At 44.7% G+C, this 144,179-nt stretch overlaps 1 protein-coding gene across 1 annotated transcript; it reads right to left on the reverse strand.

The window, feature by feature from the left end:
• Positions 1–5,276: 5,276 nt before the first annotated feature.
• On the reverse strand, positions 5,277–109,814 carry PRSS53 (serine protease 53). The gene is made up of 11 exons (XM_030209969.1): positions 109,776–109,814; positions 102,318–102,344; positions 98,180–98,342; positions 97,136–97,419; positions 93,533–93,699; positions 61,718–61,961; positions 40,427–40,580; positions 34,180–34,433; positions 30,663–30,814; positions 13,306–13,529; positions 5,277–5,717 (listed from the first exon to the last, which is right to left on the reverse strand). Exons 2-10 carry the CDS (start codon positions 102,319–102,321, stop codon positions 13,311–13,313), a joined length of 1,641 nt encoding a protein of 546 aa, XP_030065829.1. The 5' UTR covers positions 102,322–102,344; positions 109,776–109,814; the 3' UTR covers positions 5,277–5,717; positions 13,306–13,310.
• Positions 109,815–144,179: the final 34,365 nt, after the last annotated feature.

Raw genomic sequence — 144,179 nt, forward strand, 5'->3', positions numbered from 1 at the left:
AGTGTTCGGTCTAAGGTCCGTGCAATCCTGCAGCGGTCAATTCTCGGCTGTTAGGAGACTCTCCATCCTTTTAAAAGATGCCGTTTACTGTGGGTAGCAGAGCAGTACATGCCAATAGAATGTCCACTTACAGTTCCGAGGATAGCTGCTAAGAGGCTCAGGAACACTGAGGCTCTATTGTAGATCTTTCATTGCAGGTTTCACCCTCCTGCCGTGGCCACCTGGGGCGGACTGCAACCACAGCCCCGCCCTTGGTACACCACTGGTAGGAGTATTTATCTTCAGAAACATTGTGAATAATGAAGTTGCTACTAGTTGCCTCTTGTATTTGATTCTGCCTTTGCCACATTATAATTATTTTGCCTAAAGAAACTTAACTCAAGTAAATAACTGGTTCATAACAACAACCTTGTAACTGCCTGACAAGAGAGCGGACATTGTGGAGAAAGAGTTAAGGTGCTTATAACCTCCCAGAGAATTCCTGTCCCAACCAAGAAACATTGATAGGAACCTGAATTTATGCACTTTCAGGATATACATTAGCCCCCCTAGCTTTATAACAGGGCCTTTAAATTTAAACAGCATTTGCATTTTTAAATTTATAGAATACTAGCACTTACACATGTGAATTTACATTTATGTGTGTAAGTGCTAGCAGCATACACAGCGCTATTCTATAATTTAAACACACAAAGCTCTTACCTCCAGATTCTATATATGGCGCCAAGCATTAGGCTCTACTTTTGCACCAAGTTCTTGGTGCGGAAAAGCATTCTCACAGATGCAAGGTGCCGAAACGGAGCAGAAACGGCAGATCCATGCGAAAACTCACTTATGCACCCATTTATAGAACAGCAACTGTTTTCACATGGATCTACAAAGGAGGGCGTAACAATGGGAGGGACATGGGTGCAGATTTGCTCCCAGCTTGCGTGTTGTGATTTACACCTGATTTCAGTTAGTGTAAATCCTTGCACCCAAAGTTGACCGTGGAGGGCGCCCATCACGGAGCACCCTTTAGAGCAGCGGTGTCCAACCTCGGCCCTCACCAGGTTGGGTTTTCAGGATTTCCCCAATGATTGTGGCCCTTGTGGACCAATGTTGGACAACCCTGTTTTATACAATACTAGTAAAAAAGGCCCGTTTCTGACACAAATGAAGCAGGCGCTAGCAAGGTTTTCCTCGGAGTGTGTATGTTTGAGAGAGAGAGAGAGAGTGTGTGTGAGAGATGGAGTGTGTGTGTCATAGAGAGAATGAGAGAGAGACAGAGACAGCGTGTGTGTGTTTGTGTGAGAGACAGTGTCTGTGTGTGTGACAGAGAGATAGAGTGTGATAGACAGGGAGTGTGTCAGAGAGAGTGTATGTGAGAGACAGTGAGTGAGTGTGAGCCCCCACCTCCCCTCACGCAGGACCCCCCTCCCCACCCCCACCTCTCTGGTTTCAGGACCCCCTCCCCACCTCCCTCTCCCCTGCCCCGCCTCCAGCCATCCATGTCCAGTGACCCTCCTCTCCCCCTGCCCCCACTGCAGCTACCCATGTCCAGCGACCCTCCCCTCCCCCCCAGCACATCAAACCCCCTTGCCACCCGCAGCTGCCAGTGGTAATGCTGTCTGGCCACTGCTGCTTCTCCTGTTGAGCAGCAGCGGCCGCTACAAAAAGAAAAGAAGCGATAAATGTTTTTAAACCCAGCCCAAATCATTCACAAATGCCCGAGTCTTACAACGCAGTCTCTGCAGCTGCTCCTCCTCTCGCCTGTCACATCACTGCGCTCCTCCGGGGTGTTACTCCAGGGGCAGTGACGTGGAGGCGAGAGGAGGAGCAGCTGCAGAGACTGCGTTGTAAGACTCGGGCATTTGCGAATGATTTGGGCTGGGTTTAAAAACATTTATCGCTTTTTTTCTTTTTGTAGCGGCCGCTGCTGCTCAACAGGAGAAGCAGCAGCGGCCGGACAGCATTAGTACTGGCATCTGCGGGTGGCGATGGGGTTTGATGCGCCGGGGGGGGGGGGGGGGGGGTGTGTTTGATGTGCTTGGGGGGAGGGGGGATTGGGTGATGCGCCGAGGGGGGGAGTTTCTGTGGTGCCGCGTTTGTAGTTTTTTGATGCGCCGCTCCCTGACACTTGCTCCAAAGTGGCAGGGTGCGGCACACTGACAGCTGATTCTCAGGCAGGGGGATGAGTAGGGAAACATGCTCTGCGTGTTTCCCTACGCCTCCCTGGGAATCAGCTGTTAGTGATGTCATCCTGGCTACAGAGCCTAGCTCAGCAACTCCAGGAGCCACGGACACAGGCAGTCCCACATTAGAACGTTGGTGGTGAGAATTATTATATAGGATGATTCAGCACCAATTTTTTCGGTGCCAAATTTTGAGTGTCATTTACTGAATCCAGCCCTTAGCATGTAAATACAAGGGAACATTTACAGGGGAGGGACATGGGCATGGCCTTGGCATGTCATATAGCATACTGCAAGTTACACACATAAATGCTACATTTAGGTCAGCCATATACCTGGCATAAAGGGTACACCTAAATGTAGGTGCGTTAAAGCCAACTTTTGCTAGTATTCTATAAGAACATGGGTACATAACTGTTCTTATCGAATAAGCTCACAGTCTGCATAAAGTGGGCAACTAAGGTTTGGTGCCCAATTATAGAATTGCCCCATAGGTGACTGCCTAGTGGGACTGAACCCCCACCCCCCCAGGATCTGAGCTGGGAGTCACAGAGCTATTGTATACAACAGTACTTTCAAGATGCTCCAAATGAACATAAGTGAAATGGATTTGCATAGAACTGAGGCAATATGCATGCAAAGCTACCCCATGAATATTTATTAGGGTGCCTAGTATGTGGCCCTGGAGGGCCAGAGTTGCCCTGTTCAGCTGCATCAGAGGTTGTTACTGAAATCATAAAGGGAAAGTACAAAAAGACATCAGATGAATGAGACAACCATGTTGTTATATATTTTTATTGACAAACTGTTTAGAATGCTAGTAATAATAATAACAACAAAAAGACAAATAATAAATAATTTATTGTATCCTAGAAAAGGGACATAAAGGATTAATTGCTTTACAGAAGGAAGACATTCCAAAGTAGAGGGATACACTTCACAGTAAAATTGTGTTCCTTCAGGCACTGATTCCCCCCCACTCTTTCAATTAAAAAAAGTCATAAAACATTCCTGGCTAATGTAAAGCAGGCCATGACAATGTTCTGTATATTAGCCTTATTCTCTTGGGATTATGATGTGGTCTCTACCCACTTATGACAGCCTAGCTCATTTGCAACATTAGTATATTCTTTCTATAGATTTGGATCAGCTTTGCTTTCAAGTATCACGGGCCTTCTTAAGTACCATGCCCTTATTCTGATGATACAGATCACCTATAGACTTGTATTAGTCTTTCTCTCTTGTGGCACTGAATAGACCTATATCAACCTTATTCTCTTATGATATAGTCCCAATAGTGCTCTATTGACATTCTGTCAGGACTCTAGTCTAATGCCAACCTTGTGGTGTAGTGTTGTGATAGGTTTTCTGGAAGCCTCTTACATTGTTATGACAGACATCATGAGATAAGCCTATAAAGAAGGTGCCAAGATTTAGGTGACAGAAATGCACGTAAATGACCAGAATACCATTATATATGTACATATGTCTGCATGTATATGTGGAAATGCCAACATTCTGGCCATGTGCTATTCTTTATAATTTCACCTAAATGTAACGGTGTTTAATTTAAGGGTGAGCATTCACATGGGTAACATCTGGGCAGAGCAGGGAGTTGAATGCTAAGATTATAGCGTACTATCATCTATATCAGGCTTGCCCAACCTACGACCCGTGGCCCAGAATCTGGCCAACCGAGTGCTTTTTTCTGGCTCTTGGAAGCTTGGCAATTCTTGTGATGCTTATAGCAGGATTCCTGCTTCCTGCTGCAACTCAGTTCTCTGTATGCTTGAGCTATATGGGACTGGAAGTTTGGGTTGGTCTAGCGGTTTCAAGTCTCATGAGACCAACCCGAACTTCCAGCACCAAATGGCCCAAGCTTGCAAGGAGCTGTGCCACAGTGGAGAAGCATGAATCCCATTGTTTTTTCTATGCTGAAGCCAGGTGAGGGTAAAGAGACTAGGGGAGGAAGGTACATGAGAGAGAGAGAGAGAGAGAGAAAGAAAGAGACTAGGGGGGAGAAATACATGAGTCAGAGAGACAGACTGGGTGAAGACTAGGGGGGTACCTGAGAAAGACAGACTGGGTGAAGGCTGGGAAGGGAGCAATGCACCATTGTATTTTGCCACTATTTGATGAGACATGCAGCAAAATACGATGGTGCGTGTTTTGGCCCTCCAAAGGTTACAACATATAAAATATGGCCCCTGATAGGAAAAGGTTGGACAAGCCTGATCTACGTGCATTTTTTTGTGATTTAAATGTGATCATTTATATCAGCTCTATGGCTAGTACGCCTTGTAGCGCTATAGAAATGCTAAATAGTAGTAGTAGTAGTAAATGATCACACCTTAATTCTAGATGCATGTTTCACATGGTACACTGGTAGTCTGTGAGGAGGTAATCCACCGAGGTGGATGAACACTCACTCCTACGGTAGCACAACAGATAAAAGATATAGACAAAGACGCTACAGCATCTGCAACACTTTACAAAGGTCTTTTTCAAGACCATTCGGCATCGAGACTGATTTCTAGTACCTGAGGCAGGCCTGTGGCCGTAACATGGTACTGTGTCGAGTCTGTGAATAAAGTGGTTCCATATACATCAGTTTCCTGTTTCTCTGGAGTCATTGGTCCACTTCCCACTTTCTTTTATCTGTTACACTGGTAGTCTGTACAGAAGAGTCACGTGTTCTTCATAGATTAGGCTACATTTAGGCACTTTATAGGCATCTAGATAAAAAAATTGCTCTCTAGCTCCCTAATTCTATAAAAAACACAAAAAATTGCACATGCAATTTAATTGAGTAACAAGCTAATTAGAACCAATACCTGGCATTTTAACAAGCAATTATTGGCACTAATTAGAGTTAATTGACAGGTATGTGCATACATTTTTGCTGTGATATGTTTAAAGGACCAACAAAACAGATGCTGGAGTACATGAACTTTCAAGACCACACATACCCCCCCCCCCCCCATTCTTACAAAGCCGCACCACAATGCCGACATAGCCCATTACCACACTGGCAGAGACTAGTGCGGCTCTGTAAAAGGGGGGGGGGGGGGTAGTGAGGGGTTCTTTTTTTTTTTTTTTGGGTTGCTTCATATTTTTCTCTTTTCGTGCACTAGCAATGTCTCTGGGAGCATCACAATATTCTTTCTTTCTAATTTGCATCAAATTGTTCCTGTTATCAAAATGTAGCATTGACTCTCTGATTGTATCATGCTGTTCTTGCATTATTTTGTACTGTTGTCACCATCTTCTCTTACCACTTTATAGTGTTGCTTCTCTTAATGTGATACTCTGTTCTATTGTATAACAGTTCTGAAGTCATACTCAGCACTCTCTCCTTGGTTAAATTTCATTGTTCCTTGACACAGTGCATCACTGTCCCCATAGCGAACTCACACAGTTTTTATTCTCATGTAGGAAGGTGCTTGATTTGCCTTGCTCTGATAATAGATCATTGCTGTAAAATTGTTGAAATTATCGTGTCTCCTCTTGACCACATCACTTGTTCTTCCACATTTTAAATTCCTGGAAAATAGAAAGTCAATTTCTACCGTGAATAATGCTTCTTTACCATTAAATTCAGCGAAACCTAGGTATAAATGACTCCTTTTAGCTGCTCCTCCTCAAGAAGAGCCTGAGATTCAGAGGATTTATGCTCCTTTGAGAGTTTTGCTGCTAAATTAGCCTCTTTGTAGATTTACTACGGCTGATTGCCTACATTTATGCTGTATATGAATATCAAATACAAAATGAAGAATATGATCACTGGAAAAAGTTTCCACTAAAAGTCTATAAATAGTGATCAATCCAAAAAAAAACGTATCTGTTCAGGGAATTTTTACCATACAAATCACTCTTAAATTTTTATGTCTGTTAACGGAAGGAAAAGAGCCTCAGTTATTGCTGAGACCTCATATACAGTGGGGGAAATAAGTATTTGATCCCTTGCTGATTTTGTAAGTTTGCCCACTGACAAAGACATGAGCAGCCCATAATTGAAGGGTAGGTTATTGGTAACAGTGAGAGATAGCACATCACAAATTAAATCCGGAAAATCACATTGTGGAAAGTATATGAATTTATTTGCATTCTGCAGAGGGAAATAAGTATTTGATCCCCCACCAACCAGTAAGAGATCTGGCCCCTACAGACCAGGTAGATGCTCCAAATCAACTCGTTACCTGCATGACAGACAGCTGTCGGCAATGGTCACCTGTATGAAAGACACCTGTCCACAGACTCAGTGAATCAGTCAGACTCTAACCTCTACAAAATGGCCAAGAGCAAGGAGCTGTCTAAGGATGTCAGGGACAAGATCATACACCTGCACAAGGCTGGAATGGGCTACAAAACCATCAGTAAGACGCTGGGCGAGAAGGAGACAACTGTTGGTGCCATAGTAAGAAAATGGAAGAAGTACAAAATGACTGTCAATCGACAAAGATCTGGGGCTCCACGCAAAATCTCACCTCGTGGGGTGTCCTTGATCATGAGGAAGGTTAGAAATCAGCCTACAACTACAAGGGGGAAACTTGTCAATGATCTCAAGGCAGCTGGGACCACTGTCACCACGAAAACCATTGGTAACACATTACGACATAACGGATTGCAATCCTGCAGTGCCCGCAAGGTCCCCCTGCTCCGGAAGGCACATGTGACGGCCCGTCTGAAGTTTGCCCGTGAACACCTGGATGATGCCGAGAGTGATTGGGAGAAGGTGCTGTGGTCAGATGAGACAAAAATTGAGCTCTTTGGCATGAACTCAACTCGCCGTGTTTGGAGGAAGAGAAATGCTGCCTATGACCCAAAGAACACCGTCCCCACTGTCAAGCATGGAGGTGGAAATGTTATGTTTTGGGGGTGTTTCTCTGCTAAGGGCACAGGACTACTTCACCGCATCAATGGGAGAATGGATGGGGCCATGTACCGTACAATTCTGAGTGACAACCTCCTTCCCTCCGCCAGGGCCTTAAAAATGGGTCGTGGCTGGGTCTTCCAGCACGACAATGACCCAAAACATACAGCCAAGGCAACAAAGGAGTGGCTCAGGAAGAAGCACATTAGGGTCATGGAGTGGCCTAGCCAGTCACCAGACCTTAATCCCATTGAAAACTTATGGAGGGAGCTGAAGCTGCGAGTTGCCAAGCGACAGCCCAGAACTCTTAATGATTTAGAGATGATCTGCAAAGAGGAGTGGACCAAAATTCCTCCTGACATGTGTGCAAACCTCATCATCAACTACAGAAGACGTCTGACCGCTGTGCTTGCCAACAAGGGTTTTGCCACCAAGTATTAGGTCTTGTTTGCCAGAGGGATTAAATACTTATTTCCCTCTGCAGAATGCAAATAAATTCATATACTTTCCACAATGTGATTTTCCGGATTTAATTTGTGATGTGCTATCTCTCACTGTTACCAATAACCTACCCTTCAATTATGGGCTGCTCATGTCTTTGTCAGTGGGCAAACTTACAAAATCAGCAAGGGATCAAATACTTATTTCCCCCACTGTAGCATTCATGGGAACTGCATATTGTAGCGTTCTCCGCTCAGCTACATTCAATCATCGGCTTGATATGGAGGTTTTTTTGAGCCGATGATTGAATGCAGCTGAGTACACACTGGCGCTAAAAAAAATAAATATTTTTTGTAGCGCCGGATATGATGGCGTGCTTGGGCTGGGAAATGGTACTTCCTTTTTAGCAGGCAGTAAGCCTGCATTGGGCTTACCCCCGCTTTGTAAAAGGGGATCTAAATGTTGCTGAATATTGGTGGCCTGTCAGCTCAGCATGGTTTAAGGGAGCAGGAGCCTCCACCCAATAACTCCTAAATTTAGGAGCATAAAAAGTGGGTGGAAACAGGTGCAGGTTTAGGGCAGGGAAAATGTTAGGGGCTCAGCATTGATTTGTGACCTGGATTGGCCACTGTTGGAAACAGGATGCTGGGCTTGATGGACCTTTGGTCTGTCCCAGTATGACAATACTTATGTACTTATGCACCCCCAGAGTTTATATATGGTGCCTAAAGTTGCTGATAATTAGCCACTAACAAACAATTATTGGCACTAATTAGAATTTAAATAATGGTGCTGAGGAACACTACCTTCAATATAAAATGGAGGAAAAAGACCTCAATTTCCCCGGGTGCTCGGGCAGACTATGCTGCTCCCATCTTCAAAGCACTCACCAGGTTCGTTGATCATCATCGTTCTAAAAAAACCTCCACAAATCTACTTTTTTAAACATTTTATTTCTGCAAAATTCTTGTTCACCAAAATCACCACCAACAGCGTGCAAAACAGATATTAAGCTACTTAGCTCATTCTTGATCAGACTTGCTGCATAGCTCCAATGGGGACCCGTTTTGCCACTTTTTCAAGGAAGAATCCAAAAGCTTTTTCACTTCTTCTTAAGCAGATGCTTAAGAAGAAGTGAAAAAGATTTTGGATTCTCCCTTGATGCTTAAGAAGAAGTGAAAAAGCTTTTGGATTCTTCCTTGAAAAAGCTGGAGGGCAAAACGGGTCCCCGTTGGGAGTTGGAGCTATGCAGCAAGTCTGATCAAGAATGAGCTAAGTAGCTTAATATATGTTTTGCACGCTGTTGGTGATTTTGGTGAACAAGAATTGTGCAGAAAGAAAATGTTTAAAAAAGTACACACTGTGAAGTATCCCACAATTTTGGATTGTATGCCGGATTCATTTTTAAGGCTTTACACCCAGTATGGTATATTTTTGAAATATTTTATCTTTTTCCTTCATTAGTTAGATGGCATCTATTTGCTGTTTTTTTAGTAGTGCTTTATATGTATTGCTTGTTAAGGCAAGTTTATCTTGTGTGCGCACATTTTTGAAGTATTCCGATATTTTGGTTTTTATTGCCAGACTTATTTCTATGAATTTTTGCATTTGGGATAATACACTTTATATCTCACTCACTTTTATTAGTTTTTTTATGATATTCTATAAAGTTCGTTTTTAAGTAAGGTTGACTATGCTTGCTGTTTTTTAAAAGCGTCTGGTATTTAACTCTGATGGCTTACACACAGGATGTAATAGACAGGTTCGTTCCTTTGTTTTCTTTTGTCTGGTACTTAGCAACTATAGTCCCATTATTAGCCAATCAATTATGTGTTTATTAGTTATATTTTATTTGAGAGATTCTATATTTTATTGTTTTATATTTTTACTACCCTCAATGTCAGTTAGCCGACATTCCGGTTTGTATTTTTCTTTGCTTTTTATTTGAATTTTAATAATATAAATTATATATATATAATCTCATATACACATATATTTTACAAATATCTATTTACATACTCCATCTCTATATATATAATTAATTTGCCCAAAAAATGTTTTGGTGATATATATATATATATATATATATATACACACACACATTTTGTTTATTCATATTTTAGGTTTCATGTGACTTATTAATTGATCAGTAAATGCTCCAATCGATATATTATAGAACATCTATTGATTGGTAGGTTTTCCTTTTTTTCCTTTGTTTATGTTTTGCTAATATTAAAAATCTTACAGAATTATAAAATTATTTAATATCATCTGATGCAATATATTTAATTAGTTTCTATTTGTATTAGATTTATTATGTATTTCCCTGTTTATTTATATTATTATGTTTTGTTAAGGTATTTATGTTCAATTACAATTTAAATGCCTGAATATAGTTTTTTAAAACTGTATCTGTGATGTCTTTAACAAACATTCTTTAGAATTATATAAATATACGGGTGTTTATGATTATGTAAATGATCTGTTTTTAAAATATTCTTTTATACATTTCTTTTATATATATGTTTTGATATGTTTTTATATGTTTACAATTTTGTAGACCCCTGAAGAAGGCTGATACAGCCGAAACACGGACCGTGTTGGGTCCTAATAAAGGTTTTTCTGGAGCATCTTACCCTTGAGTGTGGTGACTGATCTCTTGACATTGGGCCCTCTCCACCCCCTTTTTTCTGTTGTGACAGAGAGAATAAACCAGGGATAACAGGGTCAGGGCTGAAGCTTCAGACTCCAAACACAGACAGAGAGAAAATGGCTGAAGCTTCAGACTCCAAACACAGAGCAAGGCAATGGAAGGACTAGCAGTCCACAGGAACAATAGACAGAGGGGCAAAAGCCCACACAGAAGGACTAGCTGTCCGCAGGCACAAGTAACAGAAGAGCCAGAGCCCACACAGAAAGACAGGCTTTGTAGCAGCGCAACAGAACACTCACTAACCTGACGACCTTTTGGTATAACACAATGCAAAGGCCCTAAATGCAAGCAAAGCACTTCCTTATGAAGGCTCTCACTGATGAGGTCACAGACACAGGACTCTCACAGACAGTCACTGCTGGGCACTTCCCTGCTCGGCCACACTCAGGCAGAAAGCACACTGAAGCACTGGGAGGCTCCACACACACAGGTGCAGTATAGTGAAGCAATTAGAGTCATGCTGGAAGCAGCCAGCACACAGAGAGAGAGCTAACTCAGGCAACACACACAGGCAGTGGTGTGCTGGAGCAGGCTCTCACAGGCTCGCAAGAGCCGGTTGTTAAATTATTAAGAATTTTGGGAGCCGGTTGTTAAAGTAGGGCCCTCCATGGCTACTTTAACAACTGGCTCCCAAAATGTGGGCTTGGGCCCCCTGCTGAATTCTCTTTTACTTTGCTGGTGGGGATGCTGAGCCCTGCCAGCCAAGTAAATAGACTGCTGCTGCTCCCAGCTCCTTGTTTCCAGCTCTGAGCAGCAGGCTGGGACTTCTCCAGCATGTGTGAGAAGTTTCAGCATGCTGCTCAGAGCAAGACGTTGGGAGTGGTGGCAGTCCATTTATTGGCTGCCAGCAAAGGTATGCCTAGTGTGCCTGCATGAAGGGAGGGAGGAGAGAGAGGCAAGTGTTGCTCCCCCCCCCAGCCACCCTTGGCCCTTCCAACTGCAGAGATGGCTACGTCTGGAGAAAGAGCCTGTTGTTAAAAATTTACCAGCACACCCCTGACACAGGTGCAGTATAGTGAAGCAATCAGAGTCATGCTGGAAGCAGCCAGCACAGAGAGAGAGAGCTAACTCAGAAAGGACAGACAGAAGCCAGCTCAGAAGCTGACCCCCAGAAATAAGGTAAGTCTGAGAGGGGTCACGACCACAGACGTGACACTAAGTTAGGTGTAGGCGTTTACACCATCACACCTAAATTTTAGTCACAGGAATGGGTGCCATGCATATTCTATAAACCACATCTAACTTTAGGCAAGGTTTATAGAATAGCGCTAAGTGTGTTTTTTTCAGTGGGATATCTTTGGCCGGTTTCAAGATAACTAGCTAAGTCTTAGCAGGATATGTTGAAACCGGCTAAAAATAAACTGGATATTCAATGCTGGTCATTGGAAACAACACGGCATTGAATATCCAGCATCAGTGAGGACTGCAGGAGTTAGCCGGGCTGACTCCCATGCTCTGAATATCGACCTCCTTAAGTCTTGGGGCAGCATAGGCACCCATGCTATAGATTTATCTGGAATGTGCTCACAGTAAAAACATCCACATATTTTGCCCTAGCTATTTGTGTGGGCAGCTGATTGGAAATAAATGCTTTGTTTTCCTCTCTTTCAAAAACATCATTCCCTCCCCGTATCCCGCCCCCCGAGACACCTCTTGTAAACCTGGCTGACATGGTATGCAGTCTGGCCAGCCAATATTCAGAGCGATTTAAGTGAGCAAGAGAGACTCCAGCCCACTTAAATTGTTCTGAGCCACCCAACTGCTGATATTCAGCAGCATTAAACCAGGTAGTGCTGCTAAATATTGTCTGACAGCCTACAAAAAGTCCAATTCTGGTTTCATCTCAGTAACAGCAACATATCCCCTCTCCAGTAGCAGATTATTATGAATTAATGCACAACTCAACAAAAGTCACTCAGAACCTATAGATTTGTCTTATCATTCCGTAACAGCACTAACAAGGACATTCCTAGGAAAAGGCAGCACAGTAAATAATGTAATGAGCCCTAGGCCATCAGTACACCTATTCAGAAAATTGTACAAGGTGGATTACTACAGATAGAGCAACAGAATCCATGGCCTCGGTCACATATGTAGAACATAGATAGGCTCTCTCCAAATACAGGAGAAACAACCACAAAATAAAAGTAGAAATATGTAAACAAAAATTAACCTGAAACTCTTTGTAGGCAGCACAACACCAAAACAGCTTCCTCTTTATATTGCTTCTATAAACTTTCCATTTCCCTCCTACCTATGTTCAACATCTGTCCTCTCTCTTCCATTCTTCTCCATCCATGTCAGGCATTTCTCCTCCCCACCATGACCAAAAAATATTCTCTTTCGTCTCTTCCTGCCCCCTTCCCAGCATCTCCCCCAAACTTACCTCCCACCTTCCCCATGTCCAGCATCTCCCCCAATCTTCCACCTCTCCATGTTTAGCATGTCCCCTGATCTACCCTGCAACTTCCCCTTCAACTTTCTCCATGTCCAGCATGTCCCCCAATCTCCCTTTCCAGCTACCCCATGTCCAGCATTGCCTCTCACACCCCTATCCATGCTGTAGCCCTCAGATCTGAAACAGAAACAGAAAACAGCAGTGATGAGGCCTCATAGCCTGAACACATGCTCTGTGTCTTTCGATCCTACCTCCTCTGATACCTAGTACATGCATGGACTTTGAGGCCCCACACTGCTATTTTATATGCCGCATGTTCAGCCTTTTTTTCTGTTTTTGCAAGGACATCCTTAGTCAGGTTCAGCCCTTGCATTCTGCATACCACCACTATCTCCTTTGCATATTTGAATATTTTCAGCCCCTGTATTCTGCTAGAGTCTCCCCCCGCCCAATGTTTTCAGCCCCTCACATTTTGTATTTTGTTAGATTCTCTTCTGTATTCTCAGTGTCTTACCTTCCATGCTTTTCCACTGCTGCTAACCAAACTAACGTATAGCATCCAACATAATCAGCAATGGACCCTCGGTAAAATTTGAGAATCAAAATTCCAAGAAGATTAGAATATGATAATTACTGGACTGGTTTGAGTTGACCCAGATAAAAGGAATGGGAGCAACCATGCAGACATAGTCAGAATGTGCCTTACCTGGATTACTGGTAGCACTGTTCATCATCCACACTGTCTGGTACAGCTATGGTCTGCTTAGCAAAGTAGGGCTCATACGAAATGTCAGAGATCCATTTCTCATGCTCGCTCACCAAGGTGTGAATGCCAGGACTGCCAGACTCACAGATATCACCAAAGCTGCTGATACCAGCTAAGAACCAGGCCCCATCTTCATTGCACACCAATGGATTACCAGGCATCATCTTTTCAAAGAAAATAAAAGTATAAGTTGTGGGCACTGGCATATATAACCATGCATTGAATGTTATTAAATATACATTAGCGCATTGGTTTTCAAACTTTTATTCTTGGAACCTGGTGCCCACTGATTAACACTTTCAAAGTCCCCTTTTCGCTAGCTCACAGTACTGCTAACTATCTTTTCATCTCAGATGTTCCTGCTGGCTTTGTGTGGATCTGAAGTCACTTTAAGCTATGTGAACCTGCTCCCATATTTCATGACAAGCACAGAAGTAGGTGTGAACTTCCCGACCACCACAAGGCAGGATTTCCACAATGATGCCTACGCTAAGATTCAGAAGGGGAAGGAGCCTTGATCCAGTCAGTGGTATACTGCAATCCACTGGCAAGTCGTGACCCCAAGATGGAAAACCATTGTATTATTATAGTGAGTGTGTATTAGCATAGAGTAGCATACATCAGGCATGTCTTATCACATATCACCATGTGCCAAGTGTGCATTAATTTAAAATAGTTCAAGTGGAGGCAGATTTTAGAAAGCACGTGTAGTGTGGATTCACATGTCCAGATCTGCACATGTAAATCTCTCCATGTGCTGCAGAAGCAGTGATTATGAAAAGCTGCACATGGGGAAAAAACCTTCCACCCCCCACCCCACCACCACCACTTTGATATGAGAATAACCATAGCCCCCATCAACAGTACCTGTTTCCCTGGAACACTTTCCCAACTTTGATCCTCTCTGATGCATCCACTCCCCCACCGGCACCCATGAAGCATCCAATCACCCTTCCTACATCATGAGCCTCTCCTGATTCCTCCTCATAATAGAACACTCCCTAGGCCACACTCCAGCCTTACTGGGGTCCCTGGTGTCTAGTAGGAGTAAGAGTGAAGCCCACTCACTCCTGCTCCCTCAACTGCAGGTCTCCAAAACAGCCGCTGTGACAACTAGCTGTAATCTTGCAATATTACTGCTAGGGGTCAGGCTGACAAATAAGGCCTATATGTTCTCATTTGGCAGCCTGACTCATAGTGGTAATACAGCAAGATTACTGTTAGGGGGTCACAGCAACCATTTTGAGTGCTGGAGCTGAAGTAGCAGGAGTGAGTAAGCACCGGGGACCCCCTTAATGCTGGAGATACAGTTCAACAGATGAGGATGGAGATCTCCCAGTGGAGGACCTTGTGGGATGGGGGGGTCTGATAGAATAGCTTTGGGGGTGTTTTTCTACCATGGGAGGAGTGGTCAGGGGATCTTCATGCCACGGTTGGATCATATGCTTCAAGAGTGTTTGGGGGCAGCAGATGCTTTGGAGGGATTTGTTCGCTTGATGGGGTTTAGGTGGGGCCATACCTGAGCCTTTACATCTGTTCTTTAAGCAGGAACCTAGGCATGCCTTGTAAGATGGGAAATCCGCGTTGGTGTGCTAGGCCCTATTTAACCAATTCCTCTCCCTGCTCCTACCATGCCTCCTGCCAAGGTAAACATGGTGAGCATCACCATGTGCAAATGGCCCACATTCTGAAATAGCATCTAGCTTAGTTTAGTTGACATTTAGTCCAATCTATACATGTTCATTTTACTTACTTCCTGGGATGTTGTAAAATAAGGGCTATAAGCACACATTATCATATACCTAACAAATTAGCATAGTTAAGAGTATGCACTATCATATATTTTCAGATATTTGTGTTCTTTATCATAGAATGGCCTGGAAATAAGAAAGAAGGGAAGAATGTGGGGAGAGGGGAGATCTCATAACACAACAGCAATAGTTCCCTGAACTCTTTCACTGTTCATGTGAGCATATTGTCCAGAACTTAAACATGCACAAATACAAAAGGGTGGTGGTTAATGGAATTCGCTTGGATGAGGGAAAGGTGAGTAGTGGAGTGCCTCAGGGATCGGTGCTGGGGCTGATTCTGTTCAATATATTTGTGCGTGACATTGCCGAAGGGTTAGAAAGTAAAGTTTGCCTTTTTGTGGACGATACTAAGATTTGTAACAGAGTGGACACCCGGAAGGGAGTGGAAAACATGAAAAAGGATCTGCAGAAGCTAGAAGAATGGTCTAAGGTTTGGCAATTAAAATTCAATGCGAAGAAATGCAAAGTGATGCACTTAGGGAGTAGAAATCCATGGGAGACGTATGTGTTAGTCGGTGAGAGTCTGATATGTACAGACGGGGAGAGGGATCTTGGGGTGATAGTATCTGAGGATCTGAAGGTGACGAAACAGTGTGACAAGGCGGTGGCCGTAGCTAGAAGGTTGCTAGGCTGTATAGAGAGAGGTGTGACCAGCAGAAGAAAGGAAGTGTTGATGCCCCTGTATAAGTCATTGGTGAGGTCCCACCTGGAGTATTGTGTTCAGTTTTGGAGGCCGTATCTTGCTAAGGATGTAAAAAGAATTGAAGCGGTGCAAAGAAAAGCTACGAGAATGGTATCAAATTTGCGTTACAAGACATATGAGGAGAGACTTGCTGACCTGAACATGTATACCCTGGAGGAAAGGAGAAATAGGGGTGATATGATACAGACGTTCAAATATTTGAAAGGTATTAATCCGCAAACTAACCTTTTCCAGAGATGGGAAGGCAGTAGAACTAGAGGACATGAAATGAGATTGAAGGGGGGTAGACTCAAAAAAAAATGTCAGGAAGTATTTTTTCACGGAGAGAGTGGTGGATGCTTAGAATGCCCTCCAGCGGGAAGTGGTGGAGATGAAAACGGTAACGGAATTCAAAAATGCTTGGGATAAACATAAAGGAATCCTGTTCAGAAGGAATGAATCCTCAGAAGCTTAGCGGAGATTGGGTGGCAGAGCCGGTGGTGGGGGGCAGGGCTGGTGGTTGGGAGGCGGGGCTAGTGCTGGGCAGACTTCTACGGTCTGTGCCGTGAAAATAGCAGATACTAATCAAGGTTAGGTGTACACAAAAAGTAGCACATGAGTTATCTTGTTGGGCAGACTGGATGGACTGTGCAGGTCTGTCTGTGCCGTCATCTACTATGTTACTATCCTGCTTATTTTCGAAAGTGAAAGGCGGCCATCTTCTGACACAAATCGGGAGATGGCCAGCCTTCTCCTAAGCCCAGCCAAATCGGTATAATCGAAAGCCGATTTTGGCCAGCATCAACTGCTTTCCGTCACAGGGCCGGCCAAAGTTCAAGGGGGCGTGTCAGCAGTGTACCGAAGGTGGGACGAGGGCGTCGTTAAGAGATGGCCGGCCTCGGCCGATAATGGAAAAAAGAAGGCCGGCTCTGATGCGCATTTGGCTGACTTTACTTGGTCCTTTTTTGTTCACGACCAAGCCTTGAAAAGGTGCCCGAACTGTCCAGATGACCACCAAAGGGAATCGGGGATCACCTCCCCTTACTCCCCCAGTGGTCACTAACCCCCTCCCACCCAAAAAAAAAAAATTTAAAAACATTTTTTGCCAGCCTCTATGCCAGCCTCAAATGTCATACCCAGCTCCATCACAGCACTATGCAGGTCCCTGGAACAGTTTTAGTGGGTACTGCAGTGCACGTCAGGCAGGCGGACCCAGGCCCATCCCCCCCTACCTGTTACACTTGTGGTGGTAAATGTGAGTCCTTCAAAACCCACCCAAAACGCACTGTACCCACATCTAGGTGCCCCCCTTCATCCCTAAGAGCTATGGTAGTGGTGTACACAGTTGTGGGGAGTGGGTGTTGGGGGGGTTTGGGGGGATCAGCACCCAAGGTAAGGGAGCTATGCACCTGGGATCAATTTGTGAAGTCCACTGCAGTGCCCTCTAGGGTGCCCGGTTGGTGTCCTGGCATGTGAGGGTGACCAATGCACTACGAATGCTGGCTCCTCCCATGACCAAAGAGCTTGAATTTGGCCGGGTTTGAGATAGCCACCATTAGTTTTCATCAGGGGTGTAGCTACGTGGGGTCACGGGGGCATGGACCCCCACAGATTACGTCATGGCCCCCTCTACATTTGACCCCCCCCCCCGCCCACCCCAGCCCCTCCGCCGCATCAGGCACCTTGTTTGCTGGCAGGGGTCCCCAATCCCCGCCAGCCGAAGAGTCTTCTTCAGCGCCGGTCGACTCCGGCACCTTTGTTGTGTGATCATCTGTTTCTGACACCTTACGTCCTGCACCGTGCATGTAGCCCCATGCAGGACGTAAGGCGTCAGAAACAGATGATCACACAATGAAGGCGCCGGAGTCGACTGGCGCTGAAGAAGACTCTTCGGCTGGCGGGGATTGGGGACCCCCCTGCCAGCAAACAAGGTACCTGAGGTGGCGGCGGGGCGGCGGCGGCAGGGGGGGGTTGCGGTTGCAGTGGCGGGGGGATCCAAAGTGGGGGTGGGGGTCAGCGGTTAAACAGTGCCCCCCCCACCTCGGGCTCTGGCCCCCCTCGCACCGAGGTCTGGCTACACCCCTGGTTTCCATTATCGGCGAAAACCAATGGCGGCAATCTCTAACGCCGGCGATCTCTAAGGGCGGCCCAAATGTTGAGATTTGGCCGGCCCTGACCGTATTATCGAAACGAAAGATGGCCGGCCATCCTGTTTCGATAATACGGTCGGGTACGCCGCTTTACGGGGCTGTAATTAGAGATGGCCGCCCTTATAGTTGGGCAGCTCCGTTCGATTATGCCCCTCCATGTTACAAATGGGGTTAGGGATGGGGTTGGGGGTATATGTGTAATTCTGAATATATTTCTACCATGGACACAGCAAAAAACTGATCCCAGCTCTGACAACAGTGATCAGACTGTTGCACCACGATAAAGAAAACAAAATGTAATCCCAGGCTACAGAATTAACAATGTGGGGGGGAAGCACTGTAATGCTTCTTATGTGGCCCATCTACTCTTCCCTAGACAGACCATAGTATCCCCACCTCACTGTACTCTCCCAACCAGATTCCTGCATTCCGCCCCTTCTCCAGTATTCTTCCCAGCCAGTCTCCAGCACCCCTTCTCTGATCCCAGTACTTTCCCAGCATCTACCCTCTATCTTCATCATTCCTCTGTAAACCCAATGCTTTCCCCAGTTGAATTCAGCAGCCCCCCCCCCCCCCTTTTACCTCTCAGGCTTCCTCCCTTCTCCAGCTCAGTGAGGTTTCAAAGACTTCTGCTATGTGGCTGGCTGGCTAGTATGCTCTTCTAAGGCCATGCATGGTGACTACAGCTGGCTAGCTCCCCTTTCCTCAGATGTGGCTGACTTCTCCTTTGGCCACATGAGATGGCTGTAGCTGGCTCCTCTTTTAGCCATGAAGGAAATAAAGATGCCATAGTTAATGGCTATCCCTATTGACATCATCAAAGGTGTGTAACATTGGGCCTTTGATAACATTGACTAAGACAGCTGTGTACCTAGGAGACAGTGGGTCAGTCACCTTATGTCCTCAAATATATTTGAAGGTCGAGTAGGCTGAGTAAAAGGGTCTTGTGGGCTGGTTTTGGCCCATGAGCTGTAGTTTGTCCAGGTTGTGTGTTTCAGCTTTTTAAATGTGGTATGTGAGTTTGGTTGACATTTATTTATTTTGGTTTAACTAGGGGGCCCTTTTACTAAGCTGCATCCAGTGGTAACTGCCAAATTAGTGCACGTTAATCTTGGCACTAAAAAATATTTCAATTTTTTTGGAAGGGGTGTGTCAGGGGGGGCAGAGCGTTGGTGTTACTGTGCTAAACAGTTAGTGCAGGATTACCGCCTACTACTGCCTACAAAATGGGTAGCAGTAAGTATTCATGAGGTAATTTTTTAAGTGCCCACGCGCTAATTAGCATATGATCATTGATACAAAAAAAAAAAAGAAAATTGGCCATTTTGCAGCTGTGGTAAAAATGACCTTAGCGTGCAGAAAATAAAAACGGCAAAATGGTGTGCTAAGGCCATTTTTTGCCACAGCTTAAAAGGACCCCTAGGTTAGTTAAACAGTGGAAGCATGTCCGGGCAGGTAGAACTGAATCTAGCTTCTTGAAGTCTTTCTTTTGGTAAGTATTGAAATTAAAGATTAGTGGAGCAGGTTCTTTGAATTTTTGTATTTCGTATTTTCGATGTTGTTTCTTTTTTTATTTTACTATAGGTAGACATATTTATTTTTTAGTACATTGAAACTTCCTTTTGCATCTATAACTTCAGTGTGAAATGCAGCCTGTGTCAGGTGGCTATAAAGACTTTTTTGTTGACTGTTCTTTGCTTCATATATTGAAAAATTGGGGTTTAGGAATGTATTGGTAACTTTTTTTCTTGGGGCCCTGTTTACTAAGCTGCACTAGAGGCACGCGAGCGTTTTTAGCATGTGCTAACCATGTAGATTCCCATAATATTCCTATGGGCATCTACACGGTTAATTTGCGCTAATTTTTAGCATGAGCTAAAAATGCTAGCACATCTTAGTAAACAGGACCCTTGGTTTGTTTTCTTTGCTTTTACATGTGTACATATATAAAGAAAATATATTTGGAGGTCACGTGATGCCTTGCTGAGAGAGCGGGTGTTAGTGAGAAGAGCTCCCGAAACTCGATCCTCAAAATTTGCCTCCAACTAGTTTTTTTTGCTAAAACCATTGAAAAATTGGAGGTGCTAAGGAGTTGTGGGTCACGAAATTGGACAAGGCTGATTTTTGTGCTCATTGATGGCTTCTAAAGCGCAACAGCGTGAGAAAGATAAACTATGGCACAGCGAATCAAAGATGACGACTGGGGGAGACACAGGATCTTCTTCCGTTAGCTCCGCATGGGTGGCAGAGATAGTCACAGAAGTGAAACGAGCTATTGAAATGTCGCTGGATAAGAACCTGCAAGCGGTTACGGACAAATTGGACATTGTCAACAGAAGGCTTGAGGCACTGCGAGGTGATTTCTCCACATAGTGCCAACGCATCTCAGACATAGAGGATCGGGTACAGCAGTTATCTGCAACAAATTCAAATCTACAGAATAAACTCAAGACATTGGAGGACAAGATCGATGACATTGAGAACCGCACCAGGAGAGGGAACTTACGACTAGTGGGCCTACCTGAGACCATCATCAAGTCAGAGTTGCGAAGGTTCTTGGTGTCTTGACTTGCAGCCGCAATTCGGAAGCCATCAACTGCGGATCCTCTGCGAGTTCAGCAATCCCACAGGTTAGGACCAAAGAGGGCGGAAGAGTCCAGACTACGTGTGGTTATCTTTAAACTTCTGAACTATGCCCACAAGGCAGAAATACTGAGGGCCATTAGAGCTAAAGGCCAGCTAAAATAAATTCGATTTTATGCTTCCAAGACTTTTCTGCCAGAGTATCAAATCTGAGGCGTGCATATGCTCATGTACACCATGTACAATTTGCTTTATTATACCCAGCAAGGCTCAAAGTCTTTACAGATGGTAAACCGCAACTTTTTGAGACACCAGAAGTTGCACAAAGTTTTATGAAGGGCATGAGCTGGGTTGATAAGGCATTGGAGGGAACAGCAGAGCCCAGGTCCTGAGAGAAAAGAATGAGTAACATGGCGGGAGACATACAGGTCATGTTCTATGGGCTATTTGCTTGGAGCGAATATGAATATAATGACTGATAAGTGACTCCTGATCCCTCATTATAAGAATCTGATAGTTAAATGTTGCTTATGGTGCTGCATATGTGGGTTTTTTGTGTGTGTGGGTGTGGATAGGTATGGCTGGTGTGAAAGAACGAATGGCGTATGTTGGGCCGGACAATTTTAGAGAGCAATGTATATTTAATTCTTTATCTTGTGTTTCTGGTATTCTCCCTGGTAGGTTGGGGTTTAGTGGGGATTGGGGTTTTTTGTTTGGGAGAGGGGGATTTTTTTGGAGTGATCTGGTTAATGGGGGTGTTGGGGTGGGGTTTTCGGTTGGAGGAGGTTTTCTTTTTTTGATGATGAGGAGTTGCATGCGGTGAGAGCCTCATTAAAGGTAGGTAATTGAGGGGCTGCTGGCTGGGACAGCCCTCTGATCGGAATATGCTATTATCTTGGTTTTTTAAATATTTTTTCTCATCCACTTAGTGATGGTGCTTAAATTGGTCTCTTGGAATGTAAATGGGGTGTCATCACCCATTAAGCAGCAAAGGATTCTACAGGCTTTGAATCGTCAAAGGGCGGCATTGTATTTTTACAAGAGACCCACTTATCCACGGTGGAACACATGAAGTTTCGAAGCTGGTGGGTGGGTCAAGTAATTGATTCTCTGGCAGATCACTGTAAGGCCGGTCTCCTGGTCCTTGTTTAGAGGGGGCTGGATGTGACGTTTCAACAATCTTGGAGGGATCCGAAGGGCAGATTTTTAATGATTAAGGTTTTGATTAACAAAAAACCTATACTACTTTGTAACATTTATGGCCCCGATGTATATGAACATAGGTGGGTACGAACTATCATTCAGAAAATGGCTGAATTGGCTGATATGCCTATTATTATGGGAGGAGATTTCAACATGGTTAATGACCCCGCATTGGATAAATCTAGAGGCACACTGCAAAATAGAGGAAATCCTTCTAAGGGTATAACGTTACTTTGCTCCAGCCTGGAGCTTTTGGATTAGAGAGCTGCATGGGAATGGGGTTCGCAGGAATCCCGCGGAACCTGTGGGATTCCCGCAGGGACGGAAGCAGTTCTGCGAGTTCCTGCAGGGTTCCTGCGGGGACGGAAGCAGGTCCTGCGGGGTTCCTGTGGGGACAGAAGCAGGTCCTGCGGGGTTCCCGTGGAAGTGTAAGCTGCACTGCATTAGCGTCTCATCTACTGAGTACCTTGAGTGCTGTCTCCTCCTCCTCCTCTTCCTCCTTGCTTTAACAGCACAAATGTGGAAAGTCTTCCGTTAAGGAGGTGGTAGAGACACAAATGATGATGGAATTCAAAAAGGCTTGGAATGAACACAGAGGATCTCTAATTAGAAAATGGAAGTTATAAAAATCCTAACCTTAAATGGCTGCATGTGTGTGGATGTGTCAAGTGACGCTTAGATGGCGACTCTGGCTGTGATTAACTAGGGCCGATAACGGGCAGACTTGTATGGTCTGTGTCTAATATATGGCAGTCTGGTTTAGGATAGGATAGAAAGGGCTTAGACAGCAACTTCAGTGGCTGGAACATAAGGACAGTGCTGGACAGATTTTTATGGTCTGTATCCCACAAATGAGAAGACAAATAGACTGGAGTGGACTTCAATGAGAACTCCAGCAGTTGGAACATAAGTATAGGGCCAGATAGACTTCTATGGTCTATGTTCCAGAAACACGAAAGAAAGTATATAATATCACACTCATTGATTTAATCATGAATTGATAATGAGTGTGACTATTGGGCAGACTGGATGGACCGTTCAGGTCTTTATTTGCTGTCACTTACTATGTTACAATTAATCCTCTTTGCTCCCGGGCTGATGCGCAGACCTCAGCTCTGACACAGGCAAGAGCATCGGATGTCACCTGACCTACTGGCGCGTGCATGTGGTGACCTCTCAGCACACAGTGCCAGAAATTAGAGACAAATCTTACATGTGCACACCAGAGTGAAGTTTCAGCTTCCATTCCCTCCTTGCCTACAGTGATGTGGCTCAAATCCAGAGAGAGACTGAGGGAGCTGACCAGAATTTTCTTTTATGTACCATTAAATTCTTGCGGGGAGGGTGGGGATGGGTAATATTCCAGTGGGGATGGGTAAGGATGGGTGAGATTCTAGCAGGGACGGGCGAGGAAGGGTAAGATTTCTATCCCCGTGCAACTCTCTATTTTGGATGTCTGGAGAACGCTATATCCCATGGATTGGGATTGTACGCATTTATCAAGAGCACATGGTTCTCAGTCAAGAATTGATTACTGGCTTCTCTTGAAGGAGCTTTTTTCTTCTGTGATAGATGCAGGCATAGGATCGTATAGCGTATTTGATCATGCTTCAGTATGGTGTTCCCTGGACTTTGGGGGATCAGGAAGTAAACAATATCAATGGCGATTTCCCCCACAGTTATACCGGGATTCGGCCTTTCGGGAGCATCTATTACACAAATGGGAGGAGTATCAAAAACATAATGAAGGTCATGTTCAGCAACCAATACTTTCCTGGGAAGCAGAAAAGGTTGTGCTTAGAGGGGAGATCATAGCTTATTCCTCCTTTAAAAAGAAGTCTAGAGATAGAGTAATTTTAAGGTTGGAGAAACAAGTGGTAAATGCTTGAAGACAATACGGGGCTAACCCAACCTCACAATTAAAAAATTCCCTCTTGACGCTTCAAACAACTCTTGCTGAGCTTCTTCACAATAGGGCAGTGAAATCTATAAAATATTATAAATATCAAATGTACTTACATGGGAATAAGTCAGGGAAATTATTATCTCATCTGATTAGGCAATCAGGGGGATCACCATATCTCACATAGATAGGGGGGATGGAGTTCAGGTAAGGAAAGATCAGGACACAGTAGAGGTTTTTCAGAAGTACTACCAAAAATTATATGCCAGGCCTCTGGGAGGGACTTTGGAGGGTAAAGTATATTTAGATAGTTTAGATTTGCCTTGCTTGGGGGAAGGAGATGTAAGTAAACTTAATGCTCACATAACAGAGGAGGAAGTAGCCTTGGTAGTACAGCAAAGTTCTTTTTTAAAAGCCCCAGGCCCAGACGGATTTTGAGCAGAATTCTACAAACTTTTATGCCCATCCATTATTCCTGTCTTGCGGTCTTTCTTTACTTAGATAACATCAACAGCAGACCTCCCTCAATCACTTCAGTTGGCCAATATGATAGTATTGCTGAAACCAGGGAGGATCCCGGAGAAACCGTCCTCTTATAGGCCTATATCACTGTTGAATGTAGAGACCAAATTGTTTGCAAAGATTTTGGCTAATCGTATGACCCAGATACTTCCTACGTTGATGGAGGAGCCCCAGGTAGGATTTGTTCGTGGCCGAACAATCTATATATATAAAACTCACCCTCAACGTTCTATTGGCTTCTGATGTCACTGAAGCCAAGGTTCGTATGTTCGAAGCTCTGAAGCCTCGAAAATCACAGTCTCTGGGCCCCGCCCTCGTGTCAAACGTTATGACGTTGAGGGCGGAGGCGGAGCAATTCACCGCCCTCGCGTCAAACGTTATGACGTTGAGGGCGGAGGCGGAGCAATTCACCAACATCGATGACGGGTGGGGGGGGGGCCACAGGAAAGCCTTGCTAGCGCCCGTTTCATTGGCTCCAGAAACGGGCCTTTTTTCACTAGTTACACATAATTTACGTAAGCTATTTATCTCCATGGAATACATTGAAAAAATAGCTAAACCTTCTCTGCTGGTAAGTTTCGATGCAGAGAAGGCAGTCGATCGTGTTTATTGGGGGTTCCTTTTTGCCACTCTGCGACACTATGGGTTTAGGGGCTTTTTCTTGGATGTAGTGGGTTCACTTCCCACTGCAGGCACAGGCAGCTCCTTGTGACTCTGGGCAAGTCACTTAATCCTCCATTGCCCCAGGTACAAATAAGTACCTGTATATAATATGTAAGCCGCATTGAGTCTGCTATGAGTGTGAAAGCACAGGGTATAAATGTAATAAAAAAATTAAAATGCTGTTAGCGCACTTTATTCAGCTCCAAAGGCGCAAATACAACGACATTTGAGATACACCAAGGCACCAGACAGGGCTGTCCGCATTCTCCACTGCTTTTTGTTTTGTTGTTAGACCCGTTGGTTCTGGAAATTATGAGTAATAGGGAGATCCAGGAGGTCCGAATAGGTACTCATGAGTTTAAACTTTCGGCATTCACGGATGATTTACTGGTGCATATCATTGAGCCCCAGGTATTTCTACCGGCACTGATGGAGAGCTTTGAGGAATATGGGGATTTCTCTGGGTTTAGGCTGAATCTAGAAAAATCGTTAGCACTGCCTACGATGAAGTCCGTTAGAGAGACCTGGAGTGGCCCTTTTCACCTGAAGTGGGAATCTAATTCCTTCTGGTACCTAGGGATTCAGTTACCCTTCAAAACATCTATGCTTTATAATGCGAACATACCATTATTATTAGAATATACTAGATCAAGTTTAACCAAATGGATGCATTTCCCGTTGTCGATTCATGGGAGAATCCATCTTTTCAATATGGTTTTATTCCCCAAATGGTTGTATACTCTCCAATTGTTACCTATTAGAGTGTTGAAACGGGACTTGAATGCATTGCGGAAGCTCTTATCTCGTTTTTGTTGGGCAGGGAGGAAGCCGAAGATGTCTTTTAAGCACTTAATTGGATCACTGAAGTATGGGGGACTGGGTCTTCCTGATCTTAACCTATATAATTATGCTTGTCTACTCCGTCATCCTGGGGACTGGGAACTTGGAGAGTGGCATTACACACCTAGGGAATATGAGTCGGCATATTTTTTATTTATTTTTTTTATTTATTGCATTTGTATCCCACATTTTCCCACCTATTTGCGGGTTCAGTGTGGCTTACAATACATTGTATTGATGGAAATACAATTTGTTACAACTCGATTATGGGTTACGTTGTGAGGAGTTAGGTTAGGACAAAGTCAACGTATCATTAAGGGAATAAACAGGAAAAGAACGGTGGAACAGTGGAAGAACAGTGGATGCTGATAAGGCAACAGAACAATAGCAAGAGAACATTCGGGTATAACATTTTATCTGTAAATTGAGGTTTAAATGTGATAAAATTACTGGGGATGAGAATAGGGAAGAGAGTGTATTAATGCATTGCTAACTGTGTGTGTGTAATTCATTTGTTTTGATCCTTTCAATAGATTTTTTCAAAGAGATGAGTCTTTAATAGTTTGCGGAAGTCGGTTAGTTTGTAGATCGTTTTCAGGTTGCGTGGTAGTTTATTCCAGAATTGCGTGCTAATGTAGGAAAAGGTTGATGCGTGCAGCACTTTGTATTTTATGCCTTTGCAGTTTGGGAAGTGGAGGTTGAGGAAGGTTCGGGATGATCTTTTGGCGTTTCTGGGTGGTAGGTCTATTAAGTCAGACATGTAGGCTGGGGCTTCACCATGGATGATTTTGTGGACTAGTGTGCATACTTTGAAGGTGATGCGTTCCTTGAGTGGGAGCCAGTGTAGCTTCTCTCGTAAGGGTTTCGCACTTTCGTATTTTGGTTTCCCGAAGATAAGTCTGGCTGCTGTGTTTTGGGCTGTTTGAAGTTTTCTCAGTATTATTCACCATGGTATGTTAATTCCCTTTTACATTGTGCAGCGGAGGAAGTGCCGCCCAGTTTACGCTGGAATGTGATCCTCTGCTCAATGAGACAGGTATGGCGTTATTTGGTACTGCTTTTGGATAGGTATCCAGGGGTCTCTGATCAACTCCCTATTAAGGGAAATTTATGTTTCTCTCCAGGCCAAGATGGGACTAGTTTTCAACGTTGGGCATTGAAAGGGATTATATTGATACAACATGTTATAGAAGACAAGGGGAGGATGCTTTCCTGGGGTATGCTAGAGAAAGGAGGAATTGTGGAGTCTAAACATTTTCTGGCATACTGCCAATTACAACATTATATTGCTTCTTTGCATAGAGCCACGTTAGCACCATCGTTGGGAAGTTTATTGGAGGATTTGTTTGATAAACTCAGAGATGGTGGATTGACTGTGTCTGCCCTCAATATGGCCCTGCAAAAGGTCATCCCGAAGAGGTCATTTGCGGATCTTACTCAAAGATGGAGCAGGGATTTGGGAATAATGACGGCCTCTCTTGATTTTCATAAATTGCTTAAAAATATTTCGATTAAAGATGAACTTGGTACTTGCGAACAGAATATCTCATCCAAACTCACACTACGCAAGGATAAATCTCTCACAAATAACACACTTACTGAGGGTAAGGCTTCAGATACTCGGCTCTGGCTTCTGTATTACCAGCTTAAACTGAGTCACTCAGCGTTCACTTGTAATGTCACTTGGGTACATGTCAACTTTTTTAAAATAGGTTCTGCCTATACCCCTATGTGCCTTCACATCCTAAGTTCTCTGTTATAATATTACCTTCTACATGGGAAATATAGCAAATAGAAACATACTATAGTATTGCAGTGATTAGATCAGCAACAGCATCTACTAAGAGTAGATGCAAAGCTGTTGGCGTACGGTCTGATGATAGTCTGCCTGCTGGTTGTGGTAGATAAGGCCTAATGCATACAGTAGATCCGGGGCTGCTGGTACATTTCCACTGCAATGGCAGGCAGTATCTTTTATATGGCTCCTCAGAAGCTTAGCCGAGATTGGGTGGCAGAGCCGCTGGTGGGAGGCGGGACTGGTGGGTGGGAGACGGGGATAGTGCTGGGCAGACTTATAGGGTCTGTGCCCTGAAGAGGACAGGTACAAATCAAAGTAGGGTATACATAAAAAGATATTATTCTTAAATATAAGTGAAAACAACTGGCGAGTATCCTCACCAGCCCAAAACCTCAGTCTGTGAAGCCTACACTTTATACTAGGCCAATCATCCCTTTCTATAGGGGAGTACTTAGCTGCTGCTTAGATTTTTTGGTTGAGGTGAAGGTAGACGGGTCCCTTTAAATGATCAAAGTAAGCGGATTGGTTATGCCATTGGGCGTCAGTTTGAAAAGGCAATCGCCATTTTGAGATTTATCAAACAGACTGCAAGTTGGAGGTTCCAGGTAGGCTGTTAGCCAGATATTGCGTACCCACGTATTTCTTAGATATTTACTCTCTTATTTGATAGTTACACTTACTGCTGTTTATTTATTTATTTATTTATCTGTTTTCAGTGATATGGGTTCTGCTCCTTAAGAAGCGTTCTAGCGAAACAGAGCTCACTGTTGGGCATACCCACTGAGAACTCACATCAAGCAGCAGCTAAGTACTCCCCTATAGAAAGGGATGATTGGCCTAGTATAAAGTGTAGGCTTCACAGACTGAGGTTTTGGGCTGGTGAGGATACTCGCCAGTTGTTTTCACTTATATTTAAGAATAATATCTTTTGAAGTGAACGCTGAGCGACTCTGTTTAAGCTGGTAATACAGAAGCCAGAGCCGAGTATCTGAAGCCTTACTCTCAGTAAGTGTGTTATTTGTGAGAGATTTATACTTGCGTAGTGTGAGTTTGGATTAAAAATATTATGGAAATTTCGGTGAATGTTGAGATTCGAGAGTGTCAATTTCGCACATTACATAGGGTTTATTTTACACAAGAGCAAAAGATCAAAGCAGGGGGCATAGATACACCTGTGTGTCAAAAATGCCGACAAGATAATAATTCATTTTTTCATGCCTTCTGGAGCTGCCCAAAAATAGCACAATTCTGGAGAGACATATCAAATTATTTGGGGAAGTTGTTGGATCGGCAGCTGCTGGTTGCTTGATAAGTATGAGTCTTTTCATATTTCCAACCAAACTCAGGTCTTATTAATTCGCAAGGCAGGAGCCATGGGAAAGCGGGTCATTTTGTGTGCCTGGTGGGAGAGGAGGCCCCCTGTTTTTGGGCTTGGCGGAACCACATGCACGCATTGATGCTTTTGAAAAGAAGACATGCTGACTGTTCCCCCAAGCGTAAGAAACTATTTTTGTCAGGGTGGGATTTTTGCATTCGGTCCCTTCCGCACAGGGCCAGAAGCATGATCTTGAACTCTGTTTGAGGGTTCATCCCCTATTTTTTTTTCTTTTGGTGACCTGCTGGACTGCCTCATTCTGGCCGCGTCTTGGTGAATGCAGGGTTGGTTTCCGGGCTCAAGCCGCATGTGTCAACTCTAGATTTATATTTGGTCCTCCATGTATGGGTGTTTTTTTTTGTTTTGTTTAACTTGGCGGGGGGGGGGGGGGGCAAGGGATCTGTTGTTAAATATGGAAAACTGGATGATGGATTTCCTTTCATACTGTTTTGAAGATATTATATGTACTGTGTTATATTGCTTAGTTCTATAATGACCATTGTGGTATTATGTAAATACATCATCAATAAAATTGTTGGTATATTACATATTGATTGGGTCTTCAGAGAAGGCCTGTTATTTTTTCTGATAAATTACCTTTAAGCAATTTTGAAAGTAGTTTCAGTAGTTAAAAAACATTTTACTCATGCTATATAATAATTGTCCTCCCTTAATGGGGTAAAAAGTGTGCATATACTTTTCAGTGCACTTAGAGGAGGCTTCCTAGGAGCATATTTAGGCAAGGGGAGGAAACAGTGCACAAAAATATTAAGCATTTGGCCTTTGAAAGTTTGTGCAAATACCGAGGGTAAAAAGCATGCATAAATGTTTCATCAATGCAGGCAGTCTGTAATAAATTCATAATAACAAAAAAGAACTAAGCAAATAAGAATTAATACTCTTTATTTCACAGCCAATATTGATATAGAAGTCTCTGCATGCAGAGTCAATTGATAAATGTTATTTCTTAGGTTTTATATTGTGTTATGGATTTATTACACACTGAGGAGTACCGTTGGCTCACCTTTTCTCTTACCTGCTTTAGATGAAAGTGGGGACAGCAACATAGGAAAGAAAGGCTTCTTGCTCTCTTTCATGGTTGTTCTAGCAGTAAAAACTGTCTTAGGGATATGGCGTTTGTTCTGTAGACCCTGCGTTATCTGGCCAGATCCAGAGAGTTTAGATTTTCAATATATGTGTTTCCTACTATTATATCACTTTATGTTTTGTGGTATCATTTTAATTATTTATATTTCTTGATTTTATATGTTTTTTATCATATATGTTTAAAAACCTGTTAAAAATGATTTTTGTTAAACCCTTAGGGCTCCATTTAGAAAGCAGCACTACCGATTAGCATGCACTGAATGTGAAGAAGCCCATGGGAATTGAATGGGCTTCTTCGCATTCAGCATGCCACTAAGCAGTAGTTCCACTTTGTAAAAGGATCCCTTCATGTCAATACGTTTTAAATATATTTTAAATATATTTTGTGATGTCTGTTTTTATGCACAATTGATTCCTGATGCAGGCAAGATGCCAAAACACAATTCATGTAAGGTCCTTTTTACTAAAGCTTAGCTCACACTAAATGCTACAAAGCATAAAATGGGCTTCTTAGCATTTAGAATGCGCTAATTCCGTTATTACATGCTAAGTAAAAGGGCACCTTAGGGATTTCAGTTTGGGCTGTAGACCCAACGCTTCCTGGTCAAATCAGGAGAATTTCCAAATATTCAAGGGACCTCACTATCAAAGTCGTCTCACCTGGCAGGTGCTCCATTCACTTTCAGAGGCAGCACAGACCATTTCAGGTGATATGGAAATGCTCTCATACCTAGAGCTGGTTTGGCTGTAGAGACAGTTGCATTTCTTGGGTCCAATGAGAACCCCCTCTACTTCTTGCAGCATCCCAGGCTCTGTGAACACAAGAGATAATATCTCACACTCTCAGATATATAAGCTGGCACTGGGGGCCGAGAAAGGAGAAATGAATCAAAAAGCAAAATATGTCTGAAAAAGCACAATAGATCAGTTTTTAAAAATAATAAATGTGGATTCATGAACAAGAATCCCTAACTTCATACCTTAAACTGTCCCTATTTGTCAGAAGAAGTCACTGATTTCTAGACTAAATATTCTATTTTAGTTTCTTCCAGTTTAAAACACATTTGGCCCAATATTTATATATATGGATGGCATTTGTTTTAAATGTTGTCCATAACTTAAATTATGCATACATTCAGTGCTGCTATCCAGGTAGCAGGTGATGTTGAATATATATGTAGAGTGGTCAGCGACAGAGTTATCTAGATAGTGGTGATATTCAGTCTGCTATCTGGATAAATTTAGGACAGCTTTCTGCAACTATCTGGATAACTTGCTCTACTCACACACTGCTCTGGCACTATTCATAGAGGGGTCCTTTTACCAAGCAGCAGGAAAAATGGCCCTGCGGTAGCAGTGGGGGCTGTTTTTCTCGCACGCCAGGGCCCTTTTTACCGCAGTGGACAAAAAGCCCTCAAAACAAAATGGCCATATGGTAACACTCCGGGGAGCCCTTATCACCACCCATTGAGGTGGCGGTAAGGGCTCCTGCGTTAACCCGTCAGTAACCGGGCAGCATGGGTATTTTCCCCTCAGAAATGGTGCACAATCTACCCAGAACTACCACCAGTGACCGCGTTGGGCCAGCGGTACTACTGTAATAGCGAGCAGTAAGCCTGCTTTGGGCTTACTGTGCTCTGTAAAAGGGCCCCACAGTGCTGAGGCGATTAATAAGAATTTTCAGTGGCACTGTCTAGATAATTATTACTGCAAATCCACAGACAAGGCCAACTAGGGGAATTATCTGGATAATTCCGTTTGAATATTGACTCAATTATAATTCATCTGGCCGTGCCTCAGTTCTAATCCTAAAACAATAATTTAAAAATATGGAACAAAAAATATATAGAGAGGGGCATTTTTGCTAACACGTCCACGTTAGAATTGGGACATTTTGCTCATTACATCCAAAAAAAGCCATTTTCAAATAGGTAAAACATCTGCGTTTCCCTTTTGAAAATTTCTCAAAGATGGTCTTTTTTGCACAGAAGACATCTATAAAGAAGAACCATTTTCCAAACTGATATGTCCAACTTATAAACACCAAAAAGGCAGGCACAAGAACATCTGTCTGGTATCATTTTGAGAGAAATAGCCACACAGATGTCTCAGCAGCTCCCAGGAGTAGCCTAGTGGTCAGTGCAGTGAACTTTAAACAATGGCACTCAGGCACAATGCCAATCAAAACTCCTTTTTGTATTATGAGCCCTCCAGGAACAAAATAAAACCTGCTGTACCTAAAAGTATCCCATTACATTCGTCTTCCACCCTGCAGGTATGTCCCATATTTAGGTACAGTAGATAATTTGGTGGTTTTGGAAGGTCACAATTTCCACCACAAATGTACCAGGTGGAGTGGGATTGGGACCTGGATCCCCTTGTTCACAGTCTACTGCACTGACCACTAGGCTACTCTTGGGAGCTGCTTGCTGTTCTGTTCAGTATGCCCATAATACTTGATGCTGAAATAGCGCCTAGCAGTGTTGCCAATTAACCAGTGTCAAAACCCGCCCAAAATTTCACACCCCGCCCTCACCGTCATCAACCCCGCCCCAGCCATCATCAGCTCCACCCCCGCCATCACCAGCCCCACCCCCGACATCACCAGCCCCGCCCCTGATGTCACTAAACACTCCCCAATGTCACTAACCACGCCCCCAATGTCACTAACCACGCCCTCAAATCGCAGTGCTGGCGGAGAAAAAAAAACGCCTGGGAAAAAAAAAAGCAGCCCAAAAAACTGCAACCCACAGCGGTCAGAAATTTCCCACAGCGGGTTGCGGAAAACCGCCCAATTAGGCGAGAAAACCGCCCATCTGGCAACCTTGGCACCTAGTATTCACTTTCAGTTTCATTTCTTAAGGGGGTGGGGGGGGAGACAGCATCAACTGGGGGTCAGCTGGTCAGTAAGAGCACCTTTTTGTTGTTTGGATATGATTGAAACAGGTCTGAATTCAAATGTCCTTTCTTTTTGACTTGGAGATATCTTCCTGTTCCATTGCCACTGAAAGATATCCAAATTTTTTGCCTGCCCTAGTCTCATTCAAAATATGCTTCCAATATGCCCCCTTACTATTTGGATGAACTGCAATGAAATACGTTCTATTTTTGCTTTTCAAAAATCAGCATTTAGACTTTTTTGTTTTTGCCATTTTAAGGCATCCATGTGCTTCAAAAATAAGCCTTTCTGTGGTTACAATCAAAGCAGTTTACATATTATATACAGGTACTTATTTTGGGGCAATGGAGGGTTAAGTGACTTGCCTAGAGTCACAAGAAGCTGCAGTGGGAATTGAACCCAGTTCCTCAGGGCCCTTCAAGGTAGGACCGGGGAGGGTGCAGTAGTGGGGTGGGGGTGGGGAAGGCCATGGCTGTGGCCGTGTGCAGATTGGGGGGGGGCCCAATGACCTTTACTGCCTGGGGGCCCACAGCACTGTCAGAAGTTGTTCAAACCAAAACAGAGGCACAGCCAGCATGGTGCGTTTATAGGCTGTAAGGGCATTCAGTAAATGGCACCACAAATTAGTGCCAGGGAAAAATTGGTGCGCAGTGCTATTCTTTAAAGGGTGCTCCGTAATAAGCACTCTTCATAGAATAGCACATAGTGCCAATTCTAACGACCAACTTTAAGCACGAGGGCTTACTTCAATTGAAACCTGGTGTAAATCCTTGTGCACAAGTTGAGTACACATCCCCCAAATCTTTCATCGCTGCGTGCAACTTTTCAGGATACCTCTGAGCCGCCATGCCCCTCCCATGGCCACGCCCCATTTGGTATGGGGATTTCAGCATGTAGTGTTATAGAATAGTGTGCACCAATCTTAACTGGTGCCAATTAACATTAATAATTGATTGTTAGCATCCAATTATTAACTGTTTGTGGCTCATTAACCTATTAAGTTGCATGCACATCTCAGGATCACGGTCAAATTTCAGCACTTGTATAGAAACCAGGGGTAAATGTCTGAGACTCCTTCTTCACTTTTAAATTACCTATACATTTTCACTCTGGCAGGAACATTGTGCTTGTAATATTGTCGGTTCTTATCCCAAATGTAAGAACACCAGAAGTAAAACATTGTTGGACAGCAAAGGAGCCCAAGAAATAAGATTAGCAAGGACTGAGAGGAGCAGAGGCAAGAAACAAGTGAATAGATAGATATAAGAGGTGCATTACGGCTTCCTCCAGTAGTCCGGCCAGTGGCCCAGCACGTGGTCCCATACTGGAAGCGATGATTCTGAAGTGGGAGACAGATAGGCTGCAGGTAGTCACTGAACACAACTGGCTGGGTCAGCTGCACCATGGCAATGTCATTTCCCACTGACACAGTGAAGTAAGCCCCATGGATGATTATATTCTGCACATTCCTCTCTTTACTGCCACTCCCATCTTCAATTTGCACTGTCCAGTCGTTTGGCGTTGCATACTCCCTGATAAGAAAACAAATAATTGGAGGAGAAGCTTAGTGGTTAGAGCATTGGGATGACAATCAGGGAGGCCCAGTTCAAATCCTGTTGCTACTACCTGTGATCTCCCCTCTCCCATTTGCTATTTTCTATATAAAAAGACTTCTTACATTTCTTAAGAGAAATCGGGGTCATGTTTACTAAAGTGTGCTAAGCAGTTAGTGTGGGATTTAGTGAATGCCAGCCTATGCTGACAGCTACTGCATACCATAAGCAATCACTCACTGAAAATCCTGCATAACTGCTTAAAGGGTGGAGGCTACGCATGGTATAGATAGAGATTGGATATGGATTAAACATTGAAGTTAGCGCATGGTAATTAAGGAGTGTATTCACTTGTGCAGTTAGCACAGATGCACTTAACACTTCTTTAAGAGCTGGCATTGACTCTCACTTAATTAACTTAATTTATTTTTATTAATTTATTTATTAATTTGGATTTTGCTCACACCTTTTTTTCAGTAGTAGCTCAAGCTGGGGTGGGGGCATAGGGAAGGGCAGGAGAGAGGTTGGGCTAAAGGGCGTGAGGGTGTAGGGAAAGGCAAGGTTGACACCAATCTATGGAGGTGGGGGGAGTGGAAACTGCAAGGGAGATGCCGAGCTATGGGATAATTTGTAATTTTTGGTCCTTTATTCTGTAATTGGTGGGGTTTGGTCTGTGCCCTGTGTGTGACTGAGGTGAGAGATTCTGCTGACATGTAGTTTATGTGGGAATGTATAAGAGTTTAGCTTTTCCAATAAGGAGCATATTAGTGTTCTATATATGCAGTGCTGCCTTTTTAAAGGTACAGTTATTGCTTGGTATTTGCAGACATGCCAAGTCACATGTATTTGGTGTGTGACACCCGCAATTCTGCCCCTTCTCACACTCACACGCACAAGTACCCTATTCACATGCATTCTGGCTCCCAGCTCGGGATCTGTCTCACCTTTTCTTCCCCACCTTCAAGGGCCTTCCCTGACCGCTCTCTCCCTCTTGGGTCCAGCCAGTATCTACCTATCTCCTCTCTATCCCTACATTCCGGACTCCAGTGTTTCTCTCTCATCTCTCCCCCCTGGTCCTTCAAACTTGTGCACATCATTGGCAGAATTATGGCACTCTGCCTCAGGCCCATTCCTCTATGATGTCCTGTCTCATAAGTACATAAGTAATGCCACACTGGGTAAAGACCAAGGGTCCATCGAGCCCAGCATCCTGTCCACGACAGCGGCCAATCCAGGCCAAGGGCACCTGGCAAGCTTCCCAAACGTACAAATATTCTATACATGTTATTCCTGGAATTGTGGATTTTTCCCAAGTCCATTTAGTAGCGGTTTATGGACTTGTTCTTTAGGAAACCGTCTAACCCCTTTTTAAACTCTGCTAAGCTAACCGCCTTCACCACGTTCTCCGGCAACGAATTCCAGAGTTTAATTACGCATTGGGTGAAGAAAAGTTTTCTCCAATTTGTTTTAAATCTACTACACTGTAGTTTCATCGCATGCCCCCTAGTCCTAGTATTTTTGGAAAGCGTGAACAGACGCTTCACATCCACCTGTTCCACTCCACTCATTATTTTATATACCTCTATCATGTCTCCCCTCAGCCGTCTCTTCTCCAAGCTGAAAAGCCCTAGCCACCTTAGTCTTTCTTCATAGGGAAGTCGTCCCATCCCCGCTATCATTTTAGTCGCCCTTCGCGGCACCTTTTCCAATTCTACTATATCTTTCTTGAGATGCGGCGACCAGAATTGGACACAATACTCAAGGTGTGGTCGCACCATGGAGCGATATAATGGCATTATAACATCCTCACACCTGTTTTCCATACCTTTCTTAATAATGCCCAACATTCTATTCGCTTTCCGAGCCGCAGCAGCACACTGAGCAGAAGGTTTCAGTGTATTATCGACGACGACACCCAGATCCCTTTCTTGGTCTGTAACTCCTAACGTGAAACCTTGCATGACGTAGCTATAATTTGGGTTCTTTTTTCCCACATGCATCACCTTACACTTGCTCACATTAAACGTCATCTGCCATTTAGCCGCCCAGTCTCCCAGTCTCGTAAGGTCCTTCTGTAATTTTTCACAATCCTGTCGCAAGTTAACGACTTTGAATAACTTTGTGTCATCAGCAAATTTAATTACCTCGCTAGTTACTCCCATCTCTAAATCATTTATAAATATATTAAAAAGCAGTGGTCCTAGCACAGACCCCTGAGGAACCCCACTAACTACCACTAACCCCACTACCTATGTCCTGTCTCCTCTGACAGAATTTCCTATTTCTGCGAGGGCAGGACATCATAGAGAGCAAATTTCTCTCATGACTGTTCATTATGTAAATGCTGAAAACCCAGATGGCTGGGGTGCCTCCAGGACCAGGACTGGGAACCACTGGATTAGACTATCCAGCTCACTTTCAAAAGTGATCGCCGGCCATTTCCCGACATAAATCGGGAGATGGCCAGCGATTTCTTAAAAGCGGCGAAATTGGTATAATCGAAAGTGGCATTTTTGACAGCATCACCGCTTTCCCGTCGCTTCACCGGCGAAAGTTCAAGGGGGCGTATCGGTAGATTAGCGAAGGCGGGACATGGGCGAGCATGGGCGTGGCTACCAGATGGCCAGCTTTCGCTGATAATGGAAAAAAAAAGCGGCGTTAAGCAGTACTTCGCCGGGTTTACTTGGTCCTTTTATTTTCACGACCAAGCCTCAAAAAGGTGGCCCAACTCACCAGATGACCACCGGAAGGAATCGGGAATGACCTCCCCATACTCCCTCAGTGGTCACCAACCCCCTCCCACACTAAAAAACAAAAAATAAAAAACTTTTTGCCAGCCTCAAATTCCGTACCCACCTCCATGACAGCAGAATGTGTTCTGTCCTCCGACAGCCTTTGCCTGCTTGTGATGTGGCTCTGGGGTGAGTGTGGCACCTTTTCTGTTATTTGCACTGCAGAGTCACATCAGCAATGCATTGTGATGGGTGTAGGTATTGGTAGTTGGTAGGTTCTACTCCCATGGTGCTTTTCCCCCTGCTTACTGGGTCAGAGTGTGCCCTGTTTTGTTTCCTGTTGTAGTCCATGCGGTTGTGGCCATTTTTGTAAGATAGTTTTAGATCCCTTTCCTGTGTTACCCACGTTAGAGAACGTAGTTCTTACCTTGAATGGTGCTGAAAGAGGGCATTGTACACCATTGTTCCAGCTCTGACCTACTGCTAATCTTAGTACTAGGGGACTCTTTGCCAGTGGGGCACAACCTCTGATCTGCAGTTAACTGTGAGTAAAGGTGGTTGTTATGCCAAGAAAGGACTTTTTCAGAGAGAGTAGTCTTCAGGTGTGAACTGGTGTACCAAGATTATACAGCAGCAATAAGTCCTAGATGCTGTATGCATGTCCCTGGAGAAGTTTTAGTGGGTGCAGTACATTTGTGGGTAGTGGGTTTTGGTGGGGGGTTGGGGGGCTCAGCCCCAAAGTAAGGGAGCTATGCACGTGGGAGGTTTTCTGAAGTCCACCGCAGTGACCCCTAGGGTGGCCGGTTGGTGTCCCAACATGTCAGTGCACTAAAATTGCTGGCTCCTCCCACAGCCAAATGCCTTGAATCTGGCCGGGTTTGAGATCTCAAACCCCGGCCAAATCCAATGCATTTGGCTGGCCGGAACCATATTATCGAAACAAAAGATGGCTGGCCATCTTTTTCGAATATACGGTTCTGGCCAGCTCTTTGTGGCACCGCCAAAATACATCGCCGGCCATGTATTTCACCGGCGCTGTTCGATTATTCCCCTCCACGTTAGTTTTTGTAAAGTACATATTCCTGAACTGGTGTTAGATCTACCTGGGGTCCACGAGATAAACCTCACTCATTGTCCTTCAATCTCCAGCGTACTGGTGATAAATCTTCAGCTTTGAGATGGCTCACCCTTGGAGTCTCTATGTTTGTGTCTCGAGAACTGGTGGTATCAAGGTTTGCTACATAGGCTCTGAGAAGCTTCTTTGTGGGATTTGGTGTTTATTGATCAGAATATGTCAGTTTTTGGCATGTATATCTGCTATAACTGGTTTTAGACATGGCTTGGACCCATGAGAAAAACCTCCAGCATTCTGCTGCATTGTGGAGATAAATCTCCGGCTTTGGAATGGGCCACCTATGGTGTCTCTACAATATATAGGTGATACTTGATGAAAGAAGAGGTAAAGCCCTAGAAAGTTAATCGCAAGAATATGCTAGGTCAGTGGTTCCCAAACCTGTCCTGGGGGAACCTCCAGCCAGTCAGATTTTCAGGATATCCATCTTGAGTAGAGAGGTGTGGTAGCCGTGTTAGTCCACTTTTAAAGGTAATCAACAGAAATAAAACAAAATAAAACATGGAAAAGAAAATAAGATGATACCTTTTTTATTGGACATAACTTAATACATTTCTTGATTAGCTTTCGAAGGTTGCCCTTCTTCGTCAGATCAGAAATAAGCAAATGTTGGTAGATGACAGTATATATAAGTGAAACATCAAAGCATTTCAGTGACAGTCTAACAGGATGGGGGTGGATAGGTGAGAGACCTGGAGATATGTATGGGAATATCAAAGCATGTCAGTGACAGTCTAACTCTGAATAGGGAGACACAGATCACTTTGTTTGTAATATTCCATATGCTGGACCTTTGTTTGTAGCATTCCATGTGCTGGACCTTTGTTCACCTATCCACCCCCATCCTGTTAGACTGTTACTGAAATGCTTTGATGTTTCACTTATATATACTGTCATCTACCAACATTTGCTTATTTCCGATCTGACGAAGAAGGGCAACCTTCGAAAGCTAATCAAGAAATGTATTAAGTTATGTCCAATAAAAAAGGTATCATCTTGTTTTCTTTTCCATGTTTTATTTTGTTTTATTTCTATTGATCAGGATATCCACAATGAATATTCATGAGAGAGATTTGCATGCACCTCCTCCACTGCATGGACATCTCTGTCATGAATATTCACTGTGGATATCCTGAAATCCTGACTGGCCGAGTGTTCCCCTAGGAAAGGTTTCAGAGCCGTTGAGCTAGGCCTAAAGCCTATTTCTTGAAATATTTTCTAAAATTAAAGATGTCCACAAGAGGTAAGTGTCTACCCATCAATACATCGCAAAATGTCATCTAAATTCTTGTGCTGGGAAACTCATAACATCTAATTCAGGGGTTCTCAACCCAGTCCTTGGGACACACCTAGCCAATATAGTTTTCAAGCTACCCACAATGAATATGCATTAGGTAATGTAACATGCACTACTTCCATCTTTATGCCAATCTATCTCATCCATGTTCCTGGAAACCCGACTAGCTGGATGTGGCTTAAGGACTAGGATGAGAATTGTTGTTTTTCTGCAGTCTGAGAACTGGCAGCTATCTGGTAGTAGAAATGTGCACAGCACAGGGCAAATATTTTCGGTCCGTTTTTGGTTCATGTGGGCTTACTTCCCCATTTTCAACTTTTTTTGGATCATTTCAATTTAGCATGTGTTAAAGCTTTTTAACATGCACTAATTGACTTAACGTGTTAATAGGTTAACATGTATTAGTTCAATTTAGCATGCACAACATTTTTTAAGGAGCCCTAACTTTCTGGCAGTTTCACTGAAAGTCTTTCAACATGCTGACAACTTGCTTTAATACCTTAGTTTTATTTTTAGAGGGTTTCACACATTCCATCACACCATCAGTCTCAAATTCTGCTCATCAAGGGTTGCAAACTAGTTGGGTTTCCAAGAAATCTCTAATGAATATGCATAAGGGTAATGGTAAATTCTCAGGGGTTGATACTCAGCCAGTAGTACTCAGTATTTTGCTGACTGCTGCCAGTGTTATGCCCGGAAATTCAATGCCAGACTAATTCTATTGCATGACAATCTGTAGGGAACTGTGATATCACAGACACTGTACTAGGACATTACTAGATGAAACTAGTGGCAAAATTCTGACACTTACCCAATGAAGCAGTTGGCAGCTGAGAGGATCCAGCTCTCTGAAACCAGAGACCCCCCACAGGTGTAGGTGCCTTGGAAAAGCAGGCTAACCTGCCAGGGCCACTTGCCTGACTGGAACCCAGGGCCTGTGTTTGTAATTTTTGGGATGCCACAACCTGAAAGGCAAAGAAGTAAGTGATATCTGTAGGCATGATTATTGCTATAATTCATTTGGTGAAAGAGGAAAATCCATAATCTAGAACAGAGGTGAGTAAATACATAAAAGCTGCAGCCTCCCTTCCATCCATGTAAATTTTTGGCCCTACCCCCTTCAAGTTGGGTTACATTTTATATAATTTAAATGAGAATCCACACACACCAATTGGATTATTATCAAAGATTTGTGATCAGACAGAATGAGCCAAAAAAAACAAACAAACAAAAGACAAAACAAAACAGGGATTAAAAGTTGCCCAGCCCCTAAATTTGAAATTATTTCCCATCTAAGTGAACTGCAAAACATCCTCTGTATATAATCTCAGCTCTCTGTTTTCAACTACACCTCAAGTTCTGCTTTTTTATGGGCTTTGTTTTCATCTTGCACCTTTTTTAGCCATTTGTGGACAGAAGCACAGGCTGTGAAAAAACACACCATTTCTGACCATTCTCCACTAAGATGAAGCCACAAGGGAAGCATAAGTGCAGCGGCGCAGCTTCCATTGCCACAATACTAGTGGTCCCTCCTTCACTGAACTGCACAGCTTTGCTCAGTGCTGATTGGCGGCTCATAGCAACTGGCAACCTCCCCCAAAGGACCATTTGTGCCCCTCCCCCAATCGCATATGCCCTCCTTATCCAGAGAACCGATGGGGAGATCTATATAACAGTTTAGGTAGACACATATAGATGGTGTAGAAAAACATATAGAAATTACACAAATTAGGAAAGCTGGCAAATTGGGCAACAATATAATAATGGGTGGTTCCAATTACCCCAGTATTGACTGGAAAAAGATTACATCAGAGAGTGCTAAGGAGGTAAAATTCCTAGATATAACAAATGACTGCTTCTTGGAGCAACTGGTTCAAGAACCGACAAGGGGTGGAGCTTTTTTTAGGTCTAGTCCTTAGTGGAATACAGGGTATAGTACGAGAGGTAATGGTGTTGGGCCCACTGGGAAACAGTGATCATAACATGCTCAAATTTGAGTTGATAGTGAAGTCACCAAGGAAATCAACTGTGGCAGCATTTAATTTAAAGGGTGAGTATGATAAAATGAGGAAAATAGTTAAGAAGAAGGTTAGGACTTTAAATCAAGCATGGACATTGTTTAAAAATACCACCTTGGAAGCCCAGACCGGGTGTATTTGACGTAGTAACAGAGGTGGAAAGAAGAGCAAACAACAGCCAGCATGGTTAAAAGGCGAAATGAAAGAGGCCATTAGAGCCAAAAGAACATCCATCAAAGAATAGAAAAAGGATCTGAATGAAGAAAATAAGACGCAACATAAACACTGGCAAGTTAGATGTAAAGCATCGATACAGAAGGCTAAAAGAGAATATGAAGAGAAACTTGCCACAGACACAAAAGCTCATAGTAACACCTTTCTCAGGTACATCTGATAGTCTGATATTGCCTCACATCTATGCACCCGATTATGGTATTATTCATTCCCCAAGGTAAAAAAGGCAGCAGACTTGCTCTTATATTTAAGAGTTTTTTCCATGTGTCTTTAGTTAGTTCTGAGGTTTTCCCTTAACTGGAATATATGTTGCAATGATTCAAAATAGACAAATCAAATCACTCTACTCCTCATTTTCCGTCCTCTGGGAGCTTGGTCCAAGGCAGAGCCTCAACATGTAGAGATTACTTTCTCTGCCATGTCCCAATTTTCTAGGATTATCTTCCTGGGAGACTTAAATCTACACTTGGAAAATTATGCAGACACCAATGTCCACAACTTCAAATCATTCCTGAAGGACTGCAAACTAATTACATTTTCCAAGGGTGCAACTCATAAAAAAGGCCATACATAAAGTGTTCATGACTTCCTATGCCAGTGATGGGCAACCTTTTGAGCTTGGTGTGTCAAAATTCGCCAAAAAACCGAGCATAACTCGGGTGGTGTGTCACTTCGAGAAAAAAAACCATAATTTTGCGATATTTATAGTTTAAATAACAAAAATGTATAATTGTAATATATAACTGTATTTAATAAACCAAAACCTAATTATTTAACTTACCTGCTTAGTGACTTCTTTGTTCATCTGTCAGTCGGTTTCTTTTGTTGGTCTTGATATTATTTAACTTGTGTGGGGTGCCGTGAACTAAGATAAGTGAGGGGGAGGGGGAATTCTTTAACTAATCTGCCTATTAGTGACTTTTTTGTTGCTGAATTTCATAGGCTAAATCTTCAATTGAAGGTTGGTATTTTGTACACTTCAAGCCCAAGCAAGCGCTACTAACTTCATCTTTCAATCTGTTTCTTTTGTTGGTTTTGATATTATTTAACGTTGAGAATAAGGTTTCACAAAAGTATGTAGAGGGAAAAATTGTGAGTAAAGCCATTGCTATATTTTTCAGGGTGCTAAAAGTGTCTGGTAATCGGATCCAGGCACTCCAAATTTCCTGGTAACTCAGATATTCTCTTAATAATTGCATCTTTATTCTGCATATCGTGAAATAGAACTGGTGCACATCTTAGGAGAGTTTCTTTAATAAATTCTCCCTCACTGAGTGCTTTTCCATGCTGAGCTATGGAGTGAGCAATGCTCAAACTTGCAGATGTTAAATTTGTAGAACCTTTTACAAATTTAAGGATGGACTTAGATTGGCTCTTATAAAAGTGTAGCTGCCTGGAAATGTATTCCTTCCTTTCATCCTCACTTTTTTTCAAGAGCTGGGAATGATTAGTTTCAAAATGTCTATTTATATTCCATGTTCTGCTTACTACCGTTTCAGTACATAGAACGCAAAATGATCTGCCATTTTTTTCTATAATGCCATACATCTCGGTCCATGTCTCTTGAAAGGGTCGGCTACTGCTACTACTGAAGGAGTGGAACGCCGGTACTACCTGAATACTACTGAGCAACAGGACAACCTCATGTTTTGTGCCTACTGATGGACTTTTACTTATGCACTCTACCTCTGCTTTTGGCTGTTTGGCCACACCTTATTACTGCACTGGACATTTGTGCCTTATCCAGTTTTACTGTTTACTAACAAGACAAGTTTGCTGTTTACTAATGTACAGACAGAATGCAGGGCTATTAGATATATAGCTTGTAACAGTAGTTTGCAAGGCCTATACAAGACCAGCTTGCACGTAGCAACGCCATCTGAATAGGCGACCTTGGAGGGTGCTGACACCCCCCTGCATTCCTGAGCCGCACCTTATCTCCTGTGCTAGAAAGGAGCATTGTGTGTGTACAGAATAAGCTGCTAAGTTTCGTTTTTCTTGCCAGTATCATTTCAGTGTTATGACGTGTGTACGTACTGGGACTACAACTTTGTACTGTAAGAACTACAAATGTTTACTGCGCATGACAGGTATGACGTGTAAGGGGCCAAATGCGCAGGCCCAGTAGGGAAGTATAAATGTAAGCGTCAGATGATTTATGACACACAGTGTCCCGAGGCTACTCGGTGCTGTTCACTTGCTAGCAATAAAGTTGCCTTGTTTGGAACCAAAATTTGCCTTTCGTCTCCTGATTTCCCACCTGTTTCATTGGCGACCCAGATGGGACAGAAGTAGAAAGGGGAATCGGATTATATTCTTCCCCTCCCCCACTGCAGTCGGATCGGGTCATCGATTCCCACCCGAGGAGGTGGTGAGTGGCCACCGCTGATTTCAGCGTCCATCTCCCGGAGGAGGGCCGATCCACTCCGCCTGACTGTAGAGGGGGCTGTGTGGTTCCGACAAGGCACCTTTTTCCATTTCAGGGAGAAGCGCACGACGGCGCGGCCTGCGACCCCGGCGGACAGGCGAGTATACTCTACGTAGTGACCGGCCCAGTAAGGACCGAAGAAGAGGCGTGATCACCCTCTTTTAGCCAGTGACTAATACGGACTATTGGTATCCGACTAGGTCCCGAAACTCACTAGGCTCCGGCGACGAAACCGAGCGGCGAACGAACGGGGGGGGTTTCTTGTGGCGTATGAAAGTGTGTGAGTGGGCTTGCAGTTCCAGGCCGGGCGACCGCGTCCTGGTCAGGCCGAGTGTTGACCCTTCTGTGTCTGGTGGAACGAGACCCCTTACTCCTCCACCTCCCTTTTCCCCCTTTTGTCCGTCACCTGTCCTTTGGCACTCAGGTTAGGATGGGCGGGGGTGGGTCTTCACCGTTAGATTTAATGACGGAACACTTTAGCGAAGTGTTCGACCTAGATAAATGTAGCAGGGCCGGGATGATACAGAGATGTCAATTTATGTGGCCAGGGCTAGGAATTGCTGGATGGCCCCCGGAAGGGTCATTCGAGTATGAAAAAGTGGCGGCGGTCATGAATATTGTTATAATTGAGGGAAACCCCGGCTGTCCCGAGGACATTCCATACATAGAAGCGTGGTTGGATGTAGTCCGGGATCCGCCGGCTTGGGCCCAACGGAAGGTAGAAAAGGCCGCCCTTATGTTGGTAAAGCAGAGAAAAGGCCGGAAAACCAAACTTAGAACCCTGCCGACCCATGCCTTCGCTCTCCAAAGCTCGGCAACCGCTGCCGTCCCGAAGGCCGCAGGGACCGCCCCCATACGGCCTACCGCCCCTAGCACTGAAGCCACTGAGACCACGCCCCCTGCTACCAGAGTCAAGGCAGGAACTACGCCCAGTACTACCAACACACTTTCTAGGAAAAAACCCCCGAAGAAAACCGCAGGGAAAGTTCAGGGTTCGGCCGAGAAGAAGCCTCCAAAAGCCCCGATACTTGCTACGGCGGAGGCATACGAAGACGACATTGCGCCGCCGCCCTATGCTCCTATGTACCCTGACCTTACGGGCCTAGCAGAAGGCCCCGCTGACGCCGAGACTTCCGGGTCAGAATCGGATGCCGGGGAGACGTCCCACCCAGCCTCACCTGAGTCACCTGGCCTCGCAACCACACGGAAGAGTACACGGGTTGTGAAGAACATTACTCGGTTCCCCCAATCGAGTCCGCAACAGGCCCTTCTGTCCAGCCGAAAAGGGGGAACCTCTCACTTATTCCCAGTCCGACAGTCCACCACCTATACCCCTAACCCGGCAGAGGGGGGGGGCCAGCCCATCGAATCAACAGTCTATAGTCACGTTCCCTTCTCAAGTGCCGATTTGTATAACTGGAAATTCCATGGGCCGTCCTACGACCAGAAACCCGAGCAGCTGATAGAGCTGGTGGAAGGCATTATATACAGCTACAATCCAACTTGGGCCGACCTTAGGCAGTTGAGCGCCCACATCCTGACCTCTGAAGAACGCCGCCTTTTACAACAAAATATGGAGCAGGCCATCCGGGATGCGAATCCGGCCCATGCCAATTTACAGAACCTACTAGAAACGGAGGCGCCCATCGCTGCCCCCACGTGGGATTACCGAACCGCCGAAGGCCAAACCTTTATCCGCCGATACCAACAGGCGTACCTGGCCGCCTTAAAGAAGGGGAAGCAGAAGGTTACTAACATGGGAAAAATCCACAGTGTAGTCCAACAAAAGGACGAGAGTCCAGGGGACTTCCTTGAACGACTTATGGAAGCATTCAGAAGGCACAGCCCGATAAATCCCGAAGACCCTAAGAACCTCCCAACCGTAGTTATGAGTTTTGTTAGCCAGTCAGCACCGGATATACGAAGAAAGCTACAGAGAACGGAGGGGTTCGAAGGGATGAGCCTAAGCCAACTGAAAGCTATAGCTGATCGCGTATTCGGATATCGCGACCAGGAGGAGAAGGTGGAGGCCCGGAAGGAATCGACCAGACGGATGCGGGAGAAGGCAGATGTGTTGGCCACGGTGCTGGAAGAACGAATGAGGTCTAGACCAAAGGGGAGGGGCAGGAGAACAAGAGGAACGCGGTCCCCCATAGGGCGTAACCAGTGTGCAAATTGCCGACAAGAAGGACACTGGTGGGCTGATTGTCCAGAGGAGATACGGGACAACCCGAGAGAAGAGGAATCATGGGACCGGCAGAGAGAGGAGGAGACCGGCGACCGCACGGGGGCCCCTAGGCGAGGCCGTGGAAGGGGCCGAAGAGAGAGAGGACGGGATGACCGGAGGGAATGGCAGATGGCTGTGGACGCTACCCGAGACGGCACAGCATGAAGAAACCGGGAGGGCAGAGTCCCCACTGACCCTCTGGTGGAAATTCGGGTGGGGACAGAATCTATGAAGGCCTTACTAGACACAGGGGCCCAGCGATCTGTTATCACCACAGCCATAGCCCCAGCCACGAAAGAAACTATACCAATTGTGGGAGCCTCCGGGAAATCCCTTGCGGCCCCCCTCCTCAAAGAGCGCCAAGTCCAGATCGGAGGGACGATGGTGTCCCATCAGTTCATACACATCCCTGGATGCCCGGTCCCCTTGATTGGTCGAGACCTACTCTGTAAGCTCCAGGCCACCTTGAAGTTCAAGACTACGGGTGAAGTGGAAGCTCGCTTTGAAGATCGGCCAGTGACACTTATCTGTCCAGTAAGAGAAGAATGGAGACTACACGTTCCCCCAACTGTAGGACCCGGCGACTGCCGTTACGACCAGAACACCCCTTTCGCCCAGCAGAGGCGAGCCATAATGGATGAAGTGCCTGATGTATGGGCAGAATTGAACCCCGGCGGACTGGCCGTTAACGCTATCCCCATCTGGATTGAGCTCAAACCAAATGCTCAAGTTGTCAACCAAGGACAATACCACATCCCCTATGCAGCCCGGCATAGTATGCATACACATCTACAGAAACTCCTTCAACAGGGAGTCCTTAAACCAATCAGATCCGCATGGAACACCCCATTGTTGCCCGTTAAGAAACCAGGAACATCCGAGTACAGACCCGTCCAGGACCTGAGGAAAGTCAACAACCAGGTAGCCGACATAGTTGCCCTCGTACCAAATCCATACTCCATCCTAGCCCAAGTGCCATCTCAGACCAAGTGGTACAGTGTCATTGATTTGAAGGACGCCTTCTTTTCCATCCCTCTTGCTGTCGACAGCCAAAAGTTGTTTGCCTTCACGTGGGAAGACTTGCAGACGGGAACCAAGCAGCAATATACATGGACCCGTCTTCCCCAGGGGTTCAAGAACTCGCCTACCCTCTTCGGCGACCAACTCGCCCAGGACCTGAAGACGTATCAGGACGAGTATGGGCCGGTCGTCCAATACGTGGATGACCTGTTGGTGGCCCGTGAAACGTACACCGAATGTGCTGAAGCTACACTCTACCTCTTGAAGACCCTGGAAGCCCAGGGGTACCGGGCCAGTCGCAAGAAGGCGCAGATATGCGAGATCGAAGTCGAGTATCTGGGGTTTCGCCTCCGAGAAGGAACCCGAAGGCTCGGTACCCCCCGAACCCAAGCCATCCGCAACCAACCCACTCCTGCAAATAAGAAGGACCTACGGGCACTCCTCGGAGCCGCTGGATATTGCCGCATTTGGATTATCAATTTTGCCATCCTGACCCACAGTTTGTACGCCAAACTGAAAGGACCTGAACTCGAGGGCCAAAATCTCCGGTGGGAGAAACACGAACTGAAAGCCCTTCAGGACCTCAAGGAGGCCCTTGTGGCCCCACCAGCGCTCGGACTGCCAGATGTGACTAAGCCGTTCTACTTGTTCATCGACGAAAAGAAGGGATTGGCACTTGGAGTCCTTACCCAACTGGTCGGTACCTGGCAACGCCCTGTAGCATACCTCTCCAAGAGCATGGACAACGTGGCACGAGGATGGCCGGGCTGCCTACGAAGCATTGCTGCTGCTTGTCTCCTGATACACGAGGCCAATAAACTCACATTCGGCCAAACACTTTTTGTGACCACACCCCACACCATCCGCGGCCTACTCGAGAGCCACGGACCCAGATGGATGACCAACTACCGATTGGTCAAATACCAAGCCCTCCTGTGCGAAAATCCGGAGGTGCGGATCCTGGACACGACCAACCTCAATCCTGCCACCCTCCTTCCGGCCCCTGAACCACCACTCCACGACTGTGAAGAGGTAATGGCCACTGTGCACTCGAGCAGACCTGACCTGAAGGATCAACCCTGGCAAGGGGGCATCACCCTTTTTACCGATGGAAGCAGCCAGGTGATAGAGGGAATTCGAAGAGCTGGCTATGCGGTGGTATCTGAGGACCATGTGATCGAGGCTATGGCTCTGACACCCGGAACATCAGCCCAGAAAGCGGAGCTAATCGCCCTCACCAGAGCCCTCCTGTGGGCTGAAGGGAAAGTTGTCAACATTTACACCGACTCCAAATACGCTTTCCTCACCCTCCAGGTGCACGGAGCCTTGTACAAGGAGAGGGGATTTCTGACAGCTGAAGGGAAAGGACTTGCAAATGCCGCTGAGATCTGCCAATTACTCGAGTCGGTATGGAAGCCGAAGAAGGTGGCTGTGATGCACTGCAGGGCCCACACTGGAAGAACGGACCCTATCGCCCGGGGAAATCAGCGGGCGGACGACGCTGCAAAAAGGGCAAGTCAGCTCCCCTACTCCTCTCACCCTCCTGACCCCGTGCTCGTCGTCCAGCTCCCTACGGAGACCCCTATTTACACCCCCCAAGAAACGGAATGGGCCCAACAAGAGGGTCTACAGTCACGCAATGGCTGGTGGATACTACAGGATGGGCGCATATGGATACCCGAAGCCTTGGCCTGGACGGTGGCCAAGGAGGCTCACGACCGCACCCACCTGGGAAGGGACGCCCTGGGGCGCTTACTTGAGAAGACCTACTACATCAACAAACTATCCCTGTGGACCAAAAACGCTTCCAGCCGATGCGCGACTTGTGCCCGGAACAACCCTCGAACGGGGCCCGGCCCTATGCCAGGACATGTTCTCCGAGGCACCAGCCCTTTCCACGTGTGCCAGATTGACTTCACACACATGCCCCCGGCGCGCGGCTACAAAGCTATCCTCGTCGCCGTGTGTACCTACACCGGATGGATTGAAGCCCAGCCTACTAGAACGGAAATGGCTAAAGAAGTTACCTCCCTACTGCTTCATCAAATCCTACCCAGATACGGCCTCCCCAAGCAAATAAACTCTGACAACGGTCCCGCCTTCGCTAGCGAAGTAACACAACAGCTCAGTACCAGACTGGGCCTCGATTGGAAGTTGCATTGTGCCTGGAGACCCCAAAGCAGTGGAGTAGTGGAGAGGGCTAACCGATCCCTGAAGAACCAGCTAGCCAAGCTATGCCAAGAAGCAAAAGCCAAATGGCCCGACCTGCTTCCACTGGCCTTGCTGCATCTTAGGTGTACCCCCAAGGCTACCGGCCTTACTCCCTACGAGATGATGTATGCTAGGCCACCACCACTACCCTCCTTTCCCGACTCCTTGCAGATACAGGGTGAGAGTTCCTTAGTGAAACAGATGAGAGCCTTACACCAGGTAGTGCAAGACATCCAGCAGTACACTGAAAGAGTAGCTCCCTTGGTCCTCACCAATCCTACGCACAGGTTCAGGGTGGGAGACGAGGTCTGGGTAAAAGAGTGGGATGAATCTGACTGCCTAAAGCCAAAATGGAAGGGGCCCTCCCTTGTTCTCCTAACGACCTCCACCGCTGTTAAAATTGCAGGAAGCCCAGTGTGGATACATTGGACCCGATTGAAGCCTGCTGCTCCCACTAGCAGCTCCCTGAAGCGTTGGACTGCGCACCAACATCCTGACGCTCCATTACGGCTGACTCTAAGAAAGACGTGAACCACCAGATTCATGCCTGCCCAGCAACAGGAACTCAGTTTCTGGACCCACTGCGTTTTTGGCTCTCTCTTTATCGCAGCCATCATCGTGGGCCTTATCATCTTCTTGCTGCAAAGGCTCGGATACCTTCCACCGCATATATGATGCTGAGCCTACTACTCCTCCTTTGCTCAGTCCCGAGCTATTACCCCTTGAGCCAGAACTGTACTGAATGTTTGCGCCTCGTGCGCCACTGTATAGAGGGAGGATATCACCTAGTCACTACCCTCATTCACCAGACGCAGCCCCCGGAAGGCGATTGCCAGTTTCTCCCGACTTGTGCCCTCATCACTCCGAATGGCCTCCAACAGTTCCACAGATGCCTCCAAGGAAATCTCACTATCTGCCACAGCCCTACCAAACCAAGATACTACAATGTCACCCTCAGCGTAGGACTCCCTGCGTATGTGGCCGGACCTCCGGGAGTCGAGGGAGATGGCATTCTGTATTATATTAATTCCACTCGTATCCTTGTCGGTGGCATCCAAACTGTAGCAACCCTCACCTTCGACGTCTGTGCCGCCATGGACAAGCACCCTTGGTCTCGCAAGTGTGGTAGCCAGAGTTGGCGAGAGGCATACGTTAAGGACCACAAGTATGTCTGCCCCTTCAGTCCAGACATGAGATGCTGCTCCCCGTGGGTGTGGCTCCCATGCGCCGGCGACACTCGAGCCTCGGGCTGGGACCGAGTATGTGCTTATACGGGAGGAGGATATGCCGGATGCGCCGGCCTGGGCGAATTTCGTCGAGGTTCTGGTAACTATGTGTCCCTAGACTGGCCCATCCGAGGACACGACATGCCCTGGAGAGGAACGTGGGGCCTCGGCATTGACGGCGGAGGAATGGATCCGTTGACATATATTACCATATATCAGAGTCTCGAAACGAAGCCTCCTACGCACTACCAGACTACTGTTGTCGGCTACCAAGACGTATTTGATGAAATTGCTCGTGCTGAGCAGACCGAGACTAAATTCCCCATTTCCCCAGAAGCCCGAAATATGTTCCTCAATTTGGCTGAAAACATCGCCCTCTCCCTCGGAATTGCAAACTGTTTCGTCTGCGGAGGCACCGACATGGGTGAACAATGGCCCTGGGAAGCGAGAGAGATCCGACAACACACATGGGATGCACTCAACACCACTAACATTACCTTTCCCCAACGGCCGAAGCCGTACGAATGGGCCCTGAGAACAAATATCATAGGTACCCTCTGCGCTAGTCGAGCGCCATCGAAGCGTTACTCTGTACCAGTGGGAGACTCTGCTTGTACGGGGGTTCTTCAGTATAATGGCAGCCGGACGACCTGGTGGCAAACGGACAACCTGCCCGCCCCGGAGCCTATCTGGACAGAACCCACCTTGAACACGACATGGACATACGGAGGGAACGCCTCCCTCAAGTGGGTAGCCCCGGCGGGCTACTACTATATCTGCGGACGCAGGGCCTATGAACAACTCCCGACCCGCTGGTACGGTACCTGCCTCTTGGGCACGGTCCGACCTAGTTTTTTCCTTCTGCCCATACAAGTCGGCGAAACTTTGGGAATCCCCCTATACGTGGAAAAGGGGCCTGATAACCCTACCCGACGAAAACGGTCTTTCCCAATCATCAAGCCCAAAGTCCAGATTGGAGACTGGAAGGACAACGAGTGGCCGCCTGAACGTATCATTCACTACTATGGACCGGCCACATGGGCTGAAGATGGTACATACGGGTACCGCACCCCTATCTACATGCTGAATCGCATTATTCGCCTACAGGCCGTACTCGAAATCCTTACTAACGATTCTGCCCTGGCCCTCAATATCCTAGCTCGACAGAACACTAAGCTCATTACCGCCGTCTACCAAAATCGCTTGGCTCTTGACTACCTCTTAGCCCAGGAGGGCGGGGTGTGTGGCAAGTTTAACCTCAGTAATTGCTGCTTACAGATTGATGACCAGAGCCATGTCATCAGGGAGATAACTGACCGGATGGTCAAACTAGCCCACGTCCCCGTCCAGACCTGGAACAGTGCGTGGGATTGGACTTCCTCCCTCACCAGCTGGCTCCCAACCTCCGGGAGCCTGCAAGGCCTCCTCGTCATGGGTGGCCTGTTCTTGCTGTCTTGCCTAATAATACCTTTGTCTCTCCCCTTAGTTTTCAGGTGTCTCCGCTCCACCATGGAAAGCATCGCTGACCGCCGTGCTGCTGCCCAACTTATGGCTCTCCAGATGTACTCCCCCATTCCCCAGTCTGATGAAGCTGACGATGAAGCACCTTGTGGCTGATGTGCACTTTGAACCCCCTGAGTCACTCAATGGGCCATCACCCTTGTGCCAGCAAAAGACCGGCTACAAAGGGGGGGGGGATTCCACTAGGGGCCCTCCGTCTCAACCCCGGCGAAGCAACCAACGGCTGCGCAAGGGCTTAGGGCTCGCTTGTTGCCTCCCTCGCTAACTATCCTTGTCCTTTCTTTCCTTTTCAGGATTCATGGAGGTGATACTCTCCACCAGAATGGATGTTCAAGTATCAAAAGGGGGGAATGAAGGAGTGGAACGCCGGTACTACCTGAATACTACTGAGCAACAGGACAACCTCATGTTTTGTGCCTACTGATGGACTTTTACTTATGCACTCTACCTCTGCTTTTGGCTGTTTGGCCACACCTTATTACTGCACTGGACATTTGTGCCTTATCCAGTTTTACTGTTTACTAACAAGACAAGTTTGCTGTTTACTAATGTACAGACAGAATGCAGGGCTATTAGATATATAGCTTGTAACAGTAGTTTGCAAGGCCTATACAAGACCAGCTTGCACGTAGCAACGCCATCTGAATAGGCGACCTTGGAGGGTGCTGACACCCCCCTGCATTCCTGAGCCGCACCTTATCTCCTGTGCTAGAAAGGAGCATTGTGTGTGTACAGAATAAGCTGCTAAGTTTCGTTTTTCTTGCCAGTATCATTTCAGTGTTATGACGTGTGTACGTACTGGGACTACAACTTTGTACTGTAAGAACTACAAATGTTTACTGCGCATGACAGGTATGACGTGTAAGGGGCCAAATGCGCAGGCCCAGTAGGGAAGTATAAATGTAAGCGTCAGATGATTTATGACACACAGTGTCCCGAGGCTACTCGGTGCTGTTCACTTGCTAGCAATAAAGTTGCCTTGTTTGGAACCAAAATTTGCCTTTCGTCTCCTGATTTCCCACCTGTTTCACTACCACTTCCTTTACTTAACCTTGGTTTTTTATTTTTTGGGTTCTCCATCAGGGGGGCAGAGACAGAAGATAGAATTATAGATAGCCTGTTAGCCCTGCAGGCAATTAGGGGTTAACTAGCCTAACTGACCACCTTATGTAAATTAAGATGGCTGCCGCTATTTCTAATGGCGGGAAACGGCACCCATAGCACATGCCCTCGCCTCTCCCAGCCTCCCCCTCACCTATCTCAGTAATGATGGTCAATTACAAATCCACGACACCCCAGAACAGTAGATTGGATGATGGTTGCTGGTAATGGTGATCACAGGGCCCTCAGAGATGCGTCCCCCACGGCATTCCGCTGCTCTCTGCTCCGCCGGCCGGAAGTGAGGTCAAAGATCCCCTAACGGCCATGCAGGAGCCGGGGCAGAGGGAGCAGCAGGGAGGGAGCCAATAGGAGCGCACACGGCACCCCCCCAGCGGGTAAACATGCACCGGGGGGGGGGGGGGGTGATTTCGCTGGGCGGGGGAGGTCGCGCTGCACCGGGGGGGGGGGGGGGGCGCATCGGCGATCCGCCCTGGGTGTCAGCAAGGAACTCCACTGCTTCTCTGTATGCGGCCACATGCGGCCGCGTGTCACCGAAAATGGCTACGCGTGTCAGTACTGACACGCGTGTCATAGGTTCGCCATCAGGGTCCTATGCTAATAGCTTGATCAGTTCATTCAAATGGAAGTCAGTACCATGGTCTGACCATTTCCAACTGGATTTCACCATTGATATCTGTATGTCAAGCTTTAATAGATACAAGTCCTCCAAACTCATCTCTACCAGAGGTAAAATCAACGAGGTCACTTTCTGGTCTGAGCTAACAGAGTCCCTCACTACCTCAACTGCACAAGTGGTTCAATCAAATCCCGCTGGGATACCAAGGTGAAAGCCATACTTGACAAAATTGCTCCATTTACCACTAAAAAGGTCAAGACGTCCAGAAATTCACCATGTTTTACGGAGAAATTATCTATCCTAAAAAGGGAATGTTGACACCTTGAAAAGCATTTGTACAAAGATACTACTGATAAATCCAATGCTTTTTTGTGCTGGTACGCAACGGTACGGCGTACCGGCACCTTTTTTTTTTGCCCCCCCCCCCCTTCCAGCGACCCCTCCCTCCTGGCGAGTCCTACAGTTCCTCTGTCCCGCATCCGCAATCTTTCTTGGACCCCACTGCCCCTCCCATCCTGTCTTATCCCATCTCCATGGCTCTCTGCCTGCCGCTACTGCTTCTTGTGCGAGGTTAACTTCCGGGTCGGCACAGGAAGCAGTAGCGGCAGGCAGAGAGCCACGGTCCCGCGCTTCTGCCATAGGTTATGTGTTCGCGTGCTGAGCTGCAAGTTTCTTTGCTGGAACTGGAAGAAGAATTGTGCTCCTCTCTCCCCGGACACGATGGATGTCACTATCTTGGAGCTCCTGCAGCTCTGGAAAGCCCCTTGGTGACTTGGGTGAGTCTTTGCGGGCAGGATGCTGCTTTTTTTTCCTTTCTTATTAATAGGAAGTTGCATTTACTCATTAGACATCGACGAGGAGCCTCACACGCTCCTCATCGACGTCGTCGTCTAATGAGTCCTGATCTAACTTCTTCTCTCCTGACCTTCCCTTTCACCTCCTGTCCTCTCCCTGCTGCCCACTCTTCCACTGATCTCCCCTCCTGACCAACTTCTGATCTCTCTCTCTCTCCCCTCACCTCCTGAATCCTCTGGCTCCAGGTGCTGGTCCACATCACCCAGGATGTGAGGGAGTGTTCAGACCCTCCTCTATGGAGCTTCTGCAGATGCTGCAATATTGGTCTACTTGATAGAGGCTGCAGGTCCTCTGCAGCTGCTGCCAGCACAGCACTCTATTCAGGCCTATGGGCACTGCCTTGGTGTGGGACACACTGGCTCTCACTCCTATGTGATCTAGATGAGACATTTTGGCATCTGGTGCCATTCTCACACCTGACATGTTTGCAGTCATGCCACCCTGGCTGATGCATGCTCTGTTGCCAGATGCTGCTGGTACTGAGGGTGGTGCGTTCTGGATTGTGCCATCCTTGGTGCTAGTTGGAGCTCAAAGGGGCCCATTGCATGGGCAGCATAGAGATCAGGGCGTCCATGGAGCCCTGCATTTCCCCCAACTTCTTCTCTTCTGATCTTCCACCTCATGACCTCTCCCTGCTGCAGTGCCCACTCTTCCTCTGATCTCACCTCCTGACCAACTTCTGATCTCTCTCTCTCCCCTCTCACCTCCTCATCTAACTTCTTCTCTGCTGACTTTCCCCTCTCACCTCTTTCGCTCTGTTCCCTTTCACCTCCTGATCTTTTCTCCTGACCTTCCCTCTCACCTCACAGAGACGTATTGGTTCCATAGGTTAGAGTACTAATTTGTTCTACACATTAAAGGGTAGACTTTTAAATGCCCAGCTGGATATATGTGGTGGTAATAATCTCATTTTTGCTAAATGTTTGACATATCCATGTACTTGCTCCCATGATATAACTGAATTCTATTATTCTGTCTTACTGTATTTTCAAATGTAACCAAGCCACATTGAACCTGAGTTTGCTTGAGATAATGTGTGACACAAAAATGTACAAAAAATAAATCCTTTATCCTCCACCACCTTTTAAGACACTGCCTATCCAGATGGCACAATAAAAGCAAGTTTGGTCCAGTGAAGACTAACTCAAAATAAGGCAGGGGAGAGAGCAGAATTGCTGGACGTGGATGGGAGGGGAGGGCAGGGGAGAGAGAAGAATCACTGGACATCATGGGAGGGGATGGCAGGGGAGAGAGGAGAATTGCTGGACTGGGAGGGGATGGCAGGGGAGAGGAGAATCGCTGGACATCATGGTAGGGGAGGGCAGGGGAGAGAGGAGAATCACTGTACTGGGAGGGGAGGGGAGGGCAGGGAAGAGAGGAGAAGTGCTGGACATGGATGGAGGGGTGGAAAGAAAAAAGATGCACATGGATGGAGATGAGGGAAAGGGAAGAGAGGAGAAAATAGGCAAAAGCTGAAGCCACGTTATATTCCTCCAGTCAATTCCATGGAGGAGGACACAGCTTTTACTTATGGATGTATGGCAAGAAATGAAGAAGAAAGGAGGAAAGTAAAGAAATACATGGAAAGGAAGCTCTGGAAACGGAGTTAAGTGAACAGATAGAGAGCAGCAGAATCAGAGACTGGGACCAATATGCATAGAAAAACAAAGTCACCAGACAACAAAGGTAAAAAAAAATAATTTAATTTTAGTGTTTGAAATATGTCCAATTTGAGAATTTACATCTGCTGTCTTATTTTTCACTGGGTATACTGGAGCTGTAACAGCTTACAGAAATTATTTCTAATGAAAGAAATCACGTTATTTTTATCTCCTATACTAGTATAATATTTTCAATGATGTCTGTTTATATGCGCCATAGCTGGTATAAGGGGTGTGGCTAATGTGGGTGTGGCTATCATAGGGGTGGAGCTATATGTGGTGACCCCGCCCATAATGAGTACCGGCACCTTTTTTTCTACAAAAAAAGCACTGGATAAATCCAAATGGAAGTCAGCCTTCCGACACTACAAAAAGAAGGTAGCTGATTCAAAACATCAGTACAATAGCAGCCTAATAGGTTAAGATGATCTTGGCAATAAAAAACTTTTCTCCTTAGTTAAAAACTATATTCCATCCCTATACTCTTTCCCCCCTAGTTTTAAAACTTGAACTTTGTACCACAGCATTAATAGATAGTCTCTAGTAGGCACTGCAGGACCTACTTTAGTCTTGGTGGGGTGGGGGGAAGCAACAGAAAAGCATGCATGATTAACTAGTTTCCATAGTGTACAACCCTTTCCCCATAGTTTTAAACTGAAATTTTCTATAGAAGTAGACACTTTCCCATAGTTTTAAACTGAAACTTTTTCTAGAGCTAGCAACGTAACAGTCAACTTTAAAAGGATAGTAGGAAGGCTCAAATCTTGTTCTAAAAGACAATTATTTTCTGTTCTTTGGTTGCTGGAGAGATAGCACTGCCACTGACCTGAATTAGTGTTAATTAAGGTGTGAGGAACTTGAATATTTACAGAGGTTACTATGGGCACTCTGATTACTGAGTTAGCTTGAAACAGTCTGTTTGAAGCAGTCCCCTTAGATTCAAAACTATAAAGAGGAAAGGTCCCACTTAACTTTATTTCTGAGAAGTTCTGAGAGAAAAGGACATTTCTCTGGTAAGTGAACATTATTTTGCCTTGTGCTTTAGGAAATTAAAGATTGGGTTTTAAAGGAGGAATTGAAGGTTAGTGATAGAATAAAAATATTAAAAAGCAAACATTATCAACTAATCTCCATACTCTTTTCTCCCTAGTTTTAAAACTTGAACTTCGTACCACAGCGTTAACAGATAGCCTCTAGCAGGCACTGCAAGACCTAGTTTAGATCTTGTCCTGCCCACCCTCCCCAACATCCTCCACCCCTGGCACAACTCTTCATTTATAGTCAGTTATTGTAATTAGTATAATAAGAAAGGAGTGTTCTTACAGAGTTTTAATTACATTTCATTAGTTCCTAAGAAGAAAACGCTAAATAAATCACACAATATACCACATAAACTAAAGACATTTTGTATTAGGCTAATATCCTTAATACATTTGCAAGTTTTAAATTATTAAAAAACTAAAAAATACTAAGAAGGAGTTAGCAGTCCAGCAGCAAGAGGGGTGCTATCCAGTCTTTTGCATTGAGGGTCACATGTATGATTATCTCCCAGTTGGTGAGAAGTTATATGTGTGTGCCTGATGCAAAGAGCTCCTAGCTTTCAGAGAACAAGTCCGTTCTCTTGAGGCTAGAGTAGCAGACTTGGTGGAGCTGAGGGAGATAGAGAGGTACATAGAGGATATCTACAGGGCTGGTGTAGAGATGTCCAGCCTCTAGTCTGGCAGCCCCTGTGCTGCCTTGGAGGAGGGAGGTCTTCTAGAAGGAGAGCATCACCCTGGTGAAGTAGGAAGTACTCCTGTAGCCAGGACCTGCCCACCAGGAGATGTACTATCCTCTCGCACCGAGGATATATCTCCAAGAACGTCTGCCCAGGAGGGAAGGGTTAGGACAGCTGTTGTAGTAGGTGATTTGATCATCAGGCATATAGATAGCTGGGTGGCTGGAGGACGTGAGAATCGCCTGGAGCGAAGGTGGCAGACTTCATGCGTCACATAGGCAGGATCTTAGATAGTGCTGGGAAGGAGCCAGCTGTCTTGGTACATGTGGGTGCCAATGACATAGGAAAATGTGGGAGGGAAGTTCTGGAAGCCAAATGTAGGTGGGAGGGAAGTTCTGGAAGCCAAATGTAGGCTCTTAGGTAGAAAGCTGAAGTCCAGATCCTCCAGGGTCACATTTTCAGAGATGCTTCCCAACGCACGGGACTCAATAGGCAGGCAGAGCGCCAAAGTCTCAATGCGTGGTTGAGACAATGGTCTAGGGATGAGGGATTTAGATTTGATAGGAACTAGAAGACATTATGGAAAAGAGGGAGACTGTTCCGAAAGGATGGGCTCCACCTTAACCGGGATGGAACCAGGCAGCTGGTGCTAACTTTTAAAAAGGAGATACAGCAGCTTTTAAACTAGAATGGGGGGGGGGGGGGGGGGGGGAATCCATCAGTCGCCCAGGAGCTCATGGTTCGGTGTGGAGTATCTTTGAAGGATACTATTGAACAGGACGTTTAGGGAATCTCAATAGAGAGGTTTCAACAATGCTGAAAGTAAGCCAAGTGTCCTTAATGAGAGAGCAGAATAAAGGATGCACGTTATCCCCTTCAACTTCTAAGCAGCTTGTAGATCAAAGGAAAAAACACAATTTGAAGTGCCTGTATACAAATGCTAGAAGCCTAAAAAATAAGATGGGAGAGTTAGAATATACAGCACTAAATGATGAGGTAGATATAATAGGCATCTCAGAGACTTGGTGGAAATAGGACAATCAATGGGACACTGTGTTAATAGGGTACAAATTGTATCACAATGATAGAGAGGATCAAATTGGATGGGGTTGTGCTATATATTAAAGAGGGAATTGAATGAAATAAAATAAACATTTCACATGACACAGATAGCAGCGTGGAATCACTATATATAGAAATTCAATGTGTGAAGGGATGCAGTATTCTTCTAGGGCTGTACTACCGTCAGCCAGGACAGAACGGACAGACAGATGAAGAAATGTTTACAGTGTTTAGGAAAGCTGGCAAATTGGGCAACGCTATAATAATGGGTGATTTCAATTACCCTTATATTGACTGGATAAATGTTACATCAGGAAGTGCCAGAGAGATAAAATTTCTAGATGTAATAAACGACAGCTTCTTCGAGCAGCTGGTCCAGGAACTGATAAGAGAGAGAGCCATTTTGAATCTGGGCCTTGGTAGCGTGCAGGGCATACTGCAACAGGTGGCAGTGTTGGGTCCACTGGAAAACAGTGATCATAACATGATCAAGTTTGAGCTACTATCTGGGATGAACCCACAAAGAAATCTACTATAGCTGCATTTAGTTAAGGGACAACTATAATAAAATGAGGAAAATGGTTAAAAAGAAACGAAAATGATTGGCTGCAAAGGTTAGGACACTAAATCAGGTGTGGACATTATTCAAAAAATACCATCATGGAAGCCCAGTCCAGATGCATTCCATGTATTTGCAAAGGTGGAAAGAAGAGAAAACGTCAGCCAGCATGGTTAAAAGGCCATTACAGCCAAAAGAATGTCATTCAAAAAATAGAAAAAGGACCCAAATGAAGAAAATAAGAAGCAACATGAGCACTGGCAAGTCAGATGCAATGCATTAATAAAGAAGGCTAAATTAGAATATTAAGAGAAACTTGCTGCAGAGGCTAAAACTCACAGTAACAACTTTTTCAGGTACATCAGAAGCAGAAAACCTGATGGAATCCGTGGGACAGTTAGATCACTAAGGATCAAAAGTGGCACTCAGGGAGGACAAGGCCATAGCAGAGAAACTGAATGAATTTTTTTGCTTCTGTCTTTACGGAAGAAGATGTAAAAGATCTGCCTGTACCGGAAATGATTTTCAAGGGCGATGATGCGGAGGAACTGAAAGAAATTTTGATGAACCTGGAAGATGAACTGAGCCAAATTGATAAATTAAAGAGTAGTAAATCACCTGGACCAGATAGCATACATCCAAGGGTACACAAAGAACTCAAGCATGAAATTGCTGATCTGCTGTTAGTAATATGTAACCTCTGGTTAAAATTGTCCATAGTGCCTGAAGATTGGAGGGTGGCCAATGTGACGCTGATTTTTAAAAAGGGTTCTGGGGTGATCCGGGAAATTATAGACTGGTAAGCCTGATGTCAGTGCCAAGCAAAATAGTGGAAAGATATAGAGAAATGAGAAAAGGTTCAAGGAAAAATGACCAATATGATAAAGGGGATGGAACGACTAAAGAGGCTAGGGCTCTTCAGCTTGGAAAAGAGACAGCTGAAGGGGGATATGATTGAGATATACAAAATTCTGAGTGGTATAGAACGGGTAAAAGTGAATTGATTTTTCACTCTGTCTAAAAGTACAAAGATTAAGGGACACTCAAGGAAGTTACATGGAAATACTTTTAAAACAAACAGGAGGAAATATTTTTTCACTCAAAGAATAGTTAAACTCTGGACCTCGTTGCCAGAGGATGTGGTAACAGCAATTAGCATATCTGACTTTAAAAAGTTTTGAACAAGTTCCTGGAGGAAGAGTCCATAGTCTGCTATTGAGATAGAGACGGGGGAAGCCACTGCTTGCCCTGTGATCGGTAGCATGGAATGCTGCCACTATTTGAGTTTCTGTCAGGTACTTGTGACCTGAATTGGCTACTGTTAAAAGCAGGATACTCAGCTAGATGGACCATGGTTATTCTTATGTTCTTAACATAAGTAGGCAGATATTTAGATTATGTTGCTAGAGGCAGGCAGACCAACATGTGTTAGTTTATTTAATTTATTGGTATTATAAAGAACTTTGAAATGTCAATTGTTTGAGTTGGAAGTCTGTGTGCCTCAGAAAACCATGGGGAAGTGACCAAATACACAATCCAAAATATTGTTCTACCCCTCCCTATCATCCCCTGTCTGCGACATTATTGCTATGAAGCCCCTCTTCCACTGCCTGTTGATAACACACCTGGGTTCTTGGTACTGATAAGGTCCTCACACTGTCCATCATCAACCATCTCAGGCACATCCACAGTCTGCTCAGCAAAGGAGACCTCTGTGTTCACCTGAGCCTGGATCCAGTCTGCATATTTTGTAACCTCACTCAGAAGAACTGGGCTATTGGGGAGATGGCAGCCAAGGGTAAAACTGATCACTCCGGCCAGAAACCAGGCTCCATTCTCATAGCAAACCATTGGACCACCAGAGTCCCCCTGAGGGTAAAAAACAGAAGAGAAAATAATAGATAAAGGGAATTTTCAAAGGTATTTAACTGGGTAACTAAATACCCAGCTAGACTGTCTTGGTTGAAAATTGTTACCTTCACAACAGCTAAAAATGTGAACAAGCTTTCATAATACTCATACCTTCAACCTCTTTCAAAAGGGGTACTTTTAGGTTAGGGAGAAAACAGCATGTGTACATTTGGGATTTTCAAATATGTGTATTGTGTTATGTTTCACCACCCACCAAAATATGAGGTGTAAAGTATTCATACACTACTGTGCTCATGTACCCAAAATGTCCCTCCTGTATCTAAATAACTCTCATGACCCTCAAACATTAGAGATAGGACGAGCCTTGTAAGGACTTTGCTGATCATTCTCAGCTACAGTTCTGCTCTACAGATGCTAGTGGCTTGGAGCAGACAATAAGATTCATGTTGACCCTCCAGATACTTGCAGCTCAATGCAACCATGAAGGCTGCATTGAGAGTTTTCAGATGTAGCTGTAACCTCCAAACACCATAGATTCCTCATCTATACTAAAGAGGGCAATTTCCAGTATGGAAGGGTAGTTTCCCTATGTGCCTTGCTTCCAGTATTAATGACTATGGGCAGGGTAATTGCAAGGACACCCAAGCCAAGCAACCATCTTGAGCACTAAACTTGGAAAGGGATGCAAAGAGAGAACAGCAGCACCTTTCTGTCATGGTGCTTTTCCTCTCCTTTTCCTCCCCTAATCACATATTTTACTCATCAACAATTTGGTCTTCATGAGGCTCCATAGATACCCAACATTGCAGAGCTCAAAAAGCTGATCAGAAGCTAAAATGCAGCTGCAAAAAACCAAGGGAGCAGTACAATATAGGGTTAAGTTCTGATGTGCGCTAAACAAGTCCAGGATCTGAAGTAATCATATTGGGTAAACTTAGGGTGGCCAAACAAGTTGATAAGGTAGTGGCAAGAGGAAAAGGGAAGTGATATTGCCATTATATAAACCATTGGTGAAACTTCTATTTTATTCGGCATGCTTGTATCCCACCAAATCTACTGTTCCCTCTAAGCTGAGCAGGAGTCCTCCACCTACAGTCCTGCAAATGGGTGGTGCTGTTTCAATATTATATGTTCAATATTAACATATAACAAATCTAATGACTAATTCATTTATCTAACAATATGTAATCTTGCATTCACTCACTAACTTCCACTGTTTAAAAAAAGAAGACAGTCATCTATAATACCTTGGTAATGAATATCCTTTAGAGAAGAAATGGAAAAAAAAACCCCATTGCAGTCAAAATTTGAGAACAATCTCTGGATTTGGAGAGAGATAATAATTGAATAAAATGGCCCGGGGCCAAACCATTTATTGACTTAAAGACCATACAAGCAACGTTTAATGTTATTCTTGTTTGAATCAGCAACTAATGCAATTTTATTATCAGAGAAGAAACCTGATTTTATCTCTGAAAATTAAAAATTAATTTAACAGTAGAATTCTGAAGCAGCTGAAGCTTTCAAAATGATTCACCTGAAAGCCCTGTATACTTGCAATAGTCTGAATGATGAATAATCAAAGCATGACACAAGATCCCACAATGGTCCTTGTGGAACAAAGACCTAATTAGATGTAATTTAAAAGGAAAAATTATGTTTTAACATTTTCTTTCCTTTAGCCCTAAGAGATCAGTCAGAACTTGTGTGTCATCTTCATCAATCAATGGATGGAGACAAAGATTAGTTTGTGATTCATCCCTTAAGGTTATGATACAACCCTGGAACCTTCAGTATTTCAAATGACAAAGCATTGGTGCTCATACATATTGATCCAAGCATGCACTATAATCATGCATTAGTCAAATTAAGAAGGTACTTTTGATATCATTGGCTCACAGACTTCCAATCAAAACAGAAACTGCTGAAGATGATTGACAGAGGGTCAACCAACTGAAGTAGAAACTATTGTATTACAATGATATAGCATTGTGTAAATGGAGCATGAGCCATTGAAGTCAAGTGGTATCCAATTCATTACCTAGGGCAGTGATGGGCAACCTTTTGAGCTTGGTGTGTCAAAATTCGCGAAAAAACCGAGCATAACTCGGGTGGTGTGTCACTTCGATAAAAATCTACTAGGACCGCCCCCGGGCCCCCCCTACCCGAGATCGCTGCCCACCCGAGGTCGCTGGGCCCCCCCTCCACCTGCTACCGGGCCCAGAACTAACCTTAAAGCCTCCTTTCACGTCACAGCAAGCAGCAGCAGGGCAGACCTCTCCTCCTTCCTTCTGTGCTCTGCCCTCGCGGACGTTACGTCAGGTGAGGGCGGGACACGGAAGGAAGGAGTGGCCTGCCCTGCTGCTGCTTGCTGCGACGTGAAAGGAGGCTTTAAGGTTAGTTTCCGGGAGCGAGGAGGGAGGGAGGACCACACTGCGGCGGCGCCGCGTGTCATCAAAATGGCTACGCGTGTCAGTGCTGACATGCTTGTCATAGGTTCGCCATCAGGGACCTAGGGCAACAGGTATTGAAATCCACTGATCAGAAGTTCCAGATAACGGTCTCTGAAAATGAGAAGCTGAAAGACCAACTCCATATCAAATCTAAAGGGTCAGCAAGCCTTTTCTTTTGTAGCAAAGAAGTCATAATGAAGCTGAGAAATCTTATTAAAAGCCTCCTGGGAATAGAGCATTTTTTTAATACATAGGCTTGGTGCAACAATAAAACAGGTATGGATAAGCAGAAAGGGTGGGCTTCTGGACTGATCTATTGGGACTAAAGGAAGAAAATTATCAGGTAAGACATAATTTTTCCTTGCTTAGCATATAATTTTTCCTTCTTTAGCACCCCACATATCAGTCCAGAACTTTGTGAGATGTAGCAAAGCAGTTCACAGAAAGGATGGAAAGTTATGCCTATAACTCAAGAAGCTCACCCTAAGTAAAGGGTATCCTAAGACATTATCAAAAGAGGCAATGTGTAAGAGAAATACTTTTGTCACCAAGAGGTTGCAGCACCAAAGATACTGGGAGGTGAAAGCATAGAATGAGAGACAAAAGTACCACATAGCCTCTGTGAGACTGAAGGACAATTGATAATGGGAGACTTCAATGTAGGTGATAATGTACAGGAGAAGCATGGGTAAGGCTGGCACACTGAAGGATAGCAGTTAGAGTAAGACTGAAAGGCCAAACCACAACAATCACAGTGAAGCTGAAATATAGCAGATACTGAGACATAGCTGATACTGCAAGGATGAAATATGACTGGGATTGTAAGACTGAAGCATAGCCAAGACTGCTATACAGAATCCCAACTATTATTTTGAGCAGATAACTTTAGTAGCAGCTAATACTGTGAAACCGAAGCAAAGGAGACCCAAGTAACTGAAACCGTGAAAATGAGACACCAAAACACAAGTAATACTATGACTCTGAGAGTGGCTGCTTATACCAAAAAGGTAAAAGCCCAGAAGACATAAAATAGTAAGACACTGGAACGCAGGTGATGCTGATAAGATGAAACTTAGCTGCCACTGAGAAACTGAAGTATATGTAGCATTGAGAAGATGAGGCACATACAAGACAGAGTAACTGAAGCAATACTATCACAGATCAGGTGAAGCATCGCTGGGCCTTTAAGGACAAGCACAGCTAAGGCTGTGAAACTAACCAATACCTTATTGAAGCAGCTAAAGTACAGCTGATATTTTGAGGTCAAAGCATAGCTAATGAAGAGAAAATAAGTAGAACTGATTCTGTGAGATTAAGCACTGCAGAATCTTTGAGGTTAAGCTCAGCCAGTTCCGCACGGCTAAAGATCTCTTCTGAATCAGTGAGGCAAAGTGTAGCTGATTTTGTGAAGTTAAGGTCAACTGATCTGATGAGTTGAAGCTCAAGAAATTCTAGAAGGCTAAACACAGGTGATTCTGCAAGGCTAAGCACAAGTAATTCTGTGAGGCTAAACGGGTGATTTTTTGAAGCTAAAAATAGGTATGTCTGGAAAGTTAAGCACAGATCATACTGTGAGGTTAAGCACAGGTGATTCTGTGAAGTGAAGCAGAGATGATTGTGTGAGGTTAATACAGTAAATCCATGAAGTGAAGAACAGGTGATTTGTGAAGACAAGCACCTGAAATTCTCCAAGGCTAAGTCTAGCTGAGTCCAAATGGATAAGACCAACTAATACTTGAGGTTAATCACGAATGATTCTGTGAAGTTATCCACAGTTTCTCCTCTGAGCTTGAACCTACACATATTGTTTGAGGAAAAGGCCAACCAATTCCTTGAGTATAAGGTCAACTGAGTCTGTGAGGCTAAGCTCAGATTCTGTAGATTCTAAGAGGATAAGGATAGCTTATCACAGGTGATCCTGTGAGGTAACTGATTCTGTGATGCAAAACAGCTGAATCTGCGAGGTGAAGTACACCTGAATCTGTGAAGTAAAGCACAGAAAGTATCTGTGCCTGAAGCACCACCAATACATGATAGTGAATCTCAGATGTAAGTTGAGAAATAAGCAGGGTATCAGCTGAGAATGAAGCAGTCTGTGCCTCAAAGTTGAAAATGCCTATAAAATCATAAGATAAAACCAACCTGAAGGGAAAAAATTTAATCTATCAGACAGGATCATAGCTGAAACTGAGAAGGTGTCAAAGCTTTCAATCTGAGGCAGACACCTGTACACTGAAAGAGAACTGAAAATTCAGGTTAGAATATAAGTGACAGGTATAGCATAAAATAATACAGCCAATAACCTAGAAAGTAAGATGCAAATGAGGTCTAAATATATACCAGCCAATAGGGTCCAGAAGCAACCCTGGCAACTAGTAGAAAAATCCAATAGACAATAGACCTGGAATGAAACATAGTCGATGCTGAAAGAAGAAATGTAGTTTTTACTGATAGAAAGAAATACAATCACTGTGAATAAACACACATTCCCTGCTGACCAAAGAAACAAGTTGATATAAGAAACTAAGTTTCTAATAATAACAAATCCTTATCATCCAACGCATCCCAAAAACTTCACTATTGATAATATAACCTACCCATTGGAGTCAAATATGAAAATCCTAAGAGAAACAATTGATCAAAAATTATCATTTAAGCCACAAGTAACTAAAGTAGTGTCCAGTGTCTTTAAATCACTGGAAATTAAAAAGATTAAGATCTTACTTTCCTAACTCAATCACTAGTATTATCTAAATTTGATTATTGCAATGCCATTTATGCAGGTCTAAAAAACCCATTAATCAGAAAACTTCAAACTACACAGAACACGGCAACTCACCTTGTACTCAGAGCTCCCTGTTACTCTAAAGCAACACCATTACTACTAAATTACTCTGGCTTTTGATAAATGCATGTATCACATTCAAATTATGCATATTCATTTATCAAATAATTTATGGTCTTTCTCCATCTTATATGCAGAATCTTATTGAGTTGCCAATGCACAACGTTAAGAATTCTTCTAGAGATTTCCTTGCTTTACACTTCTCACATTGCAATAAAATTAAATACAAAACAATTCACACTGCTGGATTCTCATACTAATGTACCAAGAGATGGAATTCCCTGCCTAAACAATTGCATCATACAACTGAATATCTCATATTTTGCAAACTGCTAAAAACATACTTGGTAAGATCCTTTATCAATGATAGAAGCAACCAATCTACTATGTAATCTATAGGTTGTAAAATTCATAATTACATCATATTCTTCTTGTTATTACAATGTTTTCAGTTACATTACCTGTATAATTGATACTATTGTGTTTCAATACTATATGTTCTATGTAATATGAAGTGGTTATCAAGTGTTTCTGTTCATTGTAAGCCACATAGAAACCAAACTTGTTTGGGATTATCTGGGATATAAATGTTGTAATAAATACTTAAATTAATAAATAAGAACTTCCTAAGCAGCCCTAAACATGCTTAGCTGGGGGAAAAGTACTGCAGCTAGGTGATCTTTGGTGACAAAGAAAAGAATCATAGTAATAAGACTCTGAAGACTTGTTCTTGATAGTATCTGACAGCCAGAGCTTTCAGCTTCATGCTCCTGCCATCTTTGGAGGCCCGTCCCAATATCTTGCTAAGATAACAACAGATAAGATAAGATATTGGATAACCATCAACCTCAAACATTATATGTTCCTCAGGCTTAAGTTCCAGGTTTCTGGACCTCCAGGTATCATCTAGTCAGGGAGAGCAGAAGGACACTATGCAACTCAGCAGTGAGGAAGAATAGACCAACGTAAAAAAAACATCATCTGTATATCAAATTAGAATATCAGTTGGAAGAATGCCTATCCTAAAATAATTGTTGTCCACCAAGGCAGCTTGTGGAAAAGAATAGCTCAACCAGGTCTCAAGCTCCATACAGAAAAATAGTTTATAGTTTATTAGGAACTTTCTATACCAGCTTTCCAAAATAGGTCAAAGCGGTGTACAGACTAAAAACAAACAGAAAGGAACACCATTTTTGACAGGCAGACATAAGAACTCAAAGACACCAGAAGGTGAATCGTGAGTGTAGCAAGAATTAGCAGAACAGACTGTAAACTATGCAGTGCTTTATTTTCCAGAGCTCCTAGAAGAGGGTCACCCAGTCTTGAATAAGAAGTTGGAAACAGAAGAAACAGCGCTTGCTAAAGTCTCCAATGATCTGTTCCTAGCCAGATCCAAAGGTCTCTATTCTATCCTCATCCTTCTCGATCTATCTGCTGCTTTTGACACTGTGGATCACAGCCTACTCCTTGATACGCTGTCCTCACTTGGATTTCAGGGCTCTGTTCTTTCCTGGTTTTCTTCTTATCTCTCCCAGCGTACCTTTAGTGTATACTCTAGTGGATCCTCTTCTACTTCTATCCCACTGTCAGTTGGTGCACCTCAGGGATCTGTCCTGGGACCTCTTCTCTTCTCCATCTATACTTCTTCCCTTGGTACTCTGATCTCATCCCATGGTTTTCAGTATCATCTTTACACTGATGACTCCCAGATCTACCTCTCCACACCAGAAATCTCAGCCGAAATCCAGGCCAAAGTATCAGCCTGCCTGTCTGACATTGCTGCCTGGATGTCTCAGCGCCATCTGAAACTAAACATGACCAAGGCTGAGCTTCTTATCTTTCCCCCTAAACCAACCTCTCCTCCTCCCCCATTCTCTATTTCTGTGGATAACACTCTCATCCTTCCTGTCTCATCAGCTCGTAACCTTGGGGTCATCTTCGACTCCTCCCTCTCCTTCTCGGCACATATTCAACAGACTGCTAAAACCTGTCGTTTCTTTCTCTATAATATCAGCAAAATTCACCCTTTCCTTTCTGAGCACACTACCAGAACCCTCATCCATGCTCTTATCACCTCTCACTTAGACTATTGCAACTTGCTTCTCACAGGTCTCCCACTTAGCCATCTCTCTCCTCTTCAATCTGTTCAAAATTCTGCTGCACGACTAATATTCCGCCAGTGTCGTTATGCTCATATTAGCCCTCTCCTCAAATCACTTCACTGGCTTCCTATCCGTTTCCGCATACAGTTCAAACTCCTCTTATTGACCTATAAGTGCATTCACTCTGCAGCTCCTCAGTACCTCTCCACTCTCATCTCTCCCTACATTTCTACCTGGGAACTCCCTTCACTGGGTAAATCTCTCTTATCTGCACCCTTCTTCTCCACTGCTTACTCCAAACTCTGTTCCTTTTATTTTGCTGCACCATATGCCTGGAATAGACTTCCTGAGCCGGTACATCAAGCTCCATCTCTGACCGTCTTCAAATCTAAGCTAAAAGCCCACCTTTTTGATGCTGCTTTTAACTTCTAACCCTTATTCACTTGTTCAGAACCCTTATTTTATCATCCTCACTTTAACATTCCCTTATCTCTTGTTTGTCCTGTTTATCTGTCCTAATTAGATTGTAAGCTCTGTCGAGCAGGGACTGTCTCTTCATATTCAAGTGTACAGCGCTGCGTACATCTAGTAGCGCTATAGAAATGATAAGTAGTAGTAGTAGTGCACAGTCAAAAGCGGACCGGCAGTAGTCAGAGCAGACTGTGAGAATGACCCCCTAGCATGAGCATCCAGCTTGAACACAGCAAGCAACCAGGCAAGTCTGCCTGAGACATTTTCTTTCTTTCTTTTTTTTAAACTTAACTGTTCTGAGTGGAGGTTCACTGTACCCCTCCAAAGTGAGAGTGCCCACAAAAGGAAAGACATTAGATGAAGTAGATTGGGACATCATATCCTATTGCGGATCTAAAAACACAACTGGAGAAAATGGCAACTCATCCCATGTGCAGGAAAGCCAGACACCAAATGGACACATCACCTCAGTGGGAAGGTACCCTAGAGGCTTCATGCTGCACTGAATAAAAAATGGAAAAAACCCATGAAAGACCCTTATTGTTACCTCAGCTACCGTGGATACCCGGGGCCTACAGAGCTCTCTCTCCTCCCTTGGTCTGGTCTGTTCACATTCAAGTGGCTCTCTGTGAAGCTACCAACACTACTATGCCATGGCTTCTTAGAAGACATTCAATCAGTATGGTGATCTTTGCAAGGCTAAATATAACCCTTCCCCCACAAGGCACAGTAGCAAAATACCTCAACTGTCCTGTTCAATTCAACTACTTGTCAGCAAGACTGTCATCACAAAAGGAGAGGAGGGGGAGGAAGCTCAGAGATATCCCAGCTCAATGGCAAATTATCTTCTGTAAAAGCTTTGCAGATTGGAGCCCAGACTGTCTAAGGTACCCCTAAGCTCAACTAAAGCTCAGAGTGAACTGGCTTAGGAGCAAAATCCATTAAACAGCTCAGGAACTCCATTGGAAACAGAAAAACACTGAATGTTCCAGGGCTAATGATACTGTTAAGGAGTGAATCATAAACAACTACATTCTTTCTCTGCCTCCATCCACTGGTTGACAGATATAACCCACAAGATCTGGACTGATCTGTGGGATGCTAAGGAAGCAACTTTTAAATAAACTGGCTACTTTGGAATCTATAAATAAGGTGGAGTCCTGAATCATACCAAATACCCTTGAGTTCTTTTCAATTGGAAGAATCTCATCTGAAAAGAATGTCACAGTTTTCAAAAGGTATCCTGTTAGGAAGCTTAACTATAAAATTCTAGTCTCCTACTTATTCAATTTTTTTAAAAATGCACCCCTGACCATTTTTCCACAAGCTCATTTTTTTTTATTAATGGCTAGAGAGAATTCTGGAGACTGAATCTTTGAAAGGATACAAAACAAATAGAGTCAGTCCAGAGGTCAACTATTAAAACAGTCAGCAGCTTTTATCATAAAGCTTATGGGGACAGTCTTAGAAGAAGACTCACACAAGACTCTGCTTCAGGAAGCAGGTGAGAGCCTGACTCTTTTTCAAAGCCTTTAATGGAACTTGGAAGAGGCAACTAACGAGCAAGTAACACACAAGGACTAACATCAGCTGCACATACTGCAGCAGGACTTGCTTACCACATGTACCCTATCTGAGATCAATTGCATGTACCTTTTCTGATTTCATATTCAGTTTTTCCTAAAGTTGACCACCCTTATCATCTATCTAAACTTTTGTTACTTTATTTTATATTTCTATATGGTCATCTTCCACTTGTCCCCTTTGCTGTCTGTAAAGATGTTTTAATGTTTTATGTTGACATTGTAAGTAGCAAACTATGCTGTAATGTGTACTGATATGTTATAGCTGTAATTTTTTATTGCCTATGTCCAAGTAATACTTGCTGTCCCTTGCAGGCTGTCCCAAGGATCTGTGTGATCTGTGAAGCCACACAGGGTGCAAGGGAAACAGCAGCTCAAAAATCATTCCCTCCAATAATACCCTGGACTTTTGTAAAAATTAATTTAAAAATATAAGCAAATCGATATTATAAGTGATTTAACCAGCCAGAAATGGCCCCAGGCCAGATAAATCACCTGTTCTGGGGTAACTGCTAATTTTCAGTGGAACTTAACTAATTAGTGCTGCTGCAAATAACTGGTTAGTGTTGAAGTCTAAGCCAGATATTTTAGGGGTGTTCTGGGGGCAGAGTCATCATTTGGCCGGTTAAGTACTGATATTCAGCATTTAACCAGCCAGGTTAACCGCATAAATAGGACCACATAAAAGTTAGGCCTATCTTTATAGCCAGTTAAATGCTGAATATCACACTTAGGCCCAGATGCATCAAACAAACGTAACAAAATCTAAATCGTTAAAGTCCTTAACGATTTTGAAAAACCGAAGCATGCACCAAAAAAACAGGTCAAACATGTTCGTTGCGGTATCCAGAAGTACAATGTATCACTGAATCTTAATCCCCGTCGTAATCGGCCCCTAAATCATGCGCAGAGCAGCCAAGCGTTATGCTGGCTGCTCTGCGCATGCCACAAACGTCCAAAAAAAACCACAACACAAACATGTGGCTCCCCACTTCCCCCTGCACTAACCAAAACATAAAAAAAATCCAAATAGATCGGGAGGGGGCAAAGGAGCTCGTCAGGAGCGTCCTGTATGGGCACCCTTGCCCCCCCCCCAAGATCGCCGCTGTTTCCCGCTTCAGCCGGTTTTAATAAAAACAAATCTCCAAATTTTCTCATCCCCGGTCCCCCTCCCTTCCTGTGTTTCCTGTCCCTTGCTCCAGGGCTCCACCTCCCGCCATCCTCCGCCTCCGCCCCCGTGCCCCGCCCCCTGGGATCGTCGCCGCCGCTCCCACCCTCCACCGGACCCCCCCTCCGCATTACAGTCCCGTGCAGTGCCTCTCACCTATATGCGAAGGTGCTGCATGGGATAGAACATCTGATCGCCAATTGCTTCTCCCTTCTCCTTGAGTCTGTTGTTCCTGGGCCCGCCCTCCATTGACGTAAGTTACCTACATTATCTACGTAGGTAACTTACGTCAATGGAGGGCGGGCCCAGGAACAACGTCGGAGAAGGGAGAAGCAATTGTCGATCAGATGTTTTATCCCGTGCAGCACCTTCGCATACAGGTGTTGTTTTGGTTAGTGCAGGGGGAAGTGGGGAACTACCGGTTTGCGTTTTTATATAACTTTTTTTTTTTTTACATGCCAGCTTGCATTTTTAAGGTGCAGGAGGGAGCGGGGAGATGACAGCTCAGGCCTGAACGACAGGTCTGAGAGCTCGCTAAATTTGTCACGTTAAATGATTCGTTAGATCGTCGGTATGGTTAGTGCATAGCGAATTGTCCACATTTCAATGGTAGTTTCTGGTTTGCATTCCGTTTTCGTTATCTGCTAGTGGCTTCAGAAAAAGGCCTATAATGCATGCAACGGCCGCAAATTTTGTCGTTAGAGGGTCATTAAAGGGTCGTTAGAGTTTTGTGCATCTAGGCCTTAACCAGCTATGTGTTAACAAGCTCAGCAAACCCAGAAATTCAATGCCGAAGCCTAGACATGGACCGCATTGAATTTCTGGGCATAATGCCAGCAGTCAACAGCAAAATACTGATTACCGCCAGCTGATATATGGAATGGCCTCTCTTGTTTTTTCTTGGCAGACTTTTCACCCTTTTGGATTAAATAAAGAAGCAGAATGGGCAGAAGTAATGTAATGCAATGTATATGTTAATAGATATTTGAATTTAAATTGTGGGTAACAGTTACATCATGCAATTTGAGGGTAGGTCTCTCTATTTAAGGACCACCTGAATGTGTATGTGTCAGTGTTTTTAGCAGTTGAACCCACATAGTTCCCATCCATGAGGACGTGCTGAAAAAGAGCTTGTGACGGTAAATGTAAGTCAATTTTAGTAAGTTAAATGATTGAGTGATTGAAGTTCAAAATCTGTGTCCCTGTATTGTTTTCATGATTATTAACAGAACAGCCACTATAATAAGGTGGCAGTTGAACGGCTCCTGAGGACACCTTTTGGCGAAACACAGTCTAGTGTAAACAAGAAAATTATCAAGTTGGATCTTCAGTTTGATGATGATGATGGGTTACATAGAGATCATGTGGACTGCAACTGCAAAGCATTAATTTATTTAAAGGGCCCTTTAAATATCCACGATTTTTCTCATGGTTGAACTCTGGATTTATACAATACAGGACATTGTGGACTCATTCTTCACTCTCCAGATGGTTACTTTCTTTAAAAGTGGTTTATAGTCTTCTGATTATCATCTACAGATGGACACTTTGTCGCGTCCTTCACCTGTGGCACGCGCCCCGTGGTCTGGCCGCTCTCCGTCTCCACCTGCCTAACGCTATGGCAGCGGTCGGGCGGCTGGGCTGGCACTCCGTGGCCGCTCCTCTCTCCGCTCGCCTTGCCGACGCTGGGGCCGGCGCCGGCATGGAGCTGCAGCCTCGTGGTTGCGGGGAAAGCCAGCCATGTTGGGGCTCGCCGGCGTTCTAGGGCGTCACCTTCTTCCAGGTGCGGAGCCCAGGAACCTTAGCCGTGCCCCCTGGTCCCTCCAGATTGGCCAGGCGCGGTTGGACTCTGCCTCCATCGGCCGGCTGCCCAATCCTGATGCTCTGCCTTGATGACGTGGGTCGCGGGGTCTCCCTCATTCCACCTCCTGCCAGCTGATGCTCTTTCCCTGGATTGGAGGGGCTACTTAAGGAGCTGGGAAACGCTACTACTTGCTTCAGCTTCTACTCACTGAGGACTCATGCTTCTGTGCATGGTACCTTGACTTCGCTCGTGCTTGACCTAACCTGACCTGACCTGACTTCTGCTGGTTCCTGACAACTTTCTGCTCGCTGCCTGCCCTGACTTCTGCTGGTTCCTGCCCTCTCGCTGCCTGTAGCCCAACCCAGCCTCCTGAACTTTCTCTCATTACAGCCAACCCCTGCGGTTCTGGAAGTCCTGTTGGCCACCTGCACCTGGGGGCTCAACCCCTGGGGAATGGCGGTCGCCGCAGGTGAGAGACTTGGGGTTATTCGGCTGTCCTTTGGAGGTCTGGTGTCTACCGTCACTGCATCCCTCCAGCTGGACCCAAGGGCTCACAAGATCTCCATACAAGACACACTTATATGAATGTTGTTAGCTAGTGAATATATAGGTAGGAAGACTGGTTCAATGGTATTGTGTGGTATGTACAGAGGGTAATGTATTAGGTGGTTTTAATCTAATTTGATTGAGTATTATAATATACTATTTTTGCAATAAAACATTTTTTTGGTAATAATCTATTCTTGTTAGTCAATATAAAGATTAGAATGGTGTCAGAAGAGATCCAAGATGGCCGCGGTATGATTGGCGTCAGCGGACGCGTTGCAATCCAGCTCTAGTGAACGCTGGAAAGAGAGCCTTACCTGCCGTTTTGCGATGGGTAAGAGACGGGGGAAGATCAGGGAGATTCCCTCTCTCCCTGGAAGTAGACCCCCACTCCAACAGCCGACGCTCGAGCGGTTTGGAATTGCCTCCGGTTCAGAAGTGACATCTACTCCTGCTGCTGGAGCCAGCGTATCAGAGCTGGCCGACAGTGTTAACGGGGCTTCTCTGAGCCCTGTTCTGTGTGCAGCGCCCCCTCAACCAGGAAGTGAGCGCTTCGTGATGAGTCCTACTGCTCAAACTCCGACGAGAGAAGAGAGCATTCAGGGAGGGAACCTACACGAAACCGGAACAAATGCTGCCAGCTTGACTATACCAGAGGATAGTTCTGCTCCTGTAGTTTCTACTACAATTGTGAGTATCCTGGAACAAACTGCTAGAGCACCACAACTGGTTTTTGAGGGAAAAGAAAAACCTGCTGTAGTGACGCTAGAGTCACTTTGGGAACTGAACTCTTCCACTCTCTCTGCCTTACAGACTCTGATAGCAAAGAATACTGAAAGTATCAAGGCTATAGCCGAAACTGCATTAAAACAACTACAAATTAATGATTACCAAGCCATGGAGGTTAAAACTCTATCTGAAAAATTTGCAAAAATGGAACTTGTGGAACAATCATTGATTAAGGACAGGTGTTTTGCTTCTAAGCGCTTGGAGTATTTGGAGAACCAATCAAAGAGACTTAACCTGCGTATTATAAACTTTCCAAAATCGCCACTCATTACCCCAATACAAATGGTTAAGAAATATTTAGTGGAGGTACTGGGAATGTCTGATAGTTCATTACCACCTATTACAAGAGCATATTATTTACAGAGTACTGGTAAAGTACTGGATAATTTAAATCCTTCAGGTGGAATGAATCTAACTGAGTTCCTAGAATCCTCTCTGGAGGTGGTCACGCAAAGGTTAACTTTGCTGGTGACATTTGCCCTTGAGATAGATAGAGATGCAGTGCTCAGGCTGTCCTTGAGACATCTTAATTCTTTATTTTTGGGCTCAAAAGTAAGGGTTTTCCCGGATCTCTCCAGGGAAACCCAGAAGAGAAGAAAGTTATTTTTACTATTGCGCTTAAGGGTAGTAGCAATTGGTGCAAATTTTCAATTAAAGTTTCCTTGTGTTTGTAGAATCTTATACCAAACAAAGCAATTTCAGTTTTTTGAGCCCAGTCAATTGGAGGATTTTTTGAAAAGCAAAGAGGGTGTGATTGTGAGAATTTAGAACCAAATGTAACACTGTATAGCAGCTTGGAATAGTTCATTCTGAATATGACGCAATCTGTTGATAATTATAAATTGATTGAGCTTTGTTACATTAGCTTATAATATATATTTTTTCCTTTTTGGATCAATTACATTTGTTTGTGGACGATAGTCATTATTTGCTTTTTTAGAAATTATGATTTTGTAATCAAAGATGGTATTATTGCATGTATCGTGTAATATTCAAGATTGTTTGAATATTGTAATGAAAAAAATTTGAAAAAAAAAAAAAAAAAAAAGAATGGTGTCAGAAGAAGGCATAACAGAGATTTTCTGAGGGAGTGGATAGCTCTTAATTCTACGAGGACAAGCAGGCTGCTTGTTCTCACTGATGGTTGACGTCCACGGCAGCCCCTCCAATTGGAACACTTTCTAGCAAAGTCCTTTGCTAGTCCTCGCGCGCCGATGCGCACAGCGCATTCGCGGCCGTCTTCCCGCCCGAACCGGCTCGTGCTGGCCAGTCTTCTTTTGTCCGCGCTCGGTACAGTCGTGTTTCGCCGTTTGCGCCCCAAAGTTGACCTCGCGCGTCGTTCATCGACTTCGTTCATAAAAAAAAAAAAAAAGGTGTCGGGAGGAGGCCTTTTGGTTTTCTCCCTTCCCGCACTTCGAGTTTTTTGCCCCGGTAAGTTTTCTTTCGTCGTCGGGGTAGGCCCTATTTAGGCCTCGGTCGAAGTTTTTCTTCCCCCTATTTTGTGGTGCCATTTTCGCCATTTCGAGTTTTGATCTCGCCGGCGCGATTTTTCCGCCCATGACATCGAAGTCTTCCAGCGGCTTCAAGAAGTGCACCCAGTGCGCCCGGGTAATCTCGCTCACTGACAGGCACGCGTCGTGTCTTCAGTGTCTGGGAGCTGGGCACCGCCCTCAGGCCTGTAGTCTGTGTTCCCTCTTACAAAAGCGGACTCAGGTAGCGAAGTTAGCCCAGTGGAACATTTTGTTCTCGGGCTCTTCGTCGGCATCGGCACCGGGAGTATCGACTGCCTCGATGTCGTCGGCGCCCGGACCTTCATCCTCGCCCCCGATTGCATCGAGTGCATCGAGGCATCAGCCCTCTGCATCGGGGCGACATCGGAGGGCTGCGTCGGTGTCGGTGGTATCGAGACCTCCTCGTCTGCTGATGTCGTCGGACGGTGGTGCTTCGTCTGGAGTGCAGGTGAGGGCTGTCCATTCCCCCGCTGGTGGCAGTGAGCCTTCGGGTGGGTCTCCCCCTACCCTGAGGGCTCCTGCGGTACAGCCCCCCCGAGACCGACCCTCTTCGGCCTTGGCCCCGAGGAAGAGACGGCTGGATTCTACGTCCTCCTCGTCGGTGCCGGGAAGCTCCGGTGACGTGCTTCGTTCCAAAAAATAGAAGAAGCATCGTCACCGGTCCCCTTCCCGTGTCGGCACCGAGAGCTCTGGGTCGCCGAGGGAGTTGGCACCCAGTAAGCATCGGCACCGAGAGGACTGCTCGCCCTCTGTTCAAGAGGTGTCGATGCGCTCCCCTTTGGACAGCCCGGAACAGCCTCCACGCCCGGAACAGGTTCTGACATCGACTCCTGCATCGGCTTCCATGTCTTTTTCCACAGCCGCTCTGCACGAGAGCCTCCGGGCCGTTCTCCCAGAGATCCTGGGAGAGCTGTTGCGCCCTTCCCCTCCGGTACCGGGGGTGCTTGCGCCACCGGTACCGTCAAGCGAGGCGCCGGCTGGCCCATTGTCCGGGGTGAGGTCTCCGACATCGGTGCCGCTTGCGGTACCGACTGCGGTAGCCTCCCAGGAAGGCTCCCCGACTACGTCGGCGGAGGGAGCTTCGCCGGTGCGGGCGAGGGAGTCTACCTCTCGACGCTCCCACCGTGGCCGTGGTTCCACGGAGTCGAGCCGGGCACGGTTGCAGACACAGGTCCGTGAACTTGTGTCTGACACCGATGGTGAGGCCTCGTGGGAAGAGGAAGAAGACATCAGATATTTCTCTGACGAGGAGTCTGAGGGTCTTCCTTCCGATCCCACTCCCTCTCCTGAAAGACAGCTTTCTCCTCCTGAGAGCCTGTCTTTCGCTTCCTTTGTCCGGGAGATGTCTACGGCCATCCCCTTCCCGGTGGTTGTGGAGGACGAGCCCAGGGCTGAAATGTTTGAGCTCCTGGACTATCCTTCTCCACCTAAGGAAGCGTCCACAGTACCCATGCATCATGTCCTCAAAAAGACATTGCTGGCGAACTGGACCAAACCTCTAAGTAATCCCCACATTCCCAAGAAGATCGAGTCCCAGTACCGGATCCATGGGGACCCAGAGCTGATGCGCACTCAGTTGCCTCATGACTCTGGAGTTGTGGATTTGGCCCTAAAGAAGGCCAAGAGTTCTAGAGAACATGCTTCGGCGCCCCCGGGCAAGGACTCTAAAACCTTGGACTCCTTTGGGAGGAAGGCCTACCATTCTTCTATGCTCGTGGCCAAGATTCAGTCCTACCAGCTCTACACGAGCATACACATGCGGAACAATGTGCGGCAGTTGGCGGGCTTGGTGGACACGCTCCCCCCTGAGCAAGCCAAGCCTTTTCAGGAGGTGCTCAGGCAGCTGAAGGCGTGCAGAAAATTCCTGGCCAGAGGGGTGTATGACACCTTTGATGTTGCGTCCAGGGCCGCTGCTCAAGGTGTGGTGATGCGCAGACTCTCATGGCTGCGTGCCTCCGACCTGGAGAATAGGATCCAGCAGCGGATTGCGGACTCGCCTTGCCGTGCGGATAATATTTTTGGAGAAAAAGTCGAGCAGGTGGTAGAGCAGCTCCACCAGCGGGACACCGCATTCGACAAGTTCTCCCGCCGGCAGCCTTCAGCCTCTACCTCTACAGGTAGAAGATTTTTCGGGGGAAGGAAGACTGTTCCCTACTCTTCTGGCAAGCGTAGGTACAATCCTCCTTCTCGACAGCCTGCGGCCCAGGCTAAGCCCCAGCGCGCTCGCTCTCATCAGCAGCGTGCGCCTCAGCAAGGCCCCTCGGCTCCCCAGCAAAAGCAAGGGACGAGCTTTTGACTGGCTCCAGCAGAGCATAGCCGCCATCCAAGTGTCAGTGCCGGGCGACCTGCCAGTCGGAGGGAGGTTGAAAGCTTTTCACCAAAGGTGGCCTCTCATAACCTCCGATCAGTGGGTTCTCCAAATAGTCCGGCAAGGATACACCCTCAATTTGGCCTCAAAACCTCCAAATTGTCCACCGGGAGCTCAGTCTTACAGCTTCCAGCACAAGCAGGTACTTGCAGAGGAACTCTCCGCCCTTCTCAGCGCCAATGCGGTCGAGCCCGTGCCATCCGGGCAAGAAGGGCTGGGATTCTATTCCAGGTACTTCCTTGTGGAAAAGAAAACAGGGGGGATGCGTCCCATCCTAGACCTAAGGGCCCTGAACAAATATCTGGTCAAAGAAAAGTTCAGGATGCTTTCCCTGGGCACCCTTCTCCCCATGATTCAGGAAAACGATTGGCTATGCTCTCTGGACTTGAAGGACGCCTACACGCACATCCCGATACTGCCAGCTCACAGACAGTATCTGCGATTTCAGCTGGGCACACGTCACTTCCAGTACTGTGTGCTACTCTTTGGGCTCGCCTCTGCGCCCAGAGTGTTCACCAAGTGCTTGGCTGTAGTAGCAGCGGCACTTCGCAGACTGGGGGTACACGTGTTCCCATATCTCGACGATTGGCTGGTGAAGAACACATCCGAGGCAGGAGCCCTGCAGTCCATGCAGATGACTATTCGCCTCCTGGAGCTACTGGGGTTTGTGATAAATTACCCAAAGTCCCATCTTCTCCCAGTGCAGAAACTCGAATTCATAGGAGCTCTGCTGGATTCTCGGACGGCTCGCGCCTATCTCCCAGAGACGAGAGCCAACAACTTGTTGTCCCTCGTCTCGCGGGTGCGAGCGTCCCAGCAGATCACAGCTCGGCAGATGTTGAGATTGCTGGGCCACATGGCCTCCACAGTTCATGTGACTCCCATGGCCCGCCTTCACATGAGATCTGCTCAATGGACCCTAGCTTCTCAGTGGTTTCAGGCTGCTGGGGATCTAGAAGACGTGATCCACCTGTCCACGAGTTTTCTCGAATCCCTGTATTGGTGGACAATTTGGTCCAATTTGACTCTGGGACGTCCTTTCCAAATTCCTCAGCCACAAAAAGTGCTGACCACGGATGCGTCTCTCCTGGGATGGGGAGCTCATGTCGATGGGCTTCACACCCAAGGAAGCTGGTCCCTCCAGGAACGCGATCTGCAGATCAATCTTCTGGAGTTACGAGCGATCTGGAACGCTTTGAAGGCTTTCAGAGATCGGCTGTCCCACCAAATTATCCAAATTCAGACAGACAACCAGGTTGCCATGTACTACGTCAACAAGCAGGGGGGCACCGGATCTCGCCCCCTGTGTCAGGAAGCCGTCAGCATGTGGCTCTGGGCTCGCCGTCATGGCATGGTGCTCCAAGCCACATATCTGGCAGGCGTAAACAACAGTCTGGCCGACAGGTTGAGCAGGATTATGCAACCTCACGAGTGGTCGCTCAATTCCCGTGTAGTGCGACAGATCTTCCAGGTGTGGGGCACCCCCTTGGTAGATCTCTTCGCATCTTGAGCCAACCACAAAGTCCCTCAGTTCTGTTCCAGGCTTCAGGCCCACGGCAGACTGGCATCTGATGCCTTCCTCCTGGACTGGGGGGAGGGTCTGCTGTATGCTTATCCTCCCATACCTCTGGTGGGGAAGACTTTGTTGAAACTCAAGCAAGACCGAGGCACCATGATTCTGATTGCTCCTTTTCGGCCGCGTCAGATCTGGTTCCCTCTTCTTCTGGAGTTGTCCTCTGAAGAACCGTGGAGATTGGAGTGTTTTCCGACCCTCATCACGCAGGATGAAGGGGCGCTTCTGCATCCCAACCTCCGGTCCCTGGCTCTCACGGCCTGGATGTTGAGAGCGTAGACTTTGCCTCTTTGGGTCTGTCAGAGGGCGTCTCCCGCATCTTGCTTGCTTCCAGGAAAGATTCCACTAAGAGGAGTTACTTCTTTCTATGGAGGAGGTTTGCCGTCTGGTGTGACAGCAAGGCCCTAGATCCTCGCTCTTGTCCTACACAGACCCTGCTTGAATACCTTCTGCACTTGTCTGAGTCCGGTCTCAAGACCCACTCTGTAAGGGTTCACCTTAGTGCAATCAGTGCATACCATTACCGTGTGGAAGGTAAGCCGATCTCAGGACAGCCTTTAGTTGTTCGCTTCATGAGAGGTTTGCTTTTGTCAAAGCCCCCTGTCAAGCCTCCTACAGTGTCATGGGATCTCAATGTCGTTCTCACCCAGCTGATGAAACCTCCTTTTGAGCCACTGGATTCCTGCCATCTGAAGTACTTGACCTGGAAGGTCATTTTCTTGGTGGCAGTTACTTCAGCTTGTAGAGTCAGTGAGCTTCAGGCCCTGGTAGCCCAGGCCCCTTACACCAAATTTCATCATAACAGAGTAGTCCTCCGCACTCACCCTAAGTTCTTGCCAAAGGTTGTGTCGGAGTTCCATCTGAACCAGTCAATTGCCTTGCCAACATTCTTTCCCCGTCCTCATTCCTGCCCTGCTGAACGTCAGCTGCACACATTGGACTGCAAGAGAGCATTGGCCTTCTATCTGGAGCGGACACAGCCCAACAGACAGTCCGCCCAATTGTTTGTTTCTTTTGATCCCAACAGGAGGGGAGTGGCTGTGGGAAAACGCACCATATCCAATTGGCTAGCAGATTGCATTTCCTTCACTTATGCCCAGGCTGGGCTGGCTCTTGAGGGTCATGTCACGGCTCATAATGTTAGAGCCATGGCAGCGTCGGTAGCCCACTTGAAGTCAGCCACTATTGAAGAGATTTGCAAAGCTGCGACGTGGTCATCTGTCCACACATTCACATCTCATTACTGCCTGCAGCAGGATACCCGACGCGACAGTCGGTTCGGGCAGTCAGTGCTTCAGAATCTGTTCGGGGTTTAGAATCCAACTCCATCCCCCCTAGGCCCATGTTTGTTCTGTTCCAGGCTGCACTCTCAGTTAGTTGGTAAATTTTTTAGGTCAATCTCAGTTATGTCCTCGCCGTTGCGAGGTCCAATTGACCATGTTTGTTGTTTTGAGTGAGCCTGGGGGCTAGGGATACCCCATCAGTGAGAACAAGCAGCCTGCTTGTCCTCGGAGAAAGCGAATGCTACATACCTGTAGAAGGTATTCTCCGAGGACAGCAGGCTGATTGTTCTCACAAACCCGCCCGCCTCCCCTTTGGAGTTGTGTCTTCCCTTCTCTTTGTCTTGCTACACATGAGACTGGCCGGCACGAGCCGGTTCGGGCGGGAAGACGGCCGCGCATGCGCGGTGCGCATCGGCGCGCGAGGACTAGCAAAGGACTTTGCTAGAAAGTGTTCCGATTGGAGGGGCTGCCGTGGACGTCACCCATCAGTGAGAACAATCAGCCTGCTGTCCTCGGAGAATACCTTCTACAGGTATGTAGCATTCGCTATTTAGGAACTCAGTAGGCTCTTAAATTTAGGAACTCAGCTAAGAGAAGTTCTAATTTATGCAAATGTACATTCCTAACTCCTAAAATTAAGCATGTGAAGGGTAATTCTATAACAGGGTGTCTACAATTATGCACCCAGAGGGAACCTGGTAAGAGCCTAATAAGGAAAAAAAGTGCATATTTTTCATTATAGAATACTAGCCTGGCACAGGAATTTTTTTTTTTTTTGGGGGGGGGGGGGGGGGGGGGCAGTGTCAAGATGGCAGATGGTAGCAAGATTGAATTGCTACTCTTTGTGCTGCAATTTTCTTTGATTGCTGTTCCTATGACCACTAAATGGAAGGGCAAGATTCAAACTTAACCTTCTATGGGTTCTTCTTTGGTGAATCAGCAGCAACGCATAGATAGCCACACTAAGGCCCAGATGCATCAACCAAACGTAAAAAAAGCAAAAACGTAAAAGCCATTACCGAATTTTTAAAAACGAACAATGCTCCAAAAAAACAAGTCGCACATGTTCGGTGCGGTATTGTAAAGAACAATGCATCAAACTGGTGTAATCCCCTTTGGTAATCGGCTCCTAAAGCATGCGCAGAGCAGCCCAGCGTTATGCTGGCTGCTCTGCGCGTGCCACAAACGTCAAAAAACCAAAACACAAACACGTGGATCGGGAGGGGGTAAAGGCACTCGTCAGGAGCATCCTGTATGGATGGCCTTGCCCCCCTCCCACCCGTGGTCGCCGCTACTGCTCCCCGCTTCCTCCGCCAGCATTAAATAAAGAAAACAAAAATCAAAGCTTTAAGAGCCCTGGCCCCCCTCCCTTCCTGTCTCTCAACTCTTTCTTTCTGCACACAGCTCCGCCTCCCACCATCCTCCGCCCCCGTGCCCCGCCCCTGCCACTCCCCCCCTCCTCCGCCCCCCCCCCCCCCCCGCATTACCGGGCCCGTGCAGCGCCTCTCACCTCTGTATGAAGGTGCTGCACGGGCAAGAAGACCATTGCTGCAGTCTTCAGGACGTCTCCTTCATCTTCCCTGACCTGGGCCCACCCCCGTCTGACGTAGGTTTCTTACATCAGACGGGGGCGGGGCCAGGTCAGAGAAGGAGAGAGACTGCAGCGATGGTCTTCTTGCCCGTGCAGTGCCTTCATACAGAGGTGAGAGGCGCTGCACGGGCTCGGTAATGTGGGGGGGGGGGGGGGGCGGAGGATGGCGGGAGGCGGAGCTGCGTGCAGAAAGAAAGAGTTGAGAGACAGGAAGGGAGGGGATCCGGGGCTCTTAAAGCTTTGACTTTTGTTTTTTTTTTATTTAATGCTGGCGGAGGAAGCGGGGAGCAGCAGCGGCGACCATGGGCGGGGGGGGGGGGGGGGGCGGCAAGGCCGTCCATAAAGGACGCTCCTCACGAGCGCCTTTGCCCCCTCCCGAACCTTTTTTTTTTCGCTTTTATAGTGATGCAGGGGGAGCGGGGAGCAGCAGCGACCTCGGGCGTCAATAAAAGATGCCTCTGACGCACGTTTTCGCCCCCTCGCTTTTTTTTTTTTTTTTTTTTACATTAAAGTTTTTAGTCGGATAGTCCTAACGACAGGTACAGACCTGTCGTTAGCTTTCCGGCACTTTTCCTGCGTTAGGGTAGTCGGAAAACTTTGAAGCATCTCGTTTCTATGGGGTTCCTACACAATTTGCTAATCTGCATTCCGTTTTCGTTTTCTGCTACCGTGGTCGGAAAATGGCCTTTAATGCACGCCACGGTTTGAAAATTCTTCGTTAAAGGGTCGTTAAAGTTTAGTGCATCTGGGCCTTAAAGACTTTCTGAATCTTCTGTAGGTGAGTCCCCTGCTGTGGCTGCTGGCAGCAAATAGTCAGAGTTGCGTAAGGTTAAGGTTTCTCCACCTGCAGAGCCACTCAACTTTCTACCCAGGGCTGTGTACTCTGAATGTGTAGGCAGAGTTAGAAGCTGAAATTGTAAGCTCTATAGCCATTTTGCAGGGAAGTGAAAGTGCTCCTGACCTTTTGGGTGTTTTAGAAGCTGTGTTGGGAGATGTTTTGTCAGTGACTGGTTCAGAGAGACAATTAGGCTGTGCTTATGGAATATTGGCAGGGACTCGATATTGAAACAGGAATTACTATTTGAACTTTAGATGGAGATAATTTTATATCATCAATTTCCAATTTTGAAATTACCTTCTATCAATTTAATTTGGAACTCTCATTTAAAAAATATAAAAACCTGCTTAAAATTCATTTCTTAACTGCTGCTTATCAGTTACCTCAACCAGAAACCAGATCATAATTTGTCATTTTTCCTTGCTATGCCTTGCAACCCCATTACGGCACTACTATTATAGTGTTGACTCCATATACTCCCTCCCCACCTCATGTATCATATTTTTATTTTATTTTTCATCCCTTATTTTTGCTAAATGTAACATAAGCCCCCTTTTGCTGTCCTTTCCTTTTCATCTCCCCTATATTTATTTATATTTTTAATGTACACTGCTTAGATATTTTATGTAATTGGCGGTATAGTAAATAAAGGTGAACTAAATCAATATGGGGTATGTTGGTGAAGTTAAGACTTTTCTATTGCCAAATATTCTTCTGATTTGAATTATGTAGTGCTAACTGTAGGACTATTGGCTCATATGCAAAGTCTGGAGAAGGAACCTTGGAGAAGACCAGTGTCTTGGAACAGGATGTGTTACAGTCAAAAGCAGCCATTAATGGCATGATAAAGATAGGAAAAAAGAGCAGATAGAGAATCAGGCCAGACACCTGAATCTGCAGATACTAAACTTTCCCAAAGTTATGAGAATTTACCCTTGGACACTTCTAAAAAATATGTGGCTAAAGTGTTGGATTTTTTCATGTCAATGATACCTTCTGTTAATATTCTCTCTGTGAGAGGAGGTCAGACTGTGGAGAAAAATATCAGCTTGGACATCTCTGTTATACTTGAGTCATCTGTGGAGAAGGTTCAAGTGAGGGTTACACTCTTGGTTAACTTTGTTGTTGAAGAAAACTTGAACATGTTTATGCAGCTCTACTTCAAGAAAACTGCTGTGTGCTTTATGGGATGGAGAATATGGATATATTAAGATGTTGCTCTGCAATGCAGGAAATGCATATATTGTTTTTTTCCATACACTAAGAGACTCATTTTCGAAAGAGATGGACGTCCAAAAAGTGACATAAATCGGCACTTGGATGTCCATCTCTCAGAGATGTCCAAATCGGTATAATCGAAACCCGATTTTGAATGTCTCTAGCTGAAGTCCGTCGCAAGGATGTCCAAATCTCAAGGGGGCGTATCGGAGGTGTTGTGAAGGCGGGACTTGGGAGTGCCTAAGACTTGGACGTCTTTGAGCCATAATGGAAAAAGGCAGAGACATCCAGCACTAAAACTTGGAGGCTTTCACCCGGACATGTTTTTATTATGAATAAGGCACAAAAAGGTGCCCGAAATGACCAGATGTCCACTGGAGGGAATCAGGGATGACCCCCCTTACTCCCTCAGTGGTCACTAACCCCCTCCCACCCTCAAAAAACATTATTAAAAATATTACCTGCCAGCCTCTATTCCAGCCTGAGATGTCATACTCAGGTCTATGACAGCGCATGCAGGTCCCTGGAGCAGTTTTAATGGGTGCAGTGCACTTCAGACAGGTGGACCCAGACCCATACCCCCCCCCCCCCTACCTGTTACATTTGTGGAGGAAACAAAGAGCCCTCCAAAACCCATCACAAACCCTCTGTACCCACATATAGGAGTCCCCCTTCACCGATAAGGGCTATGGTAGTGGTGTACAGTTGAGGGTAGTGGATTTTGGGGGAGTTTGGAGGATGAGCACACAAGGTAAGGGAGCTATGTTCCTGGGAACAATTTATGAAGTCCACTGCCGTGCCCCCTAGGGTGCCAGGTTGGTGTCCTGGCATGTCAGGGGGACCAGTGCACTACAAATGCTGGCTCCTCCCACAACCAAATGGCTTGCATTTGGTCATTTCTGACATGGACGTCTTTGGTTTCGAAAACCGCCGAAAATCAGAAACATCCATGTCTAGGGACGTCCAAATCTAGGGATGGCAAAATATAAGGATTTGGATGTCCCTGACGGTATTTTCGAAACGAAAGATGGACGTCCATCTTGTTTCGAAAATACGGGTTTCCCCGCCCCTAGCTTTTGCCGTTTTGTAAAGACGTCCAAATCGCAAATTGGACGTCCCTTTCGAAAATGCCCCTCTTTGTCAGCTTGTGCAACTTCTGAAAACATTTTTTTATAAACAAAGATACAAAAAAAATGTGATGAGATAGAATCAGTGGATACCCTATTATAAATATGGAACGGGGTGTTATCTGATTCTTTGGAGGCTGTTGCTCCAATGAAAATAACTATTGTTAAGAGATCAAGTAGAGTCCTCTGGTTTAACAATGAGATAAGACTTATGAAATAAGAGTTAAGGAAAAGTGAGAATGAATGGAGAAAATATCCGTTTAGAGTTACTCAGATAGCTTATCTTGATAGGATGACAGTATATAGAAGTATGACCTATAAAGCTAAATGTGAATTTTATGATTTTAAAGAGCTCTTTTCTATTGTTAATGTTAGTTCGTGAAGAGGGGGTTTCTGTGGCAAATTTATCTCAGATTTCTAGTGGTGAATTTGCAAATGGATTTCTTGAATAAGTAAAACAGATAGATCAATTTGATCAGTCAAAATTACCTCATGAGCTGATAAGTTCTTTACAAAAGAATGAATTATAGGTTACTTTTTCAGAGTTATCTCAAGAGATGGTAAGGCAGATATTTTCTAAGGTAAATAATAGTGTTTGTAGAAATTATATTTGTCAACCATCGGTGTAAAAAAGCTTGAAGGAAATACTAAAATCATTAACTAGTCTTTTTACTAAGCCATGGTAAAAAGTGGCCTGTGGCAGTGTAGGTGCGTGCTTTGGGTGCGTGCCGGGCCACTTTTTACCGTGTCTGTAAAAAAGGGCTTTTTTTAATGGGAGGGGAAAAGGGCATGCGGTTAAAACTGAAACCAGCGTGCATCTAAAACTGGCCTGAGCCCTTAACGCCACTCATTGATCTAGCAGTAAGCGCTCACACGCTACACATGCTGTGACCGGTTGGCGCACACCAACTGCCGATTACCGCCGGAAAGGAAATAAATAAATCATCCAGGCATTACGGGCGCACACCAAATATGAAATTAGTGTCAGGGGGGTGTGGTAGCCTGGCAGTAGTCTCATTTATGTGCGTGCTGCACATGCGTAAGGCCTAACATGCCTTGGTGAAAGGGCCCCTAAGAGATGCTTAGAAGCAGGAATAGTGCCAGAATCCTTTAAAAAAGCTGTTGTGAGACCTTTGTAAAGGAACAAGAATGCTGACTTAAACCCTTTGGAGAATTATAGAACCATTCTTCGTTACCATTCATGGCGAAGGTGATGGAAAGATTGGAGTATGAGCAATTGGTATATTTTCTGGATTTACATATGATTCTAGGCCCCAATCAGTTTGGTTTTCTATCATTCCATGACACTGAGACTTTGTTGTTGTCTCTGGTTGATGTGGTAAGAACAGACTGTAGTAATGCCCAGCATTTTCTTTTGGTAAGTTTAGATGTATCCGCTGCCTTTGATATTGTTACTCATGTTATTTTTTGATTAATAGATTGAAGGCAATTGGAATATGAGGTACAGTATTGAATTGGTCTGAATCTTTTCTAAAACATAGATGCTTTCGTGTCATTCAGGGAAATGATTTATCAGAGTATAAGTTGATAGGGACTGGTGTCCCTCAAGGTTCCTGTTTATCTGCTATTCTCTTCAATATCTTTTTGATACTCTTTGGCGGTTACTCAACTGTTTTGGTATACAATTCAGACTATATGCAGATGATGTACAATTTGTGATTCCTTTGGAAAAAAGTGTTACATAAGTACATAAGTATTGCCATACTGGGAAAGACCAAAGGTCCATCAAGCCCAGCATCCCGTTTACAACAGTGGCCAATCCAGGTCACAAATACCTGGCAAGATCCCAAAAAAGTACAAAACATTTTATACTGCTAATCACAGAAATAGTGGATTTTCCGCAAGTCCATTTAATAATGGTCTATGGACTTTTCCTTCAGGAAGCCGTCCAAACCTTTTTAAAACTCTGCTAAGCTAACTGCCTTTACCACATTCTCTGGCAACGAATTCCAGTGTTGAATTACACATTGAGTGAAGAAAACTTTTCTCCAATTCGTTTTAAATTTACTCCATTGTAGCTTCATCGCATACCCCCTAGTCCTAGTATTTTTGGAAAGCGTAAACAGGCACTTCACATCTACCCGTTCAACTCCACTCATTTTATAGACCTCTATCATATCTCCCCTCAGCTGTCTTTTCTCCAAGCTGAAGAGCCCTAGCCACTTTAGCCTTTCCTCATAGGGAAGTCGTTCCATCCCCTTTATCATTTTTGTCACCATTCTCTGCACTTTTTCTAATTCCATTATATTTTTTTGAGATGCGGCGACCAGAACTGAACACAATTCGAGGTGCGGTCGCACCATGGAGCAATACAAAGGCATTATAACATCCTTATTTTTGTTTTCCATTCCTTTCCTAATAATACCTAACATTCTATTTGCTTTCTTAGCCGCAGCAGCACACTGAGCAGAAGGTTTCAACATATCATCAATGACGACACTTAGATCCCTTTCTTGGTCCGTGACTCCTAACGTAGAACCTTGCATGGCATAGCTATAATTCAGGTTCCTCTTTCCTACATGCATCACTTTGCACTTGCTCACATTAAACATCATCTGTCATTTAGACGCCCAGTCTCCCAGTCTCGTAAGGTCCTCTTGTAATTTTTCACAATCCTCCCGCGATTTAACGACTTTGAATAACTTTGTGTCATCAGCAAATTTAATTACCTCACTAATTACTCCCATCTCTAGGTCATTTATAAATATGTTAAAAAGCAACAGTCCCAGCACAGACCCCTGGGGAACCCCACTAACTACCCATCTCCAATGAGAATACTGACCATTTAACCCTACTCTCTGTTTTCTATCTTTTAACCAGTTTTTAATCCACAATAGAACACTACCTCCTATCCCATGACTCTCCAATTTCCTCTGGAGTCTTTCATGAGGTACTTTGTCAAATGCCTTCTGAAAATCCAGATACACAATATCAACCGGCTCACCTTTATCCACATGTATGTTCTCCGGAACATTGAGAGGGAAGGGAAGGGAAGGCTGGAGGCGAACCGAGCCTGCTGCTTTCAGTGCCACATGATCAATGAGTGGCGTTAAGGGCTCAGGCCAGTTTTAAAGGTACATTTGTGAGACTTGAGATTAATTTTGCAATCTATTAATTGTTGGGTGTCTGCAAGTAGTCTGAAATTAAATATTAACAAAACTCAGATTATGTTATTGACTACATATGATCACCGGATAATCCATCAATGTTTCAATTTGTTAATGAAACTATTCCTATTGTTTAGACATTGAGAGATCTAGGTGTTATTTTAGATGATGGTTTGACAATGAAAGCATATGTACTAAAGATTATTAAAGATGTATATTTTAAACTGAGATTGATAAGAAAGATGAAAAATTTACTGAAATCACAAAATTTTAGAACGGTGGGTCAGAGTGTAATCACACCATGTTTCGATTATGCAAATGTATTGCTATTGGGACTTCAGAAGACGTAATTGAGAGCTTTACAGACAGCCCAGAACTCGGTGGCCATGGTTTTGTTTGGAATGACCAACCCCTCTGTTTACAAAGCTGTGCTAGCAGCTGCCATGCGGCAATGCCGACATAGCCCATTCAAAGTGAATGGGCTATGTCGGCATTACCACACCGGCAGCCACTAGCACGGCTTTGTAAACAGGGGTGTAACATAGCAACATAGTAAATTATGGCAGATAAAGACCTGTACGGTCCATCCAGTCTGCCCAGCAAGATAAACTCATTTTATGTGGTATGTGATACTTTAAGTTTGTAAGTTTGAGCATATAACCTCCACTCTGAAAAGCCTGCACTGGTTACCTATAGAATATAGGATTCAATTTAAAATGGCCTGTTTGGTGTTTTAGAGATATTAGCAAGTTTTAGAGATATTAGCAACAAGACTTCATGTGTATCAACCAAACTGGGCACTGAGATCAGCAACTGAGAAATTGTTGGATATTCCATCTCATCCTGTGATATGCTCTAGTGAACACAGAAATAAAATTTTCTACATTGTTGGACCAGCTTATTGGAATAAACTTCCTTTGTGAATACAGAATATTATAGACTTTAAGGAATTTAAAAGGAGCTTAAAACATTATTGCTTAATGAAAAGCCTACAGCTGGGGTGATGCATGACATGCTAATATTTGCTTCAGGGCTTTGATTTGTTAAATATTTTGAAGTTTCTGTTGTTGTTTTATTTGTTTTTAGAGTGTGTATGTAATCCATTGAGAATGATGGATCAAGCGGAATAAACATTTTTAAATAACTAACTAAATAAATAATAGACAGGAGTGGTGCTTAGACATCAGCTAAAATAGTTCAGAAATAAGTCTAGTTCTGGGCAGACTTCTACAGTTTGTATCCCAAAAATGGCAAGACAAATCAGGATGGACTGAGTGTGCTTTGATGGCAAATCCAGTAATTGGGAAGTAAGGCCAGTTTCAGGCAGACTTCTACAGTCCGTGTCCCAAAAATGGCAAAGGTATCTTGGTGGAGGAGGGGGAAAACATTTTAAGGTTGAAATTAACGAGTAAAATGTTGGTAATTAGCATTATTGTTGGACAGTTGTTTTATCATATATTGATAATGAATGTGACCATGCTGCAGCCATGATAATAAAACTACTCTTTGGATTATTGACATGGTGCTGTGGTATCAGCTACAAGACTGCATGATATATTTCTGCCTATATGTGGTTTAGCATGGTGGCGAATTGCTGAATGCCCTGTTTGTCATGCAACTATTTAATCAGGAAGGAATATAAACTGCACAGAGTGTCGGGTGCAGTTCTGGTCACCTTGTAGGCTAGAGTGGATGAACCATGCAGGTTTTTATCTGCCATCATGTACCATGTTACTATAAGTGCATATATGCTCATTTTCTAAATGTTTACACATGTAATACACATATAAATGCTTTTATTTAATAAAATTGCCCCTTTAACTCCTTTGAGTATCAACCCCTAGGACCTTAGTGGTGAGGTTACTGATACAGATTTCCAACCAACAACTTATAACTCACAGCAACTAAGACAAATGGTGTTCTTGAAAGATTCTCTTGACTTAAAAATTAGGGTCAGCAGAGCACAAGTTAAACAGGCTCTCCCACAAAATCGTATCTTAAAGATTCCAGTCTCCTTAGATCTTTGCTGATTTCTTCCAGGCTCAGGCAGCTTCTCGCCTCTAAAATATATAATTTCAGGTTCTATCTACCAAGTGTGGATACCTCTTTTCAATGGTGTGCCTCCCTGTCCACCTCTGCGCCCCCCCCCCCCCCCCAAATTGCAGAGCTGGCTATACCCGGGGAGAGAGCCTGGGGGGGGGCAATGCATTACTTTCTCTGGGACACTGAGATGGAAGGGAAGGGAAGGCTGGAGGCGAGCCAAGCCTGCTGCTTGCAGTGCCGGCACTGCGACTCGAGGTAAAATAAAATATTTAAAGGCAGGGCGGTGGCAGGAAAGAAAGGAGGTCTATTGGGGAGCTGAGGGCGGGCAGGTGAGCCGGCGCTGGGAGTCTGTGACCCTGCAGTTTGCGGGGTGGGGGAAGGAGAGGCAAGCCGGCTCGCATTCCCTCAACAACTGGCTTGCAAGATGCCAAAAATTTTAACAACCAGTTCTTGCGAGCTGGCTCCAGCACACCACTGCCCCTTTTGCACTTCTCTGTTAACGTGGCTAAGACTAGACTGCCAAGTCCCTGTAGCTTTTCCTCGTCTTCTCTTCTGAACTATGGCACATGCCTGCTGTTGGTTTTCTGTCGCCTGTCAGAATATCACTTCCTCTTACTTCCTGCAATTTCTAGATGTCCTACTACTGCTTATTACCATGTGCAGTAGGCACATTACTCTTGGGAATACTGAACCACATCAATCCTCTGTGTACAACATAGAAGGGGCTAAGGCACAAGGTTAAGCGAACTGTTGTATGGATCATAGGCACTGACATTTCAAAATGATTGGGAGTGCCAAACACGATTCAAATTATCCCTCCCTGGATACAATGAAGTAGATTGCCTAATATTGGGGGTGCTCAGAACCCACTGGCACCCATAGTGGATATGGATCTTATGATGATTAAGAATAACTCACATTTTGTGATTATTGTGGAATTGACAGATGACAACAAAGCTCTGCTAAATACCTGTGAATAATTAACGTAACTCATATTAACTATACCAGCTTGACCAGACTTTTGGATCTGAAAGTTATGAGAAGGGTCCTTATGATTCCAGTTAAATGCATCTTGGCTGTAGTGTCTAGAGGTCAGAGAATCACTACTGAGAAATTCTTGTACTCACCCAACAGGGCCCTCTAATTCCATCCATGTTGTTTCCACAGATGATTCCCCAATGTGCAGGATAAGACAGCTCAGGGTTCCCTAATGAGTTGTATATGCAGTTGCAAGTTTGCCTTCCAATAAGGGTCAGATCAACCTTTTGCAGGAAGCGGGAGGAGGAAGTGTCAGCTGTAAACAAAGGACAAAGAAACCATCAGGCCCTGAGTCTTTGCTGTACTGCTCTGTAACAATCAGTCTTCTTATTTTTATTTTCAGCACTTGATATACTGCAATGATTCCTGAGGCGACTCTGGGTTTACAATTTCTACTACAGGTACTGTGCACTGCCCCTAATGGGCTCACAATCTAAGTCTTCTTGTAGGAATAAGATAATGCATTTATTTTTATTTTATTACATTTGTACCCTGTGCTTTCCCACTCATAGCAGGTTCAATGCGGCTTACATATTATATACAGGTACTTATTTGTGCCTGGGGCAATGGAGGATTAAGTGACTTGCCCAGAGTCACAAGGAGCTGCCTGTGCCTGCAGTGGGAATTGAACCCAATTCCCCAGGACCAAAGTCCACCACACTAACCACTAGGCCACTCCTCCACTCCTCCCAGTGACTTCAGCTTTACTATGGAAATGGGGTCCATTTAAGAAACACTTACTGAGAGAGGGTGGTTGGTCACGGGACCCTATCAGTTGCTCACAAGGGATTCATAAGATCTAATATGCACAGGCAACAAATCAAGATGGGCTTAGAAATTATTTTTTATCAGTTTGGTGATGTCCTGTGCCTTTTACCGGCCTGATAAAAATAACAAGTCCACCTTATGAATGCCAGAAGGAGGCTCTCTCTAGAACAATACAAGCATGAGACAAGCATTAGCAGTAAATCTGAGAGACTGAGATCACACTCTGGCATAGGGTGAGGTTCATTCCTGTTATGGTAAGCACAGAATTAACCCTCTTGAAGATATTAATCCAAAGAGTTTAATTCCATTTGCTCTGCTAGCAGAGGGAATTTCTAGTATTTTTTTTTTTTGAAATGACAACATGCTGATTAACAATGAAAATAAATGGTGGTGTCTACATAGATTGACCTTCTAGCACATGTGATGGAGTCAAAACCAATAACATAAGTTGCAATAAACCCAGAAGATCCTTAGATGTGAAGAAATAAACGAAAAGCCTGAGGTCAACTGTGGTCCAAGACTTTGCACCAGGAAAAGTCAAAACCACAAATGGTGGAGGAACCAAAACTCTCTACAGAAAACAACAGATGAAAGGCACTGCCATAAGGGCACATATGCAGTTAAATTCTATGGATCCAATGTTCAAAGTTGCATATATGGTCACTGATGTCACTGACCACATAATCAGATCTTTGCTTTAAAATTCTAGTGAAGAACTTTTCATATGTAGAAAATGTAATTACAAATTCTATGCATAAAAATTATGCACATATGGGAAGGAGGGTTGGGGCAATCCATGGACAGTGCCAGGACTTATCTGTTCAAGTCAGTTCATAAAAAATAGCAGGCCTAACTTGAATGGTCACTAAGGATGCGTTTTGTTTCATTTCTCATGTCTTTTGTAGCATTGTTCATTTTGTTTTGGTTATTTTTCATTTTTGTTTCAGGAGCAATGTCATTACGAGTGCACTCTCTTTTAAAATAGTGTGCAAAGAATGTGCATTCTTTGCACACTATTACTGGCATATGAAAAACACAAAAGGTCTTTTTTCTGCTTGTTTTCATTTATTAATGAAATGCAATGATATGGGATATGTTGTTGGCATTTCCTATGTCATTGCAAATGCCAATCAGCAGCACCCCTTAAACAGATAAAGGCAAGAGGCACCTCATAGACTAATCAGTTTATTGACCAATGAGCTTTCAAGGACCAAGTCCACTTCATCAGGTAACTCAATAAGGGGTCCTTTTACAAAGGTGTGGTAAAAAGTGGCCTGCTTACTCTTTTTTAATGAGAGGAAAAACATCTTCTATGAGCCTGAATAGTTGCGAGAATTTCTTAATGCGCAAAGTACTACAGAGCAGTCATAGGATAAGAGGTTCATTTGTTTAAGTAGGGGTTAATTCCTACTCGTTTATTCTTACTTGACTTTTCTTTATATATAAGCCATCTTCCAATGGCATTCATAAGATTTTGCTTCCTTCCTCTATATTGTGGACTATAATCCAATGTAAAGATATTATCTTTAGTGGACAATGTTTATTTTGTCTATTTGAATTATATTTTTAGAATGTTGGTATTGATATATTGGTACATCTGTTCAAAGTTTAATCTTTGTAAAATTTAAAATTCAATAAAGAAATAAATTATAAATAAAAGTGGCCTGCGGAAGCGTAGGCACGGGTTTTGGGCACGCGCAGAATTATTTTTCAGCGCACCTACAAAAAATGCCTTTTAAAAATTTTTGCTGAAAATGGATGTGCGACAAATCTAAATTGCTGCGCGTCCATTTTGGGTCTATGACCTTACTGCCAGCCATAGACCTAGCGGTAAAGAATTTGGGGGATAATGGCCTATGTGCGTCAGATGCTACTTGGCGTGCATCTGCTATGTGTGTCCACAAATAAAAATTATCTTTCAGATGCGCATAGTGGAGATGTGCCAAAAATGAAATTACCGCAAGAGGCACATAGCAGTCCATGTAGAGCCTTATGCAGTTTAGTAAAAGGGGCCCTAAATTGGGCAGTCTATAACATGCTACATGCCTCTGTCATTTCTGTTACTCTATGGCCATCCCTGAATATAAATAAAACTCTGGTGCCAGTCACTGAATATCAACCCTATTTTTCTAAGTTAAATTGACTAGATCCTGTTTCATATGTACAACAGCTTCAAATGACACAAAACTATAAATGATAAGTTGCATATAATAACAGTAACCATAGTAGCTAACTATTATATATCTTCCCTAAGGCTGTACCATCACATTGTAATGAGATTAACATGCGTTATCCCATAACAGGAGACATGTTACAGCCTTAAACAGCAGGGTTATAACCTTCATGAAGCAACAGTTACAACCTGAAAATAGTGGTATGACTGCCTCGGGCTTCCAAAGCAGTACTTAGGCAGCCTCCACAGATCGGTTCATGAGAAGGTTGGGGTAACCTATATTTATTTATTGCACTTGTATCCCACATTTTCCCACCTATTTGCAGGCTCATTGGTAAAATCTAAACTTCAATGAGTATGGGGAGGCCAGATGTTCTTGATCAATAGCCTCACTAATTTTGGTGGCTAAGGGGGCCATTGTAAAACTTGGAAATAAAATAATGATAGGAACCTGGGAGCTGGATTAAATCTTTGTCTTGTAACAAATAAAGCTAATAATGGCAAGGCCTGAAATAGCTTACCAGTGAGGGCCAGTACTTTTAACAGAATTTGGGCGTGCTTGAGAGAGATGGAGGGCAGTAGAAGGCAAAAAAGTGGAGTATTATGTCAAAGACATAGTGGTACAGGAAGAAAACTGATGTTGGGTTATATGTAGGCATTTAAATACTCTTCAGCCCAAACTAGAAGAATCTAAACTGGGTAGACTGGATAGGCTATTTTGGTCTTTATCTACTGGCATTTATTATATTACCTCCGTTCTCCTCAGTCTTCAAACCAGTGACCCAACATTGGCTCCTCAGGCGGAAGCGGTGTCCTGAGTAAGGCAGACAGACAGGCTGGATGGCTCGTGTGAACAGGACTGGCTCGGACAGCTCCACCAGGGCTATATCAAAACCATTGATGAAGCTGGTGTACTTCTCGTGGATGATGATCTGCAACAAGCCCCTTTTGGTTACTGGGGGCTGGGGATTCTCATCTAGCTTGGTGAACCCCAGGTATGCCGTCCAGTAGGTTGGATCCCTCGTGGTGTCATTCCTGGCAAAATGTCAATATCACCAATTAGGAACTGTGCAGCAGTGGATGTATTTTGTCACAGGCTAATTTAGCCTGATAAAAGTATATAAGAGGCTTTCAGTGACAAGAGATTAGTAGCAGTAGTTCCACTAAGATCACTGACTTCAATTTAATGTACATATGTGACTTCACCTGGTGCTGTTGTCATGTGTAGCTGTTCCATGACTCCTTGCTCCCATATGTTCATTGTAGAGCACTTTGTAAACCCACTACACAATGCCAAAGGAATGCCATGTTCAGGGTTCATTCCTTCCTGAGCAGACAAGCAGCATATACCTTGGCTGTGTTGGTAACAGTGGTTGTAAGTGGAGGCTAGAAAGGCAGTTTGCCATGATTCTACAGCAGAGGGAAATTCAATGACAGTCTATGGAATCATGTCAGATCAGGAGACCTGTATGTGTAGGTAATGACTTTCCCAAGCTTTTAATTTTATTCTCAAACTGTTGTTACAGAGCTGCCAAGTTACCCATTCCAGGAAGGAGACCTTTTACACGGTCCTGGTTTTAAACTTACATCTCACAGCAGTATAGTATTTGTAGTCCACGATTCTACCCATTGAAATCAGAGCTGCAGGTCCCATAATGCACCAGGATGAGGTTGACAGAAATCCAGGACCATCCAAAAAGTCTCCCTCCTGGAACTGGTAACTTGGCAGTTCTGTAGTTAAGTGATTGCTAAGTGACTTTACCCAGATATCTACAAGGGGAAGAGAGGCACTTACCCATCAAAGCAATGGGCAGCCGTCAGCATCCATGTATTAGATATCAAAGATCCTCCACAGTAGGGGACATTTGAGTAAGTTAAGGTGCCATGCCAGGGCCACTCTCCAGGCAGGACATCATCACCTCCATAGATTCGGCTCCTAAACTGTTGTATTCCGCAAACTAGAATAAGATAGAAAAGTTTCAATAAGCTAAAGAAACAAATTATGTCTTAGTTGCTATTTAGTAATTAGGGTTTGGGTTAGATTTTGAGAGGGGTTGCAGCACTGTCTCTCTCATGCCTTTTCTTGGCATAAGAGTAAGAGAAAATGCATCTCTCATCTAATAGTAGCCCCTTCCTCTCTGAGCACACCACCCGAACTCTCATCCACTCTCTCATTACCTCTCGCCTTGACTACTGCAACCTACTCCTCACCGGCCTCCCACTTAGCTACCTATCCCCCCTTCAGTCCATCCAGAACTCTGCCGCACGTCTTATCTTCCGCCTTGACCGATATACTCATATCACCCCTCAAGTCACTTCACTGGCTTCCGATTAGATACCGCATACAGTTCAAGCTTTCCTACTAACCTACAAATGCACTCGATCTGCAGCCCCTCCTTACCTCTCTACCCTCATCTCCCCTTACGTCCCTACCCGTAACCTCCGCTCTCAAGACAAATCCCTCCTTTCAGTACCCTTCTCCACCACCGCCAACTCTAGGCTCCGCCCTTTCTGCCTCGCCTCACCCCATGCTTGGAACAAACTCCCTGAGCCCATACGCCAGGCCCCCTCCCTACCCATCTTCAAATCATTACTCAAAGCCCACCTCTTCAGTGTCGCTTTCGGCACCTAATCACAACACCTCTACTCAGGAAATCTAGACTACCCCAACTTGACATTTCGTCCTTTAGATTGTAAGCTCTTCTGAGCAGGGACCGTCCTTAGTTATTAATTTGTACAGTGCTGCGTAACCCTAGTAGTGCTCTAGAAATGTTAAGTAGTAGTAGTAGTAGTAATAGTAGCTCTTCAGATGAACTGAAAGTAAACTAGCCAAGCTGTTACTTTGGCTACAGTTCAGATCGCCTGCCACAAAAGGGAGCTTGAGGCATATTCTTCCTTTTAAGGCATTTACCAACTATACATATATTAATGTTTTCACACAATCATATATTAATGTTTTCATACAATGTTTTTTATGCTAAGTGTCAAGGTAGTGATGAGACTCGGGATTTAGATCCCGCGCCCTCACCATTAGTAGGCAAGGCAGGTGGATATATTGCTCTGATACAGGAAAGAGAAGGCCACTTCATATGTATATTTTAGAAACGTTCAATGCCCTGTAAAAAATGATGATTTTTAAAACCATCTATATTAATAAATCCCACCTTGAACGTTCTGAAGCTCACTCCAAGGCAGAGAAGCACAAAAATCCTGTAGTCTTCATAGGCTAGGACCAGTCACCCTCACTCATAGACCCGCCCTCAGCCACGCCCCATCTGTACATAAAACGCTACCTCAACATTCTGAAGACAACCTGCTGAAGCCATCTGCAAAATCCCTAAACAGTTCGTAAGTTCATGGTGGTGAAGCCATCCAACTCACCATGTCTCCCTGCCACGCCCTCGAGGGCGGAACATAGAGAGTAAAGGAATCCATAAAGGCACCCCTACCAAATGGCAACCCCCTCCAACAAACAATGACCCAGGCAGGGGGAGTGTTTCCGTACTCCTCCCCCTGCCTACAGACTGCTGGCAAACTCCCCAACCACACGACCACAAAAGCCACCCGCAACCCCCCCCACACACACACAAACACACACACAAGCACATACACACACATAAACACACAAACTCAAACACACACATAAACACACACACAAACGCACACACACACATAAACACACACACAATCGCAAACACACACACACACACACATGCAAACACACACACATAAACACACACACAATCGCACACACACATAAACACACACACACATACACACACACAATCGCACACACACAAACACACACACACACACATGCAAACACACACACATAAACACACACACACATAAACATACACATATAAACACACACACAAATGTATACAAACGTACACACACATAAACACACACACAAACACACAAACAAACGCAAACACACACACACACACAAACACACACACACATAAACACACACACAAACGCAAACACACACAAACACAAACGCAAACACGCACACAAACACACACATAAATACACACACACACGCAAACACACACACACACAAACACACACGCAAACGCAAACACAAATGCACACACACAAACGCACAAACACACGCAAACACACACACACACATAAACACAAACGCAAATGCACACACAAATGCACACACAAACACACACACATAAACACACACACACACAAATGCACACACACAGAAACACAAACACACACACACACAAATACACACACACACACAAAAAAACACACAAACACACACATACAAACACATACACACAAACACATACAAACACACACACAAACACACACACACACAAACAGCCTCGACGGTGCACCTCTAAGTGCCCCCCCGCCGCATCACCACAACAACCCGTGCAACAGGGCATCAGAAAGCCCCTACCCCCCTTCCCTCCTCGCCGCATCACCCAACCCCTCCCCCGCCACTTCACCAAGCCCCTCCCCCCCCATATCGACCGCCTCGCCACCCACGACCGCTAATACAAACTCTGTCCGGTGGCTGCTGCTGCTTCTATTCAGCAGCAGCAGCCCGTACATAAAGAAAACAAACAAAAAAACAACCTCCTAAAACGCACCTCCGTGGAGAACCATCTCACATTGGCTGACGTCTCTGCAGCCGCTCCTCCTCTCCCCCTCAACGTCAGTGCCCCTGCCGGAAGACCCCGGAGAAACGCCGAAACATCAGAGGGGAGAGGAGGAGCGCATGCTGAGACTTCAGCCAATGTGAGATGCTTCTCAACGGAGGTGCGTTTTAGGAGGATTTTTTTTTTTTTGGTTTTCTTTATGTACGGGCTGCTGCTGCTGAATAGCAGAAGCAGCAGCCGCCGGACACAGTTTGTATTAGCGGTTGCGGGTGGCGAGGGGGTTGATGAGGGGGGAGGGGCTTGGTGATGTGCCATGGTGGGGGGGTCTCGCTGGACATGGGTGGCTGGAAGGAAGCAGGGGGAGGGGAGGGGAGGGTCGCTGCACATGGGTGGCTGCAGGGAGGGCAGGGAACAGGGAGATAGGGGTGGGGCTCCACACACCACATGGGTGCCTGCAAGGGAGACAGGGGATACAGGACGGACACTGCAGGGCGGGCAGGGGGACAGAAGGGTTGGTGGTCATCAGGGGGGACAGGTGGGTCGATAGACATGGCTGGCCACAGGGGAGGAACAGGGAAAAAGGAGAGGAGTGTCCTCAGACATGGGTGGCTGCATAGGAGAGGAGGGTCGCTGGACATGGGTAGCTGCAGGGGGGGCAGAGGAACGGAAGGGTCGCTGGACATGGCTGGCTGCAGGGGGGACAGGGGAGAGAGGAGGGACGCTGCACATGCGTGCCTGCAGGGGGACAGGAGGGATGCTGAGGGGGGGGGGGCCTGAGACCACATGGGTGGCTGGAGGGGGAGCAGGGGAAACAGGAAGGACGCAGCAGGGGGAGAGGAGGGTTGATGGGCATGGGTGGCTGCAGGGGGATGCTGGACATGGGTGGCTGCAGGGGGAACACGGGGAGAGGAGGGTCGCTGCACATGCCTGGCTGCAAGGGGGCAGGGGAGAGGGAGGGGGTGAGGGGGTTCCTCACACCACACACGCAGTCACTCATTCTCTGTCTGCAACATACACTCTCATACACTCACTGTCTTTGTCCCTCTCTCTCACACAGTGTCACACAGAAACACAAACACTGTCTCTCACACACTCTCTCTCTCGCACAAACACATACACTCTGTCTGTCTCTCTCTCTCACATTCTCTCTCTGACACACACGCTCCATCTCTCACACACGCTCTTTCTGAAACATACACTCCAAGGAAAACCTTGCTAGCGCCCGTTTCATTTCTAACAGAAATGGGCCTTTTTACTAGTAACAAATAAACAAAACAAAAAACAACAACATAAACAAAAGCTTCTTACCCATCTCGGTTGCTCCATGGTCCAGACCTGTGAACGCAAAAGGAAAAGTCAGTGAGAAGCTCCTGCTTGGTTGAATCATGCTAACCATGCCCTAAGGGAATATTCAATGGCTAGTGCCACTGAATATTTCCTCCGCCTACCATGTCACTATCCAAGCAGTACCAGGGTAGGCCAGGAGCAGAGCCAGGGAAGAGATGGCACTTATCCATGTACTGGAAAAATTCAGCTGTTTAACAAAGTTTATATATTTTTAAAAGAGGGCAACAGAGATCCATAGAATGAAACCAAATCAAAAGGACTTTCTATAGGAATAGTCCTTTAGCATGTCCAGACCTTCTAAGGAGTTGTAGGTCTTGACATACTAAAGGAATATTCCTATAGAAAGTCATTTTGAACTGGTTTCTTTCTATGATATCTGATGGCCTATTTAAATAAATTTATAAATATAAAAAAAATGTATGCAGTAGTTGGGTTATTTTGGATCTGTTCTTTTGGAGTTTTTTTTGTTTTCCCATTACTTTTTGTAGTATCAGTATTCATGAGATGGGAATATTTTTTACCTCTTTTTGGGGTTTTTTTATGATATTCAGTTGGTGCCAGGATAAAGTTAACTGGGTAGATAGGATTGAACTGGCTGAATATTGGGGTTGTTTTTTTTAAGAGGACTCCTCCTCCCAAAACCCCCCAATATCATCTCCTCCAAAGCACTACAATCACTTCCTTCCCTCCCAAAAATTTCCCATGAGTATCCTCCATCCTGACCCTTTTCCAGAAGAGCCCCCTTCAACAGCTTTGTGCCCTCCCAAGAATCTCCCTACCCCTTATAGGTGAAACTAAGGTGAAAGGTCATGACTGACATATTGGACACGGCCACAAACAGAAGTGAATGGGCATCATTTCTGCCCCAAAGATGACCACAAGGGATTGAGGTATGCTCAAGGGGTTTACACAGAGTGAAGGGGTCCCATGAGAAGGGGAAGTTGGCAGGGGTAGCCGGGGTGAGATTGGCCCAAAGGAGGTCCTTGGATCACATGGGAGTGTTGTGGGGTCATAGGAAGGAGGCCAGAATATTTTCATTTTGTGTCATTTCCTGTGACAACAGAAGGGGGGTTAAATAAAATGGAAATTCTTCCAAACAACACAAGAAGTGACATGAAATGTAAATTTTCTGGCTGCCCTTCTTTAGTATCTATGTAAGCGAATGCACCGAAATGACCCCCCTCCCCATGTGAATGCCTACCTTCCAACTGTGTGCTAATAGCGCACAGATAGCATAAGGGCCCTTTACTCACAAATGCACAAGCACATGCCTGCAAATAGCTCTTATTCTATAACCACGCATTTAACTGGTGCTAAGTGTGGAAGCGCATTTTATAAAATTGCCCTTTTAGCAGTGATAGTCAGCCATTAAATATGAGTTATTTGATCAGAATTAGATCTACTCAATATCAGGACTAACTTTAAATGAATAAGGGCCTGCATGGTATGTTCAGTGGCACTAGTTAACAGATAGCACCACTGAATGTTCAAATTAGATGAAGTGCTGACACAATCTTTCACCTCATTGACCCCATTGGCAGTAAAGAGGTGCATGATGACTCCTTGTTGAGAGCTAAAGGAGGAAGGAAGCTCTGTGTGATGACATCCAGAGGAAAATGGATTGGATCCGCATGATGAGTCCTTAATAATAGCAGGCTGGGAAGAAGGAAAGAGCACTACAGTGGGCACTAATAATAGAGGCAGTTTACTGTCAGTATTTACAGGTGCCTAACACAAAGAAGTGATTGCAGAACAGATAATATTTATGTGTGGGGGAAGGGAAGAGAAGCTGAATCAACCCAGAGTAAATCATTAATTATGATTTACTTTATGGGTATACTCAATCTTGCCTCATCGCACCTCCCTTTGCAGGAACAGCCCTGGAGCCCAGGAACACCCAGGAACAGCCCTGCTGGTGAAACCAGATCATGTAACTGAGATGAGGAAAAAAAAAATCATAGAGTAAGTCAGTGGGAAGTAAAATTATGGATGCTAGAATGATTAAATTAGGTGCATTGCATCACAGAGCCCGAGGCCAGTGATGCCAGAAATGAGACTCCACTGTAACATCTCTCTCTCTCTCTCTTCCCTCTGTTTATTTACATTGCATTGAATTCCAAGGCATCCATAGCAGAGGAATATTCATTAGTCAAAATTTCTAAGCACTGTCTGTGGTATTGCTGGGTAATGCTCTTGAAGGAACAAGTACATGTGATCCTACTTGAATCACAAGCGCAGGATGCTATGAAAACAGGAAAAGAAAAATAATTAACATTCCTGGCTTGTGTCCTCATGAATACAGGCTTTGCCCAGACACCACCAGGAAGCTGACACAGAATTAAGCAAGGACACCGTAAAATTCACTTGCATACTGGCCGTAGTAATTTATATTATGGGCCATATTCAGTAAATGGCACCCAGATTAAAGTGCTGTTAAACTCCGTGCTAATTGCTGCTAAAATTTATAGAATAGTGTTTAGCATGAGGACTTATGCTTGTTGAAACCTGGTGTAAATCCTTGCAGCCAACTGATGGCAGTTGGGCGCGGAAATCCAAGTATTCTATAACATTGCGCCTAATTTGTACAATACCTCTGACTCGCCCATGCCCCTCCATAGCCACACTCCTTTTTGATTTGTACACTATGAAATTTAGGGGCCCTTTTACTAAGCCACGTAAGCATCTATGCGCACCCAACGCATGCCAAAATGGAGTTATTGCCTGGCTATCAAGTGGCTTTTGCGGTAATTTCATTTTTGGTGCATGTCCAATACGCTCATCCAAAAAATAATTTTTATTTTCGGACACGTATATTGGATGCGTGCCAAGTGGCATTTGACGCGCATAGGTCATTACCGCCCAGTTACTGCTAAAGGTCTCAGACCCAAAATGGATGTGCGGCAATTTTCATTTTGCCACGCGTCCATTTTCAACAAAAAGTTTAAAAAAGGTATTTTTTTCAGGTGCGCTGAAAAATGATTCTGCGCATGCCCAAAACACGCTCCTACACTACTGCAGGCCATTTTTCAGTGCACCTTAGAAAATGGACCCCTTAGGCACTTAGGTATAGAATAGCACATAGGCAGATCCACACCTAAGTCCTAATTAGTGCTAAGTTCCAATTAACTCCAATAATTGATTGTGAGCACCTAATTGACTAATTAGTTTCTGCGAACATCTGGGATAAACATCCAAATTCGGGCTGCCATATTTTTGCGACCTATATAGAATTCAATAGATGTAAATCGTCTCTTTTGCTTTGTGAATTTTTATTTTCTTACTATAATGGCTATTTTACCTTGCCCTAGGAAGGCAATATTTAGGCAAGCCATCTTGCACGACTAAATGACTTTGGAAATGGTCCTCATAAAGTAATTTTATTACAGGGCACACAGGCCGTTGAGGCACATATGCATATACATTATGCCTTTTTTGTAAACGCATCTTTATAAAATAGATTCTCAAAAGCTCCCCATGAACTCCCACTTCCTCTAGGATAGGTGTAAGTCTGTGAGAATAGCTTTGTGTTACAGATGTGCTGAAGTTTGTTTTGGTTTGGGGCTTTGGGTAATTTTTCCCAATTTTAGGGCTCTTTGGGGGTTATTACAAACATTTGTTTTAATAAAACTGTGCTTTAGAACTTTTTGATATGCACATAGGTTAACGTGCCTTGAATTAATTTACATGCAGTTAATTTTTAAAGGTCTGCTAACAAATACACATCCCTAGTGCAGGTATTTTGTAACATATGCGCCAGTGTTTCCCAAACCTGGTCCTGGAAGCATCCCAGTCAAGTTTTCAGGATATCCACAATGAATATTCATGACAGAGATTTGCAGGCATATAAGGGCTGATCTCACCCCTGCTCAGCTTATTCTCCATCTTTGGGAAAGTCTATATGTATATTAGATAAAATTAAGTGCTGTGATTTCTGTGTATCTATTGTACATGTGTATACCCAGGGCAATTGTTCTACACTGTCAAGTTCCTTATAAAAATATGCCCATGTGGTAATTTTATAAAATGTGCCTATTAAAATTTCTAAATTGTGCATATTTTATGCTTATTTTATAAAGACTGTAGGAGAATAAATAATCACACTAAGGGGTATGTTTACTAAGGCGCGTTAGTGTTTTTAACGCACCTATAAATTGAAGGCACATTAAATTTATTTGTTACATTTGTATCCCACATTTTCCCACCTATTTGCAGGCTCAATGTGGCTTACATATTACCGTTAACGGCGATAGCCGATTCCGGTATGAACAAATACATGGTGTGAATAATACAAAGTGATATTGTGGTGGAATGAAGTACATATATGAGGGTTGGACTGGGGAGTCTTAGAGAGGGAGAGGGGAGGAAGAGTCAGGTAATGTTCATTAAGGTCTTTGGTTTCATTGTGATGTAGGTGTCCAGGTATTTTATGTTGAGACGGTGGGGTATGCTCTTCTCAACAGGTCTGTCTTTAGTGCTTTCTGGAAGTCTAGATGGTCAAGCGTAGTTTTTACTGCTTTTGGCAGTGCGTTCCATAGTTGTGCCCTTAAATAGGAAAAGCTGGTTGCATAGATGGATTTGCATTTGAGTCCTTTGTTGCTTGGGTAAATGCTAGGACGCAAATACATTCCTATAGGCATATTAGCATTTGACGCATGTTAGCATTTAACACGCGTTAAAAATGCTAACGCGCCTATAGCACGCCTTTGTAAACACAGGCGTAAATCTATAACAGTCTAAGCAATTAAAATAAAACAGTTCAGGAAGCCTATCCCCAGCAGCACACAAATCTTCTTAGAAAAAATTTATGCTTGCTCCAGGGCAGGTGTAAATATATGTGTACTCTAACTGGCCAATACTGAACCATGATGAACAGCATTTAAGCAAAATGCTGGTCACCATGGTTAAAATAAAACTAGACGTTCAGTGCCAATACCTGGCTACCAATGCTAAATATCTAGTTTCAGTGGCAACCTGGAAATGCTGTCCACTTAGCAGCCATATTCACACTACTGACTGGATAACTATGTGGATCAAGTTAGAACAGCCTTTTTACTGTCCTATCTGGTTTGTTTTCTGGTTGGTGGTCTGAATATGGCTGCTAACGGATAACCTCCTGCTCTGCTCCAGACTGCCTGAATGTTCGGATAGTGCCAAAGTGATCAGAGGAAATATTCAGAAGCATTATCTGGTTAGTTTAGGTTTTGGTTTATGTTTATTATATGTACTTGCTTTACCACTTTTTCTGGCAGACAGGTCAAAGTGGTTCACAAATGAAATAAAAACAATAACAAATATAGTATTGAAAAGGAAAGACATTAGTCAAAGGAGAGATCACAGTTATTCAACAGGAGGTACTCAGAAAACTGTTCCAGTAGACAGGTACCTCAGTTACATCCAGTAACAGGGAGTGGGGACACCATATGACAGTTTGAAAAAATAGGTTTTAAGATAGGACTTAAATATTGTAAAGGAGAGTTCAGATTGAATACAAGTTGGAAAGTAATTCCACAGCTTGGATGCTAGAAGAAAGAAGGCAGAGTTCCTAGTAGATTTAGGGTGAGCCTTTCTTGAAGCAGGCAAATCAAGGCATTGAGCATCAAAAGATCTGTATGAACAACCTGGAGTACATAGAATGATCAGAGAAGATAAATATAATGGAGAGTCTAGGTGGTACATCTTGTGAGTAAGGCAAAAAAATGTTGAAACCCATATACAGTAGTGAATTGGCTGCCAGTGTAATTTAAAACAAACTGGAGAAAATATTTCTTCACTCAACGTGTAATTAAACTCTGGAATTCATTGCCAGAGAATGTAGTAAAAGCAGTTAGCTTAGCAGGGTTTTAAAAAAAGGTTTGGATGGCTTGCTAAAGGAAAAGTCCATAGACCATTATTAAAATGGACTTGAGGAAAATCCACTGCTTATTTCTAGGATACTGTCAAACAATTGCAGACCGTCACTCTGTCTGATTGCACAAAATAACAAAAAAATATACACAGAGTGTATAAATGCAAATGGAATAACCACAAGGGCTATAACAATAAACTAAGGCAAGGTAGAGTCTCACATATTATACACGATAGTATTTATCTCACTTATCAAGTGAATCGCTTGTTCGTGTTTGTTTCTTAATCATTGACTCAGCCTCCACCATCCTAAATCCATTAACACAATCATGTGTGGCTAATAGCTTTTTGACTTTTGCAACACCCTCAATACTATAGTACACACAGCACTTATCTTAGGCAGGTTGGTGCGCTCTTAAACCCCGACAGGTCCCCGTTTCGTATTCACTTTGTCAAGGGGGAGTGCCACCAAATCCGATAACTGCCTCAGAAAACTATGTGCGATGGATGGTGGAGGCTGAGTCAATGATTAAGAAACAAACACGAACAAGCGATTCACTTGATAAGTGAGATAAATACTATCGTGTATAATATATGAGACTCTACCTCGCCTTAGTCTATTGTTATAGCCCTTGTGGTTATTCCATTTGCATTTATACACTCTGTGTATATTTTTTGTTATTTCTAGGATAAGCAGCATAAAATGTATTGTACTATTTTGGGATCTTGCCAGGTACTTATAACCTGGTTTGGCTACTGTTGGAAACAGGATGCTGGGAGGATGCTGGCCTTCGGTCTGTCCCAGTATAGCAATACTTATGTACTTATTAATTAGAAGAGGGGTGGCATGATCAAGTTTATGAGCTTGACAAAGAAAACAGGCAGCAGAGTTGAAGCTGAATATCGGCCCCTATGTATATAGAGGTGTACTATATTAAGCATTTGTGAATATCACAACTCCAGTCAAGCTACACCCCTGGACATGTCTATATGTATATCAAGTAACAGTAGGTACTGTGTTGCTATACTCCCACTTTATATTTGTGTACACACCTATGCAATTTTAAATAGCAATTTTCTACATGGAAAATGTTTTATAAAATTTCCCCCATAATGGCCAGACCTGCATTTAACTGGATCCCAGAGGCAAAGGATGATAATGAAACTTACCTAGGGTCACAAAATCAATGTCAGAGCCAGAGAATAAAAATGAAAGACAGGAATAAATGTATCATATCCCCCCCCTCCCCGACACAAATGATAGAAAACCTTTAGCACATAGCCCCCCCCCCCCAAATTGGAAGATCCCTTTTGTACATCTTGCCCAAAGTAACTTATCCCAAGATTTCACATACAGAATAAGTGGCAAGACTTCTCCTTTATCACTCTTCTGTAAAATTACTAATAATGAGTGTAGATTTTAGATATAAAAAGAAGAAGAAGAAAATATCCTTCAGACACAGAGCTAGTACAGTTCCAGGGCTGTAAGTTGTTTCAGAAAAAAAAATGCTCTTTCCCCAAACCAGTTTGAAACAGACATTGGATTTTGGGAAAGCAAAGATGATAATGACTCACCTGCTAGGAGCAGTAGGAGGTATACCAGAAGCTCCTTCATCCTCCTTGGGTGTGTGTATTCCTGAAACATACACCTGCCTGGTTTATATACACTACACCCTTTGAGCCTCCTACTCATTGCCAGGTTACACCTTCCACACATCATGACTGGCCAATTTCTCATTAGCGGAAAGAAAGGATGTTTGATTCCCAGCTGCTTTCAAAACCAGCATAACCTCTCTTTTTTTAAAATCTGTGGTTTATATAATACATCTAAAAGCATTAAAAGCAGGGCTGATGTATAGATTGAGAGGTGCCAAGGAAGGTTGGGGCTCTGGGTATATGACTTCTGGTGAAAAAATGTGTGAAGAGTTTGAGAATATGTATTCAAGAGCAGATAAGACAGGTGTTATGTTTGTCTTTTTACCAGCTCCATCTGCTGAGCAGACTGAAACTGATGGTGGCAGGTTATGACCTTAGGATTGTAGTTCAGAGTTTATTTTTTTATTTCCATTTTGCTCACACCTTTTTCAGTTGTAGCTCAAGGTGAGTTACATTCAGGTACACTGGATATTTCTCTGTCCCAGGAAGGCTCACAATCTTAGTTTGTACCTGAGGCAATGGAGAGTTAAGTGACTTGCCCAAGATCACAAGGAGCAGCAGTGGGATTTGAACTGGCCACCTCTGGATTGCAAGACCAGTGCTCTAACCACTAGGCCACTCCTCCACTCCACTGTAGCATTAGCATGTGCTAATTTTTAGCACATGCTAGAAATGCTAGTGCGCCTACAGCACAGCTTAGTAAACAGGGCCCTTGGTTGGGGATTTGATTAGGGAAAGACAACCTGGAGTGATCCTGATTACTGAAACATGGCTTCCTGATTTAAATTCTCCATTAATCTTATCAATTTCTCTGCTGGTTATAGAATTATCCATTTAATAGATCAGACAAGAAGAGAGGAGGGTTAGCATTAATATATAAGGATTTTTACAATTTTAAACTTGTAGATAATGGACTGAAGAAGGATTTGGAATATATGATTTGTCAGTTTTTAAATAATAATGGCAAGAAAACTATGGGTTTTCACTTACTCTACAGACCACCTGGAAATTGGAATTTGGTTCATAAGAAAGTAACTGAAGCTATTAGTCAATATTTGACAATGTTTGATAGACTGATTTTGTTAGGAGATTTGAATCTTCATTTAGAAAATGATTTGATTTATCAGTTCATTCTTTTAAGGAATTTTTACAATCATTAAATTTACAGCTTTGCTCTATTTACTGTGACCCATAATAAAGGTCATACATTAGATATAATTCAATATTCTAATAATAACGGTACTGAACCCTTGTTGGTAGTATATCTTGGGAATCTATGATATGGACCGATCATTATTTGGCTACATTTGATATCTGAGTACTTGAAAATTTAAATGTTATTAAGAGTAATGGAAACTTTGAAAGGAAAGTTTTATCTCATAAGTATCTGAAAACAGATATATTCCGGATTGAAGTTACAGAAGCTTTAGATTTTAATGTCTTAAATATACAAGGAATGCTCTTTACTTGGGATATAACAGTAACAGGGATCTTAGATAAGCTAGCTCCTTTGCATGAGAAATTGACAAATAAGTCTGAATATCCCTGGTATACAGTTTAGTGCTCAGTAAGTCGGATTATTGCAATGCATTGTACCTGATGGTTTCCGTTGCTCGCTGCAAGGCTTTGCAGGCCATTCAACGTGCTGCAGCATGTTTGATTACTGGAATCTGTAGGTACATGCACATACCTCCATTGGCTTCATTGGCTGCCAGTGCCTAGTAGGATTTCATTCAAAGTTTTGACTCTCATATACCAGGCTATTAATAAGACAGATCCCTGGTATTGTTCACAGATTTTGAATGTGTATCAAGTGGTGCGTGCTTTGTGTTCAGTGGATACGAAATATTTGGAAATTGTAAATCTGGGGAAAGTGCATTAATCAGAGACAAGGGCAGCTGCATTTTCTATTGCGGGACCACGTTTATGGGATAGTTTGCCAGGGTACTTACATCTGGCCATGAATGTGACCCAGTTTAAGAGGCTGTTGAAAACCTATCTGTTTCTGTTAGCATATCCTCTGGTGTGAGTGGGACAGCTTTTCAGTTTACTTTTTGTTTGATGTTAATTTTACTGTTGTGTATATGTAAAGTTTTTATGGATGTTTTATTGTGATCTGCCTAATATTTGGATGGCACATAAATGAATAAATAAATAAATAAATAAAAATAAATAGCATGAAGTCCTATCACTCCCTTATCTCTCATTTCTCTATAATCTCCTCCCCTCGCCCCCTTTCCATTTTAAGGCCGTCTCCGTCTTCAAATATCATTCATCTCTGCTGGATTCATTGATTCCCTTCCCCTCTGTTACAATCCAAATTAGTTCATTATAGTACATTCTTATTTTTAAAAGGCATAATTGATATATATTAGCACCTTAGGGGTCCTTTTACTAAAGTTTAGTGTATGGTAACGGACAGAGCGCACTAAATGCTGCACATCCTATTTTATACCTCTAGGCTACGTGGCACTTAACTCATGCTAATCTCTGTTAGCACATACTAAGCTTTAGTAAAAGGGCCCCTTAGTGCATAGCACATATCTTCATTTGTCTCTCTCCTTGCAATAACAGGTAGCACGCTTTCATACATGTGTTAATTAATGCACTTTAATAAAAGGGTCCCTAAAGGGGAATGATAGAAGAGAAAAACAACTTCAATTCTGTAAAGATTTGTTGGCAACAACACTTTTCTGTAGAGCTGAAACATAGGCTGTGCATCATTAAGATACTAGCAGAATTCAGGGAGCAGAAATGGCATTCTGTAAAATCAGTTAAAGGATGTAATGGATAATATGGAATTAGGAATGAAGGTATAAGAAAAGAATTAAATATGTCATTTGTGAATGAGAAATGACTTACAGGAAAAGAGATCCTGGCAGACCGAGGGAAAGACAGACCAGCAGTGACCTATAATGCAGTTTAACTACTACTACTATTACTACTACTATTTAACATTTCTAAAGTGCTACTAGGGTTACGCAGCGCTGTACAGTTAACCAATGATAAATGATGATATCAATGAATGATTTGGTAGTGAAATAAGAATTGCAATGTCTAGGGTAGACTCATACACTTCACATTTAATTAAATTGGGGAATGAGTGTTTTCTGAAATCATTAGTGTTAATTACAAATAATTTAAAGGAGGGATTATTCCACAAGACTTGAAGCAAGTGTTATAAGGCCACTTTGAGAGGAATCCCCCATTGGTCTCTGCCTTACTGAAGAGCTACCTGCCTGTTTTACAGTAGGTAAGTTGGTAGAGAAGGCAGCAAGTCTTCTCCATCACAAATATGTAGATAAATTGAACAACTTGAATGTGTACCAGTCTGAGCTTCAGATGTTTGACAGCACAGAAACAGTATGGTTGATGATTGTTGATCAGAATTAAGACAGGTGGCCAATTCTGCCCCTCTTTTACTCAACTTCAGGGTAACATTTGTCACCATTAGCTATGATATTCTGCTACACAAACAGACAACAAAAGGTGTATTAGTTCTGGGCTGGCTGTTAGTTGATGGAATCTTTTTTGGTTAGAGTTTGTGAATTTCAATAAAAACTCAACTCTTTGTGTGACATCCACACACACATCTCAACTCTCTTTTATTTAATTTATAATTTTTCCCAGTCCCTACTATTTGTTGGGAATGTGGAATCAGCAACTATCTATTCACCAGCAACATACCACTGTCATAGCTATGGATGAGACTGGGTGGACACAGGCCTACCTAGCAACAGCATCACACTCCCCTCTCTGTCCTCTGCTGGTGGCCAGTCGCTGCCCCTGTCTCTGAACTCCCTCCCCAGTGTACCTTTGAGACGTCCTTAGCGGCTGTAGTGATTCATTTTTGCTGCCTGTGCCAGCCCCTCTGCCGCATCCCACCCTCGCTGACATCACTTCCTGTTTCTTCACTTGCGGGACTTGGCAGAGGGAAGCAGGCAGCAAAAATGAATCGCTGTGGCCTCTGGGGACGCCTGTATGGTAAATCAGGGAGGAATAGGGGGTTCAGAGAAATGGGAAGTGATCCAAGGGTGGAGGATTAGGTAGAGAGGGAGAGATGTTGGATGCTCAGGAGGACGGGCTGAGGCTGAGGAGATGGTTAGGCCCACTCAAAATACTAGATCTGGCCATGCCACTGCTTTCAGATATACAAGTGTATATTGAGAATCTATCTTAAATCAGCTAAATGATTGTTTAGCAGAAGTAGTTTCTTAATTACAAATAAACAATATGAATTAAAATAAAAAAACAGATGCATTCTGGATAAGGAAGGATACATTTCCCAGTCCAAAGAGCCTTTTTGAATGAGAGCTATTAGAAATAGGGTTCACATTCAAGGAATTTGTACCGACTCCAGACTTTCATTTAGGCCACAGATACCAGCCTTGGTTAAGAAATACTCTTCATCATTTTGAAATAGCTCACTGTTCTACAATCATCCTAATTTACATCTATTATATATGCTGTAATTCCAGTTTAACTTAGACTATGGTAATGGGTTATTCGATTTGCATGTGAAACTATTGAGAAACTATTGACAGCAGGCATGCTGCTGAACAGAATTCAGCCGCATGCCTACTGTCAACAAGCAACCCAAACTAAAACAAAAGGACTTAACTGATGGGGCTGGTCTATATGGTTTTAGTAGGTATAGGACTAGGAACTGAGGGTTGGGTATTATGGAGTTTGTTGGAAAGTTGAGGGCCCTCCTATCCAAATGAAGTCTTTCCCCCCTCCCCTCCCCTCCCTTCCCTTCCATCCATGTACATTTCCCCCCTCCCTTCCATTCACATACAGCCTTCCCTCCCTTCACTGCCTTCCTATCCAAGTGCAGGAATTCCCCCTCCATTCTCTTCCATTCATATGTAGCCTTTCCCACTTTCCCTTCCCTCCTATTCAAGTGCAGCCTTTCCCCCTCTCTCTTCCCTCCTATCCAAGTGCAGCCTTTCCAGTGGAGTAGCCAGATAGCCAATTTTGGGTGGGCCTGAGCCTAAAGTGGGAGGGCACAAAATTATCTCTGCCCCGCCATACCTCCAACTCAAAATATAAATACTTTAGCTAATGAGGATCCTCAAGTTCTGTTAGCTGAAGACTTTCTCTGAAGGCAGCCAGAACTCCTTTCTACCAAGCTTGGTAGGCAACAGCAATGTCCCTAAGCCACTAATGCCAGCACCACATGCATACTTAGCTGTCAGTGGCTCAAGGATGCTGTCACCGACTGGAGAGTTTGGAAGAAGGGAATTCTGATTGCCTTTGAAGGAGGTTCTCAGCTGGGGATGCTTGGGGATCCCCACCAGTTATATAACAAGGTCAGGGCCAGTGTTAGACATGCTATGACCCAGGTCAGAAAATAAAGGAGGGTACCTTCTCTGATCCCCTCTCCTCCCTGCCTCCCTTCCAATTTCCCCACCTGCTAATACTATCACATCGACAGACCTTCACCAAATACAGATCAAAGGATCACAAATTAGAAATTAAAATATTTACACAAAAATTGAATTGAGAACCCCAAGAAGTTAAACTTAACATATTCTACAACACTGGAGAAATAAAAACAGAAATACATTTCCTTTTGTCATGTCCAACGTTTCTCCCTATTTCCCCATGCACCATCTGTTCCTCCCCTTCACCCCTATGTGCAACATTTCTCTCTCTCTCTCTCTCTCTCACCCCTCTCATTCACACCATAAACACATTTATGCACTTGACAGGCTATTTTAAACTGAATTTGGGATTCAACTCTTAACCATGCAACTTTATTAATAATGGACTGGCTTCACTAAATTTTCCTAAGCCATATATCAGACTATTCCATAATATTACAATATATTCGGCTATTCACACACAGTCTCCTCTTGCGTTCTCTCCATCTCTGCTTTCATTGTCTCGCCCCACCCCTCTCTCCCTTCCCTCCAGCACCCCCGCCCCAGGGGTCCAGTACTTTTCTCCCTTCCCTCCAGTGCCCCCCCCCCCGGTCCAACACTTTTCTCCCATCCCCTCCAGCAACCCCCCCCCTCCCCCAACCAGTCCAGCACTGTTCTCCCTTTCCCGCCTCCAGTCCCTGGTCTGGCACCTCTGTACTTTTTTACTCCCTGCTTCTGCTGCAGTGTTTGCAACTTTCAGAATTGGCACTACCCAGCAGTGATTCACACAAGCACAGGCTCGCAGTAGCTCTGGAGTTCCCTCTGCCACGTCCTATCCTAAATAGGATGTTGCATCAGAGAGGGTGTGATGTGGCAGAGAGAACACCGAAGCCAGCCTGTGTGTTTGTGAATCTCTGTCGGGTAGCGACAATGCTGTAAGTTGGAAGCACCGCCAGAAGAAGCAGAGAGGAAAAAAGAGAAGTGCCAGATCCATGGGACGGGGTGGGAGTGGAGGGAAAAGATCATTGGTGGTCAGGGTGCACCATTCCTGGGTGTGCCTCAGGCTTAAGTGAATGGGCCTGGGCCCACCCAGGCACACCCATGGCTACGCCTCTGGGCCTGTCCCCCTCTCCCTTCCCTCCTATCCAAGTGCAGCCTTTTCCCTCTCCCTTCCCTCCTATCCAAGAGCACCCTTTCCCCCTTCCCTTCCCTCCTATCCAAGTGCAGCCTTTCCCCCTCTCCCATCTCTGCCCTCCTATTCAAGTACAGCCTTTCCCCCTCTCCCTTCCCTCCTATCCAAGTGCAGCCTTTCCCCCTCTCCCTTTCCATCGTATAACACCTCTCCCTCCTTGCACTCGATGCAGCACCTCTCTTCCTTGGGCAGCAGCGATCCCCAGTTGTGAGAATCAAAATGGTGCCTGTTTCCTCCCACAGTAGTCTCACGAGAGTTCACGGCCACCATTTACAACCGCAGAGCTGGCACGTGAAGCAGCAGTTGGGGGATCACTGCTGCCCGACCACCACCAAAGCCCCCCTTCATGAATTGGGGAAAATACTGAGTCCGGGACCTACTTGAACCATTCAGGTAGGTCCGGGGACTCAGACCTTTCACATACAGCTTTCACTAGGGGTGCAAAGGGGTGCAACAAACATTTGCACCCCAATAGTGACACCTATGCGGGTAACTTGTGGGTATTACAAGGTGGAGTTGGGTTAAGTACCAATATTCAGCCTCTCACTGCATGACAGCCCTAAGTCAAAAGCAATTCTGTAACACAGCATAACGTATTCCAACAACAACAAGCCTAATCATCATATCTAAATTAAAAAAAACTGTCATATCTAAATTTAAACAAAGCCAAAGCATTTTATTATTTTTAATTTAAGTCAGTTTTGTTTTATTTTGGGGGTTTTTAACCTGGGCCATGTAAAATTTGTACAGTGTTCCAACAAAAACAAAAACCATAACAGTCATATATAAAGTCAAACAACAGAGCCAAACACTTTGCTATTTTCAAAGTAAGAAAAATATTTTTGAAGTTTTGGAGTTTCTTTTCTACGCTGGGCTGTAAAAGAGATCCACTAGTCTCACAAAGGGCTAGGCAGTCCTCCAGGCTCCTGCTGCTTATTGGCAGGTGGATACTGGTTGCTTCGTCCACTGCTGGGTTGGGGTCTGCACTATACATGATCTGCAGGGGCAGGCCTGAAAGATGCAGCTGAAGTGCTGCTGTTGTAGCCTGCTGCCTGGACAGCGCACTTAACTGCACTACAAAATTGTTCTCTCTCTCTCCGATGGAGGACCGCTGGTTTCCTGGCTGATCCAACCCGCACCAGTAATAGGCACCGTGGCTGAGGCGAGTTACCGATCACAGCTCAGCTGTGATTGGTCACAGAGCCTGTGTGGCGCCAAAAAGGACGATCCTGATTGGGAAACAAGAGTGAGGCTCAAGCCCATGCTGGTAACCTACATGGGCCAGGGCCTCACTCCTTGCTTCCCAATCAAGATCACCCTTTTAGGCACCAAACAGGCTCTGTGACGTGGCTGAGCTGTGATTGGTAGTTTGCCTCACCCACGTAGAGGGAATATTGCGGGAGGGGGGCCATGGGATGGATGCGTTCCTTGTTCCAGCACAGCAGCAGTTGCTTTGCAGGGGGTGGCCCTGAAATGAGGCCCGGGATTAAGTACCGTGTGCATGTAGCACATGGTGCTTGGTGTGTGAACTCCCATTTCCCCCACGGCACCCCTGTGAGTTCACCGTGGCACACTGGGGTGCTGCAGCACACAGTTTGGGAAACACTGGCTTATGTGGTCAAGGATTAAATATTGACTTAACCGGCTATGTGTTAGCTGGCTCAACCCCCCCCCCCCCCCCCACCCCCCCGATATTCAATGCCAAAGCCTAAACAGGGCCCCGCATTGAATATCCAGGAATAATGCTGGTGATGGACAGCAAAACACTCACTGCCATCAGCTGAATATCGGTGGGGGGGGGGGGGGGGGGGGTACATGTTTAGTCCCTCTTTCAGAAGGTGAATAAATGTGTGTGTTCTGGGAGCCGAATGCATAGCTGGTTTACTTCTTATCTTTCTGAAAGACAACAAATTGTTAAGGTTGGTTTGAACTGTGCTGTGGCTCTTCCTCTGGTCATGTAACTTCCACAGGGCTCTACCCTTTCTATTCTGCTTTTTAATTTATATTTAGTTCCTTTATGTCACGTGTTTCGTGAGCTGGAAGTTGAGTATAGGTTCTATATTGATGCCATTCAGGGTTTTTTTTTTTAATTTGAGTTTTCTGAAGTATGTGTTAAGCTACAGCACTTTATGAGCTCAATAGCTTCCTGGATGACTGAATCAGTTGTCACTTAATGTAGCCAAATCAGAACTTATTGTCTTTGATTGTTTTGTCAATCGTGATGTTCCTTTACACGTGGAGGGGCATAATCAAACGTCGCCGGCAAAATAGATCGCCGGCGATCTATTTTGGCGGCGGCGCCACAACTGCTGGTTGGAACCGTATTTAAAAAAAAAAAAGATGGCCGGCCATTTTTTTCGAAAATACGGTTTAGGCCGGCCAAATGCCAGAGTTCGCCGGGTTTGAGATCGCCGGTTTTGTTTTTCAGCGATCATGGAAAAAAATGCCAGCCATCTCAAACCCGGCAAAATCCAAGGCATTTGGTCATGGGAGGAGCCAGCATTTGTAGTGCACTGGTCCCCCTGACATGCCAGGAGACCAACTGGGCACCCTAGGGGTCAGTGAGGTAAACTTCAGAAAAAGCTCCCACATGCATAGCTCCCTTACTTTGGGTGCTGAGCCCCCCAACCCCCCCCCCAAACCCACTACCCACAAATGTACAACACTATCGTAGCTCTTAGGGCTGAAGGGGGCAACTACATGTGGGTACAGTGGGTTTTGGAGGGCTCCCATTTACCAGCACAAGTGTTACAAGTAGGGGGGATAGGCCTGGGTCCGCCTGCCTTAAGTGCACTGCGGTACCCACTAAAAGTGCTCCAGGGACCTGCATACACGCAGGCCTCTAGGACTTGTTGCTGCTGTATAACCTTGGCACACCAGTTGACACCTGAAGACTAAACTCCCTGAGCCCATACGCCAGGCCCCCTCCCTGCCCATCTTCAAATCATTGCTCAAAGCCCACTTCTTCAATGTCGCCTTCGGCACCTAACCACTACACCTCTACTCAGGAAATCTAGACTGCCCCAACTTGACATTTCGTCCTTCAGATTGTAAGCTCCTTTGAGCAGGGACCGTCCTTCTTTGTTAATTTGTACAGCGCTGCGTAACCCTAGTAGCGCTCTAGAAAGTTAAGTAGTAGTAGTAGTAATCTCTTTGAAAAAGTCCTTTATTTGAATAAGCACGTTTACTCACAATTAACTGCAGATCAGAGGTTGTGCCCCACTGGCAAACAGTCTCCCTGGTACTGAGATTAGCAGTAGGTCAGAGCTGGCAGAATGGTGTACAATGCCCTCTTTCAGCAACATTCAAGGTAATAACTAAGTTCTCTAACGTGGGTAACACATGAAAGGGATCTAAAAGTGGCTTACAAAAATGGCCACTACCTCATGGACTACCGGAAACAAAACTGGGCACACTCTGACCCAGTTAGAAGGGGGGAAAGCACCATGGGAGTACAGCCCACTACCCTACACCCACCACAATGTATTGCTGATGTGACTCTGCAGTGCACCTAACAGAAAAGGTGTCTCACTCACCCGAGAGCCACATCACAACCAGGGAAACGCTGTCAGAGGATAGAACACATTCTGCTGTCATGGAGGTGGGTACGGCATATGAGGCTGGCATATAGGCTGGCAAAATATGTTTATAATTGTGTTTTTTAGTGTGGGAAGGGGTTGGTGACCACCTGGGGGAATAAGGGGGGGTCATCCCCGATTCCTTCCGGTGGTCATCTGGTCAGTTGGGGCACCTTTTGAGGCTTGGTCGTGAAAATAAAAGGACCAAGTAAACCTGGCGAAATACTGATGAACGCCGCTTTTTTTTCCATTATCCGTGAAAGCTGGCCATCTGGTAGCCATGCCCATGCCCGCCTATGTCCCGCCTTCACTACGCCACCGACACGCCCCCTTGAACTTTTGCTGGCTCGACCACAGGAAAGCGGCGATGGTGTCAAAAAAGGGGATTTCGATTATACCGATTTCGCCGCTTTTGAGAGATCGCCAGCCATCTCCCGATTTATGTCAGAAGATGGCTGGCGATCACTTTCGAAAATAAGCCTGATAGTTATATATGGAGCTGTGTTCTCTTTATTTCAGCAAATTAAGATTTTAGGCATTATTGTGGACTCCCAACAGTGGCATAGCTAGAACTGAATGGGACCTGTATGGAAAAATTAAAATGGGTCTCCCTATCTTGCCATTTCTTCCAAGATAGCTCCTACTAAAAGCAAACATATTCTAGATATATATAGAAAACCTGCCAAAGTAATAGAAATAGAAACTAAAATACAAGATATCAGAGATGCACATATAAGTGGGTGGGCTAGCTTAAGACCACCAAATTAGTTTTTCTTTTTCATAGCTAGTGAACAAAAACTAACAATTAATTTGATACATTTCTGTATGGCAAGTAATTTATTTGGTTAGGGATATTAGACTTCATTTTTTTAGGGCCCTGTTTACTAAGGTGCGCTAGCATTTTTAGCGCTCACTGAAATTTAGCGTGTGCTAATAACGATAGCATGCTTACAGCACAGCTTAATAAACAGGGCCCTTAGTTTGTTAAATCAGAGTAGTAGGTACTCCTGAACTGCCTAGCAACTGCGGAAAGGAATAAGATACTCATCGAAAGAAAGATGAAGAAAGAAGGAATATCCAAGAGAGCAGCAAGTTCAGCTATATTTCTGAATCAAGAGTCTACAGAATAAAGAGAAAGAGAACCAAAAAATAAGAGTAGAGAGGAAAGTCTAAGAAAGAAAACTATAATAATACTTGTGTTGGGACAGTGTAAAGATCAGACCTGTAAAACAAAAGTCAACATAAAGTATCAAACTGAAAGGTTAACTAATAGAATCAGCTAACATTTTGATTTAATTTTAAACTGTCACAAAAATGAGATACTTATCTGATGCTGTTTTGAAAAAGTTGAATATTGTCTTGGAATATTCATGAAGGTTATGCTGTGAATCTTGTAAAAGAGGAAAATGGGTAAAACTTGCTGTTAGTTTGTTTAAAATGCTTGCTAATGAAACATATTTATTGTTATACTCCATGGTTCGTGTAGAGTTTATTTGGGAAAACTTGCAGGCTCATTTTCGAAAGAGAAGGATGCCCATCTTTCGAAACAAATCGGAAGATAGGCGTCCTTCTCCCAGGGTCATCCAAATCGGTATAATCGAAAACTGATTTTGGATGTCCCCAGCTGCTTTCTGTCGCAGGGATGGCCAAAGTTCAAGGGGACGTATCGGAGGTGTAGCGAAGGCGGGACTTGGGCGTGCCTAACACATGGACGTCCTCGACCCATAATGGAAAAAAAATGGCATCCATGATGAGCACTTGGACGACTTTACCTGATCCTGTTTTTCTTATGACCAAGGCACAAAAAGGTGGCCGAAATGACCAGATGACCACCGGAGAGAATCGGGGATGACCTCCCCTTACTCCCCCAGTGGTCACTAACCCCCTCCTACCCTCAAAAAACATCTTTCAAAATATGTCGTGCCAGCCTCTATGCCAGCCTCAGATGTCATACTCAGGTCCATCACAGCAGTATGCAGGTCCCAGGAGCAGTTTTAGTGGATACTGCAGTGCACTTCAGGCAGGTGACCCAGGCCCCCCACACACACACCTATTACATTTGTGGAGGAAACAGCGAGCCCTGCAAAACCCACCACAAACCCACTGTACCCACATCTAGGTGCCCCCCTTCAACCGTAAGAGCTATGGTAGTGGTGTACAGTTGTGGGGAGTGGGTTTTGGGGGGCTTAGCACACAAAGTAAGGGAGCTATGTTCCTGGTAGCATTTTATGAAGTCCACTGCAGTGCCCCTAGGGTGCCCGGTTGGTGTCCTGGCATGCCAGGGGGACCAGTGCACTACGAATCCTGGCTCCTCCCATGACCAAAGGGTTTGCATTTAGTCGTTTCTGAGATGGGCGTCCTTGGTTTCCATTATCGCTGAAAATCAGAAATGACCAAGTCTAAGGACGTCCATCTCTAAGGACGGCCTAAATTTCAAGATTTGGGTGTCCCCGACCGTATTATCAAAACAAAAGATGGACGTCCATTTTGTTTTGATAATACTGGTTTCCCCTGCCCTTCCATCGGGACGTTTTGCGAGGATGTCCTCAACAAAACTTGGGCGTCCCTTTCGATTATGCCCCTCTTGGTGACAAATTTTGTAACGTCTGTGTAATACCTTGCTCCGCCACTAGGGGGGTTACAATTGGTTACCAGTTTTTTATCGCGTCAGATAAAAGTATGCTGGTAAATGTTTAACCCAGTGGCATAGCTATGGGGAGTCATGGGGGTCTGGGTCGCCCCAAATTGGCTCTGGGGCCCTTGGTTTGGCTGATGGGGATCAACAAACCTCTGCCATCTGAAGTGTTTGTCCTGCACTGGTCTTGCCATATTGCCTACCCTACCCTGCTCCTCTCAGTCGAGCCATGCATGCTCATTTTAGTGAATCTGAGCATGCATGCACATGCTCAGTTTCATTAAAACAAGCGTGCACGGAACAACTGAGATCGGAGCTGGGCAAGCAATACGAGGCCAGGGTGAGACAAATGCTTCAGCTAGCCAGTCAAGGTGCCATCATGCGGCTGTGGCGTGGGGAGGCAGCAGCGGGGAGGCAGGCCAAAATGTCCACCCCCCACACACACACATACTTTGGGCTTTGGCCCTCCTCCCCGTCGAGGTTTACCAACAGGTTCTCTGTCTCCAAACCCCCCCAAAACTGGCACATCCAGAGTGTCACTGCCCTTCCTTTACCATATTCAGCAGGAAGGAAACCCCAGGACCCCCTATAGCACATTCACCCTTTTACTCTGCCCCCAACCCCCCCCCCCCCCCCCCACCATGGCATACTCATTTTTTGTCTAATCTCAAACCCCTTCCCCATAGCATACTCACCCCTTTCATTTGCCCCAACTCCCCCCCCCCCCCCCATGGCACATTCACATTTTTACTCTACCCTCAGTCCCCACCCCCTGCACATGATTCATCCCTTTACTCGGCCCCCAATCTCCCATTGCACACTTGCCTTTTTTTCTGGCCCCTTCTCATTTTCAACCATGGCTGTAGCTCTGCTCACCCTGCCTTCTCCTCTCCCACTCCCCATTCCCCACTACACAATAGGACACCAAATGTCTCCTCCTCGTCCTGTGCCAACTTAGACCCAACTGTTTATGTGAATCGTGAAAAAATTTACAACTGGCTCTCATGATCTGGTACGAGGCGGCTCCAGCACACCACTGGTTCTTCCCCTTCCAAATGTCTGATTTACTCCCCTCTCTTCCCTTTCACATGTCTGGTTTCTTCCCCCCTCTCCCTTTTCACATGTCTGGTTTCTTCTCCCCACACAAATATGTGTGATATTCCCCCCCCCCCCCAAGTGCCACATCTCTCTCCCCTCATGTATGGTACCCCTTCCTCTACTGCTCCTGCTTACAGTCTTCCAAAGGCAGTGAGTCACCCGCATCCAGGAAGCCACACCACTTCCTGCTGCCCAAGGTTTCTCTCTGCTGCTGTCCTGCCTCCTCTGATACAATTTCCTGTGGGCAAGGCAGTAGCAGAGAGAAGACCTGGGCAGCAGGAAGTAGTGTGTCTTCTTGGATGCCAGTGACTCGCTGCTTTTGGAGGACCTTGGGGTAGAAGAGAGGAGGGAGAGATGCTTCTGAACCCATGGGAGCCTGGGGGTGAACAGAGAGGTGTTGTGCTGCTGGACTCAAGGGAAAGAGGGAGGGAAGGGAGAGATAGTTGCCAGACCTCAGGGGCAGGGAGAATGAAGACAGAAAAACGACGCTTTTCTGATGCCGGTTTCAATGGTCTGCTGGTAGCCAGCCTGTTCATTTAAAAAATAGCCAGGTCAGCTAAAAACTGGCTAATTGGCAACCCTAGCTGAAACCAAGTGATGAGTTTTGGCTGTAGTTTTGGTTTCGGCTGAAAGCATTCAGACAGTTTCGGTTTCAGCCAAAACTGAAAAAAGCAGTTTAGGTTGGCCGCTAGTCTTTATATTTAACCAATACAAAGGTAAATGCATCTATTTCTATTTCTTTGATGTTGCACTGGCATCTTGGGGTTTTAATTTTACTGTGTTCGTATTTCTGTTTTTAGTTTGTGACTACATTTTCTGTTATGTACTAGATGAGAACCAGTGTTCTGCATGTGTGACTGAAGCCATGTATTCTGTTAGTATAGGGTTTCTGTGTAAAGATCTGTAGTAATCTAGTTTGTTCAGTTTTCCCATTTGGTACTTTATATTAATGTTTTAGGGCCCCCTACAATAATTATGATGCTGCTTTCTCCGAGGTTAGGGCTTTGACAAGTGAATTCTGGTCATAAGTGACTTTTGTAGGGTTCTGTATTGCTTCCCAATATGCTTGATACTGGACAGGGTTTATATTGCTGTTTCTGAGATGACACTAGTATGGACAATTTTTTGAGTTCTGTGGGAAAATTTCCTAGTTCTCCTTTGCACCCATGATTGGGGCAGGGGTTAGAGGGGTTTCTGTAGACGTGGAATATATGTTTGCGTTTAACATAGTAACACATATTAACATCAGCTCCCATGGCCCACTTCCCACTTGTCCCACCCCGTTTCGCCCCTGCCCTGCCCTGCCCCCTACAGCACCTTCTACAATTCTGCCCTCCCTTCCCTCCACCAACAGCACCTTCCACAAATCCGGAATGCGCATGGCATCAGGGCTTGTGTACCTGCATCTCTCTCCTTCTCTTACTCACTCTCTCCCTCCATCTATGGTCCATCATCTCCCCTTCTGCCCAGCCCCCCCCCCCCCCCAAATGTCCTGCCATCTTCCTCCTCTTTCCCTGGTTCCCTCACTCATAGTCTGGAATCTCTCCTATCCCCCTACCCTGCAGATCCAGCACCTTTCCCCATCTCTCCCTCTTCCCCCCCCCCCCCCCAATGGGTTCAGCAAATATCCCTTCTCCCCCACAAGTCCACAACCTCTTCCTCTTCTTCTTCTTCTTCCCTAAGGCCACCCCCATCTAGTCCAGAAGCTCTCCTTCTTTGTTCAGCACCCCTTGTGAGTTCAATAACTCTTCTTGTTCCCTCAGACCCCCCTTGAGTCCAACTGTTCCTCTTGTTCCCTCAGACCCCCCCCCCGAGTTCAACTCTCCCTGTTTATCTGTTTATCCATCAGCACCCCCCGTGAATCCAGCACCTCCTTTTTCCCTCAAACCTCCTAGAGTCCAACACCCCCCCCCCCCCGTGACTCCAGCACCGCCTTCTTCCCTCAAACCTCCCCGAGTCCAGCAGCACCCCCTGAGGAAACAACACCTCCCCTCCCCCTCCTGTGAAACCAGCTCTTCCCCTTCCCCTCTCGTGGAACCAGTGCCATTCCCTCTTCTTTCCTCAAACCCCCCCGGTCCAGCACCACTTTGTCTTCTCCTCTCCCCTCTGTCTGTCAAATCTGCTTTGTTTTCTTTAGCGGCCCTTCAGCAATAACAGACTGCTTGAGCCATCACTTGATCCTTCCCTCTGCCTCATCCCACCCTCATGTACACAGGAAGTTGTTTCAGAGGGGCAGAGTGTGGCAGAGGGAAGGATCTGGCACCAGCTCAGGCAGCCTGTTATTGCTGTAGAGGCCGCTAAAGAAAACAAAGCAGGTTTGATGGACCAAGGGGAGAGAAGAAGACAAAGCGGTGCTGGACTTGGGGGGGGTGGGGGTTGAGAAAAGAAGAGGGAAAGGCTCTGGTTCCACTGGAGGGGGGAGGTGCTGGTTTCACCGAGGGGAGGGGAAAAGACTGGGCAATGAGAATCACTGGCTTAACCTATGAGGCATTTGGCACCCTTTATTGCTGGTGCCCTGGACCAGAGCCTCACCTAGTCCATAGGTTAAGCTGGCCCTGCTGAAGAGATCCCCCCCCCCCCCTTTTGGATGCCATGAGGGAGGGTACTATCTCACCCTTCATCTCAGGCAGTGATTGCTGAGCTACTCCTGCCAACTTTAATACACCAGAATTCAGAAAAGCAAGCTTGATCTGCTCTGAAATAATGTTTACAAGTCTATGGCTCAGTAAACATCTTGCAGCAAGTTGAATTAACTGAAAATAGATTGTCAGGCAGACATTAGGTTGGCTGTTCCCAGGTTCTTGCTGTCTTGTGGTGTTTTGAAGTTGCTATTATGCCAAAAAGGAGGGGGAAAGGAATCCCTTCATCGGTCCAGACCTTCATTCTTCATTATGTGGTCACTCGGCAAGAGAACACCGGTGGACTCCCTGCTACTACAACGGGACAGAGAGGCCAGCCACAGCTTGGGGAGTGTCTTTCACTCAGCCTGCATGCCCGAACCCCTCCACAGCCACTAGTCTGCAGCTCCCCAACACCGCAGACAGCTGCTTAGAGTCACAGAAGTGTAGCGCCTTCAAACATGAACCTCAGTGCAGAATTGGCTGGAAATTCATCTCTCGGAACAGCCCCTCCCTGTTCGGTGGAATCCGTGAGTGGAGTAGGAGCAGCGAACTCAGACCCGCCATTAGCCTCAGGGTTTCTTCCTGGAGGTTTGATTGGGTGAGGGCAAGATCTTGAGAATTTGTCAGAGGTGGAAGTTCCAGCAGAGATCACTCTGACTTCTATCTTGCAGGCCATTACCAACCTTACAAAAACTGTAACTAATCGAGTGAGCATGGTAGAGAAGGCAGTGGATGGAGTGTCACAGTGGACATTACAGTTGAAATCTGGAGTAATGGAAAATAAAGAATCCCTGTCTGGTCTAAGAGAAGTTAAGGACTTAAAAGAAGAACAGGTGAAATTAATGAAAACTTCATTGGACTTGCAATACAAACTGGAACGTGTAGAAAATTCATTGCGAGCTTGCGATGTAAGATTTCTGAATTTTCCCAAAGATTCGCTTTTTCCAGCGAGATAACTTTTTAAGATCTATATGCAAGGATTGTTACAATTACCTAAGCATTCCCTACCCCCAGTTAATAAAATCTATTATCTTCCATATAAGATGAGAATGTCACCTGGAATGGTGGGCCAGATTGGAAACAGCTTGGGGGTTCCTGTTTCTCCAGATATGAACATCTCGAGGTCCTGGAAACATCTGAAGAACTGTATACACACATGCTACTCTCCTTGTCTTATTTATTTTTGAAGCTGATAAGAATTTAGTTATTTGTATTTTAAGTTTAGAGAATTCTTTATTTAAGGGGCATGAGGTATGGTGTTTTCGTGATGTGGGTCAGGAGAGGAGACCCAGCAGAGGTGCAAGGCTTTTTTGGAATTGTGCCAACGCGTGGGTCAAAATAGTGGAGACTTTTTTTCCTCCATTTTCCTGTAAAATGTTTAGTCAAGTTGAATAACTTCAGATATATTTTCTGTGATCCTGCTCATCTTAAACAATTTTTGGATAATACATTTCCTTTGAGATTGGTGATAGATCTTCAGTGCAGGGCTAGAGTTAGATAGTCTGCTGTTTAGAACTGGATTTTTGAACATAGGATGTAGAAACAGGTATGCTTGTTAGGCCATATTTTGTATTTTTATATTTCTGACTTTTGATTAGTCTCTCTCTATAATTTCTGAAGGATCCCAATATTGGGGGCTAAGAAAGGATATTGTTTTCTTGCTGTAATTTCTAATTTCTTCTGATTTAGTTTCTTTTGTATTCTGATCTGTTCAAGTATTATTTGCTTGTAATTATTCATTATAAATGTAATAAAAAATAGATTGTCAGTATTTTTGACAAAATATTAACATGGCTCAGTAACCATTTGCACAATAAGTTCAATTAACTGAAAACAGATTTTCAGTATTTTTGAGTAAAGTGGTGTGGTAGCTGTGTTAGGCCAATTTTAAAAGTAATAAATAGAAATAAAACAAAACTTAGAAAAGAAAATGACATGATACCTTTTTTATTGGACTAAATACAGTTTTTGGTTAGCTTTCAAAGGAAACCCTTCTTCACATCAGAAATGAGCAAATGTTGACAAATATCAGAATATATAGGTGAGACACAAAAAGCATTCCAATGATAGTCTCACAGAAAGAGGGTGGATTGGGTTAGGTGACAAACAGGGAGAGCTTGGTAGGTGAGAGGCATGGGGAGGGGAGATGGATGATAGATAAGAGGGTGACAAAGCAGTATAATTTTATGGCTTATAATAAGAAAGAAAATTTCCTTTTAGTATTCTTACCATAAAATCATTGATATATTGGAGAAACAAGCCAGATGGTAAAGATGAGAATCAGATTATAAAGACATCATAGGAAAGCAAGGAGGTTGAAGAAAACAGGAGACGAGGTGTTCCTCTTATCTAGTCCATTATATGGGCTGAAGCCAGTAGGCAGAGCTTGCTGGCAGTAGGCGGAGCTTTAGTTGTCCCAAAACAATAGCAAACGCTATTGAAAACAATATAGGCAGTGCCTTAAAAGATGGAGAACAAAAGATTTTTTTTTTACTTAGTTGACAACTTTTTAATTTATTTCAAAGCTTCCCATATCTAGATCTAAATATCATGAAACAAAAATTGAATATCACAAAAACAGCTTAAAAGTTCTTATAACTGGTAGAAACAGCAGTTATAACCTATGTATTTTGTGCTCATTTTTCTACACTGTTCTGTACAATACGGATAAGGATAAGATTTCAGTGAGGATATCCTGTTTCTTAATGGGTTCATCTTAACTGTTATAATCTGCCTAGGGAAGCCTGGTGTTATAAAATTAAATGGAAGTAAAATTAAACTCTCCTTTCATTGGGGCACATGGAATCACATCTGCATCTTTTTTTAGAAGTTTAAATTTTAGGTACGCAAATGGATTATTCTGTTTTTAGGCATGGTTCAGGGACAAGTGGTTTTATAAGTCAAAATAAAAATGAATATTTTGTTTCATGCAGATCTCTTTTATTTAAAACATAACTAAATGGGCTATAAGCCCTTAATGCAGTCCATTGATGTTCTTATATTTTGTTCTTGTTCTGACTTATACTGTGCCAAAACTGAAAACTATTCTCTCTTCTATCTGGTCGATAATAAAAGGAGCTCATTGTGAACACTACTCACCCTAAAAGGTTGTTTCCTGTCTGTACATGAGGAATTGTGATATTGAATAAATAAGTGTATGTTTGTGTTCCTAGTCATGCATCCAAAAGTTATATAATCCTTTCAAGATAGCCAGTTAATTGTTTAACTTATTAGTGGAACATAACCACACAGGCATGGTATGGTCGCATTTTCAATATGGTAATGCTAGGGCCCAGCTAAGGAACAGGTTATTTTGAGTTAATCTTCACTGGACCAAACTTGCTTTCATTGTGCCATCACCATCCAGCTGGATAGGCAGTGTCTTAAAAGGTGGAGGATAAAGGATTTTTTTTCTTTACATTTATATCCCACATTATCCCAAGTAAACTCAGGTTCAATGTGGCTTATATTTGAAAATACAGTGAGCAGACAGAATAATAGAATTCAGTTATATCATGGGAGCAAGTACAGGGATATGTCTGAAACATTTAACAAAGATGAGATTACCATATATACCCAGCTGGGCATTTAAAAGTCTGTCCTTTAATGATGCTGCATGTTCAGACATCATAGCCATAAGTATAGACAGTTATTCAAATATTATCACATGTATACACCAGAACAGGCATCCATTCACACATTGCAAAAGTACACAACAACTTCTACAGAGCAGATCCAAAATTTAATTTTCATTTTCTCATTTCCATCTTCCAAAATTCCAGACAGCAGATGTACAGATCAGCAGGACCCAAAGCAGTCCAAAACAAGTAAAGAAAAAAAAATACAAACAACAACACAATTTATACCTAATTGTTCAATCAAACATAGGATTCACCTTTGAGTTTAAAAAGCAAAACTATGTGCATGTAAGGACTGGATAAATGAATTAAAACAAAGTTTACAGCAAATGCCCTTAATATATATTTAGATTTTGCTCACACCTTTTTCAGTGGTGGCTCAAGGTGAGTTACATTCAGGTACATTTGGTATTTCCCTGTCCCTGGAGGGCTTACAATCTGAGAGTCCTGTTTACTAAGGTGTATTAGCGTTTTTAGTGTGTGTGCTAATACTAGAGACATCCATATATTCCTATGGGTGTCTCTAGTGTTAGTGCATGTTAATATGCTAGCATGCCTATAGTGTGGCTTAGTAAACATGGCCCTCAGTTTGTACCTTAGGCAATGGAGGATTAAGTGACTTGCCCAAGATCACAAAGAGCAGCAGTGGGATTTGAACCAGGCACCTCTGCATATCAAGATTAGTGTTCTAACCACTAGGCTATTCCTCCATTCCTGACCAGGTGTAATACTTGGTATCAATAATGAAACAGTGATAGAATATTCATATAGCAAGCAGCCTGAACCAAAAGATTTATTTTCCATTAAACATAATTAGCTTTGTATGAACTTAGTGACTAATAGTGTGCTGAACTGGACAAAGACACATTTAGACTACCTCTGGACAGAACTTCTGCATGAAGGAAACCCCTACCTCATTATTCAATACATATCTGTGAAATAGTAGTAATAAAAAAAAAAGCAAGTGCATTTTTATAATATACCACTGAACAAAAAGGAGGAAGTTCCCACATGCCATCTTTTTCTTTTGATGTAGGCACAGGAAAAAAAGATGTCAAATGATCCCAGTTTCAACCTAATTATTTTTTTTTTATTGTACTTATAAATAGTAAGTCTGATTGTTAAGCACCTGATTTTCCTAGCATGATGTCTTTTTGGTGGCCCTTTACTAGGTGAGAACACCTCTACACAAATACAGGGAGTCCCTATAGCCAGCCCCTCCAAATGACATAATGATTTAAAATGTAGAATAAATTAGTACTCTAACCGATGAAGCCAGTACTTCCTCTGTGTACATCCATATGCTGCACAAGCCAACATGTTTGAAAATATAAGTGAGATTAAATAAAAATGCTACCAACAATAAAGAATGACAACAAGGATCCAGCAGCTCATAGATGCTTGCTTTGTTTTGAGTGTACTAGATGACGGCAGCAAAGAGAAGGGGAAACACAGAGTAACCTAATTGGCTTCAACTTTTTTACATCATCCCGTCTCCTGCTTTTTCATCCTCCTTGTAGGAAATATCACAATGCCAACCAGGATGTCACCTCTGTGGGACAACATTTTACAAAACCAGAACACTGAATCAGTGATTTTATGATGAGAATACTAAAAAAAAAAACTTTAAGACAATCCAGGAATGTAAGACCTTTGAAGTCAAAATGCTGAAATATTTTGACACCCACCAGACAGGACTTAACAAAGATCTAGGTTATCTATCCCATTACAATTCATGTTTAAATCTTGTCTATTATCAAACACACCCGTATTCAAGCAAATAAAAATTACAAACATTATCAATGTATAGAAAAACTTCCTACAAGTGGCTTGTGTTTTTCAACCCCCCCCCCCCCCCCTCTACTCCCATTTCCAAACCTTAACAGTTCAAGATCCTGCTTCAAGCTACCGGAGTGAGAGAGTCCCAGAATGGGGGCCAGGTTTTGCAATCCCATTACAATTCATAAAATTATACTACTTTGTCACCCTCTTATCAGCCATCCATCTCCCTCCATCTCTCCCCCACCTAGCACACCTGTTCCTCACCTAACCCACCTCAACCTCTTCCTGTGAGACTGTTATTAGAATGCTTTTGTGTTTCACTTATATATTTTGATATTTCTCAACATTTGCTCATTTCTGATTTGAAGAGGGGTTGCCTTCGAAAGCTAACCAAAAAATGTATTTAGTGCAAAAAAAAAAGGTATCATCTTTTTTTCTTTTCTCTGTTTTGTTTTATTTCTATGTATTACTAATATTTGTGAGAAAACATCAACACATCCATAATTAAAGTACATTAAAAATGTAAAAAACAATAATCAGTAGGAAAGATAAAAATTTTACAAACATTTGCACCATAGTGCAAATATTATTTCAGCATCATCTTTGGGGGTGCTGCCCATGCACTATTGCCAGCACAGCCCATGGCCCATATTGGCACTAGCGCATGGACAGCCACTAAAGCTGCTTAGTAAACCAGAGCTATGGTTTTTCTGCACTGTCTCAAGGGGCGCTGTCTAAATAACTAACAATTTCTGCTTTAGTTTCTGTCCAGAGAACATTGTACATTGTATTGTTATAAGGAGAATCTTCTTAGGCACTGAGGACATAGATATTCTTATAAATAAACAATATCTTTTTGCAATCTCCAGTTTATCACTTGTCATGGCACTAACTTTTGTTTTAAAACATTTTCATGGTAATATAGTGGCAGGGCCGCCGAGAGACTGGGCCGGGCCCGGGACAAGGCCAGGCCCGGGGCCCCCCTCCACCCGAGGTCGCTGGGGCCCCCCTCCTCCTCCACCAGCTTTCTCCCTTCTCCAGCCCCCCCCCCCCCCCCATCTTACATGTTTCGCCCGCTCTACCATCCACATGGTGATTTTCACTGCCCTCCTGCATATACTTCTGTCTCTTCCGCCCACTTTCTCCCATCCGCGTGGTCGCTCGTTTTTAAAGCCCTGAAGACTTTTCCCTCTGACACTGGCGATTGACATAGCCAGCCTTCAGCCAGCGTCGGAGCCTCTCCTCAGGCGCGTCCCGCCTCCTCTAATGCAACTTCCTGTCTTCCACAGAGGTGGGACGCGCCTGAGGAGAGGCTCTGATGCTGGCTGAAGGCTGGCTATGTCAATCGCCAGTGTCGGAGGGAGAAGTCTTCAGGGCTTTAAAAATGAGCGACCACGCGGATGGGAGAGAGTGGGCGGAAGAGACAGAAGTATATGCAGGAGGGCAGTGAAAATCACCACGCGGACGGTAGAGTAGGTGACACATGTAAGGGGGGGGCTGGAGAAGGGAGAATCAGAATCGGAGCTGAGGGAGGGTGGGTGGGACTGCGGCACCAGGCCCCCCAGGAGGCCCAGGCCCCCCAGGAGGCCCAGGCCCGGGGAATTTTATCCCCCCTGTCCCCCCCTCTTGGCAGCCCTGTAGAGGGGTTGATATTCAAAAGGCTTTAACTAGGTAGAAGGGGATCCTGCCTGTGAAACCCCTTCAAGCTGGCCAGTCTTTGATATTCAGCAGCATTTAGCCAGACAGTGCCACTGAATATCTCTGCTAACTGTCTATCCCCTAACCAGATAGGTTAGGGGCAAGCAGGGGCGTAGCCAGACCTCAGCAGGAGGGGGGGTCCAAGGTGGGGGGGGGGGGGACATTTTAACCCACCTCCCCCAGCCACCGGTCCTCCCTTGCCACTTTCAACCCCCCCACCACCACCGCCGCCGCCGCAAGGTACCTTTGCTGGCGGGGGTCCCCAACCCCCGCCAGCCTTAGTCTTCTTCCGGCACATTCGCTGATCTGTGCTGTGAGTCCTGCACGTTCCTTTAAGTGTCAGGACAGAACAGATCAGCAAACGCGCTAGAGATCGGCACTGAAGAAGACTAAGGCTGGCGGGGGTTGAGGACCCCCGCCAGCAAAGGTACCTTGCGGTGGCGGTGCATCAAAAGTGGCGGGGGAGGGTCGGTCAAAAGTAGAGGGGGCCAGGACTAAATCTGTGTGGGCCCATGGCCCCACCTAGCTACGCCCCTGGGGGCAAGCTGGGGGGCAGAGTTAGGGTAGTGCAGTAACTTAGAGGTTCTTTTACAAAGCCATGGTAAACAGTGGCCTGTGGTAGTGTGGGCACATCTTTTGGGTGCTCAGTGGGCCATTTTTTTACCACGGCTGGGAAAAAGGCAATTTTTTAAAGGGCCGGGAAATGGGTATGCGCAAAATTTAATTCTAGCGCACGCCTATTTATGGCCTGAGCCCTTACCACCACCCATTGACCTAGCAGTAAGGGCTCACGAGCAACCCGCGTGGTAACCATGCAGTGCACGCCAATGATGGTGCACTGCCATTTACTGCCGTGAATGTCCCCCCTACAATAGAAAATTATTTTCTACCTTGGGATTCAGTGTGTGCCAAACTCGGAATTACCGCTGGGCACACTTGCTACCCCAGTAATTGTATGATCTGGCCCTCAACTAGCGCATTAAACCTCCTGCGCCTTTGTAACAGGGCCTCTGAGCCTCTTAGGGGCGATATTCAGTCCACTAATTGGCTAAGGTGTTCATTGTATGTTTCTTTGAGACGTCCTTCTCAAAATAATTTGGATTTGCGCATGCATCTTGCTAAGCGCTATTCTATAAAGATGCATATGTCAATCATTTAGCACACAAATGAAAAGGGGCCATGGCCATGGAAGGGGCATGGGTGGATCAGGAGTGCTCACTAATGATGCATGCAGTATATGCATAGCAGTAAAAGGAAATACTATTCCACAGAAAGGGTTGTAGATGCATGGAATGGCCTCCCGGTGGAGCTCGTGGAAATGAGGACTGTATCGGAATTTAAAAGAAAGCGTGGGATAGGCACATGGTATCCCTTAGGAAAAGGAGGACCTGGTGGTTACTGTGGAAGGGGCAGACTTGATGGGCCATCTGGCCCTTATCTGCCATCATGATTCTGTGTTTTATGTTCTGTTTTCAAAAGAGAAAAATGTCCAAGAAGTGTCATAAAGCAGCATTTGGACGAATTTTTTCTCAAAATGTCCAACTCGGTATTTTCTAAGCCTATTTTGCAGACATCTATCTATGCAATTCATCTGCAGTGAATCCAAATCACAAGGGTGCATGTTGGGGGCATTTCGAAGGTGGGTTTAGGGTGTGCCTAACACTTGGACATTTTACAGCCATGATAGAACAAAACACAAATGTTTAGGGTGAAAACTTCAACGTTTTGGTCTAGACCTGTTTTTCTCATAAGACACTAAAAAGTGCCCTAAATGACCAGATAACAACTGGAGGGATTCAGGGATGAACCCCTTACTCCCCCAGTGGTCACTGACCCCCTCCCACCTCCAAAAAATGTGAATAAAAATAGTACTTACTAGCCTCTATGACAGCCTGCGATGTTATAACTAGGTCCCTGGAGTAGTCTAGTGATGGATGCAGTGCATTGTACACAGGTGGCCCAATTGTTTGGGGAGGCTAAAGTGGGCGGGGTTAGGGGTGGAGCCAGGGGCGGAGCTTATATACATAATTGTCTGATAACAGAGAAAAAATAAATAAATAAAAATAAAATAATCACAATTAATACCTTTTATTAATTTGGATATTAGATATGTATCATATGTCAAAGAATAAAGTGGTTGCTCAAGCATATTCTAAGCACAATCGCTCAACTGCAAAACACTATGCATAACTTTGTGCAAAAACACACTCAGAACCTTGCTGTACCATAAATATTACACTGGGCAGAACCTAATACACCAATATACCACCCATACGGAAAATGCAGACCATCAACAATATGAAACAAGGGATCATATCATCACAATTCTCAAGTAGAGCCACAAACACCCTAATTCATGTTTAATGTGGGATAAAATGCCATAAATAAGTAAATAAATATAAACTTTTAATGTTGAGCACCTGATTCTCAAAGTGGACATATTCCAAACACTATAATGAAAATAAAATGATCTTTTCTACCTTTTTGTCTGGTGAGTTTTTCTGATCATGCTGGCCCAGTATGATTCTGCCGCTATCTGTCCTCAATGCAGGTCAGGAAGTCATCCTCCTTAAATATGTCCCTGGCAACCCAGGACACCTCCTGCCAACCCCCCCCCCCCCCCCCCCCCCCCCCCCCCCCCGCTCTCCCAGCAGTAAGGTAAACAAACCATAAACCAATTTCTACAACTGGACAAGGCTGGAGGGCTTTCACTGCAGCTCAACAATTTAAACCCCTCAGAGCACAGCAGGGGAGGCTTAGCCTGTCCAAGCCTCTTATACCGGGCGCCTATGTATAGGTGGACCCAGGCCCATACCTCCCCCTACTTGTTACACTTGTGATGGAAACTGTGAGCCCTCCAAAACTCGATAAAAACCCACTGTACCCATATATATGTGCCCCTTTCACCCATAAGGGCCACTGTAGTGGTGTAGAGTTAGGGGGTATTGGGATTTGGATGGGTTTGGGAGGACTCAGTAGACAAGATAAGGGAGCAACGGTGAGATGTGTACCTGGGAACATTTATATGAAGTCCACAGCAATGCACCCTAGGGTGCCCCATTGCTCTCCTGGGATGTCTGGGAGACCAGTCTGCTAAAAATGCTGGCCCCCTCCTACATCCGAATGGCTTGATTTTGTGCTGTTTTTCAAAAATGGCCTTAAAAGATAAGCACAAAACCGTGATCGAAGTGGTATTTTTGAAAAAAAAAAAGATAGACGTTTTTCTATTTTCAGAAATGGGTATATTTGTTGTTCGGATTTGGGACGTTTAGTGCAAAATGTCCAAAGTCAACAATGCCCCTCCATGCAACTGCATAAAGACAGGATAGAAAAGTAGCTGTCCCAAATTTATGCACTGAGTTAACCAGGCACCTGTGTGAATATTGGCTAGTGTCTGGTCAATTTCTGGGTCAGTGGACATACCCAGAGGTTGAATGCCGGGAGCTATGTATGCCTGGCATTGACTATCTGGGGTTAGGTCAGCCCATGACTGGAAGCGACTTGCAAGTTGCTTACCAGACTGAATATTCCCCAGTAATTTTTATCTCTCCTGTGAAAGTAACTTCAGTTATAGGAACTTTCTGTTAAACAAGAGTGGCCTTCCAAATCTTTAAAATACCAATGGCTTCTCAGGAATGAAACAGAGATCAGAAACAAAATGGGTAATTTGGTTTAATATTCAAGGGCCAGATTAATTAAGGTCTTTCCCTCCAGACACAAAAGGGGGAAAAAATCTTTGAAAATTAGGCTCTAAATTACTGGTTACAAACCTGCTCTGGAGGACTCCAGGCCAAAGACGTTTATGCATGAGATATATTTGCCTGCAGATCTATTTCATACATATTCGTTCTGGATATCCTGAAAACCTGACTGACTGGATTCCACAGGACAGATTTGGGAATCACTGCCATAAATAATCAAACTTCCTAGAATAATTCAGCATTTGCATGTTCTGGATGTGGAGAGATGTTGTTTTTCAGTAACTGAAAACATTGTCTTCCCTCTTACAGGCAGGCGACTTCCTCTTTGAAAAGCCATGTTACCCTCTCCTGACGCAAGAAGACTATTTAGATTTTTCCCTTCCTGGAGCAGCTACAACCATGAATCCTGTTTTGTTTTGTTTGTTTTACTAGGATACCATGTGCTGTAGGAGTTATGAATACACACATGATAGGAATGTCTCCTTCAGAACTCCTGCACTGTGATTAGTTACTTTTATATGCTGCAGGGTGACTACATGTGCCGAAGAGGCTGCTTTAAGCACTACAGCACTGACAGGAAACATCTATGGGTCAGAGTGGACAACAAACACAATATGGGCTGGATTCCGTAAATGGTGCCATAAGTGGCTCCACGAAAAATCAGCGCTCAGCACTATTCTATGAAGGGTGCTCTGAGATAAGCGCCTTTTGCAGAATAATGGTTGTAGCCAATTACCGCACCTAAATTTAGACGCCAGCATTTACACCTGTAAAACCTGGTGTAAAAGCTGGCGTCTAATTTTGGGGAGTTGAAACAAACGTACACCAACCCTTTAGTAAAAGGGCCCCTTAATGCGCTTAGCGTGATTCTATAAAGAGTATGTGTGTTCTATAGAATTATGCTTAGACATAAACTGCGCCTATCTTTAGGTGCCTGCAATTAGGTCTGCTATGAACATGCTTAAATGCTGGTACCTACAGTTAGGCGCAGTTTGGCCAGACTTTATATCAACACGTATAACATTTGGGAATGCCTCCAGAATCGCCCCATCCACGCTCCCAAATGTGTACTTATCTATCTACTATGTACATGCATTGTTATCACCCAATTTTCAGTGTTGATTGGTTCACTATTCAATTAAGTTACACACATTAAATTGGGTGCGCGTCCTATTTAACACACATAACTACTAGTGACATATGTAGAATCTGGCCCTTACTGTGGAAGTAAAGCTGTGTTTTCTTTCCTATACTTCTTTAACTTTTGTATGTTTTCTCTTTTTTTCATATGTTCTCTGCTTTTCTGTAGCAGTTTTCTTCATTCTTCATTGTATATGTTTCTATGGTTATTTTAAATTGAAAAATAAAGCCTTTGACAGGTGAGTTGGAATTATTTATTTTGGCTCTTGGACTTGGATATTAGTAAAGATTAAAGAATCAACCATATAACCGGCCAGTTATTCAGCTGGCATGATCATCAGCTTACGTTAAACACCTGCAGCCAGAAAACACATAATTTTCTTTGAATGTCATTCTTCAAATTTTTTTTTTCTCTGAGAGAACAAGACAGATATGCCCTTTGGCACTGACCTTCAAGTGGCAAAATTAATGTTGTTTATGTACAGATGATATGTTATTTTTTTGGGGTACTCATGTAGCTATTCCTGAAATACTAAAAGCTTTTGCTATAGTTTCAGCTTTTGCAGGCATAAAAATGGATTTTTGTAAGTCACTTGCCTTCTCCAATGATCCCTCCCTTCACACTAAATGGAACTCTGACTTTGACTTTTTTTTAAATCTATCTAGGTATAACTATTGCAAGAACACATGTTCAAATTTAGAACTTTAATATTTCTGTTGCTTTAGAGAACTGTGAGGGAGTGGGTGGTACAAGGCAGAGTTTTCTTAAGAACACTCCCTCACTGGTTGGAATTGAGCTACCTTAAGACAGAGAATAGTGTAGGTAGCCTGTTTAGCCAGAAGGCCCAAGCAAGGATCCTGTCAGGGTGTTCCGGCTTGGCTGCAGTACCTGAGGGGAGTTTCAGGGAAGAGGACTAACCCTAGCTCAGACATATATAAATTATCCCTTGGCTTTTTCAACTATAGAGCCATTCCTGCTGGGTGATTATGCTTGAGAAGCTTATTAAGTATTGAACAGTGGGCTATGTCAGTGACAGGCTACTGAAACTGTGACTGTGTTCTGCCCCTGGCAGCCTTACACTAGTTTTACACTGTAGTCCTAAAATGTGTTTAGTCTTTACTGTGAGATTAGGTGGCAAAGCCGGTGGTGGGAGGCAGGGGCGTAGCTAGGTTTTGACGTCTGGGGGAGCAGACTTTGTAAAATAGGCGCCAGACGTGGGCATAGTTTGACTGTTTCATTTTGGGGGGCAAAGAGTGTGGCTTGGTACATTTGCATATTCATTTGCATATGTACATCTCATACATATTCGTTAAGGCCATTTTAAAAAACACACACACGCACCAGACTAAAATGCTGAACATGAAGCCAGCATATCAAAAACAATAGGGTCAGACACTTTATGAAATAACACAAAACCCTACAAAAGACACTCAAAATCTATACAGAAAACTTAACACACAAGAGCCCTAACTCACCTATGAAAATACCCTGGACCCTGGAAAATGGAACAAGCTGGACTGTTACACATTCCTACACAAAACACTACATGCTAGCAGAATCAGTCACCTCAGTCGCATATGCAGAACACAGACAGACCCTCATGTGATACAAAATAGGGAACCACAAAAAACATGCCCACAAAAACTGAAATATAGATCTCTTCAAGAAAGTCAGACTCTGTAAACAGTGCAAATACTGGTAAAAGAGAAACAGAAATGTATTTTCTCCTGTACTCTGCAAAATACAACAATACGAAATAAAATGTACAAATTAGGCACATCTTAGTCCTTAAAAAGCATTAAATAAAAAGAATGTTTTGTTTTCTACCTTTGTTGTCTGAGCATTCTATTTTTCTAGTTGGGCTGGTCCCAGTCTCTTTTCCACTTTTTATGTGTCAGTCTTCTCCTAAATTCTTTTCCAGGTTGGCTTTTCCATTTATTTGCTCTTCTCTTGTCTTCTTCCTGTCCTTCTCTGCATCTGTCTGGCACTGATCTTTCATTTTATGTTTTTCCCCACTTTTCTCTCACTCTTTAGTCCTTAGTATTCATCTACCTACTAGCTTTGACCATCTCCCTCTCATTCCCTTTCCAGCACTCCCATCCCCCCTCTATCTCTCCCTTACCCAGTCTCCTAAGTTCTTCTCCCATCTTTCATCCACTTCATAAGTGTTTTTCTGATTCTGCTGCTATCTGTCCTCTTAACTCCGTTTCCAGGGCTTCCTTTCCATTTATTTCTTTACTTTCCTCCTTTCTTCTTCATTTCTTGCTCTATATCCATAAGTAAAAGCTGGGTCCTCCACAGATTTGACTGCCCAGTGGATCCAACTTCTGCCTATTTTCTCCATCCATGTGCAGTTTTTCTCCTCTCTTCCTTTTCCCTCATCTCATCTCCTTCCTCTCTCTTCCCTCCCCTCCATCCATGTCCAGCATTTCTTCTCTCTCCCCTCCATCCATGTGCATCTCCTTCCTGTCTTCCCTTCCCTCTATCCATGTCCAACAATTCTCTCCTTGCCCTCCCCTCCATCCACCCATGTCCAACAACCCTCCTCACTCCACTGCCCTGCCCTCCATCCATATCTAGCATTTCTGCTCACTCTCCTCCATCCATGTGCATATACTTCCCTCCCCTACATCCATGTCCAGCACCTTCCCTCTTTCTCTCCTACCCTTCCATCCAGTGTCATCCCTCTTTCTCTCTCCATCCTTCCACCCATTACCCTCTCCCAATCCTTCCATCCAGTCTCCCTCTATCTCCCCTTCCTTCTAGACAGTTCTCTCTCTTGACCCTTTTCCATTCAGCATGTCCTCTCTCACCCCATCCTTCCAGTGTCTTTCCTCTTTCCCTCCCTACCAGCGTCTTCCCTCATTCTGCCCCCTCCTTCCAGCATTTTTCCTCTTTCTCCCTCCTTTCATCCAGCCAGCATTTCTCAGTCTGACAGCTAGGGTCTCCCCCAGTTTCTCCCCAGCAGCTTCTCTCTCTCTCTCTCCTGCCCATGTCCCCTCTTTCTCTCCCCATCTCTCTCTGGCTCTCCCCTGCTCTTTTCCATGTCCCTGGCTCTCCCCTGTTCTTTTCCATGGCCCCTCTTTCTCTCCCCATCTCTTTCTGGCTCTCCCCTGCTTTTTTCCATGTCCCTGGCTCTCCCCTGCTCTTTTCCATGGCCCCTCTTTCTCTCCCCATCTCTTTCTGGCTCTCCCCTGCTTTTTTCCATGTCCCTGGCTCTCCCCTGCTCCTTTCCATGGCCCCTCTTTCTCTCCCCATCTCTCTCTGACTCTCCCCTGCTCTTTTCCATGTCCTCTCTTTCTCTCCCTATTGTTCTCTGGCTTTCCACTGCTCTTATCCATGTCCCCTGGCTCTCCCCTGCTCTCCCTCTCTCCTCCTACCGTTTCCAGCCAGTGGCCACGTTCTCTTCTCTCCCTCCGGCCCAGGCCTCTTTACAGCAGCGCTGACAGAAGAAGAAAAAGAAGCGCACAGCCACAGCAGCCTTCAGACATGTGCTGTCGGCTCTGCCAGTCCTCTGCCCCTGGAACGGGAAATTGACGTCATGGGGCAGAGACCAGCAGAGCCGACAGCGCATGTCTGAAGGCTGCTGCGGCCCCGCGCTTCTTTTCTTCTTATGTTATGCTGGCTGATCAACATAGGTCTCGTCCCTGGCTGCCGCTGCGCTGCTCAACAGAAGCGGCGGCAGCAGAAGATTTCGTCGGGCTATATTTGAAGAAGGAGGCAGGCGGGGCCGTGGGGAAGGTCACAGCTGGGCTATGGGGCGCCTATTACATAGGCGCCGGTTTTTTGAAAAATTGATTTAGGGGAGCGACCGCTCCCCCTGTGCCCCACCTAGCTACGCTTCTGGTGGGAGGCAGGGCTAGTGGTTGGGAGGCGGGGCTAGTGCTGGGCAGACTTCTACGGTCCATGCCCTGAAAATGGCAGATACAAATCAAGGTCAGGTATGCACATAAAGTAGCACATATGAGTTTATCTTGTTGGGCAGACTGGATGGACCATACAGGGCTTTCTCTGCCATCATCTACTATGTTACTATAAAGGGCATTTTCGAACGGGGATGCCCATCTCTAAGGGCGCCCATCTCTGAAGACATCGCTGCGAAGGGATGGGGCATTCCATATTATCCAAACAAGATGGGCATCCATCTTTCGTTTCGATAATACGGTCGGGGACGCCCAAATCTCAACATTTAGGTCAACCTTAGAGATGGGTGACCTAAATGTTGAGATGGTCGACCTCGTTTTTCGCAGATAATGGAAACCGAGGATGCCCATCTCAAAAACGACCAAATGCAAACCCTTTGGTCATGGGAGAGAAGCCAGCATTCGTAGTGCACTGGTCCCCCTCATATGCCAGGACAACAACCAGGCACCCTAGGGAGCACTGCAGTGGACTTCACAAATTGCTCCCGGGTGCATAGCTCCCTTACCTTTGGTGCTCAGCCCCCCCAAAACCCACTCCCCACAACTGTACACCACTACCATAGCCCTAAGTGGTGAAGGGGGGCACTTACATGTGGGTACAGTTGGTTTCTGTTGGGTTTTGGAGGGCTCCCATTTACCACCACAAGTGTAACAGGTAGGGAGGATGGGCCTGGGTCTGCCTGCCTGAAGTGCACTGCACCCACTAAAAACTGCTCCAGGGACCTGCATACTGCTGTGATTGAGCTGGGTATGACATTTGAGGCTAGCATAGAGGCTGTCAAAAAATGTTTTTTAATTTTTTGGGGGGTAGGAGGGATTTGGTGACCACTGGAGGAGTAAGGGGAGGTCATCCCACATTCCCTCCGGTGGTCATCTGGTCAGTTCGGGCACCTTTTTGAGGCTTGGTCGTGAAAATTGGACCAAGTCGGCCAAATGCTCGTCAGGGACGCCCTTCTTTTTTCCATTATCGGCCGTGGATGCCCATCTCTTAACCACGTCCCCGTCCCGCCTTCAGTACACTGCCAACACGCCCCCATGAACTTTGGTCGTCCCCGCAACGGAAAGCAGTTGAGGACGCCCACAATCGGCTTTCGATTATGCTGATTTGGGCGACCCTGAGAGATGGACGCCCATCTCCCGATTTGTGTCGGAAGATGGGCGTCCTTCTCTTGATTATGTCGCTGTATGTTACTTCTCAGGATTTTCACTGCTGCAGTCACTCACTGCAAAGAAATAAGAGCAATGCTTTGTATGTAATGTAGTGTCGCATGCACCGCTTATTTGAATAAAGTTTGTTACTAGTGGTCTATTCTCCTGCAAGACCGCCTTCATTTCTCAGCCAAGCTTGGCTCCTTTATCTACCTGATTATTCTTACTATCTTTGTCCTGATGGGTCAGCTAGGGTATGACCTTTCTGTCCAATCAAAGACTGCCCTCTGTGACCACCTCTGCTACCTGATTTCAGGCTCTATCTTTATTGGTCCTTCTTTCTCTCTCCTCTGGGTGTGTGAGTGTTCTTTTTGACCCTCTGGCCCAGGAGCTCAGACATTCTCCATCTTGCTTCAGACAAGTACATGTCCTGCTACACCTCCCTGCAGCAAACTCATTTTTTACTTCATTGGCACACAAGAAAATTTTGTTGATACACAGCATGCAGTGCCTCTCCTTGATTCCTTAAGCTCCACCCATAATAAATGTGTAAGGGCCTGATATTCAGCTGGCGGTGATCAGGTTTTTGCTGGTTGCCACCGGTATAATACCTAGAAATTCAATGCCAGGCAATGTCTATGCTCCAGCATTAAATTTCCGGGTATATCGAGCCAGTGAAAGCATAAACGGTTAAGTGCAATATTCCAATATCCAGTTAAATGTCACAGAAAATGCATGGTTAGCCCTGAATTAACCTGCCAGGAGCCATAAAAACATAAACCTTGCCATACTGTGATAGAA

The sequence above is a fragment of the Microcaecilia unicolor genome, chromosome 7, assembly GCF_901765095.1.
Source record: "Microcaecilia unicolor chromosome 7, aMicUni1.1, whole genome shotgun sequence".
Taxonomy (NCBI): Eukaryota; Metazoa; Chordata; class Amphibia; order Gymnophiona; family Siphonopidae; genus Microcaecilia; species Microcaecilia unicolor.

Bases quoted from the DNA above. Each gene is read 5' to 3' on its own strand.
- PRSS53 (XM_030209969.1), bottom strand. The intron at 97,420-98,179 runs GTAAGTGCCTCT...ACATTTTGCCAG, and splicing joins GCTGCCCATTGCTTTGATGG to GAATGACACCACGAGGGATC. The intron at 30,815-34,179 runs GTAATGCACCTC...TTGTGTTCACAG, and splicing joins CCGGACTACTGGAGGAAGCC to AGCCTGGGATGCTGCAAGAA.